The 121,896-nt window shown below is 36.0% G+C and overlaps 3 protein-coding genes across 7 annotated transcripts in view; 1 reads left to right on the top strand and 2 right to left on the bottom strand.

Moving 5' to 3' along the window:
* Window positions 1-8,070: 8,070 nt before the first annotated feature.
* On the top strand, window positions 8,071-60,026 carry LOC122297266 (nuclear-pore anchor). The gene is made up of 48 exons (XM_043107279.1): window positions 8,071-8,570; window positions 8,708-8,854; window positions 8,988-9,086; window positions 16,299-16,427; window positions 16,561-16,653; window positions 16,745-16,810; window positions 21,792-21,881; window positions 21,980-22,057; window positions 22,390-22,499; window positions 32,241-32,361; window positions 32,454-32,546; window positions 33,052-33,100; window positions 33,866-33,969; window positions 34,040-34,108; window positions 34,899-35,036; window positions 35,148-35,252; window positions 35,359-35,472; window positions 36,903-36,981; window positions 37,477-37,520; window positions 37,609-37,682; window positions 38,590-38,692; window positions 38,870-39,004; window positions 39,078-39,176; window positions 39,242-39,283; window positions 39,382-39,435; window positions 39,621-39,800; window positions 39,963-40,010; window positions 40,661-40,711; window positions 41,894-41,977; window positions 42,197-42,271; window positions 42,388-42,572; window positions 42,647-42,749; window positions 43,289-43,405; window positions 47,909-48,001; window positions 48,253-48,411; window positions 48,512-48,565; window positions 51,580-51,693; window positions 52,243-52,320; window positions 52,431-52,580; window positions 52,659-52,730; window positions 54,081-54,236; window positions 54,349-54,402; window positions 54,533-54,620; window positions 54,690-54,754; window positions 54,835-54,942; window positions 56,955-57,059; window positions 57,935-58,112; window positions 58,217-60,026. The coding sequence occupies exons 1-48, from the start codon at window positions 8,265-8,267 to the stop codon at window positions 59,704-59,706; spliced, it is 6,348 nt and encodes a 2,115-aa protein (XP_042963213.1). The 5' UTR covers window positions 8,071-8,264; the 3' UTR covers window positions 59,707-60,026.
* A 21,680-nt stretch (window positions 60,027-81,706) lies between these two features.
* LOC122297110 (YTH domain-containing protein ECT4) lies at window positions 81,707-87,045 on the bottom strand. 5 transcript variants are annotated; one of them, XM_043107011.1, is made up of 10 exons: window positions 86,724-87,045; window positions 85,971-86,056; window positions 85,204-85,369; window positions 85,045-85,100; window positions 83,873-84,182; window positions 83,742-83,779; window positions 83,111-83,671; window positions 82,782-82,994; window positions 82,514-82,666; window positions 81,707-82,145 (listed from the first exon to the last, which is right to left on the bottom strand). In XM_043107011.1, exons 2-10 carry the CDS (start codon window positions 86,028-86,030, stop codon window positions 82,050-82,052), a joined length of 1,653 nt encoding a protein of 550 aa, XP_042962945.1. In that variant the 5' UTR covers window positions 86,031-86,056; window positions 86,724-87,045; the 3' UTR covers window positions 81,707-82,049. The 5 variants fall into 5 exon arrangements, with proteins under 5 accessions (XP_042962945.1, XP_042962941.1, XP_042962942.1 ...); XM_043107007.1 differs by having other exon boundaries at window positions 85,045-85,121; window positions 86,543-87,044; XM_043107008.1 differs by having other exon boundaries at window positions 85,045-85,121; window positions 86,632-87,044.
* A 34,330-nt stretch (window positions 87,046-121,375) lies between these two features.
* LOC122297583 (aspartic proteinase NANA, chloroplast) overlaps window positions 121,376-121,896 on the bottom strand; it is a 2,616-nt gene continuing 2,095 nt past the window's right edge. Inside the window, exon 2 of the mRNA XM_043107693.1 lies at window positions 121,376-121,896. This exon is cut by the window's right edge and continues 432 nt beyond it. Coding sequence (XP_042963627.1) covers window positions 121,509-121,896 — 388 coding nt within the window. The 3' untranslated portion in view covers window positions 121,376-121,508.

Genomic DNA, 121,896 nt, shown 5'->3' with positions numbered 1-121,896 from the left:
GTCAGTAAATATTTCAAAGAAGCATGCTTTGTTTTTACGGAGTCATTTCTTGTGTCCACATGAAACTCTAAAGTCACAATAGAAAATTCATCAATAATAATAAAAACCCTTTTAGTTTTAGGTACTTTTTAGCCATGATTTTCTTCTAAACCTAAATAATAATATCAAATAGATCCTATACACCACATGGCCTTTTGGCTTTTGTACTAGTGCCTTACTTCCTAAGTTCTTTAAAATATATATACATAAATAGCTCTCTTAGGGAATTGACTAGAGCATTGATTGACTTCTTGTGCTCTTCCTACTCCATTCATGTTTGTGTATTTTACCGTATGTGTGCTTGAGTGTGTGTGTGTGTGTGTGAGAGAGAGAGAGAGAGAGAGAGAGAGAGAGCATTTATAAAAAAAAAAATGGAGCCAACAAATTTATCCTTCAAATACTTGAAATCCCAAAAAAGAAAGATAGAAAGATTGGAGACACTCCATTTTTAGTTCAAATTATAAGCTCTACCGACCATTTTATCTAAATGTGGAGATTTGCAAAGCATTGGAGAAGGACAAAACACATATCAATAGTCTTTGCAATGTAACTCCAAGTTATTCTATGTCATCCTTGGGTCCAAATGTCATCCTCTCTCCTAAAAAAAAAAAAAACAAACCAAAGGGAGATGCATATCAAGTATTCGACACAATACCTAGGAGAAAGAATATATTTTCATTCTACTGTGCTATATTTACAGACTATATATAGACAATTGTTATTTCTATTTTTTTATACCCAAAACTAGATGGCCCTATAGAATGCTACAAAACTAGATCAGTTGCGTTCTTATTATACCCAAAAGAAATGACTTCATTTTATAAAAACCCTCTCATCTATTGATAAGCTCCCAACTATTTGTGAGTATTTTTAGTGCTTGTTGCAACAAAGGATTAAAAGTCACAATACTTGGGGCTTTGTTCGTGCTCATCAAGGCTTGAATGTTCAATAAAACAGTTGTCATGGAAGGCAATAAACAATTTTGTAATGCTGAGGAAGTTTTAGATGTAGTACTAGTACTAGTCTTTATTAATTATGACGATGAGTGCATTCAAATACTGATTTGCGGCGGATAGGATATGGTTTTCTTGATATGATTAATGGTGGCTTCCAATTAAACTACAATTGAATGCTAATGTCAGTTCAATAAGTTGAGCAGTCACCCTCTTTTTTGTTACTGTAAAAGAGGACCTATCAATTAAACTAGAAATTAACCGATCACCAAGCTCGCTATATATATGTGTGTGTGTGTGTGTGTAAGGACTACTAAAATGGCTAACCGACTATAATTGCTATTCTGTAGTATTTTTGCATCGTGAATTAGTACTTTTCACAATTCTTCCAGTTTTTGGGGTTTCCTATTCAAACTCGGAGCCTTAAGAAAATTGCCTTGTATGATTTCTGAAGAACATGATATCTTTAGATTTTATATGTTTTTCATATGAGAGTTTTTGCGTCTGATGTGTTTTGGCTTGCTGATATGTTTTGTCTTTTATCTATATTACAGCCATACAACCTCATATATTCCACTCGTGCATTATGGAAGCTATTATTTCTTTTCGTACGGACAATTTTCAATGTTCATTTGGCCACATTCATTACATTGTCATAATTTCATATGGATTGGAAATTTCTGTATGTTTTATCATGTTCCTGATATCCTAATTTGCGTTAATAGGAGACTTTTTATTACACAAGGAGTATCTAACCGAGACACTTTAGAAGTATTAAACTGCTAACCAATAGTAGTAAAGGGGGATTGGATTTTGGATTCTTATTTGTGCATTGAGCAACACTTGATGGAGGATCCTAAGGGGAGGAACCCCAGTGAACTACGGACTGCTGATATGGAGGAGACGTTGGTAGAGATTCTCCACCAAGAGACCATTGAGGGGAAATTTGTTGGGTTGAAAATCACCAACCGAGACCACGTTAAACTTGCAAAAAAGGTGACTCAAGCTGAGAGGAAGACGGTTGATCCTAACCAAATTCAGGGAAAAATCAAACGACTGAGGCAGAGGTTATGAGTGTTCATTGTTTTCTGAGCCAGACTGGAATGGGTTGGAATCAACAGACGAAGACTGTAGTTGCCACGGAGGAACAATAAGCTAGGGCAATATCTATAAACAATTAACTGAACTTAACTTACTCGACATCATTTATTACACAGTACATTTCTTTGATTTCTGTAATGTTGTGCATGTATACTATACTACATAACCGTGTCCTATGGTTAGGTGCATGGGTAGTGGAGGAAATTCAAGACTCATGGCTATCTAGACTACGATCTCCTATGCACCATTTTAAGATAGTCTATTGCCACAGGGATCCTCCATTATGCATCCACGTCGGATGAGGAGGACAGCCTTGAGAAGAAGGCAAGGGCACGGGGTCCTGTACTGGGAATTGCTATGGATTCACATAGGATATAGATGGCCCAGACATGAGTACACCAGGTGTGAGTTAGAGGAATTCTTCGGGGGTCACACGTCGTAGAGTAAGGGAGCCTGTTCGAAGTAGCATTTCCCCAGAATTTAGTAGAGCTCTTGAAGTGATGGCCGCCAGCGCCGCCATTGGGACTGAGTTGGAGGAGAGGATGTTTGGCAAATCTAGTAGAAAGCGTAGCAAAGGTGAAGGCTCAAGTGGATCGGATGCGTTATTTAGCAAGATGGCGCAATGTATGACAAGGCATCAATGCATTTTCTTCACAAAAATATGCAAGACATGTTCTTATGCATAGCCACGGATAGCAGATTGGATTGGATCTAGAGGGTTGCCATGACATGCGTTTGAGAATTGGCTTTCAATTTTTCTTTTTATTTTACTGTGTTCGATTGTTTTAACATTATTGTTATTTGCTTGTTGTTGAGTTGTTGTGTTTAGTTGTTGCTAGGACTGTTGTTTATTTGTCGTTGAGTTTTATTTTAGACAATTAAATTTGAGACAGTTGTTTAATATTTGGGGATTCTATGTTGAGAAGAAATAGTCTTCGATTGTGAGAGAATTTTAGGTGTGTAGTGATATTTTGAAATTGTTGTTGAAAATTTTGGTTGTTATGCTAGTGTTCTTCTCATTTATGGAGCCACTTTACACTCAATTATTCAATGTCTAATAGAGAGAGAGAGCCAAAACTTTGGTTCATGTTGAATTTTAGAAAAAAAGATCCAACATAGGTACTTTTATCTACATATTCTCTCTTACACTCATTGTTCATTATTGTTATATTTCTTCCATACCTACCTTGGGAAAATGGGAAGAGCTTTTGTTAGTATCATATGCTCATGGTTGAATGAGATAACTACTTCTTAAGAATTGAAACATGCATCAGGAAAACTATATAAATGGATGTGATATCTTCTACTTATGTTAATAATGGTGTGTACCATATATGATTAGCATAGCTTGCTTTTGGTTACAAGGGTGGAAGGAAAAACTGTTATCTCAAGGGGGTAAAGAGGTACTCATAAAGGCAGTAGCCCTCTCAATTCCAACTTACACCATGATGCTTTAAATTGCCTGCCTCTTTGTGTTCTAAGTTGAAAGGATTGATAGCTAGATTTTGGTGGGGGCAAAGAAAAGAGGAAAATAGAATCAGCTAGGTTAGTTGGAGGAAGATGTGTAAGTCTAAGTTGCATGGAGGGATGAGTTTTAAGGATTTAAGGACCTTTAATTTGGCCCTTCTTGCAAAGCAGAGTTGGCGTATACTTAAAGAAGAGAGTCTGCTGTTACATCAATTATATAAAGCTAGATACTTTCATTCAACAAGTTTCAAAAAGGCCAAGCTAGGAGTAAACCCTTCTTTTGTGTGGAGGGGTATATGGGAAGCTAAGCATTATCTTCTGAAAGGTTGTAAGTGGAGGGTTGGAGATGGTAAGGCCATTAATATATGGTCTGACTTTTGGTTACCAAACCATAAACTGGTGTCAGTCTCGGATTCCATTACCCAATCCCAATTAAATTGGAAAGTTTCTGAGTTAATTGATGACAGAACTAGAAGTTGGGATGTGGAAAAGGTTAGAAGATGTTTACCTCTAAGGGAAGCTGAAGAAGTGTTGCATTTGGTGTTAACCTCTATTAGTAGGCCTGATGAGTTGGTATGGGAACATGAGAAGAGTGGTCAGTTTAGTGTCAGGAGTGCTATAGACTGTTCCTGAATGCTGCTGCAAGTAATCAAGAAGGTGAGGTATCATTTCGAGAAGACCAAACAACAATGTGGAAGAAAATATGGAAAATGCAGATTCCTACTGGAGTGAAAATATTTGTATGGAGGGTGTGTAAAGAGGGTTTACCTTCTTTGAAGAATTTGCTATTTAAAAAGGTGGTGACAGATGCTATGTGTCCATGGTGCAGACAGGAAGAAGAAGATACAAATCATGTTTTGCTTAATTGTGTGACCTTTAAGGATGCATTGTTGGATTAGCTAAGTTTCCTGCAGAATGTTTCAAGCTTATTAGATTTTGTCCAGATTATGCTTCAGCTGGCATTAAGGAATAAGATAAGGGAGATGGAACAAATGGCTCTATGCACATGGGGGTTATGGCACAGAAGGAATAAACTACTTTTTGAGCAGCAAAGATTGTCTCCTTAGCAAGTTATGGATCATGCTTTTTCATTTCAACAAGAACAGAAATCAGCCATAGCATAGCAGAGAAAGAGATTAAAGCCTGTGTGAAATTGGACTCCTCCACAGGCAGGGGCCTTGAAACTTAACATTGATGGTGCTATCTTTCAGGACCAGTGCAGCTCGGGGGTAGGAATGATTCTAAGAGATGAAGGTGGTCAGGTGATCTTCACAGCAAGTAAACCAGAACATGAAGTAACAGATCCGATGGAGATTGAATTTTTGGCTGTGTTAAGAGGCCTGCAAATTTGCTTGCCTTTGGGAATTGCTGAGCTCGAGGTGGAACTAGATTCCCTTTTGGTGGTTCAAGGACTTACTACAGATCAGGAATCTATGTCTATATGGGAGAATTTGGCCTTTGAGATTAGGAGGCTATTACAAAGGTTTCCTAAAGTTTCTATTAAGCATAGGGGTCGGATGGCCAATGTTGTGGCTCATTGTTTGACTAGACATTCATGGCATATAGATGATCTTGTGATTTGGTGACATTCTTTTCCTAAGTTTGTTTCTCAAGTCATTAGGCATGATGCTTTAATGTAATTGATGCTTTTGATGAATAAAACTATGTTTCTTTGGTGATTAAAAAAAAAAAAAGAAAAGAAAAAAAAGATAAAAAAAGAAGCATAGCTTGCTAATGTTTTATTATCTGTGCTATGAACAATTCGAAGAAGTATTTGCATAATTTGATTACTGTCTCTTTTAACTCATAATATTAGTATCAAATGGATTTTTTAGATAAATTATATGGGACATAATTGATAAACTTTTTCTAATATTCATTATTAATAACATAGGAATTCACACTTTTTGAACTGTATGCAAATGGTTAGATGTACTTGGGCTAATTGGTTTTGAAACCATAGAATGAATGAAGGAAGTGGGTCAAATAATGAGTATCACATGGATCCAAACAACGTGTCAGGTGATAATCCCTAAGTAGAGGCAAACAATACCAACAAGGGAGGATCTGGTAGCTACCACTATCCAACGTGGGAGGAATAGCAAGAGTGGTAGAGAAATGATCCCATCCAATTTAATAACATAGCACTACTTATGGCCGCCACAAAACAAGAATTTGTTGGGCTAGTAGTGGAGTGAATTCTCTAGCATAATATCTGGATACGCGGACAAGATTGTATCAGTGCAATTCTCAATAGACACCTGAAAAATTGTCTAAACATGTTTCAGATGGAAGTATATGTATTCCAAGCATTATGCAATACGTTACATGTGGATACCATTCTCGAATCGATAAGGGAGGTTTCTGTGAAGGAAGCCATTGCAATGTTTGCATACACAGTCGACAATGGCTCAGCCCAACGAATCATAGCTGACTGGTTTCAACATTCAACTTAAATAGTTAATCGCCATGTGTACAAAGTGATAAAGGCACTATGTCACCTTGCTTCTGAAGTGATAGCACCAACATAAGATAATGTGGTGGCGCTTTATATTCTTGGCAATCCACGACATTATCCATGGTTCAAGATAACAAATTCTTCCTCTTCCATAAGAAAAATACAATTGTGGTTGACACAATTGCAATGTGCTTGGTCCTATTTACTATACATACATAACTCAAAATTAGGGGACATGCTGACAAAAATGTTATAGTTCAATCGATAGGACTTTTATTGATGCAGTGATGCCCGCGCAGGTAACTAACATGTATATAACTCGGCATGATCGAGTTAGCCACAATGTCATTGCAACATGTGATTTTAATATGATGTTTATGCTTGTATACTCTGGATGGGAGGGTAATGTCTACGACGCTTGAGTATTTATGAAAGCGTTGAGTTATATAGACATCCAATTTTCATGGCCTCTTGAGGGTATGTATTTTATATTAATTAATTTATGGACAAGCGGTATTGTGTAATTTTTGAAGAAAACATTATTAATGGAATGTTTATATTTTCAAGTGGATATTACTTAATAGATTCTACCTTTCCAAGTATTAGGAGATTTATGTTGCCGTATCCGATGGTGCGATATTACAGGTCTGAATGTCATGACAATTGTTCATTCCAAGGATGTTAAAACTATTTCAATTATTGGCATTCTTTCATATGAAATGTTATTGAGCGGACATTCGGTGTTTTAAAGAAACAGTTTAAGATATTGTAGTACATGAATGGGTACAAGCTAACAAGGCAGTGATATATTATCATTGGATGTTGTGTCGTGCATAATATTTGTGTAAGTTTACCAATTTGGATCTGGGGTATATAGTTGAAGATGATTCAGAGCAAATGTTGTGTGTTCTTTATATGTCATCTTCATTTGCACAGGCCATGGCAACAGCAAGGGTCTTAATCCCACTAAGCATGTGGGCAAATAGGAGTGAGAATTAATTATTGCATTAAATTCTATGGTATTATATGATTCTATTTGACGAAAGCTAGATATTTTGAAAAAAGTTATTAGCTTTATGTCATTACATTTTAATATTTTTTATTTGCAAACATGTAAACTGAGAAATTGAATTGATGTTGAAGGTGTGTGGAAATAGATATAGAAAAAGGAAATTGGCTTTTATTGTTTGATGAGCACACTAGCAATAAAAACATTACAATTGGGGGAGCATGATGATCTCGTGTTAAAAAATGATAAATATTTGACTTTTTTACAAGATTAGAATTAAATAATTTCAATAGTTCTCGAATAACAACATTACAAAGTATTTTTTTTTTCTAATTCTTATTATAATTTCAAATGGATTTAATTAAATAAGTTTAGGAGTGCCAAAAAAAATGCCAAAGAACGTATCTGCGTCTTTGAAAAAATATATAGCAAAAATTGATTTTTAGCTTAATTTAGATTTAAATAAAATGTTTTTTTTTTTAAAACTTGTGTGCAAAATTATTTTTAAAAGATGTTAGCAATTGTTGTTTCTCATAGTTATTCTATTTATTTTAAACAATATATAAATAAACTCATAATTTCACTATCATTATTAATAAATTGTTTCATTGATGGACCCTTATATTTTTCACATTTCTATTTAAAACTTAACAACTTAATATATTTCATAAATCCAAATAACTCAAAACATTCTTAATGAGACTCAAACCCAATCCAGTCTATATTTACCACTATTCTTAATACTTCTCAATACTTTTCAAATATTCTTACTATTCAAATCCAAACGTGCCCTAAAGTTAGATTTGACACTATAAAATTTTTATTTTAAATTTAAAATTTCTATTTCATTATTATAATTTTTTTAAATTTTTATAAAAAATATAATAAATAATTTAATTTATTTTAATTTTTAAAATTTTAAAATAATTTTAATATTTCACCTATAAAAAGTTACTTGCTAGAAAAGGAATCTTATGATGTAAGGAAATAAAAAAAAGTGAGCCTGGGCCTAAGTTCAAGTCCAAGAGCAAGAAAGAACAGACCGAGCCACCGACTTACCTCAAGAGGAGGTGGAAAGGAGAGAGGACCTTTATAGGGCTTTTCTTTTGTTGCGTCTCTCTTCCTTCCCTTCAAATTCTTTTCATTTCCCTCACTTTCTCACTTCACGTACTCCCCGATTATCGTCTCTTCCTCTCTCGCCAATCGTTGCTATTGGGTGGGGGTTTGATTTCAGAAAATGCCTCTGTTCCTCTCGGAGGAAGAGTTCTCGCTTTGCGCGAACGACGCCGCTGCGGTGGCGGAGAAGGCCGACGCGTTCATCAGCCAGCTGTATAAGGAGGTCGAGACCGCGAGGGCTCAGGCTGACGCCTCCGCCATCACCGCCGAGCAGACCTGCTCGCTCCTCGAGCAGAAGTACATCTCTATCTCCGCCGAATTCTCGAAGCTCGAGTCGGACAACGCACAGCTTCACTGCTCCCTCGATCAGCGCCTTTCCGACCTGGCCCAAGTCCAGGCCCAAAAGCATCAACTTCATTTGCAATCCGTAAGAATACCTTTAACCAGTCGTATCTATTGGATTGTAATTTCTTTTTTCTATACGGGTTTCTTCCTATGTGCATGGGTGCCTACAAATGTGTTGTCTATGTTTGGATGACAAAATAGGGATCTGAAATTTTGTAGATTGGCAAGGATGGTGAGATAGAGAGATTGACAACGGAGGTGTCAGAGTTGCATAAGTCGAAGAGGCAGCTGATAGAGTTGGTGGAGCAGAAGGATTTGGAGATAAGCGAGAAGAATGCCACGTTTAAGAGCTATCTTGATAAGATTGTGAGTTGTAGACGTCCTTTTTCTTTTACAAATATGTTGGTTGGATTTTTTGTATGTTTAAAGCTAAACAATTACTTTTACCTTGTTTCATTTTTTTTTTATTTTATTTTTTTTTGGTATGATAATTCTTAAGGTCAACTTATCCGGCACTGCTGCGCAAAGGGAGTCCCGTGTGAGTGAAATTGAGGCTGAGTTGTCGCGTGCTCAGGCTACATGTTCTCGTCTTGCACAGGTATCTACGGTGGTGTAATGTTGTAGCTCTTATCTTCTCCCGGGCCGTCCTTAGATTGTCTTTTATTATTGTACGTCCCTATCTGTTGTGAATGTTTCTTCATTATATCTTTTAATACTTTGCAATGCCTAAAACTTGATATTGGGGGCCTAATTTGATATGATGTGCCCTTGAATACTGTCACGTGGGTTTCCATAATATGTAATTCTGCAATTTCACACGTAGTTTATGGAGCAATTGTCACGAGTCTTATTTTAACTAGAATTATGAAGTACTAGAATCTTGTATGAACATAAATGGGATTAGGAAATCCGCTTATATTATGAAAAATGCTTGTGACTAGGCACCTGTTGATGGTTGTAACATGTTCTATTTATTGCTTCTCAAAAATCATGTTAGATCGAGTGAGTTGTGGTTGTTTGATAAATTGTTTTTGAACTCTATAAGTATTCAAAATTTCATGAAGTATATGCCACATCTGATGAGATGACACTTCCACTGGTGAAAATCTTAGATGATTGTTATGGTTTCATTTAAGGCTGTTCAACAACACAACTTTGACTAGACAAACAGCTTATTATTATTTTTATTTTTCTTTTTTTATTGAGCTTTAGTGTAATAGGCTTTTCATTTATGATTTTATTTGGAATTAGTTGATTATTCATGCTGGATTCACTCTTTGGGGGAAGTGACATGAGCTTGTTAACTCCACAATAATTCCATTATCCATCACAATGATCTGCTCAAAACTCTTAAGCATATCTAGGAAAATGGACTGAACAAAATTCTTAAAAGGAAAATGGTTAGTAGAACAAAATAGGATTTTTTCTCTCACTTCTACGTGTTCTGTGTCCTGTTTGACTCATGATAGAAAATTTACATTACAGGGCTTGTTGAATGTTGCTTAATACAATGTGATACAAAAGGAGAAGAAACAAAGGAAAAGGAGAATAATATTTAGTTCAACCTTTAACTAAACCCTTCAACAAAATTTGTTCTCCATCGTCTAGTCCTTGAAACACTGGATAAATATAGATAGTGCCACATTTTCGATAAGGCAGCAATAAACGTGATTGTTTAAGGAAGGGTAATACTAACTTGAATAAAAACAACTTATGGTTTTGTAATGTCTTGTGGACTGATACTCTGCCTTTTGCCTGTTGAAATGAAGTTCTTGTTACACATAAAAAATTCATGGTTTTGTAATGGACTACCTAGAAGCAGAACCTGTTATGTCTAGCATTTTTCCTTGCCTGGTAAATGGTCATTTTCTTACCATAAAGATAGAAGATAATCAAGGAACTTGAAAAAGTAGAATGGGCAAAATGCTTGTATATGTTTTTCTTGGTTCTAATGATGCGGATGAGTGAGTACCAATAGCAAGTATGTGTAACATGGACTAACCTTACAAATTTAGTAATTGGTCCTCATTACTTGGATCTAGGGGATCTAGGGCTCCAAAGAAGAGGTATAATCAATCTGGTAAATGGGTCTTCTTTTTTTTTTTGATAAGTAATAAGAAATTTTATTAATAAGCATATTCCAGGTACACTGGAGGTAAACATGTGAATACACCTATTTAGGATCTAGTGATTGATACAAGGAAATCTTGGAAACTGAGACCATTCAGCTCTAGAGCAATGGCCCACATAAATAAAGTCTTCCAAAAAAACCTCCTAAACTCTTCTATGGAACGTTCCTGATCCTCAAAAAGGTCTATCATTTCTTTCACTCCAAATACACCAAAGAATACAAAGAGGAGCCATCTTCCATACAGCTGCAATCTGTGGTGTCCCCGCGATTCCTCTCCAGCTTGCAATTAATTCTATCACTCTTCCCGGCATGACCCATGCTATATCCATTCTGCTGAAGAAATAATTCTAGATTTCCCGAGCGAATTCACAATGTAAAAGTAAGTGGTCTACTATTTCACCATTCTTTCTGCACATACAGCACCATTCGGTTATGATTATGCCTCTTCTTCTTAGATTGTCTATGGTAAGAATCTTCCCTAATGCTGCTATCCATACAAAGAATGCAACCTTTTTAGGTGCTTTGCTCCTCCAAATGTTCTTCCAAGGAAAATTGTTGTCTTCGCTGCATAGTAATTGTATCATAAAAGGAGCACACAGAAAACTTCCATTTCCTCGAAGGTTTCCATACTATCTTGTCCTCACTTGTAGCATCAATAACCGTGTTATACAACAAGCTGAGAAACTCCGCCATCCCGGTAACTTCCCAATCATGTGCATCCCGGGTAAGACTTATATTCCACTCCTATGTATCATTACTTATTACCCTCAAATCAGCCACCATTGCTTCTTTGTCCCAAGCAATTCTGAAAATCTTAGGATAAACCTCTTTAGAACCGTGTCTCCCACCCACACTTCATTCCAAAAGCTGACCCTCATGCCATTCCCCACACAGACGAGTGTTACTAGCAAAGGTACACCAACCTTTCCTTGTGTACTTCCATAACCCCACCCTATATGCCCCCCTACTTTCCTTAGAGCACCAACCCCCCCATTCACTTCCATACTTCATATCAATCACTTCTTTCCATAAGGCTCCCCTTTCCTTGTTATACCGCCATAACCATTTTCCTAATAATGCCTCATTAAAGGCTCTCACATTCCGGACCCCCAAGCCCCCATCTCTCAACGGAGTACACACCTTATTCCACCCTACTAGATGGAATTTGAGCTCCTCGCCTAAGCCACTCCACAGAAAATCACGTTGAAGTTTCTCCATTTTTGTTGCTATGTTGGCGGGGAGAGGAAATAGAGAAGTAGTATGTATGAAGGTTGGATAGTGTGCTCTTGATAAGAGTGGTCCGGCCCCCTTTAGTTAAATACAACCTTTTCTGCTCGGCCAATTTATTCTCTAATTTCTCCAACACCTCCTCCCAAATTACCTTGGCTTTGAATGTAGCCCCCAAGGGGGAGGCCAAGATACTTCAATGGCAAAGAAGAGACTCTGCATCCCAAAATGTTGGCCAACCCTCTAATGTTCCTCACCTCACCAACCGCAACTATCTCCGTCTTTGCAAGATTAATCTTTAACCCAGATACCGCTTCAAAACACAATAAAATGGCCTTCAAAGCTTGTACATGTCCTGCATTTGCCTCACAAAACAGCAATGTGTCATCCGCAAACAAAATATGTGAGATGTTGATGTTTCCCATTACAAAACCAGCCAAGAATCCCCCCTCCACTGCAGCTGTCAGCATTCGACTTAGGGCCTCCATTACGATGACAAATAAAAGGGGTAATAATGGATGACTTTGTCGTAGTCCCCGTGAGCTATTAAAGAAGCCCACCGAATCTCCATTTACTAACACTGAGAAACGAGCCATTGATACACAATGTCTCATCCACTTTCTCCATCTTGTCCCAAAACCACATCGGCTCAACATGAATAACAAGAAGTCCCAGTTGACATGAGCATAGGTCTTTTCCATGTCTAATTTGCATAAAATACATGGCTCTCCCGACTTGATCCTGTAGTCCAAGCACTTATTTGCTATAAGAACCGAATCCACTATTTGGCGCCCTCTCACAAAAGCATTTCGAGTCTTAGAAATAAGTTTATACATAACTGTGCTCATTCTATTAGCCAGGACTTCAGAAATTATCTTATATATGCTCCCCATCAGACTAATAGGCCTGAAATTTTGCACCTCTATAGCACCCTTTTTTTTGGGACCAGTGCGATGAAAGTAGCATTTAAACTCTTCTCGAATTTACCATATGTGAAAAATTCCTGGAAAACATGCATAACATGTTCTCTCACCACCTCCCAGCACTTCTGAAAGAAAGCCATAGTAAAGCCATCTGGGCCCGGTGCTTTGTCTCTATTCATTTTCTTGATTACTATGTGTACCTCTTCCTCTTCAAATGGTCTCTTCAACCAAACCATACTACTTTGGTCGATGTGCTCAAAAGCTAATCTGTCTAATGTAGGTCTCCAATCATGAGGTTCTGATAACAAATGTTCAAAGTGTCCAGCCACATGATTCTTAATTTCAGCTTGATCTGTAAGTGCACCGCCATCCACGTTTAGGGACTTAATGGTATTGAACTTCCTGTGAGATTTTGCAATATGGTGAAAAAACTTCGTGCACCTATTTCCCTCCCTAAGCCACAATGCCCTTGACTTTTGTTGCCACTTAATTTCCTCCATAAGAATCGTTCTTTCCAAATCAGCAACGACTTGCCCTTTGCGATTGCTCTCATCTCCTACTCCCTCCAAGCTTTGTAACTCTTGAAGCAGATTTTTTTTTTTTTTTTGTAGCGTAACATCACCAAATATTTGCTCATTCCATAAATTCAAATCCTTTTTCAAAGCCTTCAACTTTCCAGGCAATACATTACTCGGGTTGCCCTGTAAATGATATGAGCTCCACCATTGTCCCACCAGCTCCACAAACCCCTCATGTTTTAACCACATATTCTCAAATTTAAAAGGTCTTCTACCCCCTGGGATCCCTCCACAATCCAGCAAAATGGGAAAGTGGTCCGAACAAATCCTAGGGAGCCTTTTTTGAGAGAGATCTGGATAATATTCCTCCCAAGAAGGAGATATTAAGAATCTGTCTAGTCTTGACCAGGCTTGGTTTGAGGACCAAGTATAATCACCCCCCATTAGTGGTATATCCATTAATTCCAGCTCATAAATAATTTCTGAAAATTCCCTCATAGCAAAGTTTTGTCGTCCCTCCCCCGATCTTTCGCTAGGAAATCTAGTCACATTAAAATCTCCTCCAAAACACCATGGAACCTCCCAACATGAAGCTATGCCTGCAAGTTCATCCCAAAGCAACCGCTGCTCACAATCCAAATTAGGACCATAAATGCCGGCGAAAGCCCACACAAACCCATCTTCGAAGTTTTTGAACGAGCATCCCACCGAATATTTTCCCACAAACTTATCAATATTCTCCACCACCCATTTATCCCACATAACCAATACTCCCTCCGAGGCCCCTTTCGAAGGTAAATAGGACCATCCTGCAAATTGGCAGCTTCATAAACTCCTTATGACTTTTCTTGTAATAATCTTCAATTTTGTTTCCTGCAAGCAAATAATGTCCAGCTTCCATTGTCTCAACAAAGATCGTACCCGGAGGCATTTGCTAACCTCATTCAACCCCCGTACATTCCAACTCAGAATTTTTGGCTTTATTTAACAATTGAAACAGCCATTCCCTTATTTATACTACGACTTGTACTCCTCTCCTTTCCATCTTTGCCATCATAATTGATAGACCAAGTAAGCCTTCTCAACTCCCTACTTTTTTTTGATATTGCACCATGTTGATAGTGACTGGCCTCAATGGTTGTTAGCAGTGACTTAAATTGGTCTTCGTAGTCCACACACGAGATCCCCACCACACTCTGCATCTCTATCACCTTGTTCAAGACCCAATTATGAGGTAAGGGAGTTATCATGCTTATTGGAGAAGGATCTTCCTCTGAGAAGTCCTCTCCCTCAAACAGAACCATTGAACCTTCCCCCTCCACTTCCCTTCTCTCCCTCTCTTCCACTTTTTCCCCTACCCGAGAAGCTTTAACCCCTTCTATATCTAGAATTTCAGCATCTTCCCCAGGCCTAGGCTGTTCTTCTCTTGCTAGGGGTTCCTCTTCCTCCATCGTCTTAGTCTGTGTCTGTCCAAAGCTTTCCATCACACTCAGTAGCCTTCTAGCGCTTCTCGGCTCACTCGTCGGCGTGCTCTAGATCTCCTGCAGTGACATCGGGTTGCACAAAGTCAGTTCTGAAGTTGTTGGCATTTTCTGTCCCATCGGCGAGTTCAGCTCTTCATCCACAGAGATTGGGTTACACGAAGACAGGTCCATAAAATCTTTGTTGTTGCCCAGAAATTCCCCCTCTTCCGTAACCATTGCTAAGTTGGCCTCCATCGGACCACTGTCTGCCTCCCTGGAGTCCATCGAAAATTTCTGGGTCGACTTTGTCACCCTTGGCCCAAATATCGGCTCCGATATGGCAAATTTCAGCTTGGCCGAAATTTCGGATGAAATGGGTAGCCTCCTCCTCGTATCCACCCACTTCTTTCTCGGGCTTGGGCCGAGATTCAGCCCTTTACCTTTCAGCCCAGCCACCGAGTCTTGACCCACAGGCACTTCTGGAACGTGGCCCAGGTCCAAGCCTAAGCCCATGTCTCGTTTTTCTTCCGCCCGTTTGATAAGCCATTCAATTTTTTCCTACATGGCTTTAACTTGTGCCATCAGCTCCTGTAACACGCCTTCGTCCATTTCCATATTATGGCCATCATTTTCTTTGCCATTTCCTACTACGCTCTTAGTAGCAGCTGGAAAATCTGCTCTCAGCAGACCTACCCTACCTCTTGGTTTGTCCCCCATTCTAACATTGGAAAGCTGGTTGCTAGGCCTCTGTTGAAGAGCCTCCCTATACGATCGAGAGGCATATTGCACAGCCTTCCATGGTGGTGGTGGGAAAGCAGGGCCTCTTCCCACCTCCCTCAACACCTCCATCAACATCCTCCATCCCATACCATCTTTGTCCTCTGGTATACAAATAGAGTTTCTATGGCCACCTCCGCCATATGCTACCACCTCCATGTACCCACCCCTGAAGTTGGAGCATCTCTGCACAGTGTAACCTCTTCCTCCTTCTCGATGGGCAGAATAGAACACCTTCCTCCCACTTTTCAGACAATCTTCCATGGATGTAATGAACCATCTAACCGTGTTCAGACCCAAACACATTTCTGTTATCACTCTTCTCCCTCTCTCGATAATGAACACTTGCAACCCATCTCTAAAAACCTTGAACTCCTTAGCTTCTATAACCACAAATTTTGAATGCCCCATCCCACTCAAGATTTAGCAACCTCAAGCTTCACCAAAAGGAAAGTTTTCACTTTTCCTCATGAGAAAACTTTAGGTGTATGGAGAGAATTTTCATGATAGAGAATTTTCTTTATCATGAAAGTTATTCTCTTAAAATGTCTGGTGGCTAAAACTAACTGTGACCCATCTTAAAAGGAACGGTTAATTTTTTTTCTAATTTTAAAGGACTCAGAGACATGTTTGCTTTTAATATCCATTCTGTTCTTATGGTATGTTTATGCTAGGTTCTGGCTATGAGTACCTAATTTTACCCTCTCTTCCATCTTCTATTGCTTTCTTTTGTGGTTTATTTGGACCATAATTGTGTTTGGATTTGAGCAGGAGAAAGAGCTTATTGAGAGGCATAATGTTTGGCTGAATGATGAGTTGACTGACAAAGTTGATAGTCTCGCTGAGCTACGTAGAAAATATAATGATCTTGAGGCTGATATGTCCACTAAGCTTGCAGATGTAAGAATGCCTTTACAAGTTGCATTTTATTAGCTAAGCTTTATTATAATATAAGTTTTGTTTTAATTTCCTCATAAAAAAAAAAAATAATATTATTGTTGTGCCAAATTTGAATTTTCTTTTAATGCTTTAGATCGAGAGGCAATCCAATGAATGCTCTAGTTCATTACAATGGAACAAGGAAAGAGTGAGGGAGCTAGAAACAAAACTAACATCGTTGCAAGAGGTGTGATATGTTCTTTTGGACCTTCTAAATTGTTTTGCGTGGCATTCATTTTGTGGCAAGTGCCTTATAGGTTTTTCTTTGACATGTGTAGGAACTGTGTTCATCTAAACATACTGCTGCTGCCAATGAAGACCGATTATCTGCTGAACTCTCAACAGTAAGTTTTACATAAGTCTTAGCAAATTAAAAGAGTTAGCGATTGTATTTTTTTTTGCCCTTTTACTTCCATTTCCATAGTTTTTTGGGCCATGCACAATCTCTGAATAGTATTGAATAAATAATCTTATTAATAGATTCTTTATGAGGAGTTTGATTTGTTATTGTTTGAACAACCTCAGTTAATCATATCTTACTATAACCAAAGCCATCCTCATTGGAAAAAAGAGCAAGTGCTGGAATGAATCTGGCATTTAATAAAAACAATTCATATATAGCTCGTGTTGTTGTATAAATATTATGCTAGTAGTACTATAATTGTTGCTTTGAAGTACTATTATTGTTGCCTACGGCTTGTGCACCCCTGAGATTAGTTGGGATGCTATTCCTGGACACCCGGTGCCAATGAAAAAAATTATTGTTGCTTTGTAGTGGTGGTCCCGTTTATCCTGTATACATAATTTTTTCTATGTTTATGCTATGTTAGCTTCTTTAGGAAAGTAGCCCATCTTAGGTAGGGGAAGGTATGGGCTAGAATATTTTTTTTTTTGATAGGTATGGGCTAGAATATGCAACCAATAACTGGGTATTTTTTTGGGCAACCCAGAATATCATATTATATATATCAATAGGAGTAACCTAGTACATTGAACCTATATAAGAAAACACCTAGCCCATATTAGAAAGCTGATAATGACCCCAAACCTGAATACAATGGAATACATCAAGCCCGAATTTGATATGTATGGGCTAGAATATGCAACCAATAACTGGGTATTTTTTTGGGCAACCCAGAATATCATATTATATATATCAATAGGAGTAACCTAGTACATTGAACCTATATAAGAAAACACCTAGCCCATATTAGAAAGCTGATAATGACCCCAAACCTGAATACAATGGAATACATCAAGCCCGAATTGGAATAGAACACACGTCCCCAACCCCAACCCCTTGTTTCGCATAAGAGTAATACTTCACCCTAAACTCCCTCTACGAGGATGTCTTCACAATGCCCTCCCTTAGCGTCGTAGTTGATTGCCCAAGAAAGACGCTTTAACTTCATGCTTTTATTAAAACTAAATCTTGTTAACCTTATGCAGAACCCAATCCGACGTTGAACCCGCTATATTGCTTATGGGAGGAAGAGAAACAAGGGGAACAACATTATCCCCAGGCACAGTTCCCAACTGTACTTTTGACCCTAGACATTTCTCCTCACAAGACACCAACGACAAACCCATAATTTCCTCCCTGCCATGTCCTGCATTCAAATCCTGAACCTCCTCAACAGCTATATTGTTGCTGCCCATTGTTTCTGTCACCTTTAAGGACTCCTTCACCTTCGACATAGTCTTTATCGTTCAACTTCCATCTACGAGGACATTACTTGTAGGTGCTCGACCCCCTTATGATCCTTTCTATTCCACTGTCAGACCCTACTTCTCTCAGGAGGCACATAACAAGTAGGGTAAGCACTACCTTCTCAGTTGAAGAATATTGCAATTAGGTTTTGTAAAGATTGTTGCTGCCATAAGTGAGCCTAAGTGCAAAGCTTCAAGGCTAAAACTTAAGGTTTGAGAAGCAAGATGATAATATATTTAGCCTGCAGCTCAGTTCATTAGAGTATTGTAAAGTCTGAGAAAATCAAGTAATCAAGTAATTCATAAATTTAGGAAATATTAGTCAAACACCCCTGTGCTATAGGGTACTTAAGTTTAAGATCTTAGAACGTTTTTTTTTAAAATTTTTGGGAGAAATAACCCCTTGTGGTATGAGTAATTTAGAAAGAGGACTCTCTTAATTTTTTTTCGTCTATCAAAGTTAATCTAAAACATGTGGTAGCTTCATAGATTGCCATGTGTCACCTTTAATTTTTTTATTCAGTAGTTAAGCGTTTTATAGAAAAATGATGATAAATAATTTTAATATAAATAAAATATCAATCACTTTTTTTTCCTTCAGTAATAAAATGATTGTTTATGCTAACATAAACAATCAAATATCAATCCATCTAGAAAGCCAACTTGGACTTTTTGTTGAGTTCAAAGCCTATACGTTGCATATGATATAACATGTGGCACCATGGTACATAAATGACCTTAATATAAACTAAATACTTTAAATATTTGTTACATAATTTTCTAGGCCTTGAAATGATATTATATATATTTAAAAAAAACAAAAGTGCACTTTTCTGTGCTATAAGCTCACACGAATAGCCATAAAAAGTGCTCTTAAAGATCGCTTTTGTAAATACACTCTGCTTTTGGTAAGGGAAGCACACTTAAGCGCCAAGACTGAAGTGCTTTTGACAACATTGTCACCAACAGCAGGTGGTGGTTAGGAGTTTGTGGAAGTGGCACTGGCCTTTTTAGATTGAGAGAAAAGCATTGTGGAGTTCAGTTGTAGGCTCTAAATATGGGTGTGGGGTGAGTGGTGCTCTAGAGAGGTACAAGGACCTTGTGGGGTAGGATTATGAAAGAACATAAGAAAATGATGGGAAGATTTTCTAATCATCTTGTATTTGTGTAACACCCCATTCCCTTTGGGTTAAGAACATCACTTCTAGAAAATCTAGGGGGAAACCGATGTGCCACTAACCTTGACTTAAAAATTTTTCTTCTTAACCCAGCGCCAGATACAAAAGATTCCATAAATAAATAAAATCAATCTTTTTATTAAAATACTTAAAATCTAAAAGTGTCTGTAGAAACACTTACTAAAATCAATCAATTCTCATGTGCATATCAATAATAACTTATTAAATTGAAATTATGAAATTGAGCATGTCATAAACTGTATGGGCCTTTGCCTCGTCTTCCTAGGCCAAGTCCTGTCCTGTAGTTTCAACCTCATGAAGATCATCACCTAGCATAGTTAAAACATAAAAACATATAAAAATGAGTCGAATGCTCAATAAGTAACACATCATACAGTAAACATAATAAGCAATTACAGTAAAGTTGGAGATAAACAATTGTAGTGAAGAGATGGAGAATCAGAGACGGAGCATAGATATAGTGGAGAGAAAGAGGAGGGATGGGAGGAAGTAGGAAATGAACAGTTTGAGATAGCTAGTGGTTTTATTAAAATAGATTATTTTAAAATTTGAACCTAATTTAGGTTCTAGCAACTCAAAGGCAAACTTATTTGACTAGGTGCCTCTTGAAGAAGGAGCCAACGAGTCATAGGTAGTGGCTTGGTTAAGGGAATCCATTGCAGATGTAGCAAAAGCGAGTTCAAGGCTATGCTCTACCATTAAGCTATTTCTACCTGCTACGATGGTGGCGAAGCACTACTGAGCAATTCATGAATAACTTGATATGAACGACTTCTAGTTTTTTGCCGGACCACACTCTTGACCTCCAATCGAGCTTGAGCCATTCTCTTTTATGGTACTAAGTCATTTGGGAAACTTATGTCACAAGTATCCAGAATCCTCATTACTAATGGATTTGGAATTTATCAGAATGAGAGGCACCATGGAGAGTAGATACTAATTACAAATGCTGGTTTGGTGGGTGGTGTAGGACCATGTGGGGGTAGTGGAAGAATGCTAGGAAAGGTTGGGGGAAGTTATCTAACCATGCTAAATTTGAAATGGGAGAGGGTGCCAAGATCCAATTCTGGCATGATTTATGGTGTGATGAGATGGCTATGAAGGAAGCTTTCCACGAGGTGTAGAATGTGACTTGTCGTAAGGATGCTTCCGTGGCATAGCTTTTGGTGTTATCTAGTGATCATCCTTTGTAGAATTTAAGTTTTACCCCTAGGGTTGGCTCAAGTGGTAAAGGCCCTGGTCTTGGTGGTATGCTCCCTTTAGGTCTAAGGCTCGATCCTCTTGGGTGCAAACAATTTCTAGGGGCTATCGGATTGAAGGAACTTTCCATTAAATTACCTGAGGTGCATTTTTGGAAACCTCTTGCCAAGGGCTTGTGCACCCTCGTGATTTGTTGAGATTTTGTTCTTAGACAAGCAGTGTAAAAAAAAAAAAAAAAAAAAGAATTTAAGTTTAATTGGAACAACTCTTGTTTGGAAGTTGGTGAATTACATCATTCCTTAATTTTCTGTATTCCACTATTGTGAAAAGATGAGGTGAAAAAGAGCTTATTTGGGCCCCTTCCAAGAAAGGGTTGTTCAACATTCATTCTTTCTATAATGTTCTTATTCCCCATGATAATAACTCCCTCAAGATTTTTCTCAAAAAAAAACTCCCTCAAGATTTGCGTTATTTTCTTGGGTTGCTTCTTCTCTGGGTAGTATTATGACAATGGATAATTTGGAAAAAAAAAAAAAAACACTGGTGTGGTTGAGTGGTGTTGCACGTGTAAGAGGAACGGGGAATCAATAGATAATCTCTTACTCTATTGCAAGATGGCTACTGCCTTCTTGTGTATTTTTTTAGTCAGGTTGGTTTGGCATGTGTCATGGCTTGCAGAATGGTGGGCCATTTTTGATTCTCAGAGCAGGCTAGCCGGCAGCTCACAAATTGCAGTAGCATTGAAAGTAGTTCCTACTTGTTTCATATGGTGTATTTGGAGGAAAAGAAATGATAGAAATTTTTTAGAACAGAGAACCAACAATGGAGGGGCTCAATTTCTTTTTGCAGTACTCCTTTGGAAAGAGTTTTTTGAATTTAATGGGCTCAATTGACATTCTTTTTTTTGTGCCTTCTTTCTTTCTAGTAGGTCTTTATCTTGTATACTTCCGGTATTCTTAAATTGAACACTTTTGCTTTTTCATGAATTTAATGACTCATAAAAATATAGTGTAATCTAATTTCTGTTATTGTCTAGTGGTCTGCAAGACATTTACTTTTGCTAGTTGCACCGTTATTCTAATAATACCATGTCAGCTCTTTTTGTTTTGTGGCCGTTGTTTCTGATTCTGACTACAAAATACAAGGACAGCCATTTTATTTTTACCTAATTTTTACTGGTCACGTATTTTTAATTTAAATGTTCGCAACTTCACAGGTAAATAAGCTTGTTGAACTATATAAAGAAAGTTCTGAGGAATGGTCCAAGAAGGCGGGAGAGCTTGAGGGTGTCATTAAAGCTCTTGAGGTGAATTGCTCTGCCAATCTGGTGCCTTTTAAAACTTGGAAGTGTGGCCTATTTGTCCTCTTGTTTTGATTTTGGCTTTTTGTTGCCGTCCTAAGCAGACACATTTGAGTCAAGTTGAAAATGATTACAAAGAGAGACTTGAAAAGGAAGTATCTGCAAGATGCCAATTTGAAAAGGTTTGCTTTCTGACTTGTATGTGATTGACATCAAATATTTCAATGGATCAGGCAGCAATTATTTTGTCAGCTCCTCCCCTTTATTTTGCTAAGACAATTTTATTATTGTTCTCACCCGTGTACAGTTCCAAATCTATATCATATTGTTCCCATTATGTGCTTTCTTTGAATTCCTCATGATGACATGTTTATTTTAGTATGCTTTCACATCAGTAAAAGCTGGTTTTGTTATTTATTTGTGGAGTCCATTCCGAATTTCTTTTGTACCCAAGTCAATTGTGATTGTATTCCCCTGATCATGTATGTATATATATATTTTTTGTTTCTTATAGGAGGCTGCAGATCTGAAAGCAAAGCTTGAAAAGTGTGAAGCTGAGATTGAGAGCAGTAGAAAATCAAATGAACTAAATCTTCTTCCACTCAGCAATTTCAGTACTGAAACGTATGTTACACTACTGTGCATTTTATAGTGTTTGGCCAGTTGCTTTTGTCATTTGTCATTTTTCTTTTTTGATAAGTAAAAAGATATATATTAAAACATAAATAGGGCAAGACCTGAGTATACAGGGGGTATACAAAGAGCCTAGCTACAAACTAAGTGCTGCGAAGGGCAGCGTGAAGTTCAGTAAAGGTAGTGCCATTCAGTACAATAGAGGATGCCCATAAAACTAGAGTGTGATAGAAGAAATCCCTAAGCCCTTCCGGTGAACGCTCCTTATCCTCAAAGCAGTGACTATTCCTTTCGTTCCAGATGCATCACATTAGACAAAGTGGCACCATTTTCCAGATGTCTGCAATCTGCCCCTTTCCCCGAACACCTCTCCAACATGCCAGTAGATCAATCACCTTACTAGGCATTACCCATGCCAAGCCTAATCTTGTGAAGATGTCATTCCATAAGACCGTAACTACTTCGCAATGTAGAAGTAGATGATCCGCTGTCTCACTGTTGTGTTTGCACATGAAGCACCAATCTGTTAGGTAGAGGCCACGTCTTCTCAATTTGTCGATAGTCAGAATACTCTCATGGGATGCTAGCCAACCGAAGAAGGCAACTTTTAGAGGAGCCTTAGTCCTCCAAATGCACTTCCAAGGGAATGCAATGGAGGGGTGTGCCGACAGTACCTTGTAGTGGGAACGTACTGAAAATCGCTTGTTCCCCGTTGGCAACCAGAGCAGATGATCTTCTCCATCAGCTTGTAGAGTTGACACTTGTAATGCGCTGTAAAAATCAGCAATGTCTCCCAACTCCCAATCTTGTGCAGCTCGAGTGAATCTTACTGACCAATTGGTGGAATTAGAGAAGCTGTCCATATTTTCAGCAACTGTGGCCTCCTTATCAAATGCAATCCTGAAAAGAGAGGGAAAAGTGATCTTCAAGGCTACCTCGCCACACCAAGTGTCATGCCAGAAGCTAACTTGGTTGCCTCATCCCACTGCCATCCTGCAATTAGTGAGAAAAGCTTCCCAACCACTACGTATGAATTTTCACAAACCCACTCCATGAGCCCCTCTTGCTACATTGGAACACCAACCTCCCAGCAGGCTCCCATATTTGCCATCGATTATTTCCCTCCAAAGAGCATCTCTTTCCCTATGGTATCTCCATAACCATTTACCCAATAGAGCCTTATTGAAGGTTCTCAAGTTGCGGAGCCCCAAACCTCCATTAGCCATAGGTGTGCATACCTTATCCCATTTGATCAAATGGAATTTTTTTACTTCCTCCGAGCTATCCCATAAGAAATCACGAAAGGTCTTCTCCAATCTATGCGCCACACCTGCAGGCAAGGGGAATAGGGAGAGAAAATATATGGGAAGGTTAGAAAGCGTGCTCTTGATAAGAGTGACTTTGCCTCCTTTGGATAGATAGAGTCGCTTCCAACCCACAAGTTTGCATTCGATTTTCTCTACAACCCCATCCCATATAGTTTTGGATTTGTGAGGAGCCCCCAGAGGGAGACTAAGATACTTCATAGGCAGGGATGACACCTTACAACCCAGAAAACCAGCCAATTCGCTTAGATTATCCAGCACACCAACTTGTACGATTTCAGATTTTGCGAGATTGACTTTGAGTTCCGAGATGGCTTCTAAGCATAACAAAAGAGCCCTTAGAGAGTGAATCTGATCAAGGTCTGGCTCACAAAAAATCAAAGTGTCATCAGCAAAGAGAAGATGGGAAACTGAGAGATTACCATGGGTGAGGTTGCCCACTGAGAAGCTCGAGATGAAACCACCCTCCACCATTCCACTCAACATTCTGCTTAGAACATCCATTATTAAAATGAAGAGAAGAGGGGATAGAGGGTCCCCTTGCCGCAGACCTCGGGAGCTATTGAAGAAACCCTCGGGGGTGCCATTTACTAGAACAAAATCTGACAGTAGTGATACAATATTTAATCCATTGGCACCACCTTTCCCCAAAGCCGTACCTGCCAAGTATGTACAACAAGAAGTCCCAATTTACATGATCGAAGGCTTTTTCCATGTCTAGCTTGCATAAGATACTTGGGTTGCCAGTTTTGATCCTGCTATCCAAGCATTCGTTAGCAATAAGGACAGAGTCAAGAATTTGCCTCCCTTTCACAAAGGCGTTTTGGGACTTCAATATAATCTTCCCTATAACTACACTCATCCGCCGGGCTAACACTTTGGAAATGATTTTATAGATCCCACCCACCAAGCTGATGGGGCGAAAGTCCTGCACCTCAACCGACTTTGCCCTTTTTGGAATAAGAGCAATGAAAGAGGCATTGAGACTTTTCTCAAATTTCAAGAAAGAGTGAAATTCGAGGAATACCTTCATAATGTCCTCTTTGACGATGTCCCAACTAGCTTGAAAGAAAGCCATCGTGAAACCGTCGGGACCTGGGGCCTTGTCTTTATCCATCCCTTTTAGAACGGTGCGCACCTCCTCCTCTTCGAACGGCCTTTCCAACCATGCTGCACTTGGTGCATCGATAGAGTCAAAAGTGAGTCCATCTACCTTGGGACGCCAAGGGTGTTGCTCTTTAAGAAGCTGTTCATAAAAGTGCACGATGTGTTCTTTGATGGCTACCCTGTTAGAGATAGTCCTCCCTTCGTTGTGTAGGACTTCGATGGCATTGGTTCTTTGATGAGAGTTGGCAACACGATGGAAAAAATTAGTGCACTTATCCCCTTCTTGCAACCAAAGGACCCGTGATTTTTGTCTCCATGATATCTCCTCCATAAGCGTGATTTTTTCCAATTCAGCTACTCCCACCGTCGTTCTTTCCTTTTTGTTCATCGTGAGAGCCCCCGTCACTTCTTTGTCCTCAAGTCTGCAATTCCTGAAAAAAGTTTGCTCTTTGATCATTTAGATTCCCAAAAATTTCCGTGTTCCATATCCTCATATCATTTTTAAAGTTTTTAAGTTTCCCAGCTAAGACAAAACTGGGGGAGCCCGAAATCTGATAGGAGGACCACCAAGATCTGATTTTGTCCATAAATCCCTCTATCTTCAGCCACATATTCTTGAATTTGAAGTATCTCCGCCCCTCGTGAAGACCCCCACAGTCCAGTAGGAGTGGAAAATGATCTGATCAAAGCCTGGGGAGGCGTTTTTGACATAGGGTGGGAAAGTGGGTCTCCCAGCAGGGGGAGACAACAAATCTGTCCAGGTAAGACCATGCCCTCCCGTTTGACCAAGTGTAGTCGCCCCCCGCTAGGGAAAGGTCTACCAAATCCAGCTCAAAAAGTAAGGTTGTGAAGTCGACTGATCCCGAAGTAGAGACCCCCGACCATTCACTCGAGAACCGAGTGGTATTGAAGTCACCTCCAATACACCAAGGACCCTCCCACCAGTTGCACAAACCAGCAATCTCGTCCCATAGAAACTTCGTGCTAATGTCATTGTTAGGACCATACACGCCTGCAAAGCCCCATACAAACCCGTCCTCCAGTGACATAAAAGAACATGCAACCACGAACTCGCCAATGTATTCATCCACCAAATCAACTACTCTCTTGTCCCACATTACTATAATACCCCCTGATGCACCCTTGGAAGGTAAGCTAGTCCATCCCGCATAAACACAATTCCACAAGTTTCTAATAATTGACCTGTCTACAAACTTCAATTTTGTTTCCTGTAAACAAACGATATCAGCCTTCCAATCCCGGATTAAATTCTTCACTCTAAGGCGTTTGTTCGGGTTATTTAAACCCCGAACATTCCATGAGAGGATCTTGGGCTTCATGGATCCCCTAGATTCACACTATCAACAGTCTTCTCCCTACTAGTACTTTCTTCCCGAGAGCCATAATTTATGGAGCATGAGAGTCTTTTTAGTTCCCTTTCTCTTTTGGTGGCTGAACGGTTAAATTGTGACTACTCCGCTGCGATAGCTGTGAAAAGAGCTGTTAGTTGATCCTTGAAACCGACACAAGAGATCCCTGCACAATGCTGAATATCTTCTACCTTTCTCAACACCCAATCTGACTGTGGGTTAGACCACGACAGTGCTGGAGGAAGAGAACAAATGGGGCTAAGGTCGTCCCCTTCGTTTCCCATTACCGTGATAGGCACTATATGGCCTGACCCACAATCTAGTTGTCCTTTTTTCTAGTTTGTCAAATTTTCTTGAAAGATATAATGCACTAAATGTTGATGATGTTTAGCTCAATGATGTGGCATATATGAATCTGCTTTTAACTTTATCGCATATGCTGATTCATGTAGAAGTATATCCCTGTCTCTTCCAATCAAGATCCTTGCTAGCTTAATCTTGTTAGTTTTCAATATTGTTGTCAAGATATGGGTATAACAAACTGAGATCCTTGTGTAGCACCCCATCCCTCTAGGATTCAAAACAATACTAGTTTTTGAAAATAGGAGAGAACGAGATGCTACTAACTTCCTTATGAATCACTTAGGAGCCAGGTATAAAAGATTCCATACTTTTAAAATAAAATATATTTCCCTAAAATTAAACGGGTCAATGGAAACACTTAGGCCCTGTTGGTTGTTGGACTGCACTGTGATTAACTCGGTTCAGCTGAGTCTAATATCAAAAAACACGAACTCTCAAATCACTAAACTCATCTCAATTCAAAATTTCTTTACACGTAGGACTCATAATCTTTTTCAACTCAACACTTCTTTACATGTGAGATCCATAATCTTTTTCAACTTCCTATAAATAATACTAAACTCATCTTAACATCTAAACATGTATAAACTCATCTTAGATAGGCCTTATATAACTCATTCTACCATCTTAACTCACTACTATTCATAAAGAACTAAGTTCAGTTCAACTCAGCTCAGCTCATTTCAACATCCAAATGCATCTTTGAAACTCATGGGCTTATAAAATAACTTATTAATAAATGACACACAAATTAAAAATGTCCATAAATTTTCTAGGTCTTTGCATCTTCTTCATGAGGTAAGTCTCATCCTACAACATTATTCTCATATCGACCATGGGATGGTAAAAATATTTGAAATAAAAATGAGTCCAATACTCAATAAGCAATAATCACACTGTAATAATGATCTAATTAATTTAGGGCCTTCTTTTTGAAAAAAACACATGCTTTGGAAAACCTTTTCATTCATACATACATGCATATGCACGTAGTTTCACTTTCTTTGGCTGATACCCAAAGTTGACCCCTTAAAGTTGGGGTTAACAATCCTTGTGATCTCGATTCCTCCCATGAACATAAGAATCCGCATGAGGATGATATCACTAGTGCACTATCTGTGTGCCCATCTTGGCAATACAATATGTCGTTATCTTATGGTAGCATCATACTTATCAGAAAATATTTTAAATATCATACATTCAATCATGATCATGCTTGCATGCTTTCTTGCTGTTATCATATCTTATCTGATACATGTAGAACACTTAAAATTGTGACACATGATAACACATTGTTATGCATGTATTGCATAAATAAACATATACATAAAATCATAGCATATATGATTTATCTTGTGACTCAAAATCGCTTCCATAATAACTTGGTTCGTGAAATGGGGCTTCTAATGAAGCGTTATACATGACATATTCTTTTAAAAACAATATTATTATTTTTTTTATTGGTAAACAAGATTGTATTGATCATAAGAAATAGATAAGAGCCTAAGTATATGGGACATGTACAAGAGCAATGCTAAACATGCTTTTAAAAACAACATTATTTACTTTATAGACATGTAATGGTATGATCATACTACTTATACTAAGAAAATATGCGTGATAATGAAGGACGTGATCATATTACTTACCATGAGCCTTTATGCAAATAAACACCTTATGCAATTTAAGCACGTCAATGGGCACCTATACATATAAGCATATTGCTAAATTAAAATCTATTCAAGCGCTTAATCAATTTAAATTTACAACTTTGCCTAATGAGGCTAGCGTGACTTTCTAATTATGCACTTAATTTAATCATGTCCTCACCAAAAACGCTTTAATGCAAACCTGGCCTACATGCATCCTACCCAAATGTACATTGGGCTCTCCAGCATCTAATTTGCCACTAAACCTTATCATGTCACTCTTAATTGATTTAGCCCATCAAATTCAGGCAAAATTCATGCCTATACATGCTAAGAATTATCAAGCCTAACTTTATACAAGGTAACCGACTATGCATGCAAGTAATCCTTAAACATGTGAGTTCATCTTGCCCTAATATTCAATGCATATATCTATATTGGGACCTAATAAAACTCACAAATCATGATCGTCATAAGGCTATTCATCTAGGTCTCACGAAGCCCGTAACATAACAATACAAGCCTATACTAGATGCTGTCCAAAACTCATTCACTAGCACAAAATCTGTCCATGCACCTAGAATTCCTTAGCCGTGAGTCATGGGGCCTCTAAGATGTGTTTTACCCGTTTGGATACAAGAAGTGTCTCATCTCATCTCATCTCATCATTACAATTTTTTCAAATTTCCACACAAAATATAATGAACAATTCAACTTTTTCAAATCCAAAAACAATAACAACTTTAAAAAATAATATTCAAACAATATTTTATTCAACTTTCAACTTTTATCTCAACTTATCTCTTCTAAACTCACTATCCAAACCACACCTTTGTCTCATAAAATCATCCAACATGCATCCCTTATTCGGATCATGCAATTTTAATCTAACTGAAATTTTCACAAAGATCAAATATTTTGAAAATAAATTTTAAAAATAATATTTTAAACAAAAATTAGAAAAAAAGAAAAAAAATCCAGTAGCCACCTTGTGGTGGCATATTTTAAAAATAATATTTTAAACAAAAATTAGGGAAAAAAAAAAGTCCATTAGCCACCTTGTGGTGGCCGCCACCAAAGGGTGGCCAGCCTGGCCAGCGTCGGTGGCACTGTGATCCTGGTGAGATTCCCAAATCTCCTTTTTTTTTTTTTTTATTTCCCTAAGCGAGCGAGTAAGTTTCATTAAACAAGTAGAAAAGATGATACATGAGGAGGGTGTGGGGTTCCCCAAGAAACCTCTTGGACTTGCACAACATCCTATCCCTATCATTACCACCAAACCTCAAGAGTATAAAAAACTGAAGAAAGCTGAAACTTCATCAATCCTCCAATTTTGAACAGCTCTAGCGAAGCAAACATCCCACTGAAGTGAGTCATTAGAACGAACAAGCAGATTAGATACAACAGCGTACCAATCTGAAGCCAACCGAAAAATAGCTGGAAACACCCAATTGAGGGCTCGATAACCACACTAAATTTCAAAACCATTCAAACCCTTCATGTTAACTTGCACATCCAATGGCAACCAACCTTTCTGCCTTGCTTTCCGTTTTAGGTCTGACTTGCTCATATTTCATGTTATCTTTATTTTGGTGCTTTTGGAACTGTTGGACGCAGATATATTTTTGGTTCTTTAAATGTCTAGTCTCCTCTCTTTATCAGAAATCATGCAGCAAATAAAGATTTTTTATTTTTATTTTTTTGATAAGTAAATGATTGTATTAATAATAATATACTTAGCCCAAGTATAGTTGGTATACACAAGTTAACGCCTATCTTTTTTCTTTTTCTTTTATCGGTAAATAAGATTTTATTGATCAGAAGAATAGGCAAAAGCTTGAGTATATAGGACATGTACAAGAGCAACACCTATGCATGCTTAATTTAGAGATACAAGGAATTCATGAAATGACAAGCCATGAAAATAAATTACAATCAACCAATGGAGTTAAGTATTGAAAAATAGACTTCTAAGCTCCTCTATTGACCATGCTTGATCTTCAAAACTTCTTTAGCTCCTCTCCCTCCAAATAAACCACCATAAATATATTGGAACCATCTTTCAAATGGAGGCAATCTGAGAGTTACCCTGGATGGCTTTCCAAGAAGCTAGGAGGTCCACTACCCACCTTGGCATCACCCAAGCTAATCCCACCCAAGCAAAAACTTCATTCTACAATGTCCTGGCAATCTCACAATGAAGTAGTGGATGGTCAACCGACTCTCGTCTCTTTTTAATGCCTATTTAGGAAGAAGAAAAAGAAACCAGAAAGTCATGAATGCCTAGGCCATTAACATCTATAGCTATGGCCCATAAAAATAATGTTCTAACAAAAAGTAAGTTCCTCTATAGAGTGTTCTTTGTCTTCAAACATCCGGTCATTTGGCTCCATCCATAGAAACCACATAATACAAATCGGGACCATTTTCCACACTGTTGAGATTTGTGGGAAATCTCATAGATTTGTCCAACTGGCCAAGAGCTTTGTCACTGTGGTAGACATAACCCAAGCTTACTCCAATCTATTATACACTTCATTCATAACGTTCCAACAACCTCACAATGCAACAGTAAATGATTCACAGTTTCACCACTTTTCCTACGCATATAGTACCAATCTACGATGATCACCTTATGCTTCCGTAGATTATCCATCATCAAGATCTTACCTAATGCTGTTGTCCATACAAAAAATGTCGCTTTGGGAGGCGCCTTGTTTCTCCATATCCATCTCCATGGGAAATGCGTATTCTGTGGTTGTGTAAGAGACTTTAAAAAAGAAAGGACTGAGAATGTACCTTACCGGTGTGTATCCACCACATCTTGTCTTCTCTGTGTTCTTGGCGTTATGGTGTATAGAAGACCAAAGAACTCCTCAATGCTGCCAAGTTCCCAATCTTGGGCTGCTCTAGTGAAATTCACGTTCCATTGGACTAGATCCCCCGAGAACTCCATACAATTAGCCACCGATCCATCTTTCTCACGTGCAATTCTAAATACTGATGGGAATGAATACTTTAGGGCTTGATCCCCACACCACGGGCGAGTCGATAATTTTATTCTAGATCTATCACCCAACACTAGTCGAGTATACCGAGTAAAAATCCCTCACCTTGTTCTGATGTGTTTCCAAAGTCCCACTGTGAACCTCCTTAACCATTTCTCAATCAAGGCTTGATTGAAAATCCTCAAATTTCTAATACCCAACCCACCCGAAGAGGCTGGAGAGCATACTTTATCCTACTTGACTAGATGATACTTAAATTCTTCTCCTATCCCACTCCAAAGAAAATCACAATACAACTTCTCAATGCAGTTTGCCACACTTGATGGAATTGAGAATATAGATAAAAAATACGTTGGTAGATTAGAAAGAGCACTTTTGATAAAAGTGATCCTACCACCTTTGAGAGATATAATCTCTTCCAACTTGCCAATCTGTGTTCAATCTTTTCCACCACTGTATCTCAAATTGATATAGATCTTGCAGCTACCCCCAAAGGAAGACCAAGGTAATTCATGGGAAGAGAGGAAATCTTTCATCCAAGGATATTAGGCAGCTGCTGGAAATTTATAAAGAAATATGAGACGTGATTTCTCTTTTTCTGCACTCATGTTGTATGTGGTTGGACAGTAATTATTGGTGGAGATATTTCTTAGGTTACTATCCATATGCGGTGTGGAATGTTGATATTTCACATTTTTGAAGTGTTGTTGTAACTAAACTCTAGTTGAATTCTTTATTCCGCTGTTTTAATTACATTATGTCATGGTTTTAACTTTCTTAAATATAATGTAGTATTAACTAGGCACAATGTAATATCTTCGTGATGCTAATTTTTAATGTTATGGTTGGATGCAGATGGTATATTTTACCAAGTTACTTTGACCAAATCTTACATAAGTTTTTTTGGCAGATTGTTGAATTCTTTTGAAACAAATGACGTGGTTGAGGATGCTCACATGATTGTCCCCAAGATTCCAGCAGGTGTTTCAGGAACAGCCTTGGCAGCTTCACTCCTGCGTGATGGTTGGAGTGTGAGTTATTTTAACTTTACTATTTTCTTGTTCTTGCATTTTAATTACTTTTTTAAATTTTTGTTTTTTTACTTGCATTTCTTTCTGTTCAGCTGGCTAAAATGTATTCACAATATCAAGAGGCTGTTGATGCCCTAAGACATGAGCAGTTGGGAAGGAAGCAGTCTGAGGCCATTTTGCAACGGGTATTCTCTGTTCTGTGCATTAATGCATGTATAATCTTCACGAGAGGATGATTGCTAGTGTAAAACAGTTTCTGGTCCATTTCAAGCACAATAAAACTACAGAGTACCTATTCTGGAGGAATGGTACTCCATTTCAGGGTCTTATTTTGTATACCAAATGTGCCCTATGGTTTCAAGTTTACTGCCTTTAACATAGGTTTTGAATTGCTTCTCCCTATCTCTGCTTGATAGTTGTAATGTTGGGCTGACTATCTGTTCTTGTTTTTGGAAATAGATTATAGTATAGTTTCTTTGTAGTATGCCTGCTACAGTTTGCTTGATGCTTTCTGCCCTTTTGAAATTAAATCTTAACCCAGTTTTTCAAATGCCTCTTACTACCTTACGTTAACCGTTGTCCTCATTTGATCTTTCAATTTGTGTTAGGCACAAAATATTTACATGCATTGGATGTCATTTTCTTAATTTGTGAGAGAGGGCTTAGTTTAGATTTAATCTGGTTTTGCAGGTCTTATATGAATTAGAGGAGAAAGCTGAAGTCATTTTGGACGAAAGAGGTATTTGCTAACATTGACATAGTTGTTGAGGACCTATCATCTTCTAATGTTATGTTTGAAATGCTTCAGCTGTTTTCTTCATGGTATGGGGAAAATGTGATTTCCACAATATGTGAGTATTGTTAGTTTTTGAGTCAAATTAATTTAGATATGCAGCCAATCTCTGCTTATAGGTCAATATTTTAAGTGGCTAAGGGGTCGTATCAAGAATAGACCTCAAATAGGCATCTTTTTCACAAATTTTGAAGCCTCATGTCCTTTGTAATTCAAAAAAGTGCTATGGCTACAGAGAAATTTCACAAAAGTAAACTCACAAACTAATATAGTTTCATGTGATACATTAGATCTAAGTTACACTAAAATTAACTCTATAATCTGATGTACCAATTCAAACCACGTCAGATTGTGGGTTTACTTTTGTGAAATTCTCTTGTGGCTAAAGCATTTCTTAATGCAAAAGTGCCCCAAACAGCTGTTTGATGCTCATGTGGGATTATATTATGGGGGAAATGCTGATAAATCTGGCCTAGCTATTGATCTAGTGACGTCTAGTTTTGAAAAATGAATATATTAACAATTTATAAAATATTTCTTATAATCTTGACTGGTCTTCTGATCATTACTTGAGATTGATTATTTGCTATGTATTACCATGTAAACTTAATGAGTAAATATTGCTTAGCTTAAAGCAGAAGTTTGGTGTTTTTAAACTTGTTGCTTAGCTTGTATATTGTTACATTAATAAAGTAATTTATATTTGTGCAGCGGAACATGAGAGACTCGCAGAGGCATACTCTGTGATCAACCAAAAAATGCAGAACTTGCTTTCTGAACAGGCTAGCTTGGAGAAAACCATCCAGGAATTAAAGGTCTGACATATTATCAAGTTGTAAGTCTCAATGATGTTTCTCATGTTGTGCTGACAGTTATATCTTCCAGGCTGAATTGAGGAGACATGAACGTGACTATGTTCTTGCTCAAAAAGAGATAGTTGACCTTCAGAAGCAGGTAAAAGTAATGAGCATTGTCAGTTCTAATGATTACTTAGTTGATGCAAAAGGTTCAATTCTTCTGTATTATAATCATTGTTGATTATACCACTTATGTCTTTTGTTTGTTGTTTCGGGAAGAGATTTTTATTCTCAACATCAAAGCATAATGATAGATGCCATGAACATCATCTAAACGCTATCCATGAATGTTTGCATTGAGTTACTGAAAATGGACAGCTGCATTGTCCTTAAATCACTTCTTGATCTTCTTTCTATTCCTTTCGTTTGCCTTCTTCCATACCCTCCTTTCATTTATGCTTCAATCGATTAGCCATGGTTTTAATTTGTTTTACGATCAGAATCATTATTATTTTTTGATAAGTATGATAACCATCATTAATGTATTTTTAGTTTCAACTTTTTTCTACTCTTTTTTTGCTTGTTGCTTTAAAATTGAGCAAATTATGTCTTAATGTGTTGGCCTTTGGCTATTGGCAATTTTATTGTACTTAAAGAATATAATCTAAAAAATTTGTTTTGTGTTGTGTTTATCAAACATGCATCTGGACACATCATGGCTCCTGTATGCCTGTGACTGTGTATGACTGCATGTGACAATGGAATGCAAATGGTTTAACTGACTGTTTTAATGTGCACTACATTTCCGTATGATACTATATTCATTTTGCTGAAGTGTTACATTGTTCAAGAAAATTTTTTTCCATCAAAGGTATATTTGTAGTGCTTCAATAGTTGTGTTCAGTGCAAGCTTACCATTCTAGTTTTGTTTGGAAAAAATTTCTTAGGTGACAGTTCTCCTTAAGGAATGCCGAGATATACAACTTCGTTGTGGATCTTTTGGGCTTGATGGTCTTGATGATGGTATAATTGTTGTTGCGACGGATGCAGAGTCTGATACTGAAAAAGTAATTTCAGAACGCCTTGTAAGTTTCTTGCTTGTTTTTCTTCAACATGACTCCTTACATGTCTGCTTTTATGCTGTTGAAGTGATTGATGTGTAGCTGATGATACTTTTGGGGGAAATATGTATACAGTTGACCTTTAAGGACATAAATGGATTGGTGGAGCAGAATGTCCAACTCAGGAGCCTTGTGCGCAGTCTTTCTGATAAGGTTGAAAGTAGAGAGATGGAGTTCAAGGTTGGTCACGAAAATAGTATCTGACCACTTGGCAATTGCTTTTTGGCAAATAGAACTTTTTCAGTTGAAAAAGCCTGCTTGATACTTTGATATATATTGATTGCAGGAAAAGTTTGAAATGGAGCTCAAAAGGCATACTGATGAATCTGCCTCTAGAGTAGCTGCTGTGTTACAAAGAGCTGAGGAGCAAGGGCGCATGATTGAATCTCTTCATGCCTCTGTATGCTTTCATCAAGGCCTACCTTTGTTTTGCTGCTAGCCTGTAGTTATTATTATAATTGGTAGAGTAAATTACACTTTGTTCCTTCAAATTACCACCACTTTATCAATGTTTCCACCAACCGTTAAGTCTATGCAATTGACCCTTAATTTAAAATTTCTGTTCAATGGGCGAAATCATACCTTAAAAATATGGGTATGAGGTGCTAGTTGTTGGCAAATTGTTGAACATTGAGTTGTTTGCTTGTTTTAAATTCAATACTGAATGGTATGCAATTGATACAAATTTAATTATGTATTTTTTGCATAATATTTCTTTATTTTTACAATTGTATGCTAAGTTCTGGAGATCCTTGTGAACTACATCTAAAAAAAAGTTAGGGAAAATGATGCTTTGAATAGCCAAGTTCAATATTCTCCTAATTTTCCCTTTAGATGAGTAAAGTTGCAAAATACCGACAATGTAAATTAAAAGGAATATATATATATATTTTTATTACGTGGAATTTTGGAGATTGTGCAAATGCAAAATCTTTAGCATAGTTAAACACCAGACTCGAAGAACGCGTCTCCATCACCCAGATCAGGTCAATCATTGGCTTTTCACCAATGGGATGCTGCCCCGAGAAATTGTTTGCACCCATGGGTTTAAACCTTAAACCTGAAGGGAGAATACCACCAAGGCCAAGGCTCTTACCACTTGAGCTAACCCCCAAGGGTTTAAATGAAAAACTATAATACTCGCTTTTTATTATTATACATACTATTTAAATTATGTGCTTTACTTCAACCAGGCACACTTATAATTTGTGCCTAGGCTCTAGGCAGCGTTTGCGCTTAAGTGTACTTGGCTCTTTCATGAACACTACTCACTGTACACCCACCCCTTCTATAATCATGGCAACCATATGGGCCACTACTACCACTGCCTCCATGACAACTACTAGAACCACCATGTCAGGAAATAAAAGCTTGTGGTCCCCATTACTTTAAATACCCAAAATAGAAGGATTCAGTTGAAGAAATTTAACAAACAGAGGACCCAATTTATTCATAGGGGTTATCGGTGTCTATTTAAGTGTATTTTAATTATTTTACATATAGAGAATGTGTAATGCTTGACACAATTTCCATGCAAATCAATGCTATATTTGGTGGATGGGGGGAGATTGAAACTATAATTTCAGCAACTTGACATGCTGTTGGTACTTGTATTATTTTTATGATCACTCTTTTTATTGTCATTATTATTACTCTTATTGTTATTGTTGTTGTTATTATTACTATTAGGATTTAATTTTTTAAATTCATCTCTTCCCATCAGCTTTAATGTTTCGAACAAGTAGTGATTTAACAATTACCTAATTGTGGTGTGCTTTTGGTGATAAAGATTTCTTGGCTTTATATCTCTTGTTTACATTTTCTTCATAGGTTGCAATGTACAAAAGGTTATATGAAGAGGAACATATACATCAATCATCTCTTTCCCATTCTGCTGAAGCTGCTCCAGGTCCCTCCCTGCATTTGCTCTCTCTCTCTCTCCCCTATTGAAATCAATGTTTTTATCCTATTTGCAAGATAATTTGTCCTTGGAAAATATTGCAACATTAGGATTTCTCTGCAGTTTGATAAGCATGAAATTCCGCTCCATCCCAATGTTTTGTGATATAAGATAATTAATGCTTTTTTAGGCATACCAAATTCATGTTTTGGTTTTCTTTTCTTACCCCCCCATTTTGGTTTCTTTTGTGGACATTTTGTTTTTTGTTCTATAAACGTATAGCAAATCTGAGCCTGTCTTTGAAAATTCGGTCACCTAGTTGGAAGCTGCTTTCTACCACATAGGAAAGTCGTGTAGAAATTGAATGTATCATCAGTTGACCTGATTTGTGTTGCAAGTTCATGGTGTCTTGCATCTTCTTCTTCTTCTTCTCTTTTTGTTTTTTGTTTTTTTTTGTATTTTTTTTGTTTTTGGATTTTTACAATTGCAATTTGGTCATTGCAGATGATGGGAGGACCAATCTGAAGCTTCTCCTTGAAAGATCCCAGGTATGGCTACAGAGGCTGTTACCAAATAACTGGACCGTAATTGTTACTTTATATTTTCTCAAATTTTCCATATACACAAATAATATAGGAAGCTTCTAAGAAGGCCCAGGAGCAGGCTGGGGAGCGAGTGAGATGTCTTGAAGACGAACTGGTGAAGTCTCGGTAAATTTGTTAACTTCTAAATCCTGATGTATATGTTTGGAGCGGCAATCCTGCTTTAAACTTTTAAGTATTTTGATTTTTGGATATAGCGGGAGAGATCGAACTTATTTCTGTGTTGGAGCCTTGGTCATTAGATTCTTTTTTTCATGTTTCTTTTACCATTGGTTTTCATTGTGTATATACTAATTGTCTTTTTACTACTACTAGCCATGTTATGCAAATGAAAACTACTAACTTCTTGGAAAAGTAGTATTGGCAAAGTTACCTCCAAATTATCGAAATAGTATTAGCAAAATTACCACCAAACTTGGTTATGGGTTTGAACAATTGCTGTTCTTTTATCTTTTTTCCAAATGTATATGGGACAGTCGTCACTACTTAGAAGAATTCAGTTCCCTGCTTTCATGAGCTTGCCATTGTGCCTCCCTATCTGTAACTCTACTGTATCCAGTGCCATTACCTGATGATGGGGCTTGAATATGATGAGATTAGGAGGAGAGGAAGGGTGGTAGTGGAGGATGTGGCAGAGAGAGTGTGTGGAGTGCAGACTAAAACAAAACTTGAAAGTGGAGGGGAATGTTTACAGAATTTGGTTGAAGACTGGCTGTGTTGAGGTCATCCGCTATCGCAATAATGATTGTGGATGGAGCGGGATGCCTACAATTACTTCCTAGTGTTGCTTTTGTGCAATCGATATGCTCAATATGACATGTGGATGAATGAGTTGGACCTGTATGTGATTTAGTGGCTGGGGGACCACCAATGTACGTAGTCAGTGTTCTTATAAAAAAAATATACAATAGTCAGTGTTGGAGTTGGACATAATGCACAGGTCATATCCGTATTATAGAACACTTCATCCTATGTGATCTGTTGCTCATTCCAAATATTTGATGTTTAATGGTAGGAGTGAGATTATATCATTACGAACAGAGCGTGACAAGTTGGCTCTGGAAGCAAATTTTGCTAGAGAGAGACTTGATAGCTTTATGAAGGAATTTGACCATCAGGTGATCATATTGTTTGACTTTTTCATCATTGTCTTTCGTATTTTTCATTCTTTCTCTATCTCTCTCTCCTCTCATCCACCCAACCCCCTTTCCCAATCATTATATCCCATTGATTATCTTCTAGATATGGTGCATCATGTCCTGATGTGTCAAGTTTTGTGATGTATAACATACCAGAGAATTGAAACCAATGGCATTTTAGCTAGAAATGTGGAGTTTTCACAATTAATAATTGACTACCAACGAAAGCTGCGTGAAAGTTCTGAATCTCTGCATGTTGCTGAGGATCTTTCTCGGAAGCTGACTATGGAGGTGAAGATTTCATCAACTTGTCTGTTGACTCTCTCCTATGATAAGGCTCACTTTTTATCTTTTAACGAAACAGGTATCTGTTCTAAAGAATGAAAAGGAAATGTTAGTTAGTGCTGAGAAGAGAGCTTGCGATGAAGTTCGTGGTTTGTCAGAGAGGGTCTATCGTCTACAGGTTGGGATTATGGAATTTTTAGTTTAGCATGATATGTGGTTCTTGTCTAATATAGTTCTATGCAGGCTAGTTTGGACACCATTCAGAGTGCTGAGGAAGTTCGTGAGGTAGCTCATTTTGTTAAATTTGTTTCTTTTTCTCTAATTGGTGCAGCTTCAGATGCATCATTTGGTTATATGGTTTGATTTCTTCTTGGGAATTACAGGAGGCAAGAGCTACTGAGAGGAGAAAACAAGAGGAGCATATAAAGCAAGTTGAGGTTTGTTTCAACAAGTTCTTGATCGTTATGCTGTGGATGGATCTTTATTGACTTGCAGTTTTCTTGTTCAGCTCCTCCTTTTATATGGCTACTGACCTTTGGATTTCCGTTTATAGATACTGCATGGTTTTTTCTTGGAAATATCATCATCATCTTCTTCTTCTTCTTATTCTTATTCTATTTAGAGGGAATGGGCTGAGGCTAAGAGAGAGGTCCAACAAGAGCGGGACAGTGTTCGGAACCTCACGGTAGATCGTGAGCAGACTATAAAAAATGCAATGAGACAAGTTGAAGAAATGGGAAAAGAATTGGCTAATGCTTTGCGAGCTGTTGCAGCTGCTGAATCCAGAGCCGCAGTGGCAGAGGTCTTTCTTCTTTTTCTTTTCACCATTTTGAAGCTTCACTGAATCATGGCAGTGTGTTATTGCCCTATTTTCTTATTATCAGCAGTAATTGGAACTTATAGTTGGCTCATGCTTTTATGCCGTACCATTCATTACCATTTGCTCCTTTCATTGCTCACTCAGGTGAAATTGTCTGATCTAGAGAGAAAAATCAAATCTGCACGTGCTACGGTAAATATTTGCACCATTTTGTATGCACTGTGCTCGTTATTTGAAGTTTTAGTTTATTATCAGAATTTGCTCTTTCTTTTCCTATATGTTTTGAAATATTGATTTATCATCAGATGTTTTAAAAAGTCATCTTCAAGCATTCTTTCCTATATGCTTGTTATTTTATTTTCTAGTGCAGTGTGGCTATCAGTGTTGAAAGGCTGTGATGGTAGATTTATATGCCTTTGAAAAAGTCATGTTCGAGCACTTCAGATGTACAGCACTCTTTAATTGGGTTATCCAATTCTGGTCCTTGCTGTCAGATTTTTGCAAAGATTGTTCGTTGTCTTTTATTTTAACTGTCTGGGAACCTCTCCAAGGCAGGGCCCTTTGGACCCACCCTTGCAGAGTAAACCTTGGTCCCATGTACCCGCACCCTCGGAAATTTCCCTACACGGAACCGGTTAAATTGCTGGTTTTTCACTAGGGGGTGTGGCCCCAAAGTATTGTTTGCACTCATGAGGTATTGAACCTTGGACCTTGAAGGGAGTGATACCCCAAGACAGAATATAGGTGTTTCCCATAGGAAAACATACTTAAGTAATTTGTTTTTGTTTGTTTGTTTGTTTTTTTTTTTTTTTTTTCAATTTTGTTTCTTTCTATGGGTGCAGGATGTTGAGATAGATGGTGGAGGTGAACCTTCGTCTCTGTCAAGCAATGGGGTTAGTGTTGCTCATTATCTCTCTACTTAATCTCTGACTAGTACTTTTAGGAATGTCAGCTGTTTGATTTGTTGAACTTTGAGTGTTGGTCCTTTAAGAAGTTCAATTTTTTGGATGTTTCATCTTATAACTTAAAAAGGTTTCTCCCTATCATCTCATTCGAGGCATCTGTTTCTCTTTTTATCTTTACTTTTGCCACATCAAGGTGACACTCTACCCATGAGTTATATCCCTTGCCCACTGCCACCCCCACCCTGTGCCGGCCCCACCCCACCCACCCCCCCCCCCCCCCCCCCCCCCCCCCCCCCTTTCTCTCTTCCTCCTCCTCCTTCTCCTCTTCTCTCTCCCCCCAGTACCCCAATTGAGAAATAGAACTGACTAATCCTAAGTCAAGGGGTTGAGAATGTATTTTCTCTTTTGCGACTCATGAGCCACTCCCTGCCTTTATTGTTTTGTTTGCCCACGGCCTTAGCAGTCCTCTGGTCTGCCTATCAATTAATATATATATAAGGAAGCAAAGAGAGCCCAACAATTGTTAGCATTTTCTGGCAATGTCTAACCGAGAGCACTCAAATGGAACTGCGATTGGATGAGGGTATCCAATTCCGGTTGAGATTTACTTGATGTTCACATGTCTAAACGACACTTGATGTTCTTTTTTGTTATTATCTTTATTAAGGTTGCGGGTCAGGAATGAACCACATACTGTCCACATGCCATGGGCTCGTATCCTGAACTCACATACATCCACTAAGTGCAGAAACCATGCATCATTTAGGTGCTATACAGTGTGGGAACTGTAATCTTTTTGCTACATATCGAAGCTTATGATACTAATGCATATAATTTTTTTAAATAGGTACTAATGCATATGTTCCTATGTGGTGTATAAGTCTAGTAATCAAACAAACTTGGTACTCATTGTACGAGACAGTTTGTCAGCATGCATTAGAACAAGATAGAAGTGAATTTAACTGCCTGTTAGAGGTTCTTTAAAACATCAGGCAGCTTGTTGAATCTCTTGGTAATCCAATTATTAATGAATTTCTTGCTGTTATTCTAAAGGTAACATTGTAGTTACTGAATGAAAGCCCTACTCTTGCTAGATTGTTGCAATCTGAACTAAATATGTACCTCAATACCTGTGATCTTTATTTGACTTTTTGGTTGAATTCAAACTAGGTTATTGCTGAACTACACATGGCAAAGGAAGAGATTGAAAAATTGAAAGTGGAAGCACAGGCTAACAAGGATCACATGCAACAGGTTCTTATTTTACTCATTGAAGTGCTACTTGCTTTAATGCCTAGTTTAATAACTTGCTTCTAAACTAAGCATTCATAGGTTTTGCTCTTGTATATGTCCCGTATACTTGGGCTTTTGCCTATTATTTTGGTCAATAAAAACTTGTTTACCGATTAAAAAAAAAAAAAAATTGTTTTAATGCCTAGTGAACTAATAGGTTATGTACATTCCACTTTGCAGTTTAAGAGCATTGCACAGGTGAATGAAGATGCATTAAAACAGATGGAATGTGCCTATGACACGTTCAAGATTGAGGTATATCATTTTACATGAATTTTGGTGTATTGTGGTGGTGTGAATTTTGGTCAATGAGTTATTAGTTTTCATTCTAATTTTCTTCCTTTTGTTATGCCTTTTCCAATATTGTACAGGCAGACAAACTAAAGAAATCACTAGAAACTGAAGTTATTTCCCTTAGAGAGAAGATTTCTGAACTTGAATATGAATCTAGTTTGAAGTCAGAAGAAGTAGCTTCTGCAACTGCGGGGAAAGAGGAGACCCTTGCTTCTGCTTTAGCAGAAATCACAAATCTAAAAGAAGAATCGTCAGTAAAAACGTGAGTCTTTCTTCTTCATTTGCTCCGTAATTGACTATCTGATTTCGTGTCTCACATTCTGTCTTCACATGTAGTTCCCAAATTTTAGCAATGGAAGTCCAGATATCTGCATTGAAAGAAGACTTGGAAAAGGAGCATCAGCGATGGCGTGCCGCTCAGGCTAATTATGAAAGACAGGTTAGTCTTTTATGTTTTCAATGCATTAGGATATAGTGTAAGTTACGTGGATCAATAAAATTTATTTACTTATAAAAAAAAAAGGGATATAGTGTAAGTTGATATATGTTGTGCAAGAATTTATGTTTCATATACTATGTGGATAAAAAGTAAAGCTTTATTTCTGTGTTAAATAGCTTTTATAGATGCTCTTTAAAGCCTAGCTTTGGAATATTTTTGCAATATTGGCCTCCTTTAGGGTCGTACTAAAATGTATCGTCATTTCATCTACCTTGAATTGTCTTAGCCGAGCTTTCTATCATTGCTATACATTACCTGGAACTTTTTTGTCACCTACCCAATGCAATTTGCTAGCTCGGTATTTAATCCCCACATTAATTTTTAGTTTGCTAATTGGTTTAAGAATATGTACTTCAGTGGGTTACCCTATCATCAATGATTTTACTAGCTGTCAAAGGTCATATTGCATATGTGCTCTTTATTATTCATAAGTTTAATGTCATTTCTCAGCTGTTGGGAACCATTCTTATTTTGCACAGGTCATCCTTCAGTCAGAGACTATTCAGGAGTTGACAAAAACATCAAAAACCTTGGCTTCTCTCCAAGAGGAAGCTTCTGAATTGCGTAAATCAGCAGATGCACACAAAAGTGAAAATGTATCTTCCCTTTCCCGTACTGTTTTTGTTTTCTGTATTCTGTATTTATAATATGGTCATTTTACTTCCCTTTTGTGGATTTGTGGTTTTTTTCATTTTTATGTAAATGATTATTGACTGGAATAGGTAAGATGGTTTGTAAATAATAGTGAGAGATAGCTTGAGTTAAGTATTTATTGGGTTTTAGAAAAGGAGAGAGAAAAAGTTGAATAAAAAATACTATAAAATTTAAAATATTGTTAGAATATAATTGTTTTGGGAATTGAAAAAGTTGAATTATTTTTTATTTTTTGTTTGGAAATTAGGGAAAATTGTAATGAATAGCTTGAAATTGTTTGTATTTGAATGATGTTTGGGAATGAAATGAGATGGGATGAGATGCGATAGAATGAGATGAGATGGGATGAGATTTGTTTCCAAATGTTCCCTTAGTCTTGTTACAATTGGATGTGGCCATATATTTTGGATCCTAATGTTGGTCTCCGACTCCCTTTATGCAGATGAAAAAAAAAAAAAATTGTTTAAAGATACCAAAATTTTATTTAAAAAAAAATCTCATTAGGTATATGGAAAGTATACGTGTGATATCCCATACTGATGATGAGTGTAGGTGATGAATTGGATTTCATATTGCTTGGGAGGGAGGAGTTTTTGCTCTTTATAATGATTTCAATATGGCTTCAATTGTATTATTGACAAGTCCTTTTGGAGTAAGGAGTAGGGTCTAGATGTGGCTTGGGGCGATACAATACAACCAAAAAAGCTCATTAGCAGACCTAGGGAAGGAGTTCCTATCCTGGAGTACAAGAACCTTATAGAAAGATCGAACAAAGGAATGCATTACATCAGTGACCAAAGCCTCCTGCACACGTGCAATATTATACACCTTTGAGAAAGCCATTTTGAGGACTCTCACCACAACATAGGTTATGGCAGAATATAGTTCTAGAGCCAGAGCCATAACCCACTTTTACTCTGGTATGATGTGGGATAACATCCTATCCTCATATCTTTCCAGAGGCCTTCTCGACGTGGTCCATGTACCTCATTACAACGCCACCTTATCTAAGCACATTCAAAAGCAAGTTTTGAAGTTCCAGCCTCCCTCAAAAATTGGAAAGCACACTTGCCTAATCTACTAGGTGAAATGTTAACTCCTCCCAATAGCCCACGCTATAAAAGGTCACTGTGCAGCTTCTTTATTACATTACCAAGAAGAGAAACAGGGACAAAATTTGTAGGCAAATTAGAGGGTACTCTTGATGGAGGAAAGCTCTTGGCGGAAAAAATCAATGACTCTTGATTGAAAGAGGGGAATAATTTTACCAAAATTTTTCATAGAACAACCAATTCACATCAGAGGAACAATGATATTGGGATGCTTCGCTCCAATAGTTGTGTGATTTCATCTCCACCTCAGATCCAAGATCTTATAGTGCATTATTGTGAAGGTTGTCTCACCAAATCAGCTTCTTGGAGGCCTAAAATTGATGGGTTGGTCTTTGATTCTTTTGATCCTCTTAGTGCAATTTGGTTGGAGAGGCCATCTGATGAAGATGAGGTGTATCGAGTGGTTAGTGGAATGGTCAAAGATAAAGCTTCTGGTCCAAATGGATTTTCAATGGCCCTTTTTCAAGTTTGTTGGGAGATTGCGAAAGATGTGATGCGGAAGGAATCTTTTTCCTTTAAAAAGTTTGAAAATCACTCAATGCTACTTTCATTACTCGCATTCCCAAGAAAGCTGGAGCTTCAAAGCTAAATGATTTTCGTTCTATTAGTCTTGTGAGTGAGGTCTATGAGATAATATCGAAGGTTCTTGCTAATCATATGAGCAAGGTGATGAAGCAAATTATCTCTAAGCCCCAAAATGCCTTTGTTTGGAGGAAATAAATTCTTGATTCGGTGCTTATCACTAATCAATGCCTTGATAGTTGTATGAGGGAGGGTGTTCTTTGTAAGCTTGATATGGAAAAGGCATTTGATCATGTGAATTGGGATTTCCTTTTTTGTATTGGGCCTCAAGGTGAATCTTAGAAAGTCAGTGAGGTGGTGCGTAACATCAATAGTTTGGCAATTTTGTTGGGCTGTAAAATTGCTTCTTTAACCCTGAAATATTTGGGCCTTCCATTAGGGACGCCTTTTAAGGCTAGTATTATTTGGAATGGGGTTGTAGAGAAAGTTGAGACAAGGTTGGCTGGTTGAAAGCAGTCATATTTATCTAAAGGGAGTACCGTTTCTAATCTCCCCCCACTTACTTTCTATTGTTGTTTCCATTGCCTGCAAGGGTGGCCAACCAGATTGACAAGTTGTTTCATGCTTTTTATGGGGTGGCATGGGAGAGGAAACTAAATTCCATCCTGTTAGTTGGAATAAAGTTTGTTCTCCTATTTCAGTTGGAGGGTTGGGGGCTCGCAATTTGAGGATCTTTAATAAAACTTTATTAGGGAAGTGGCTATGGAGAGACCAATTGGAAAAAAGTGGCTTTGGAGGGCGGTCATTGATCGGAAGTAAGGAAGTGCTTGGGAGCAGTTGGTGTTCTAATGAAGTTTGGGGGTTTTGTGGTGTTGGTCTTTGGAAGTTGATTAGAAGGGTTGGGAGAGTTTTGTTGGTCATGTTAGTTATGCTGTTGGAGAAGGATCTAAGATCTGTTTCTGGTTTGACATTTGGTGTGGTGATTGAGCCCTCAATAGTGTGTTTTCGGCTATCTTTCAATTGGCTTCAGATCGGTTTGCTGTGGTATCTGATTTGATTTGTTGTTCAGGATTGGGAGATTGATGAAGTTTCAGCTTTCTTCAGCTTTTTATCCTCTTTGAGGCTTGGTGGTAATGATGAGGATAGGATGTTGTGGAAGTCCAAGGGGTCTGAAAAGTTCATTGGTGGTTCCTACTATAAGCTGTTGACATTTCAGAATAGTCCTCCTTTTCCTTGGAAGTGTATTTGGAGGTCTCAGCCTTCCAAAGTTGCTTTTTTCAGTTGGACTGCCTCTCTTGGGAAATTTTGACGTTGGATAATTTAAGGAAGCAGGGTATTATAGTTATGAATCGGTGTTTCATGTGTAAGAAGAATGGGGAAACTGTGGATCATCTACTCTTGCATTGTGAGGTGGCAAGGGCTTTGTGGGATGGCATTTTTTGTAGAATTGGCTTGGCTTGGGTGATGCCTTTGAGAGTGGTTGATCTTCTTGCATGTTGGAACGGGCTCCATGGTTGTTCTCAAGTGGATGCAGCTTGGAAGATGATTCCTCTGTGTCTTATGCTGTGCATTTGGATGGAAAGGAGTGAGTGGTGTTTTAATGACAAGGAGCGTACTTTGGAGCAACTCTGGAATTTCTTTGTGCACTCTTTGTTGTTTTGGTTTTCTGCTTTAGTGATTAACGGAGCTTCAGTTCATGATTTTCTGGTGTCGTTTTCCGTTTCCTAGAATGTATTTAGGTGTTTTTTGTTATATCCTTCCTGTGTACATGGGCTTTGCCTACATTTGTTTCTAATAAAATTTCTTCTTATTTATTAAAATAATAATTTCAAAACTTTAAAATGGGACTTCAAATAGCGGATATGACACCTGTTTGTCTTACAAAATATCAAGGTATTACCTGCAAACAAAAGATGGGAAATGTAAATACAAGAAGATTACTTGCCCCCATAAAAGTTTCTGTTAATGGTAGGATGACCCTTAGTTTCTAACCCTATCAGCACATCTTTACATTCTTGAATTTGAGATATTTTTTCTCCCTCAAATGCATCCAAGGTCAAGAGTATGGGACAACGATCCGAGCAAATTCTGGTCGTCTCTTTTGACACCAATCTAGAAAATCTTCTTGATCTTAGATTCAAGAATATCAATTCTAGACCAAAAGGGAGTGTGCCTAATAATAGATCATGTGAAAGGGCCTTAGACGTGGATCTTGATCAAATTGAAGTTTGAGAAATCTGCTACAGTTGAACAGCGATGAGCTTCATCCTATCTTTCATGTAAAGAAACTATTGTTGTCAATTGTTTTGGTCATCTTAATACTGTTGCAAGGTTTATAACACAATGAAATATAATAAATCATAATATCCTAGATCAATGCATGGGTTCAAATTGTAATATCAACCACATGAACTCATGCCTTCTTCTAAAGTCATCATGCAAGTACTGTAGAAATTGATTTGCCTTTGGCCCATAGCTTTTGGCTTGTTAAATTTGTGATGGTGTGAGATTTCAATTTTAGGTGGATAGTTGCTGCATTAATGTAGTGCATAAATCTGATGAGAGCTGCTGCTATATGGTATTAAGTATTATTGCTGAATGCATTTACTTATTAAAAAAAAAAAAAAGTTTTGCTGAATGTATTGTGGGTTTTGTGATAAACAAGTACCTTGTATGCTTTGCTTTGCTACTAAATTTGCAGGTAGTCTCCTTTAATGTTACCTGTGCTGAAAAGTTGTTGGACTATCTGTTTATTTTTGCTTTTTTTGCGATTTTGAAACTGATATGACTATTCCTTTTCGTCATCCACAGAAGGAATTGAAATCTAAGTGGGAAGTAGAGAAGACCATTCTTGAGGAGTCAAAGAATGAAGCTGAGAAGAAGTACAATGAAATCAATGAGCAGGTCGGTGCTCTCTGACATGTGTGGCTTCAGTCTTTGTAAGAGGTGCATGGAGTACCATGCATCGCTCAACAAGATTTGTGAGGCTTGTTTGCTTATGATGTCATAAAGATAGAATTTAACTATTTGTGTCAGATAAGCTTTGTCACATCTCATTTATTTTGCATGTTGAGTATGTAAGCATTTTATGGGTCTTTTGTTTCTTTGTCATGCATTTTGGTATTCTCTTCATCTGCTTTGTTGATCATCTTCAGAACAAAATACTGCACACTCGACTTGAGGCTTTGCACATTCAGTTGGCTGAGAAGGATCGTTATTCTGTCGGAGTTTCTTCTGGAACCGCCACCACTAATACCGTTGGAGATGCTGGTTTACAGAATGTTATTAATTATCTCCGACGCTCGAAAGAGATTGTAAGTTTCTTTTGTAATGTTACTTCTTTCTCTCACCATCCCACAGACACATAAGCGTTTGTAGTGTAAACTGAACAACTTTTGCTTCAACCTTTAACAGGCAGAAACAGAGATTTCTTTGTTAAAACAGGAAAAACTACGACTCCAATCACAGGTAAGTTTATCTTAGGTTGGGTCAATTTTTTGGATTATCTTACAAATTGTCTCTTTTTTATTTTTTATTTTTTATTTTTGGTTTAGCGTTAAATACCCCTCCTGAAGAAGGCCCATACGAAAAAATTTTCTTTTCTGCATTTTAGATGCCATTCAAACAGTCCATTGATGTAGCTTCAATGTAATGTGTAGAATTGGTTTTTTAGTCATTTCATTGGATCCCTATGTAGAATGCTCAAATGCAATCATAAGTAATATTTACTGGTCGTACACACAAGTATATCCAGGTTGCATTGGATTAACTTCTACCACTGCCTACTTTAGGATCTGGTAGGATCTGTCAACTCTCTCATCTGAACACAATTAAGTCTCTATCCCTACTAGTCAGGATTGATTAAATGGGTTCCTTCGCCCCTAGGGTCTTCGCCCCACAAACCCTAGGATGTTTATATCTTACCTTATACCTTCTACGGATATCGCTTTTTGTTTCTTTTGCCTTTTTCTTCTCCCGCATTAATATGATCATTCTTTAGTCAATGGAAGTGAGCTCGTGGAGGCAGTGGTTGATCTGAAATATGAGTGTTTGAGATCTTTTGAGTTATGATGAGGTGAATCATTGTAACACTCATTACCGTAGGTATGGAATGTTACGTACATTCGTAGTGTCATGCTTGGTAAAGAGATTCGACACCATAAAAAATACCTCATTTATTGAATTGTCAAACTAACTTAGCATAATAGAGTTTCATAATATAAAAGCTAAAACATACAAATAACATAAACTAGTCCTATGTACCAAAATCACTCATTCAACTGTCTAATCATAAATAGACCCATGTGGTACTAACACTTATTCAAGGTCTTAAGTCTCTGGAAGAATAATCTACTCCTGGCACTCCTACTTTGCATCCACGCAATCATCATCTGGTACATTAAAACATAAAACAAAACAAAGAAACAAATGAGTTGAAGACTCAATAATAGCACATCATACTATAAACTTGGCTTGGCTTAATGTTAGGCCCAATTTTGAAAACTTACATACATCGTCATACATATAGATATAGATCATGCACTAGTAACATAAACAGAATCAAACATAATCATGGCAATACATGTAACATGGAGGCATGAATGATTCACTCCATGCATTTCTTATCATTCACGCATAACTTATTCATCTTGTCTTTCACTCAATGGCCATCATAACTTACTTGCATTGGTCCAATTGTCGTTGATCGCATAAATCGTAGCATAACATATGGTGCACCACGCTTAGGTCCATGGCACCGCATAAAATCATAACATAGCATATGGTGAAGCATGCTTATGTGTCACCAAATACATTGTAGCATGGCATATGGTGAACATGCTTCGGCCCTTGTCACCAAATACATCATAGCATACTTATGGTGGACCACACTTGGGTTTGTGGCTTGCACATCCACCCATAACATACGGCCAATCTTAACTTATCCTTCGCATGAACTCTTATTTATCTTATCATGATGCATATGAACATTTTGACTTCATGACTTTCATGGCGCCTTACTTAGATGCATGGCATGGCATTGATCATGGCATATTAACATGAGCATTACATAATAATCATAACATAAACTACATAACATAATGTTGGGGGGGATTTTTCGTCGGGGGCTTTTATTCATTTATTCATTCACAATCAGTATGTTTGTTTTGTTTTTTTTCCTTATCTTTCATTCATTTGATATATATATATAATGAGACCATTATATATATATATAAGCAAGCATCACATTAATAATAAGAAGGTATGTGTAAAATGGGCTACTGATGAATGTTTATGAAGATTTCCCCGAGGGTCCCCTCCACCATGATCAGCAAGGGCAATTAGGGGTGTAAACCGACGCGTCGGCATCGGTTTCGGCGCCAAACTGAAACCCCACCGACGTGGGAGAACGCCCCTTACAACCGGCCGAAACCGATCGACTGGAGGAGAGAGAACCGATTCCATCGGTCTCGACTAGTGTCGGCGCGGTCTGCCGTCGGCGTCGTCTGGGACGGAGGAGTCGCGTCTGCGACTCTGCCATGGGTGTGCGACGAAGGTCTGAAACAGAGAAACCGGAGCTTGAAGAAGACGACGGAGAAGAAGGAAGGGGGGGCGAGGTCGTATAATGCAATTTTGGAACGGCGCCGTTCCACTAAAATATTTTCTCATTCAAGGGTTTTAAACGACGCCGTTTCACTCATTAAAGTGAAACGGCGTCGTTTCTTTACAGGTAAAAACAAAAAAAAAAAGGTTATAACAGACGTCGGCCGGTTCAACGGTTTTTCCTGAGTCGAACCGCGAACCGAACCGGCCGACGTCGGTTCCAATACATTTATCTCGACCGCCGACTGGTTCTTCGCCAGTTTCGGCCGGTTCCGGCCTCCGGCAGTTGGTCTCCGCCAGTGTAGGCCGGTTTTTCGGTTTAATGTACAGCCCTAAGGGCAATTAACAGTATAGTCTCTGTTTCTGACAAGTCATAAGCTTTGGATTTGATGAGTAAACGGCTGAAGAAACCCATAAACCATAATACTAATGACAAATATAAAGACGGGTTTCAGCAGCAAAGGTCACTAGGGAGAGCCATTAGAGAGAGATCCTTTGTTGTGTGAACATTTCATTCGTAGAACTCTGGTTATCTCCCCTGTATGCTAAACAATTTTTTTTTTTTTTTTAAATAAACAATTGGTAAGGAGGTTTTCTTTCTCAACTCTTCAGGCATCTAATTAGTCATTTCTCTAAATGGTTAATCCTCAACTCCAGTAGTAGGAGATGGCAGCATGTTAATAGTTACTTGCCCTGCATACCTTAAGGCTTCTACATGTATTTATGTTATGAATCAATGTATGAAGTGATGTATTTGTGCCTGCGTTTCAGTGTGATTGTTAGCATGCAGTATGCAGGTATATAATATGTTTAAAATGGTGGTCCAATTTATTGTTTGGCTGTCATTGAATAATTCAATGTGCTTTTTGGTTCTTGTATAGCTTGAGAGTGCTGTCAAGGCAGCGGAGACTGCCCAAGCATCACTGCAAACAGAGCGTGCAAATTCAAGAGTAGTGTTGTTCACTGAGGAAGAAATCAAATCTTTACAACTGCAGGTTTGTCCTGGAACTTTTAACCTGTAGAATCCTGTGGTGAATTTTTACAGTTATTGGTTCGTACTAATTCTCTTATCAGCATGCTATATTTTTCATATTTCGTAGGAACTCAACTAGCAGCTTTTTTCTTCTGGACAATGCTTAGTGCCTGTATGGTTGCGAGTTTGGAAGCTTAAAACTTTAATGGTCTAAAACTCTTTTATAGAAAATTAGCATGTTTCGTAAATTTATAAAAAGTGATGTAAGCACCTAAAAGAAAGCTGAAAACCCACTTTTTTTGAAAAAGCACCACAGTGAAGCATTTGTTGAAAAACTCCTGCTGATAACATAGAACCCACCATAACTAACTGTAAAAATGCTTTAGGTGTATGTAAACCAAACAATAAGTAACTTTTAACAAAGCTCTACAACTAAACATTTTACAATGAAAAGCTCTATTACCTACAACAATCCCAACAGGCACTTAGTCCCCCTGTGCTTGAAATATTCCTCTATGAAATTTATTTTACTTATGATAGTAAGATGTTTTTATCTTTTTGGCTTTTGCAGGTTAGAGAAATGAACTTACTTCGGGAAAGCAACATGCAACTCAGAGAAGAGAACAAGCACAATTTTGAGGAATGCCTGGTAAGGGCAATGGAAATTACACCTGTGTTTCAGTGTCATCAAGACCTTTTGTTATGTACTTAATTGATGGCTTTAACCAACTAAAAGTTTATTATTTTGATTTGATTTAGAAACTTCGTGAAGTTGTTCAAAAGGGTAGGGCCAAGACAGAGAATTTAGAGAGTCTACTTAAGGAGCAAGAAATTGAGGTGGAAGCTTGTAAGAAAGAAATTGAAATGCACAAGCTTGAGAAAGATAATCTGGAAAAGAGGGTCTCTGAGGTATTACATGTGGGAAATGTATTTTAATGCCATTCAAGCACATTATATCTGTATTTTAACATTTCCTCCTGTTTGAAGTTACTTCTAAGGTGTAAAAATATAGATGTAGAAGATTATGATCGAATGAAGGCGGACGTTCAACTCATGCAGGTAGGTTAAAATTTCTATCTTAGTAGCTCATGAGAAAGCTTTTCACATGTCAGCAGATGTATTGTGTACTTGGTTCTCAAATTACATTACATCTAGCCTCTTGTCCATCTTATTGTGTCTTTTCAATGCTCTTAGTTACATTTTAGTTGACAGTATTTTAGATGCTATAAACTCATTTAAAATATTTTGGCTTGGACATGCTTTTGTTAAATATCCTGCAGTTGAAATTACTTGGAACAGGATTAAACCTGCTAAGGATAGGTCCTGTCCATACTTTAGGAAATGGATTGGGAAAATATAGGATCTAGGGAAAAGTAGTTTCAGAAATAAATCAAAGGAATTCATCTGTGCAGAGAACAGGCTATTTAAGGAACAGGCTATTTAAGGAACGATAAATTATTAGAAATCAAGTTACTATGCACAATAGGGTTGAATTTTTTAATCTAAATGTTATTTAACTTGAGGTTGAATTCAAGATGCTTGGCAAGGAGTTGAAACCTGTCAGACATACACAATTATTCCTTCAGAGATGACTGACCATGGAACAGGATACAATCAACTTGTCATACCATTCTAATTTCTAAAGTGAGTTAGGCCAACTGCTTTTAACTTAAACATTTACTTTTTATCCAATAATATATTCTGAAGAAATTTTGTATATTATTTTATTCATAAATCTAACCCAGGACACTGGGTTCTGTCAAGAAGAATTATAATGCAATCATCAATATTTCAAAACTGTTCCATGATTCTGTCTCATTGTTTCAAGTGCCTGAGGAGCACATCTGCCCAGTATTGTGCTAGAAGCGACAATGATCTGTTCCTTGAATCTTTCAGTTTCATCATAGTCTGGTAATTTCCTTAGAAACAGTTAGGGCTGAGCCAAAAAAAAAAAAAAAATCGACTCCAACAAAACGGAGTTGGAGTTGGATTTCTTTCTAATTTTTCAGTTGGAGTCAGGTTTTTTTGGACTGACTCCAACTCCGATCTGATCCGACTCTGACTTTATGTTCCAATTCTGACTCCAACTTTGCCCTCTTGACTTTGAATCTGACTTCGATATTGTACGTGTTATAAAAATATGTATTTATTTATATATTTATCATATATGTAGTATTGTTATATAGTTATTTAACTAGAACTTATGATTAAATTCAATAATATACTAGTATGAGCTAATTTTTAAAAAATAATATATTTATAGTATAATATAAATAGACTAATAAAATTTTAGTATATATAAACATCATAGTATTACTACCATACATAATCAAATATAGAAATAATACTTGGATGTTGTATTATGTTATACTGAGAATCTATTTTTGCCTTTTGCTTTGTTTCCATCAGGAGAAACTGAAAGATAAGGATGCTCAGATAGAAGAGATGAGAAACATTCTTCGTGAAAGGGAGGAAACAATATCAAAATTGGAGAAAGATCTTTCAAAATGCAAATTGGAACTGAGTGAAAGGGAGAAGAAGATAAATGCAATTATGCAAGTTGAGGTACTTGCAAAATTGGAACTGAGACAGATCATATTTGTTGCTTATAAAAAGATAGAGCCAAGAGATTTCTGTTGTCCATCATATAGCTCCTTATTCTGGTTGACATGTGCAGGCTAGTTCAAAGCTAGATGTAGAGAAGCAAAGGAAGATGTTGATTCAGTTTAAGGTTGTTTAAAAATTGTATTGCGCACATAAAATCCAATTATCTCTGAACATAAGTAATTACAGGTTTCCTTAGTCTATGGGGTCAGACTCGTGTTTTATTCATTGCCACTCTTTTCTGTTTCATCCTGCAGAGGAGATCCGATACTCTGTCAAAGGAAAAGGAGGAACTGAGCAAAGAGAATCAAACTCTTTCTAAGCAGTTGGACGAGCTTAAACAAGGTAATTAATTAATCTGCTCTTTCAGTCAGCCATCAAAGTCTTAATTTGCTTTCCAACCGTACATTACAGGGAAAAGGTCAATTGGTGATACTGCTGGTGAACAGGCCATGGAGGAGAAAGATACCAAGATACAGGTTCGCCCAACATTCAATATTTTTCCAGTGTTTTGGTTGTTTTCATTATCTTATAATTAATTTGTTCTACATTTTCCCAGACCCTTGAGAAACATTTGGAGAGGCAGAGAGAAGAGTTGAGAAAGGAGAAGGAAAGGCGTCTGAAGAATGAGAAGGCAATAAGGGATTCTTATAATAACATTGAGCAGGTTTTCCTCATATTTGTCACTCATTTGAATTTTTTTCTTGATGTTTGTCTATGGTAACATTGAGCTTTGCATTTGGTCCCAGCTTTCAGATGTGACATATATGTTTTGTCATTCCAAAAGTTGTTAATTGGCTCATCTTTTACTCTTGATTTTTCTGTTTTGAGTCACATTAGATTGACGTTTCCCCTCCATTTGGATTAAAATTGAGGATAAGGTGGACACTTTGGCCTCTTTGCAGACAAAAAATGCTTGTTAAAAGTCAAGCTGAAATTGCCAAACATGGAAAAGTAAATTGTTAAAATTTATGACTATTCTAAAAATGAATATTGCTAAACATGTTAACGGAGGTTCGTATATCCAACATGTTGACACGGTTCAGCATAGAGGAAATAAGCAAATTTAAGGGATTAAGGTGCATAAAAATTTCCAAAATAGAGAACATTCAAGAGTTTTTGCAATTTTTCATAAATGGTGCATAAGTGAGGTACGTGTTTATCTAGTGTACCTTACCCAACAACTCACGTAAAACTAATCTAATTTGCACTATTGTCCCAAAAAGACTATTCAATTTATGCTTCCTTATAATCACTTATAGTGTCCAATCTCACCTGGTAAGTAGCCATTTTAGGACTTGGCACCCATGACTATGCAAGCTTCCCTCCCCACTTCCCTTATTAAATGAAGTGGAAAGTCTTCACTTGGTAGTCGGCACTCTGTAAGCGAGTTGTTGAGTCTACGAAGCTTTGCCTTTTGTAGTCAGCCCATAATGCCTCCCTCCATTTGCTTGCCTACTTCCAGCTCAGAATGCCTAATGCCTATTATATTATCTAGTTCTAAAAGCTAATCACTGGAAGGTCACCCTTTGGGTGTCGCCTCCAATGCAGGAGGCCAAGCATTCTGCTAGAAGTCCGGGCCTGGGAGCCCCTTTCGCCTTTGGTACTTTAGTAGCCTTCAAAAAGAAAAAGCCTTACTTCAATGCAGCCTTAACTACAACTACATTACACAAGCTCCACCAATACCTACCTATAGAGTCAAAAAAGTACCAGTGACGGTGACTTTATAGGTTTATGGATTCAGTCAGCTGAACTCGATAAAACTCCTCAATAAATATCAACAAACAACACATTGTGACCAGTTAGGCTTGTGTTACTTGGCACAGAGCACAATCGATTATTGTGTCAATAGGTTACAATGTCAGCTTGTTGGAATTGAAGATTTTGTAAACATGAAGGTAGTATGACTTGTAAAGTTTTGTCACGTTCTTATTTGGAGTTTATGTAGGGAGAGGAATTTTTGAATTTTTTTGGATTGAGAAAATTGTTTGGCAGGTTTGAAGCTGCTTTTTAAGATGGCTTTTCAGTCAAGAATTCTTTGATAGACTATTTGAGCGAGATAAGAGTAGCTTAGCATGAATCCTGACTCCTATTTGCCTTCCAAGAAATATTTGTGCAGAGGAATTATTGAACTTTTAACACTGTCAATATTTCCATTCTCGAATTGAAAATTCTTTTTTCAAGTTTGTATGATTGGATGATGTGCGATGTTGGAAATATAGTACAAGTGAAATCCGTTTTATGGTGTTGATATTTCCCCCCTTGAATTTAAAACTCTTTTTTTGTACAAGGGAAATATGTAGCAGAAACAAAGAAAAAGAAAAAATAATGTCTAAAATTAAGAGAACTGCACTTTTTCATCTTAATTTTAGCCGTTAGGTTTTTTCCTTTTCCGTGTTTCCTTTGTACTAGATTTAGTTGCTACCTCATCTGAACCAGAAAAGAAAAATAAGCTCAAGAGGCCTGAGATTTTAATGCAGCTATATTATCTTCTATTGACACCTAGCATATAAGGGCACTTTTAAAAACGAGAAAATCTTTGCTCTTAAAAACAAAAGCATGATAATTAAGATTTAAATTGCTGCACTTTTAGAGTCATGGTTGATTGCTTCTCTGCTATTCCATTTCCGATTCCAGTCACCATTATGATTTTATGATATCTCCCATTTCCAACCTTAGGATAAAACAAAGTTCGTAAATGAACTCGAGATGCATAAGCAGGCACTGAAGCAGCTTTCAGACGAACTAGAAAAGCTTAAGCATGCGAAAGACAATTTGCCCGAGGTAATTATGTTAGTTATTAATTTGTATGTTTTGGTTTGTTATGATATGCTGTGGGGGGAGAGGTGGGAAGCAGGAAGGGATTTTCAAATTAAATTCTACATCAATACACTATAGTACAAAAGTATTAGTTTTAATTGTTCTCTCTGTCTTCTCACACACCTTAGCCTAGCCCCAAGGGGTTGGCTCAAGTGGTGAAGGCCTTGGTCTTGGGGTATCACTGCCCTCAACTTCCAAGGTTCAACACCTCAGGGGTGCAAACAATCCGTTGGGACCACACCTCCTAGTGAAAAGCCAGTGATTTAACCAGTTTTGTATAGGAAAACTTCGGAGAGTGCGGTGCACCGAACCTAGGGTTTATTCTGCAGAGGTGGGTCTGAAGGGTCCTTGCCTTGGAGAAGTTCCCTGACATTATTTATTAAAAAAAAAAAAAAAACACACACACACGCACACACCTTAGCCTGGCAATATATACCAAAGAAAGCTAAGCATATTGTGGATTGCATTTTTTATGTTACCATTTTATAGTTCTATACGCTTCAAATATCATCCTTCTCTGAAATAGGAAAAATAAACTTTTGTCCCATTCTCCGTTACTATGTTTTAGTTCTATACGCTTCAAATTTCATTTTCTCTTATAGGAAAAAGCAACTTTTGTCCTATTATCCTCGTTTTAGTTGGGAACTTGCACAATTTTACAAGTAATGCTTGCATAGCCGTTTTTCTCAATTTTCTTTCTTCAGATTCCATGTGCTCAATTTAATGCATTACTATTGTTGCTTTTCCCAATTTTTGGAACTGCTTTGGTTTCTTTTACCCAAACTTGAAACTCTGTTTTACTCGGGGTACGTTATTTTACTAATAAAAAAATTACTCAGGGTACATCAGTAGTTCAGATTCTTTCTGGCACTGTTCTGGATGATCTAGGCGCAGCCTATGTGTTGGCCGTTGAAAATTTCAAAAAGGCAGCACATTTAGTTTTCGGTGAACATGGAGCTCATGGTATTACCGTGGACACCTCTTCAGTTGCAGACACTTCATTGACGACTGCTACAGGTCATTTTCTATTCCTTTTTCCCGCACCATTTTTCTATATGCAATTGTATCTATTCTAGATGTGAGTTTCATCTTTCTTGAAGCTGTGATCTACCCTTACGCAGGTCCGATAGTTTCTGTTCAAGCTCCTAGTCTTGTGCTCCCAGTGGGACCTGCAACAAGTGGCTTGCCTGCTAAAGCAACTGAAGAAAGTGTGAAGAGACCAACATTGCCCAAAACCAATGTTGAGACTCGAAAAATGGGGAGGAGGTTAGTCCGACCACGTATTGTAAAACCTGAAGAGCCACAGGGTGATGTGGAGATGTCAGAGGTGGAAGGAGCTATCAATGCTGGCAAACGTGCACCTTCTAGTAGTGACACGGAAACTCAGGGAAATCCAACTTTATCAACGCAACCATTGGCCCACAAACGTATAGCATCTTCATCCACTTCCGAGTTGCATGAGGAGACGGTAATCCAAGGAGACACCAGCTCTGATTTGCCAGTACCTGCACTGAAGAAGTTGAAAGGTTCAGAACCTGCACAAGAGAGTGCTGAAGGTCAATTTGCTGCTCCTGTGGAAGGTCTTGGAACTCTACTGGCCGCTGAAGAGCCATTTGAGGCTGGTGAATTGCCACAAGGTTCCAATGAGGAAGCAATGGATGCTGAGAAGGAAGAGGTTGAAACTACTGGAGAGATAGCAGAGGTGGCCAAAGAACAACAATTAGAAAGTATGAGGCCAGATGAATTGCAGAGTGACAAGAACAGTGTTCTAGATGAGAATGTGGATAGACAGGATGGATCAGAGATGGTGTCTGATGACGGGCCGAAGGATCAAGTTGAGCCAGATTACCAGCCGTCAATTGTGGAATCTGGAAGTGAGAGAGAAGAGGGAGAGCTCTTGCCTGATTTTACAGACCCTGAGGTTGGTGATATTTCTAACATAATGGAGAGCCCAGAAATAGGGGAAGGTCAACCTGAGCATGTTGCAACCCCAGTGGCTTCACCAGCTAGGGCTGATGATGAAACTTTAGTTGCTGCAGCAATCGAGGTTGGTGAGATAAATTCTCCTGAGGCTTCGATTGATGTTTTTGTAGAAGGTGATGTTGCTGAAGAGACTGCTGAGGGTTCTGATAAGTCAAATGACGGAAAGGACCAAATTGTGGTGGAGACTGATCAGGTCACTGAAGCTCTCTATGTTCCAGTCGAGGGTACTTCAGCAAGTGTGAGTACAGAAGTCGATATCTCCAAACAAGGTAGCCCCCCCTCAAAACAAGTTCGTTCAATCGAGAGTACTTCAGTAAGTGCTGCTGCAGAAGTTGATATCTCGAAACAAGTTGATATCTCAAAGCAGGGTAGTCCTGTCTCTAAACAAGGCAACAGTTCAACTGTCACCGCGGAAGCGGAAGTGGTAAGACAGGTGTCACCTGCAGGTAATACTTCAACGACAATAAACCTTTCAGAGCGAGCTAAGCAGAATGCTGCGAAAAGATTAGGTGTGGTTTCTTCTCCGGTGGTTAGAGGCCGTGGAAGAGCTGTACAACGTGCTCGAGGTGCACGTGGTGCGCGTGGTGGACGCGTTGGACGAGGACAATCATCTGGTGAACAAGGTTAAGCTTGGCGCCTTTGCCTTACTGTTTTCTACGTATAACTTACTCTGTTCATTGTACTTGAACCAAGGTGGGCTCGCACGCAGGTTTTATTCTCTGGTAAGATTTGCCTCTATTCTGTTTATAGAACTTCCTGTACGTAGGGTTTCTGCTTTGGGTGATGGTAACATGTAAAATCAATTTTGGTTAGTTGGATGGTGGGTCCCCCCCCCCCTCCCCCGCGGCGGGGGGTATGTACCTCTCCTGTCGACGTTATATCTCTTCCTTCTGTTACGACTCATATTCATGCAATTCCATGCACCTAGAAAGCAACTATTGTTATTTCCATTGATTTGTGGAGAATAACACAATTCCCGAGGCATATTCCGCGGCTGATTTCTTTGTTTTACCCAAAGCACTTTAGGAGCAAGAGGTCGTTGTGATTAGTGAAAACAGATTATTAATTTATTATATCGTTGTCTACTTTTTTCACAAAAACAGATCAATGTATTTGTTGAGAATTATACCCACTGTTTAGATCCATGTCTTAGACAAGCTGCCTTATGATCAACAAATCAGAGCTATTACAAAAGAAGACCAACAGAACCATTACACTACCATATCCAACCTGCTAACCGTCACAATGGTAAACCAAAGTACTTGCATTATTCTAAACACCAGCCATAACCCCAAGTCACAGATTCAACTCTAGTTTTTAGCATTCAGCATTTTCACTCAAAACGATTAATCTATAGCTGGGAAAACTCATTCAACCTCTCTTTCCAAGCCAGCCAGAATATCCTCTATTAATTTCCTGACACCCCCAAAAACTGATCCCACTATTCTCATACAATCCATGGCAGACATCATTTTCCAAGCAACCAATTTAGTACAACTTGAGAAATGAACTCGTAAATGTCTCACTCAAATGAGCACTCACCTAAGCTGAAGTGCACATCATCGCCATGCATGCAATACGGGATGTGCATGGTCATTGGACCATTACCCAACACCATGAGCACAAGGACTCTGCTGGTGCTCGGCCAATGCATCCCTGCCCAGCAAAAGACTACTTCGGGTGGAGCGAGGGTCACATACCCATGCTTCCGGTACTAGGGTGCCAAGGTGATGGGGATGTTGTGCACCTAACCATTCAACAATTAGGCAACCTCCGAAGAGCTAGGATCACATACCCATGCTTATGATACTAGGGTGCCAAGGTGATGGGGATGTTGTGCACCTAACCATTCAACAATTGAGCAAACCAGCTTGCCGGCGAAGAGATACAATAGGAAAGTTAACACTAATTTACCGTTCCCACCACCCCTAGTGACAATGGGCAAGTTGGCAGTGTCCACCTCATCCTCACCAACTTCGTGACCGCAAACCAAGCTCGACCATGGCTATTTGTATGTGTAGTGACCCATCTTGCCCAATTCCACGACCATGATGAGAATGATCTTGCTTGGTCAAAAACAATGGAGAACAAGCTTGGGCTTGCCTCATCTTGACTTGCACACTACATCTTGTGCATAAAGTGTCAAATCACAGCATATAACAAGCCTGCCACTTCATTATCACGGCATGCTCACAATAAGTTCATGAACAACGGCAAATGTGAAGAGTGCATAGGGAGGAGCAAGTGCTCACCCTTGTTGGCGGGTTTATGAATCTGCAATCCTTACAGTCCATTACTCGCGCACACACAATGAGGAACACACAACTCCCAACATAATGTACATGACAAGGAATGCTTGCCCATCCCGCCATGCAGAGTCAAACATAGTATGTGGTTAGTTTGATGCAAAGGTTGCTCGCCCTACACACGCGAGGCCATGACAAGATTGCTTGTAGTCTGGAAAATTCATCACATTGCTCGCCACCATGCAAGCGTGTCGTGACCGCCACCATGTGAAACTAACTAGCATGCATATAACAACCACTTTCTACGACTTTATATGTGACACTAATCACTTTTTAAGTTTGTTTTACAAAGAGTTTCAGGACTAGTAATTGCCCAGAGCTAGCAAGTCGAAGCACCACAAAGGACCATTATTCATCGCCCACAATAGTCAAGAAAAAGCACCATAAAGAACAGATAAGGAAGACACGTGAATAGTGCATTTCACCCTCTAATCCCATTTAATGGTGCTTAATCTTTACCATACAACAACAAGAAGATTATATGACACTCCCAAACTCCACTTGGAATTTGAAGGAGCTTGAAGTATCGAGACATGCAACACAAGGTTACATATTTCCATTCATGATAGTTATGATGCAGTGTACCTAGTATATATCTAACAATATGCAATATTCATAATAGATAATTTTTTTTTTTTTTAGTAATACAAAATATACCATAAATACTATATTGCAAAATATAATCATGATATCATAATGTTCATATCTCCAGAAGTTAAAACATCAATATGAATCAAAGTAAGTACTAGAGACAAAATACAAACGTGAAATATAAACTATTGAACTAATCATTGCGTTGCGTTAGTAACTCGACTTTAATGTCCAAAATCATATCAAAAAATTGGAGTACCAACGCTATCAACTTCTTTCATCACTCGATGGCCTATTCGATCTTGTCCAGTTGGTTGGGCATAGATTCTCTAGCTCCTGACATATCGTCTACTATTTTAAGAGGAATGGTAGTTGGGACTACCAAGTCAGGTTTTTATAAATTTTAGCAAGTAAACTACTAAGTTACAAACAACATACATAGGCATGCATGATAGTAAAATTACATGTATGCATAATGACATGAACTTGAACATGCGTGACGTGACTTGTAAATAGCATGAATGAATATTACATGACTTGTATGTGGCATGGCTTAACGTGAACATGAACTGATTTTACTTGACATGAACATGACCTTGTTACATATACAACAAATGCTCCATGGCTTCCCAATGGACATGTGCTCCTGTTGATACAACATCATATTACAAGCATTTGCGCTAGCTGTGAGTACGTAATGATAATTAAACTAATAAAACTGTTAAACGTGTAGTAAGTACCACAAGGCATTGGGTGCTTGACTTTGCTCTAATAACCATTACTTAAGTCTCATTCAAATCTTGTTGACTATACTTTGTCAACCCAAGGGATTCCACATCTATTTTAAATACTCCAACGTGGATAAGGGAGATCCACCAGGATAATTCCTTATCCTAACACTTGAGGTCGTGATAAAGTAAAAGACTCATGCATGACTTAGACGTAACTCATGACATACTCATGTAATAGATAAAATTGCATTCTTGACATGTAACAAATGCATGTGTAAAAGATGACATGACATATGTGACATATAACAAAATAATGTGTAATAGATAACATGTCATTCGTGATATGTAACAGATAAGTGAGTGACAGATGACATGGTATCCATGTGATAGATGAACATGTAATAGATGACTGATGACATAGCATTCATGTGGCATATAAATGTGTGACAAATAACTAATGACATGGCATGGAATATTATAACAGTTATAATAAGTATAAATGACATGAACATAATAGTAATAGTCTTAGCATTGTACATACATAAATACATCGAGAATAAGTTAGAGGTTAACTTGCAGTTATGTCACATAATGTGAAGTGAAGCGTAAATGAGTGCAAACTTAAATGAGATATTTTCTAAGATTAGAATATCTCACTAAATTTTTATAAAACTAAAACTTTCTAACTTAGGACTAAAATTACAAAGTTACCCTTCTACTTGTGGGAAACCACAATTTTACCCCTAAAACAAGAACTTTGCATATGTTTCAATTGGATTCTATTAGGTTGTGATTTTATTAGGGTTGAAACCCTCTTTTAGTTGATCAAATAGTATTTGGTTGGATGGAATAGTATTTGGTGGAAGAGGTATGACTACATGGCTTGAATTACACTCCATTTCCTTCACATTTGTCCTTCACTAGACATGTGTCCTGGGGTTTCCAATTGAATGGTTAGGATTGTACCATGTGTCCAACCAAAAATTAATTCTAGTGATCTTTAGTGAATTTGGGCTTTCTACATGGCGATTTAACAACAGTTTGAACCAATTGCCATGTGGCGCTCTCCCACGTGTTAGTATTAACCCAAAAAATCTAGAAACCTTTTTATTGTACCGTAAAATTTTAAATATTTCTACAAGTCTAATACTAAAAATTTTTTCATGAAATGTAAACCTTCGCTTCCCACAGGTAATAATAAAGTCACATTTAGAAATTCTCGCAAGCTAGAATGCTACTATTGAACCTTGACTTAAAATTTTTTTTCTTTTGTTCTAAAGGAAGTGCCAAGTACAAAGATTCTTTATAATGATTAAAGTTATTTTGAATTAAAATATTGAAATCATAAATAAGACTGTGCGGGAGTATTTATTAAAATTTCTCAAAATATGTGTCATAAAAAATTATAATTTAAAATCTCTATACATGATTTAGGTCACTGTTACGCCTTCTTGGACTAAGCCCCAACCTACAGCTCTACCTTCATAAATATTTTGTTTAGGGTGGTTTAAAAATATTTAAATACTAAAATGAGTCGATGACTCAGTAAGAAACTCATCATAATGTAAACATATTTAACATAAGGTCTTTCAAAAACCATTTAATATTGAGAACCTAAAATCATGTTTGATCATGTTATGCATATGTTGTGCATATGACTAATTTATCTTAAATAACTAACTGGTCTGATTGACCTAACTTATCTAGCTAGCCAACATACTTGATCATGTGCATAAGGTTTAACTGGTCTAATTGACCTAACTTATCTAGCTAGCCAACATACTTGATCATGTGTATAAGGTTGTACACTAATTTCCCATGTTACAACAAATACTGGTCTGATTGACCTAACTTATCTAGCTAGCCAACATACTTGATCATGTGTATAAGGTTGTACACTAATTTCCCATGTTACAGCAAATAAAGCCAACTGTGTAGTACTTTATTGTACTATGGTGGACCATGCTTGAGTCCACAGCTTGCATGCTCACCTTGAAACTGCATTGATACCATAAATCTGAATGGCCATCTAATTAACTATTATGAGCTTATCTTATATTTGATCTAATGAAAGCTTACATGTCTTATACAATGTGAGATGCATAATATATATACATAATTATAATATGCAAAATGAAACATGATGAATGACATGGTTGAAAATATTATGAGATGCATAGTACATAAACATCGGCTTCAAAATATTGGCTTTAATAATAATAAATATAATTAACTAATTTATGTTAATCCTAATTTATAATCAACTACTTACCTTGTGTTACTTCTTAAACTTTTCGACACAAAATTGATCATAGTGCTAGACTGGGAGGTTTATGGTTTTTTCTCTCAAATAATATGGGGTAAAGAGATATTTATAGAGAGATTTAGAAGAGAGTGACAACCAGTTTGAGTTGGACTCGGTTAAAAAGTTTTAATGTGACGATGACTTGTAGAGTTGTATCCCTCTTAAAATAGGATGCCAACGAATTCAAGTTGGACTCAATCACAATCATTTAAGAAGAGAGTTTAGATTTAAAAATATGATCTAATAGTTCATTCAACGTAGGATTGGCAATGACTAAGACTGCATAGGAAACTTCAATCAATGATGATTTTAAATTGATTGGCAATTGATTTTAAATTTCTAATGGCTGATCTTTAAATTTTTAAAAGGAGTCTAACTTGTTTAATAAATAATAAATGAGATTTAACCTAATTATTGAGCATAATTCAAACTCCTAATCAACATCAATAATTTATTACTCTTGGACTTATCCAATATGGCCTATTAAATATAATTTAGACCCAATAACAATTATTAATATCTCTACCTTAGAATTATTGGGTCGGGTCATTATACGAAATTATACTCCTTAGTGTTTTAATTAAATAGAAAGACACTCCCATCGACTATTTGTAATGAGTATACTATAGTTTACCCAGAAAATGAAGAACAATCACATACCAATGAACACAGAATGAACAAAACCCAAGAATCACTTACTTGATTCTTGGAAGAGGCTTTCGAGGAACCTCCAACCTCCAAGACAATTTCTATTAATCTTTCTGAACAAACTGCAATTACAATTACTTCAGTCTTTTATACTAATTTTAAAATGAAACATCAACATTTTACAACATTACACAAAACTCAACTTCCTTATACTGTTGGTTCCCTTCATTGAATGAAACACAACACATCACTTACTCAGCACGCACCATTTAATCCCTTCACGACAGATTCCCTTCATTAATCAAAATGCACAGTTTTATTTATTCATCAAACGCAACATTTGATCTCTTGTCTTTACAATAGATTCCTTTCCATTAATACCTAACTTTTCAGCCCCTTACATTCCCTTCCCCTTAAAAAGGTCCTTGACCACAGGGACTTAACACCTCTCTCCTTTAAGGGACCTTGCCCACAAGGTGTGGGTATTGGTCACATAATGTTCAGAGAAGCTCCCGAGTACTATCCTCAATAGAAACCCCTAACCATATAACCAAAACTTCAATAACAACATGGTTTCTAATCTTCATCATTCTTCTTTGCAAAATCAACTCAGGTTTAGGCTAAATTTTCCCTAAGAGTCTAAAGGGAATAGTGTAGGAAGTGGTATGACATTCTAACCCAGCTTCTTCTTTAAGCATAACATATGGATCACAAGATGTATTTTTGTAGGAGTCAAATTGAGTTTATAGGCAACTGTCCCAATCCTTTCCGAAATCTAAAATGGTCCAAAGAACCTTGGAGCCTATTTCAGATTGTGTCATAAATAGACAATTTTCGGTCTATATGACTGCAGTATGAGAAACATCCAATCTCTCACTTGAAATTCTCTCTCATTCCTTCTTCTATCTGTGAACTCTTTCATTCTATTATGAGACTTCAACAAATTCTCCCTCAATATCAACCAAAACTATTCTCTAGATTTGAGTTGTTGGTCTACTGCAGGATTGACAAAAGTACCTGCTACAGAAGAAGCTAATTTGGGAGGTAAGCAACCATAAAGTGCTTCAAAGGGACAAATTCTAATTGAAGAATGACAAATGGTGTTATAACACCATTCAGCCAAAGGAATTCACAAATTTCACTTCTAGGGCTTTTCACCAAAATAGTAAGCTGGTCATGTTTGCATGTCTGACATATTTCACATTCCTTGACTAATGCCTTTATATCTCTGTGCATCCCTTTCCAGTGGCAATCCAATTTGACCCTATGCAATCTCTTGTGATAGCTGACATGACCAGCTTGTGGACTATGGTGAATGTGATGAAAGACCTTAGTCTTGAATGGTGAGTTTGAGACCACCACAATCTTTCACTTCCTTAATTATAAGCCTTGTTGTAAAGTAAAATGCTTGGGACCCTCTAGTCCTTGCTACATTTTCTCATAGATGTCCTGAATGATGGGGCAAAGCTGATAGCTTTGTTTCAATTATTCCACCTAAAGAGAGGTAGGGAAAATAATTTAGTGCAATATGTGCTACTTTGTTTTCCTTCCTTCTTTTGTAATCAATAGTAAAATCGTAGCCTATAAACTTGGATAGCCATTTCTGTTGAGTTTCAATGCCAACCCTTTGCTCTAATAAGTACTTAAGAACTTGCTAATTAGTCTTCAATTTAAAAACACCCCCCAAAAGTTAAGGTCTCCATTTAGCTACAGCAAAAACAAGAGCTAATAACTCCTTTTCATAAGTAAATAAGAGCAGTGCCTTACCTTTTAATGCCTTGCTATAAAAAGCAATAGGCTAACCCTCCTGCATAAGGACAGCCCCCAATCCAATACCAGAAACATCACACTTGATGGTGAAACTTTTAGAGTAATCAAGCAATCAATGTACTAGTGAATTAGTAACAACCTTATTCAATTGTTGGGAAGCCTAAAATGCCTCCTCGGTCTATTGGAAATAATTTTTCTTCAACAAAACTGTTAATGGGGCAACAATGGATCCATAATCCTTGATGAATTTTTTTTTAATAACTAGTTAGGCCTAGGAACCCTCTCAAGGCTTTCAAGGATTTTGGAATGGGCCATTCAACCATGGACTCAATCTTAGAAGGATCAGTTTTGACACCACAACTAGAAATTATATGCCCCAGTAATCGACTCCATGCATTACAAACTCGTACTTAGACATCTTTGCATATAGACTATGCTGCCTCAATACTTCTAGAACTGATCTCAAATGTGAAACATGATCTACCAAGGTTCTGGTATAAACCAGAATGTCATAAAGAAAAACCAAGACAACCCTTCTTGAAAAAGGTTTAAACACATAATTTATTCAACCCCAAAATGTAGCAAGGGCATTAGTAAGCCCAAAAGGCAATACTAAGAACTCATGGTGGCCCTCATGCATTCTAAAGGCTATTTTCTCAATGTTTTCATCTTTTACTCGAATCTAGTGATACCCAAACCTCAAATCAAGCTTGATAAATGTTGTTACTCCTTAAATTCCTGCAATAGTTCATCCACCTCTTTCACTAACTTCCAAGTTTTTTTGTCTGATCCTTAGCCCTTTACTGTAAAAACCAACCTTGATGTCTCACCAAAGAAGACTTTAGGCTGCCTTCCCCATTCTGCACCCTTATGCCATCAAACTTAGCCCATGTAAATTGACCATGAACTTTCCCACTGTAAAACTCATAGACATGGAATTAAAATCCCAATTGTTTGGCCCCAATGTCTTCAGCCATTGAACTCCCAATACAATATCACATCCACCCAAAGTCAAAACATGAAAGGGAATTCGAAACTGTCTTTAATTTTTATGATTTCTTCACATTTACCACTACTACCCAGCTGATGACTTGTATAATTTTGTATATTTTATCACTCTTAACTTTAAATTTTAGTATAATTTTATTTATTTTTGTTAATTTTAGGCTTCATTGTTATTATTTAAATTTTATTTCATATTTGAAGAACATGAAGATCTAAATTTCACTTGTGCTATTTAAGAGATAAAGATCAAGTTGAATTCTTTGAATAGCAAAATTTAGGATTTTGAAATATAAAAACTGAAGAGAGAGTTCACGTATGGATCATTTCCTTGCCTTTTTGGAGCAAGACCCCTTATCCTTTATGCAAATAATAGGTAATTGTATTGACACAAGACATGCATGAAGTTTGACTTGGTAAAAGGAAAAAAACACGGGCCCTTTTTATTTATGGAAGTTTGACTTAGTAAAAAGCTTGGAAGCTGATGGTAATATGCGTGAAGTATGCTGGGCTCTTGGTTTGCACGAAACAGATGCAAAACAGCTTTGATTTGCTCTTGGGCGTGATAAGGCAGATGCAAAACAGCTTTGATCTGCTCTTGGACATGATAAGGCAGCAGGCGTGGTCTTCATGAAAGCAACGGAGAAGCTTTAGGCTTTCATTTTTTATTTTACGGAAGACCTAGCAGATTTCAAGCCATCCATTTGAGCAAGTTCTACGCATTGCATGCACGAACAGACACGTAGAGAAATTATTTGATTTTGCTAGGATCATAGATGCATGAAAAAAAAAAACATTGTGGCAGTCAACGGAAAGGGACTTCAAGAAATATTGAAGAACGACGATGAGCGACTATGAGGAGTATTTTTAATGTTCATTTTCCTTCCATTTGTCTCAGAAAAATTATGGTGAATTTGTTTATGTTGAATTTAATTTTTAGCATAAACTAAATTTTCTTTATTATAGGAAAACGATGTAATCTTGTTCCAAACTATGCTTAATTTTCTATGCTAATTTGAAGTAATTCTCTTTCATATTTGTCTAATTTATTCTGAGTTTATTGTTTCTAATTAACTGGTCATTAATTAAATGATTTTAATCTTGTAATTTGCTATCGAAAGATGGAATTATATGATAGATCTTAGATGTTTCGGCATAGGTAAATATAGAGATTGAAAGATTTGTATGAACCTATGTAGTATTAAAATTGTTAGTCTTAATGCTTTTTTACTTTATTAATTTGCATACTCTTGTGTAAAATGATGAACAAAAATATTTTTAATTGACTCTCGAAAGAAGTTTTTGGATGAATTTGAAGATTTGCTAACAAACAGAGAGAATTAAATTCAATTAATTAGATGAGTACAGCACAATGAGAGATTACGTGAAATTGATTTCCTAGAAGTTTCTTTCTCATTAATTTGATCATCAACAACAGCTTACTTTTCCTTTAAATATTTTCTTTGTTGTTGAATTTAAAGGAAAAGAAACCTGTTGTTGAAGATCAAATTAATGAGAAGAAAACTTCTAGAAAATCGATTTCACCTAATCCCTCAATGTATTTTACTTATCTAACTAATTGAATTTAATTCTCTCTGTTTGTTAGAAAATCTCCAAATTCATCCAAAAACCTCTTTCGACAATCAATTAAAAATATTCTTGTTCATCATTTTACACAAGAGTATGCAAATTAATAAAATAAGAAAGCATTAAGACCAATGATTTTAATACTACATATATTTATACAAGTCTTTCGATCTTTATATTTACCTTTGCTGAAATATCCAAAATCTATCCTATAATTCCCTCTTTTGATAGAAAATCACAAGATCAAAATCATCTATTTAATGACCAGTTAATTAGAAGCAATAAGTTCAGAATAAATGAGACAAATATGAAAGATAATTACTTCAAACTAACAAAAAAAATCAAGTATAGTTCGAAACTAAATTGCATCGTTTTCCTAGAATAAAGAAAATTTAGTTCATGCTAAAAATTAAATTCAACATAAACGAATTCACTATAATTTTTTTGAGAATAATGGAAGGAAAATGAACACTGAAAAATGCTCCTCGTAGTCGCATAGCATCGTTCTTCAATGTTTCTTGAAGTCCCTTTCTGTTGGCTACCTCAATGTCTGTTCGTGCGTGCAATGCATGGAACTCGCTCAAATGGATGGCTTGAAATCTACTACGTCTTCTATAAAATCAAAAATGAAAGGCTAAAGCTGCTTCATTCCTTCCGTGAAGACCAAGTCAAACCCGCCTATTGCCTTTCCATGTCCAAAGAGCAGATCAAAGCTATTTTGCATCTGTTTCGTGCAAACCAAGAGCCCAGCGTATGTCTTGCATATTACGATCAGCTTCCAAGCTTTTTACCAAGTCAAACTTCCATAAATAAAAATGGCCGTGTTTATTTCCTTTTACCAACTCAGACTTCATGCATGTCTTGTGTCAATCTAATTATCTATTATTTGCATAAAGGATAAGGAAATGATGATGGGTCCTGCTCCAGAAAAGGTAAGGAAATGATCCATGCGTGAACTCTCTCTTTAGTTTTTATATTTCAAAATGTCAAATTTTGCTATTCAAAGAATTTGACTTGATCTTTATCTCTTAAATAACATAGTTGAAATTTAGACTTTCATGTTCTTCAAATCTGAAATAAAATTTAAATAACAACAATAAAGCCTAAGAGTGAAAAAATATACTAAATTATGCAAGTCATCACCAGCCTGTCACCATTAGCTACTCGCACATGTAGCTTTGAATCATAACATATCTTTAATCTTTCTGCCTACACCACTAGTGGATCTAAAAAATTATGTGTACTTCTTGAATTCACCAAGATCTCCACAACACAACTTCCTACCCTTCCCAACAACTTCGTGGCATTATTATTAGAACAACCAAAAATTGCATGAATGGATACTTCCACCCCATCTCCATCTTTTGTCACCCATTGTTCTCTAGTCACTAGAGGCTCATCCACGACCTCCTCAACTTCTAAGGCCTTATCCACCATGTTCTCAACTTGCAACAGATATACTTTAGGGGATTTACATACGTGTGCAGGATTCCATTTTTCATCGCAATGGCATAGGCCATTCTTTCTGTTTTCATCCATTTGTGAAGAAAAAAATTTCTTGACTGCAATAGGAGGTTTCTTCACTCTATTACCCTCCAACATAGATTCACTTGGTACTGAAACACCTCTCCATGGTTTCTTAATAGCTAATAGGTACTTTTATTGGATTTTTGTTAATCTAAAAGTAGCCCCAAGATTCACTGGATTAAACATCTTCACAAAAAACTTGATTTTATCTTTCAAACCACTAACAAAATAACTACGCAGATGCCTCTTAGACAAGTATTTTATCCTATTCAACTAGGCTTCAAACTGTGATTTATACATAGTGACAGAAGTGGTCTGCCTCAACTTGATTAATGCCTCTATTGGGTCATCGCATGTTGATGGCCCAAATCTAACTAGCATTGCCATAACCAAAGACTCCCAAGAATTTAACTGTCCTGAGTCTAAGGCAGTCTGGTACCAAACCAATGCCTCACCCTCTATATGGTAAGATGCTACCATCAATTTTTGATGAAATGGGGTTTGATAAAAATCAAAGTATGGATTGGCTTTAAAGATCCAACCAGCAAGACCACTACCATTAAAACGTGGGAAACTCAAATGAAAACGCCTCTTAACAACCTTATCCTCATGGCCTCTAGGCTTATTAGACAACTCTATATGAGAATTAACATGTAAAGACTCAACCAATGAATGTAGCATATCAAAAACTTGCTCTAACCTTTCTGACATACCAGTAATGGCCTGTTGGTGACTCTCCAGTTGTCTTTGAACCATCTATTGCTGTTTTTATGACCTATCTTGTTGACCTTTCAGAGCTCCTTGAGTATCTTTTGCCATCACAGGATTGACTACTATTAATACCAATTGTAATGGGTATACTACCGTTTACCTAGAAAATGAAGAACAATAAACAAGCATAAACAGATCAATGAACACAGAATGAATAAAACCCAAGAATCACTTTCTTGATTCTTGGAAGAGACTTTTGAGGAACCTCCAACCTGCAAGACGATTTCTATTAATCTTTCTGAACAAAACTACAATTACAATGACTTCAGTCTTTTATACTAGTGCTGAAATGAAACGTCACTGTTTTACAACATTACAAAAACCTCCCCATATCAACTTCCCTATAGTTAATACCTTTGATTCCCTTCATTAATCGAAATGCACTGCATCACTTACTCAGCACACAAAGTTTAATTCCTTCACGACAGATTCATTTCATTAATCGAAACACACAGTTTTACTTATTCATCAAACACACCGTTTGATCCCTTGTCTTCACAACATATTCCTTTATGTTAATATCTAAATTTTCAGCCTCTTATTTCCCTTCCCCTTAAAAACGTCCTTGACCACAAGGACTTAACACTATTCACCCAAAAAATTTAAAACTTTTTATTGCACCATAAAATCTTAAATATTTATTCGTCTAATGATACAATTTTTTTTTTATAAACTTATACTCCTAAGTGCCTCACTTGAATAAAAATGCAATTACGTCATCATAGTGGATCAGGATCTAAATACACCGATGGACTAAATCCTAATTGGTCGCTCGATTCGTGAAATCTTTCATGATGTTTCTAAGGTCTAAAAGAATTCAACTATTGGATTTATTTCGGGTCGTTACAAGCCACTTGACTTGATTTGCTTTTCCCACACTAGCTATTTAAATTCTATTTGTGCTAACAAGTTTGGGTTTTGGATGTGTTCCGCATAAAGCCCTTCGGATCCCTACCAGGTTCCAAAAGGACGAACAAGTGGGAACACAGTGATGGGTAAGTAGATAACCAATGCACTCTGCACACTGATCTTGGTCAAAATTGCTTAAGTGCACCAAACTTTCACTATCACCAAGGCAGGGTAGCCTCTGAGAATCGCTTGGGTACCCTAAACCTTCTCTTTTATCACAACAACATTTCCTTTGTGCTTTGCTCGGGCACTGTGGGGTTTCACCACACTCTAGTAAATCACCACCAGCAGCAAGGTTGCCCTCGAGCCCCACTCGAGCACTAAAGGATTTCCTCAAAACTATCCAGGCAAATGAGCTAGAACACATGATGAATGAACAACTCATTTTGTCCACTGATCTCCACCAATAAAATTGAAGTTTCAGAAAACACAACCTGGAAGATTAGGCCACTTGGTTCAGGTTTTGCACATCCTACCTACTCATGGTTTGGGTTATTTACACTAACAGCTTTGGTTTTTTGTGGTTTTTTCGTGGATACTAGTCCCCTGTATAGAAAAGGAGCAAGCGGGGTAACCCTAGAGTTCTGCCACGACCCAGATATTCATTTTTTTAATAATTATGGGAAATTAATTAATTAATTAATATTTCATATTGATAATATAGTGTTAAGATATTTTATAACATCACTTATCCTTTTTCTTTCATTTTCTTTCTTATTTGAACTATTTCTCATTTTGTCCCCAAGGTGCTCACCTAGGCTACAAGCACTTTGCTCCAATTGTATCCATGATGCTTTCCTAATGGCAAGCACTTTGCTTTCAGCATTGCTCGCCTACTACATGAGCTTTATCCTCGTATGTTCCTTGTCAATATTGTAAACACTAGTACTACCTACATTGCTTATCAAGTAGCAAGCAATTATGCCCCTTAATGGTTGCCTAGTGGTAGCCACTTTACCTACGTTATTGCTTGCCTACTGCACAAGCTCTGTATGTTCCTCGCCAAGATGGAGAGAACTATTACTCCCTATATTGCTTGTCGAGTGGTGAGTAACCCCCCCAGAATGCTCACTTGGTGGCTAGATCTTTACTGCAGTACTACTCACCTATCGCATGAGTTTTATCATTTGTTATGTTCCTCATCGAGTTAGCAAGAACTATCCCTTTCTAAGTTGGTTGCCAAGTGGCAAGCAATTAGATTTTGTAATGCTTGCTTGGTGGTGAGCACTTTGCACGAGTGGCTAATGGAAGCAAATATTTCAAGAAAATCGTAACAAATCAAAAAGACGTATAAAACAACAAAAGTGGGTTGTTCTTTACACAATAAAATGACTACAAAAAGCTGCAAAACATTCTTGACCATAAAGGGTTAGATAACAAAATTTCCTCTTTTGGACCGTCATGGCACTAATTTTGTCCTTCCTATGGAAAAATTCCACTTAAATCCCCCTCCTCGTGGGACAAGTCCTTCATAGGAGAGTCTGAATACTTGTTTCTTGGTGGAGGGACGGGAATCACTATGGCGGGAGCTATTGGGAGCTAGTATATCTCCACTATTAAGAGATTAGAGGAAAACCAAGTGTTTTCCCATACATCCTATCATTGATCATTCATTATCCTCAAATCGGTGTCTATCCAAAAAGAAGACTTGCATACCTCCATCAAGCATTGGGATTTGGTTATCTCTAATGATCACAATTGTTGCACTTGTAAAGTTTTTAATTCTAGTCCTATTGTACAATGTCATCTAAAAAAATATAAACAGGAAAATATGAGTTCAACAACTCAGTATGTGGAAGTTAGTATTGGACCACTGATAGTGTGAACAAATGAGTAGATCATAATAAGTAAATTACATTGAGTATATATTAGTATTTAAATGATATGATGGATGTGCAACAATAATATATAGACATTTAATATATAGAAATGTCTCGATCTAAGTAAAATAATACCACTGATTGCTACAATTTATTAACTAGAAATTGAATATAATTGAGCCATGATCATATGAAGAAATATTAATAACACATTATTTTTCAACATGCTCATTTCTTTATCTTTATTTTGCCTTATCTCAAATTTTCAAATTTTTCATTGCTTAGTATTCACTATTCATGGTATCATGTAACCTGCACGCATGATTTTTTCTCCAAGTGAGATGTGCACCATTTACTCTCCTTCATCACCTTGGGTTATCCTTTAACTAGACTTGGTGGTCTCCTACCATGGGGTATGCCTCCCTCCTCAGACTACATCCACCACCATTGAATGTGTTAAACTGTCCCATAATCAAACCTAATACTAATATCATGACTAGAACATCTCTAATTGAGTCTTTTCATTATAAGAATTGACCAACATTGTCTTCATATTTCCATCAGCTTGTTATAGGAACATACTTAAAACAATATCATTTGTGCAAGTAGTAGTTTGTTGTAAGGACATGCTTATAAAAGCAATGTCATTTCTACTAGCATGTGCAACTTAATGAGTGATGGAAAAAAGACACAAGCTTGTTAGTTTTGATCATTTTCAATTATTTAAAATACTAGTAGACAAGTGGTGCAATGAAAAGTAATAAGCAATTAAACATCATATAAACAAATCTTATTTTAACAATTAATTATGAATTCAAAATAAAATCAACAAGTAAATGATTAGTCAGATCCATAATATAATATAAAATAATAAATAAATAACCTACAAGACCATCATAGGATTGGGACAATTCCTACTTTGATAAATAAATTTTAACACCTTTTTGCTTTCTTCTCTCTCTTGTCCTCTCCTACGGCCTCCACGTAGATGTTTTCTTTTCTTTTCTTTCCATTTTTGCCTTTTACTCTCTCTCACTTTTCACTTTTTACATCATGTAATTAAGTTATCACCCATATTTATAGCACTAGGAGTCTTATTGTTGAAGTAAATGTACATTCAGTTAGCAAGGCTTGTCCAATTTTACTCTAGTGTCTAGTCTTTACACCTTAGGTTTAGGCTAGCAACAATCTCGTTTGAGTTTTGCTATATACAAGCACAATCGCGTATTAATCTGTGTATTAATATTAGTTTATTCATACTTAAAATTTAAATTAACACTGTTTTTAATAAAATTTATTAATTTTTGACCAATCACATTACATTGATACACAGATTAGTGCACAATTATATTTGTAACTATATTTTTTCCTTTTGTTACTCTCTCCAGACTCTCTCTCTCTTCACGTGCTCGATCCCTTGATTCACGTCTACACGTAGCATTAATATATGTGTCTCTAATAATTGCATATTTTAGCAAGTACGCTCAACATTTCTGAGCAAGTATGCTCGACGTTTTCAAGCGAGTTTACTCGGCATTTTCAAGCAGGTATGCTTGGTGTTTTTGGGCTAGTATGCTTGGCATTCCTGAGCAATTCCCGAGTAGGTCAAAGTTGGTATTAGAGCATCCTCATCCCATTCCTCATCCTCATCCCTAAAATTTAACTCAAAATCACCTTTCCTCAAAATTTTTCCTAAATTTTATTCATCTTTCAAAAACCTCCTACATCTCATTCCTCATCCCTATCTCTATTCTATTAAATAATATTTTTCTATTCTTTTTTATTATTTTTTTCTTCCACTTCTATTTACAAATTTAACTACTCAATATTTTTTCTTATTTTTTGAACTATTACTCTAGTGAATATTTTAAACAAAAATTTAAATTATTTTTTTGTGAATATGATAATATTTTTAAAATTAATTTTTTTATATTTTCTTAATTAATTAAATTATTTTTAAAATTATTATTTAAAACTATAATAAATATGAGTATGAGAGAAAGTGTAGATGATTGAAAAATTATTTATTTTATATATTAGAATAAAATATTGATAAAAATGATTTAGGGACTGAATAGTGAGTCCCCAAATATGGGGACTTACTGTTTATTCCCTAAACCTTTTCCCTAAAATAGGGATCCGGATGTGGGGGGTATTTTGATCAAAACTCCAAAATAAACCCCAAATTATGGGGGATTTTAGTGCTTTGAGAAACCGGATGGGGATGCTCTTATATATATATATATATATATATATATATATATATTTAAAAAAAATACTAAATTCCAGCAATTAAAGTTTATAGAGTAACTAAATATATTATTATTTCTTAGTTTCAAAATAATATTTAAGACGTGGATTTAGATTTTAATCATAACATGAATCAATTGGCATCTATTTCATAATTATATTTATTATGCTAATAATTAATTTACTAAGTATTACAAGTTCTCATTCAGGTCCCCCACCCTTGCAAAGGAAAACATATGGCACAAGAGATCTCAGAGTCTAACACTGGGGCCTCCCATTGCATACCCCTTAACAAAAGGTTTGCTAGGCAACCTTAGATTCCTATCTTTGGTACCGCAACCCTACAAAGGAAGGCAGGTGGTGCAAGAGCTCTCAAGGACTAACACTCAGCCCCTCACCTCTTACAAAAAAAGGAGCATATCCTAGGGCAGCCCTCGAGTCTTAACACTCAAACTCCAGTCCAACTTCCAGCATTCCCATCAACAAAATGAGCCTTAACGCTCTACAACTACCTTACGCTTAGAACTTACGAGAATGAGACTCCAGGCTCCATAACCACAAGAATAAGTCAATAGACTTAACAACTGTCTAAAATAGATTCGGACGCTGACAGGTTCCCTATCTATTTAGTGAAGGTATACAATAACACCAAAACAACTCTCCCTTGAAATCACTTTAGAGGGCTAGAAATCCGACGTTACCTATTGAGAAAAAAAAAAAAAACATCATGCAAATGAAAACAAAACGATCACAATTTATGGGAATCCACATTTTCCATTTTTCTTGCCAACAAGTTATGCATTTTTTATTCATGACACTCTTCGCCAACCACTAGTTAAGTGCTCTCACAAGGATAAACTTCCTCAAGGCCCATTCTTGGAGGTTTTTACAATGTATTTTATTAGTATGCTCGAGGCCCACCAGCGGACACCTTTATTACATTGCGCAACAATGGAAAATCAAGTGCAAATCCCATTCTTTCTTTGATCATAATTGACTTTTATGTTGAAGATTTTTAATATCTTATTAGAAAAGCCGACCTTAAGAATCGTGGGGTACCTATTGAGTATAAAATGTAAAATGGCCTAGCCCATTAGGAAGAAGGGCCCAAGCCAAGCAAGGAAGTTGAAGACAAACCAACTTGTAAATAGAGAAATGATATTTGTAGTCGTGGTTATTTAAATAGCATGTAGTTATTTTAAAAAAAATGAATTAATACGGGATCCACATGAAAAAAAAATTAACTTTTTAATTATGAACCCTACTTTTTTTCAAAGTGATTATGCGACGTTTACAATTTTACGACTGTACGTAATATTGCTCTATAGCAAAATAGATAACCCAAAGGTAAGAAAGAAGACATCTATAAAAGGAAGAGACTTACGTAGACACTCCCTTCTAAGATGTAAATCATTATGTCAAACCATGTAATTTTTAGTGTCTTTTATCTTTATTTATGTTTTATGTATTATCTTATCTGTGGATGAGCATCTGAGCTGTGTACTTCCATCCCAGCATCATTGTTGGCCCATTCAACTGTACTGTTTGCCATTCATCTTTGCCGGCATGAACATCCTTTATATAATTTTGATATATATATATATATATATACACACACACATCAATGATTATATTCGTAAATATCTTTTAAATATTTAAAATATCTTTATCGTAGAATTAAATTAATATTATAAAAAAAATAAGAAATACAAAGTTATCTAACTTTATACGAGTCAAGTCGTGTTCAGAATTTTGTATTCATAACCAAAATTGAAAAGAAATCATAAAGAGAATCTTAATTGGATTAGGCAAATGCAAAGTCAAATTTTAGTTAATATTACATGTTTTTCTTTTTGTCTATTCTATTTAAAACGCATTTCCACATTAGCTTATATATCTACTCTCTATATAATAATTAAATATGATTAATTTCATATTTTTATTAGTTTTTTTATCTAATTTATTTAGTGTCATATTTTGTAGTTCTACCAATCATATGCTAATTAATAATCATATTATAATTAAATTATTTTTTAAATAATCATATTTTTAATTTTCATTTAACACCTTTTTTTTTAATTAATTTCATCTAAAATGCATATGTCCAAACTTGGGTAACGCTTCTGAATTATTAATAATTAAAAAAAAATCATTTTTTATGATCATTATAATTAATTAGATTAAACCATTTCATCACGAGAACCTTTTGTGTTCTTGCAAATAAAAATATAAGCTAACATTTATTGGCCACTAAAATAAATAATGTATAATAAAAAAGAAATAAATAAGCGAAATCCCAAACACAATGAAATGAGCAAATCAGCGTTAGGTTGGGATAAAATAGTAAAAAAAAATAAAATTAAAATGACTAGGCTACACGTTTTCTCCAAATATATTGAATCAACTTAGTTTACTATGGCTAAAAGCTTCCTTGTCAAAGGATGTATTAGGAATACAGAGGTCAATGTTGTCTTAAGGTCCCGTTTGATTGTTAGACTCAACTGAGATCAATTCAATTCAATCCAATTTTAAGTTAAATCTAACATCTAAATACCTAACTCTCAAATTATAAATTTATCTCAACTCAAAACCTATTTATAAGTGAAACCTATAACTTTTTTCAACTCAACACTTCTTTATATATGAGACTCAACATTTTTCAACTTTCCATAAATATTTTTAAACTTATCTTAACATCCAAACATATCTAAACTCATCTTAAATGAACCCCACAAAACTCACCCTACAAGCTTACTCTACGATCTCAACTCACTATTATTCATAAAGAACTTAATTCATCTTAACTCAACTCAACATTCAAACAGTACAATTAGCCTGATATATTCACCTTTAGCTTCAATTACAATCCTTCAGTAATACATTGACCAGCATGGCGTGTCTAAGTGGGTTTTGAGAGAGAAACTCTAACCTCTCTCTAGAGGAAAAAAAAAAAAAACACCGAATGGAGTGGGAGCTTCGACTCCTCCCTCTCCCCCCCTCCGCCCCCTTAGTTCTCATAGCCTTTTCTTGTTTTCTGTTGTATTTTTTTTTTCTCAGGCCAAATAAGGGAGGAGTGTCGGTTGGAGACCTTTTGGTGGTCGGAGGACACCATGCGCCACAGAGGGGGATTCAAAGGCTACCGATCTACCAACCGGCATCCAAAGGAGCGGCGCATCTCCTACACTTGCCGATTTGAAATCCACTGTGGACACCACACTCCTCCATCTAGTTTCTCTTTTTCTGATGCCATGCACGGCGCCATTTGGATCCAGCGCCTCCGGCACCGCCACAATCGTCTACCCAATTTCTTCCTTGACTGGCGCGTGTCATGCACGCACTCCTGCAGCCTCTATGTTCAATTTCTTTTCAATTCTGCAGTGTTTATAGTGTTTGTAATGTGTTTTTTGTTTGTATTTATTAATAAAAAATAGGCTATTTGACTTAATATCCATAGTAGCAGAGTCCTGTTCCTCCTTTGGGAGTCAGAGTGATAGTACTTCATCCTCTTGGAAGGATGAAGGTTGATAATATTTCTCTCCTTTTGGAAGAGGGGTCGTTTAGTTTTGTTTTTACAGATCACTTTCTCTCTTAAGAGAGAATTTATAGAAGTTAAGATAATATCCATTACAAAAAAATTTGTGTGTGGGGGCTCCCTAGAGCAGATGCGTAGTTTAGCTTATAGTTTAGATTTTTTCTGTTTTGATAAATCACAATTGTAATTTCGATTTCATTGAATGAATGAAATCTATTTAAAAATATATAATAATAATAATAATAATAATAATACATTGACCAACGGCAGATTCGTGGGGTAAAGTCTTGAGATTATGTTTCACTTACTAAAAACCGTTTATTAGGTTCTAATTCTTTTTTCTTTTTTTCTTTTTTAATCAAACATAGATGATATATATTGATAACAGGGAAAAAAGTTAGAGTCTAGCTCTTTACAAGTTACACTATAAGTGGATTTTTTCCTCTATGAAATTGCAATAAACAAGAAGGAATTTGGATTGAAGGAATATTTCCATAGACTTGCGTTGAAACTGCCCATTGCACTAGATTATATACGCATCGATTTAAGATTCGGTAAATTTTTCTTGCTTGCCAACTTGCGAAGGATTTTAAGAAATGCTTTATATCACTGATAATGGGATATAAAATCCAATATTGGGCAGCTGATGAATTTCTAATTGCTTGAATCACCACATTGGAATCTCTTTCAATTATTATATTTTACAATTTTATTCTTTCACTTCTTGAATGGCCATTAAGTCTGCTCTGGCCATTTAGCTGCATTTTTATTGCGAATAGAAATGCAGGTAAATGCCATTTAACGTGCAAGGGGAATTTGAATAGGGGGCATTTGAATAAGGGTTTTTTTAAAAATAAAAATATAAAAACCAAATACAACTTACAGAAAGAGGGAACTTGAAATTATTATTTAAACATAAAAAATAAAAATACCCTTGGATTACATGAAATCCCACAAGTATATCAATTATCAATGGGGTCATCCAAGTTTCTGTAATGGTACACAAACAGCTTTCTCGGCAGCCAAACCCACAAACCATCTCAATTCAGAAAGGATCATTGGCTCCTTTTTTTCCTCCCTCGTAGTAGGATCACTGAAAATCTTAAAAACGAGTCAGTTCTTTTCTTTTTTTTTTCTGAGACTGCTCTTATTTCCACCCAGGTTGGCTGGCATTGGTCTCAGCAGCGATGGGACCCTTTCTGTAAAGGTTTTCATATCCTCTTCATTTCTTCACCTTGATTTCGACCTCAGGTTGCCTGATGCTCTTCGTGGCAGACAGATCTACCGTCTTAAAACTCGTGGTTAATTCATCTATCTTCTGCTTCCAGACGAATGAATAACATGTAAAGAAACAGAAACCAAAATAAAAAAACCAGTATTGAAAGAGAATCAAGTCACTGCCCAATATGCAAAATCTCATTGGCACTATGCTACTTGTATAAGGAACCTTCTTTATTCTTTAATCATTTTGTAATCCAAGAGAATCATTTTAAAGAATATTAAGTTAAATAAATCCCACCCATTAGCCATTGGTCTTGGCATATGATTCCTAACCCTCCACCTCCAATCATTTCAACATGACCCCACATTATATGCACTCTTCAACATATTTGAATAAGTTCAAAGTAGTGAAAAAATAGATTGGTAGTTGGAAATAATAAGTGGGAGAAGGGAAGAAGGGAGAACCTGCAGATTATAATGGGGTATAAATTCTCCCGTCCTCTTCTCTTGTATCACCTTCTGGCGGTTTTCATAGAAGTCAAAATCATCCAATATGGACGTCTTTGACACATAGTTTTTAAAAATAATCAACATTTCAATACCCTGAGGAAATCTCACCTGGAAATGGAATATAGCAAGATTAAGCGAGGAAGGAGTGGCGCACAAGTTAATTAGGAAAAAGAAAAAGAAAAAGTTAATAAATAACAATTAGATACTATTTAATTACGCACACCTCCTGGGTATCTCGACTGTTGGTAACAGGCTTGTTCTCATTATTCTCAAGTATTATATGTCGTAAAAGCGGATTTGGAACGTCTTTTATAATGTGCCACTTAACAGGAAAATAACCATTCCACTTATCTTGCTGCCAGAAATCCATGTTCTTATTATAATCAACTTGGCCAATCATCTCAGCTATTCCACAGAACTGACCACTTGCATTAACCTGAACCAGACAAACAAACAAACAAACAAGAGATGCATTTAGTTATTGTTTTTCGTACACCCGGTGTGCGGAGTGGAAATCAGGCATCAGAATCAATATTCATCTCTAGAGCATACCGAAAAGAAAAGAAACACCGGGCACTTGCTGCCTTTATCAACCATCCTCTCTTGGGCATCTTGATATGCACTCTCTAACCTCTTATTCCCATTAGGAGTACTAGCCCACACATTGTACTTGATGCTCTTATGAATATCATCTTCACTGTAAGATTTGATAACAAAGAAAAATGCATGATCATATTTGGTCGGAAAGTCAGGAAGGTTATATTGGTCCATCCTGACAAAAGAGGATATGCTGTTACTATTTCCATTCCCATCAGTTTCCAGGGATCCAGCAGCATTACCTCCAGAAATCAAAACACCTTTTGCATTGGCCGTTCTAGGACCCTGGTTCTGCTCATTTAGCAAACCAATATCGTTAACACCATTAATTTTGCTTCTTGATTTCAGCTTCTCACTGCTTCCCCAACCCCTTGCATTTGCTCTTAAATTGACTGGACTGTTTGAGTATAGCATTCCACCCTTCCCTTGATTATGGGCTGAAGGTTTTGAAACGGGAAAGTAGCCTTTGGCAACTACATCTGACTGAAAAGATGACGAGGCAAAGCCTAAAAATAACTACAAAATCCAGTGACATAGCCAGTGGAGGGGAGTGCATAATATAACAAAGCACAAAGAACTAGAATACCTTGTTCCCTGGTTTTAGTTGATTGTGGATGCCGTGACCTGATGAGAAATCCAATGAAGGCAAGGAATTATTGATACCCAATGGATTGCTAAACTCAGAAAAGGATTTTGAAAGAGGAGGGAAAGTATTACTTGGGGAAGGCAAATTGCGTTTTGGCTCTGGAAATTCTGGAGCTCCTGCATGGATATTTCCAAAATATCCATCTCCAACAAGGGATGGATCCCACACGTAGGGTGATGGTAGCAACTTCCCATAAGGAACAGTACTGGGATAATATCCAGTTGAGGTGATTGGTGGTTGAAACATGGGGGTTGGCAGATATGCCTGTTGATCGACATATTGACCATCAACGCCAATTGTAGATGTGGGAAAATATGGATTGTAACCAGGCTGAAATCCTGGCATGAAGTAGACAAAAGACCCATTATCTGCTTGCATAACCTAAATGAAGCAAAAGTGAACGTAAGTTTAACTTGAAATGAAATGCCAAACCACATTCGCAAAATACTAGTAGCATACTATCATCAACAGGGAAAATTTACAAAGCAAAGGCAGACATTGAATTCATATGCTAAAGTTGCACCAATATTTATTGTAGTTGAGTATAATTCCTTCATTAAATTCCAAAAATAATCTTATATTTCTAATTCAAAATTTACAGACCAACTAAAACTGAAAAGATATTTGGCTGCTAATCACAGCTAGAACTTGTAAGAACCAACATATGCAAAGGGACATTTTCTGGTTCTTCCTCTATAGAGATAAATTTGCATCTCATGATCTATATAAAAAGAAAGTGACTGAAATCAATACAGAACTTAAAGACTCTCAGTGACTCTCGAAGAGGAAGCACAAAAGAATGAGCTCTAAACAACTTGCGTTTAAACAATCATTTTAAATTCTTTTCCCATCAACTTGAGAAGATCACACGAAAGTTAATGAAATTAGAACAGATTCTAAGACTCTTCATGTCTCTCAAAAAAGGAGCACAAAATGAATGAGCTTAAAACGACTTGAGATTAAATAGCAATTTACGTTCTTTCTCATCTTCTTGAGAACCACACAGCATAAATTTCAAGCGTTGTGGAATCAAAACAAATTTTTTTGATAGGTGGAATCAAGACAAATCAAATCTCCCAATCATCCATCAATAGATTTGCAAAAAGAGAACCAGCCAAATAAAGTAAACAACCAAGGGTACATAGGAACAGGCTTTTTATCTGGAGTGTAGAAAACAGATTAAAGAAAATTGCAGACTTCATGCCATTCATCACAAGAATCCTGAAAATATTGAGATACTCACAGGATATTGAAGTTCCATTCCGTCACCACCAACATGGTACCCTTGGTTGTCCAACTCTCCATAGGAACAATCATAACCTGTCAACATGCTACTGTAAGATGTGAAGACGTATATATACGACCATCTAAAACAATGAACTGCATCTTAGCCACAGCTAACCTGGATAATAGTACCCGTAATAGCCACTGCTTGAATAAGACATGCCTAGATCCATAGCGAGGGAATCATGGTCAACTTCACTTCCTTTGATGCTACTTGTTGCGTCTCCCACAGATGATATACATGATGTTGCATCAGATTGTGGAGTTGTGTCTTTCAAAGGAACCTAAAATTATGTAACCAAGTTCACAAATCAATTGAAGTGAACAGGAAGACTTCATTTCTTATTTAAGAAAAAATAGCCATAGCAGAACTGCAATTTATTTTGAAAAATATAATGATAGGAAAAGAAAAAATTGAGCAGTGCTACAACGTTGAACACAGGCATCCCTTATCTCCTTAAAAGATATCCGACAATGAAACTTGTAAAAGTCTACCAAGCATCTTCATTCACTATTGATTTTGGTTTCCATGCCCAAAATATGAATATGGAGAATTATTCTTTTTACAAGACAGAGAGGAAAACAATTAAAGGAAAAACGTTTAGAACATGTTCCAGATGGAATCATTTTTCCGAGGAGCAAAACAGGGGAACAAAGAAATTAAAACAAAAAAAGGATCTGAAGGGAAAATAAAAATTCAGGAAACTTGTTGTAAGAACATGTTTCTACTCTTTTTTCTGCTACGTGTGACACGAAGCATCCCTTATAAGCGCTAGGTCCCCATGACATATAAAAAATTAGATAGAATTATATTACTCATACTATTTGAATTTAAAAATCAAAGGGAGAGGTACTTAAAAAGTTTCGGCGGAATCTTGAGATTACCAGATTGGAATCAGCGCCCTCCATAGAAGGATCAGCAGCTCTTTTCAGATTTTTCACCATCTCTTCAAGGATTGGTATGTCTGAATCTGATGGCAGAAAATAAACATACTAAGAAATAAGTCGATCAGCACTTAAGAAAATTAAGGTATGAATCAATCCATTGATATCCATCATAATTATTACCATAAATCAACTGCAATGTAATTAGAAACAAAACTAAAAGCTAAAAACTTCGGATTAACTACATTAAAACAAGAGCTAGGATATAAATAAATATTTTTTAAAAAAAAATTTATACTCCTATATAATAAAAATAAGGAGGCGATATAATGTCGTGACTCGAGATTAATGTAAAAATTGCGTGAACGTTGTAATATTAATTTTCGAAAATTCACAAAAGAAAAAGACGCCAAAAGCAACATCCATAAACATACACATACATGTACATAAATATATATACGCACGTCTTCGGTTAAAGGATCCACTAAGTAGTATAAATATATCGAAATCCGTTGAAATTACCCAAAGAACCACTCGGAATAAGACTAAATCTCGCTGCTACGCATACTTACATGCATATAAATGTATATGACTATAAGGATTTGCGTCTATGTGAGTGTGCGCGCAGAGAGACAGAGAGAGAGTGAGAGAGAGAGGATACGGTGTAGTTGTGGGAGGAGCGGCGACTTGAGGAGGCGTGAGACGACAGAAGTAAAAAGTAATTTTGATCAAATTCAGCCAACAGCAGAGTACCTTTTCGAATCTCTTTTCACCAGCTACAGTTGACTCACAAAGAAAGATCTCCGAAAGGAAACCAAAAGACTCAGAACAATACTCGCGGGAAAAAATTGAGTGAAGAAGGAAAAACTTTGTAATGGCGAGGATTTAGATCCAGAGAGGAAAAGCAAAAAAGAAAAATGACAGATAACACAGCTGTTGAGTGGCAGCGTAATCGGAGGCTCTTCCCCTCTCCGTTTGGGTGAAGAGAGAGGGAGAGAGAGTGTGTTTTGACAACAACTTCAGAGGGAAATGGTTGATGAGGAGGATGATTCCATGATGATTAAAGAAGACAACAACGTGAACGCTCTTTCATTTTATTTTCTTTTTTAAAAAAAAATGATTAAATCATAATAATTTATGTGGTGGAATGGTAGGACTAACCGACGGTGGTACGGCCCCCACGTCATCCAATTTGTTCCTTTCTGTTTTGTTCCATGATTCTGCCCCACCCGTCCGATTACCCCAAGATGATTTTCGTCTTTTACTTAATCCTATTAAGTTTTTTCTCGTAAATATCAAAACTAACGCAACGTTAAATCGAGGATGCTCGAAATGTCCTAAATTCCTTTGTCTTTTGGTCTGCAGTTGATATTAGTAGGAATGCTAATATGACAGTTCATAGGTTGGCTAAAGATGCTCTTTTTCTTGACGAACACGTGTATAGTGAATTGCTCTTTTTTCTCAATGTATTAACTCTATTGTAATAAGTGAATTGCTGTAAGTTTTCAATGATGAATAAAGTTCAGTTTTATTTTTAAAAAATGCAATGTTAAATTATAGAGAAATAATAGTTAAAATTATGAGTACGTAAATATCGTATAATCATTTAAAAAAAATAAATATAAAATTAATATAAAAAAATAATAATTTAATAATAAATTTTACTTTTTTTCAAAACGATTATATTATACGTATATACTTCATAATTATATACAGCATCATTCTAAATTATGTTAAAGATAGCAAAATATAGCTATCTCTCTTTAGAAATTATATTGTATATTTTTGTTAAGATTTTGTTTTTCATCTATAAATTTATTGGAGTTGAAAAATATATAATAAAAAAATAATTTTCATATTTGTGCCAGCGGTATGCCCCAACGGTAAAGCTCGGCAGCCGCTAACACCATCTTTGAGAATATGATACGTGAACTTTAATAATTTAAAATGTAAAGTATAAAAGAAAATAATTTGTACATTTAAAATATCAAAAACTTTTACACTCCATTCAAAAATATGACAAATTTAAGATTTATATAAAAAAAATTAATTTTTAATAATTGATCAAATTATATTTTTAAAACAAGTGTAGGCTTAGGCATCTTATTATATAAAATAGCAATACTAATGTGTCGCTTGCAACTTATCACTGCAAGTGGTCGCTAGTGTAAAAATAGTACTTTTTTTTCAATTAAATTTTTTATTCACATTTTTTTCTATTTTTTAAATATTTTTAAAAAATATAAAAAATATATCAATACACTATAAATTATTTTCTTAATTATTAAATAAAAAAATTCACCATGCGGTCAAATGGAGGGTAATTATCGGGCAGTATAGTAACATTTTTCTATATAAAAAGGGAGGAGTTTGAAGCTTTGGAGCAAGAGAAAGGTAGGCAGTAAAATGGGAGAGAAGACCACTAATAATTTGACAGTTTGGGATAAATAAATAAATTAATGGTCCGAATGTGGAATTCAATATGATTTTATGGTCTCCCATACTTTGCATTGTATTTTAAATTATTCAGATTTTCAAGTCTTTTTATTGGCTTAAAAGAAACGTTTTAACGCAAAATATATATATATATATATATATATATATATATAAATAAACATATAAAATGACATAATTTAATATGATATGTTATATTAAATATTATAAATATATTTAATATATCACATAAAATTACGTCAATTTATATATTTATTTTTATAAAATATTTTTATGATTATAATACTTTTTTTATTTAATTAATTTTATTTTTTATTTTTAAAATAATGGACATCAGATTTGGAGTTTTCAATGAATCCAGAAGTTGGGGGAGAGAATCAGAAGAAACTAGAAAGAAGAGAGATACCGTCAACATTTGCTTAGGGGCCAAGTATTTCCAGCCATCGATCCATCCAAATTAGTAGTCATGCATGCCCAAAGACAATATATTTATTTATTTATTTATTTTGTTATAGAGAGCCTGAACAGCCACGTTGACATTTGAGACTTTTGTCCACGTGTAATGCCCCATTGTCACTGATCCAGCTAGTGAGTTTGGATGGTAGTATACGTCTCCCAACCTTTCTATTATTAATATTCCACGTGATTTTATTGACCTCAGGTTTGCGTTTTTGTTAAGATAATTGAAAGAAATTGATATTTATAATTGTGAAATTGTTTAAAAAAATATATAAATATTAAATTTATAAAAAAATTAATATAATAGATTTTTTTTTTTACAATAATTACGTGACGTTTATATATTTCATAACTATATATAACATTACTTTAATTCAAATCTGAGTTTGGAATTTAAATAAATGAGTTTGAAATGCTTCCACTTTCCAACTTTGCTTAATTTTGTGTACTAATTATCATGTAAATTCAAACTAAAATAAGAGTAACTGTTTGGCTATTAAAATTTTTCATCTCAAATATAAAATTTTCATCTCATCATTATAATTTTTTTAAATTCACATACAAAATATAATAAATAATTCAACTTTTTCTTAACTTTTTCAAATCCCAAAATAATAATAATATTAAAATATAATATTTTAACATTTAATCTTAAAATTCAAAATTCTCTTTTGAGAATTCTCAGTGGCCAAGTAGAAATCTATAGCCACCGAGTCAAGACCCAAATTTTAATTCCGATAAGTATATTTTATCTTTTTTATTTTTTTACTTTTTCTTAAATGCATTTTTTAATATCTTTAAATATTCTTTTTAAAAAAATTCACAACATCATTAAAAAAATATTTCCTTAATCATTAGGTAAAAAAATTTGTATCAAAACACACTATTAGGACCCAATTTTGATGGATTTAACATTTCTGCTAAAATGACAGTTAAAAATATATTATTTTTCATGTTAAATCTTATCATATTCAATCACATATATGTAAATCATTTTAAATGGTTGATTCTATCGATCAATTCAACTATTTCTACTTAAAATGTTCCACATGATAAATATTATTGGGAATGACAAAACTTTAATTAAAGAAAAATCTTAAGGACGTTGGTACGGCCACATAAGTTTTTTACAGAAATTTTTTACCGATCACTACAAATTTTTTTTTTCTTTCACTATTTTTTGAAATTATTTAGATATTTTTTAAAAATAAAAAAATTACATATTCATTTAAAAATGTTTACTTAATCACTAAGTAAAAAAAAAATTATAAAAAAATAAAAAAAAAATCGGTAGAAATCATCTGTGAGCTTAGTATTTTCCAAATCTTATATACCAATTTAAACACTCTGATCTAGACAAGGAAAAGTAAAAAGGAAAAATGACAGATAACACAGCGGTTGAGTGGCAGCGTAATCGGAGGCTCTACCCCTCTCCATTTGGGCGAAGAGAGAGTGTGTGTAGAATGATTCCATGATGAGGAGAATGATTCCATGATGATCAAAGAAGACAACAACCTGAACGCTCTTTCATTTTATTTTATTTTAAAAAAATGATTAAATCATAATAATTTATGTAGTGAAATGGTAGGACTAACCGACGGTGGTAGGGCTTTCACGTCATTTAATTTTTGTTACATATAAATAAAGTTATGCACTAATCTACGTAATAATATTGATTCCTTCATACTTAAAATTTAAATTAATATTATTTTCAATAAAATCTACTTTTTAACTAATCATAATAAATTGATGTACATATTAGTATACAATTATACTTGTAACTAGATTTTTTCTTTTGTTCCTTTCTGTTTTGTTTCATGATTCTGCCCCACCAGTCCGATTACTCCCAAGATGATTTTCGTCTTTTACTTAATACAAGTCTTATCTCGTAAATACCAAAACTAACGCAAAGTTAAATTGAGGATGCTCGTCCTAAATTCCTTTGTCTTTTGGTCTGTAGTTGATATTAGTAGGAATGCTAACATGACGGTTCATAGGTTGGCTAAAGATGCTCTTTTTCTTAACGAAGACGTGTATAGTTTTAGAAGATTTCTTTCAATGCATTAAGTCTATTGTAATAAGTGAATTGCTGTAAGTTTTCAGTGATGAATAAAGTTCAGTTTTATTTTAAAAAATGAAATGTTAAATTATATAGAAATGATAGTTGTAGTTCCGAGTACACAAGTATCGAACAATTATTTTGAAAAAAATTAATAAATACAATATCAATATGAAAAAAATAATAATTTAATAATAGATTTTATTATTTTTCAAAACGATTATATTATCTGTGTATATTCCATAACTGTATATAGCATTAGTCTAAATTATATTGATAATAGCAAAATATAGCTATCTCTCTTTGGAAATTATATTGTGTATTTTTGTTAAGATTTTGTTTTTCATCTATATATTTATTGGAGTTGAACAAAAAAAGTTGCTTATTAGTTTTGATAATTTAAAAATAGGAAAATACTAGTGGAGTCCCTCAAACTTACCACTCAATCTTACCACTCATGCATTTTGATTTTTTTAATTTATTTTTTTTATTTAATGGTTAAGAAAGTGATTATTAGTGAATTGATATATCTTTTATTTTTTTAATAATTAAAAATATTTAAAAAATATTTAAAATTAATAATAATAAAAGAATCTTCATATTTGTGTTAGTGGTGTGCCAATGGTAAGGCTGGCCGCCCGCTAGTACCATCCTTAAAAATATGATGCGTGAACTTTAATAATTTAAAATGTAAAATATAAAAGAAAATAATTTATACAGTTAAGATATGGAAAACTTGTACACTCTTTTTAAAAATATGAGAAATTTAAGATTAATATAAAAAGATTAATTTTTCCCACCAAATTATTTTTTAAAAAAAGTGTAGACTTATAAAAAACGTTTTAACTTTAAAAAATTTTATAAAAATAAATTTATAAAATGACATAATTTAATATAATATATTATCAATAAATTTAATATTGTTAATTTATAACACTTCTCTTTACTTAATTAATTCTATTTTTTGATTTTAGAAAAATGGGCATTAGATTTAGAGTTTTCAATGAATCCAGAAGTTGGGGGAGAGAATTAGAAGAAACTAGAAAGAGGGGAGAGACCGTCAAGGTTTGCTTAGGGGCCAAGTATTTCGAGCAATCATTCCATCCAAATTAGTAGCCATGCATGCCCAAAGACAACATATAAATATATATATTTTATTATAGAGAGCCTGAGCAGCCACGTTGACATTTGACATTTGTGTCCACGTGTAATTCCCTATTGTCACTGATCGAGCTAGTGAGTTTGGATGGTAGTATACGTCTTCCAACCTTTCTATTATTAATTTTATGACATCAGGGTTTGCGTTTTTGTTAAGATAATTAAAAAGAAATAATATTTATAATTGTGTAATTATTTTAAAATAAATAAATAAATATCAAATTTATATGAAAAAAAATTATTTTTTAATAATAGATTTTATTCTTTTTTACGGTGATTACATGATACTTATACGTTTCATAACTGTATGTAACATTATTTTAACCCAAGTCTGAGTTTGGGATTTAAATAAATGGGTTTGAAATGTTCTACTTTCTAACTTTTGCTTAATTTGGTGTACTAATTATCATGTAAATTCAAACTAAAATAAGAGTAAAGCTACAGTCACCAAGTCAGGACCTAAATTTAGGTTTCGATAAGTGAATTTCATCTTTTTTATTTTTATTCTTTTTTGTATATGTATTTTTTAACATCTTTAAATATTATTTTAACAACATCATTAAAAAAATATTTATTTAATCACGAAGTAAAAAAATTTGCATTAGAACCCAATTTTGGTGGGTTTAGCATTGCTACTAAAATGATAGTTAAAAATATATTATTTTTCATCTTAAATCTTATCATCTTCAATCACATATATTTATGTAAATCATTTTAAATGATTGATTCTATCAATCAATTCAACGATTTCCACTTAAAATGTTCCACATGATAAATATTATTGGGAATGACAGAACTTGAAATAATGAAAAATCTTATATACCAATTAAAACACTCTGACCTAGACAAAGCAATCAGAATCAAGAAATGTCATCCATTTTTATAATCCTTCTGATTTTTCTATATTTTAGAGTGTAAGCAACAACTATTGAGGAATTGACATTTATTTGTGATACACGATTTATTAGTTACGAAGTTTTTATTTTGGAAAAATCTATTTATAAGTTTTGTTAATGTCAAAAATTACACAACAGACCGGAATAGAAGAAAGAGTCATTATCGGCCTGCTATGACGATTTGGGTTTTAATCAGTATAGTCTGAAGCCCCCGGTGTAGTTCGGTGCAGCTATGCATACGTTCATAGTAGTGAATAAAAGATAAATATTGAGAATATAAAAGAGAAGGAGATACACAAATTTACATAGTTTGGCATAAAGTCAACGTCCACAGGGTTTCGGAGAGAGAATATCTATTATAATAAGCTTATTTATAGTCTCTCATTGCCTCTCTTTTTTCACTGTATAGTGGAGATCTTGAATATATTTGTTAAAGAATATGTTCTTGCTGGAGCTCACTTTTAGAGATTGAAGAAGCTGAAGAAGAAGTCAAAGTCCCTTTGAAATTGTCTGGCTGTTTCCTTTTATTTGACCCTTCTTTTTGTATGTTCCTAGGGAGTGTGAGGCCTAGCCGCCTTTCCCTTGTATGTCTAACATCTTCCTTTCCTTTCCACTTTTTTCTTTCCCCTCTTATCCCTTCTTAGCTTTTCTTCTATCATCTTCCCTCTCATTGTCCCCTCCTTATCCCCATTTGCTCTATTGTCTCCTAGTGGTGGCCTTTAGGTGGGCTAGGCTTAGTCTTAGGCTTAAATATTTTATCCCCTTCAGTTGCCCACGATTCTTAAGATTAATTCACTCCAAAAGAAGGCCTTAAAAATCTTTAAGATAAAATATATACAAAGATAGCACGCAATAATCTATGACAAAATAAGTTTTGGAAGTAAGTCCTTGGCTCTCCGTTCCACTTGCATTGAGCGGTAAATACATCTAAGGGCGAAATAAGGTGGCAAGTGTGCTCGTGAAATTAGGCCGGAAGTGTGCTTGACTGTGTCAAGTGGGAGTGCAAAGCTCAAAAGCGACAGAAGGTGTACTTGACTGAGTAAGAAGTGAGCATGAAACTCGGACGTGGCAAGAGATGAGCTCAATTGCGTAATATGAGAGTGCAGAGCTCAGATGTAGCAGGAGATGTGCTCGACAGCGTAAGATGTGAGCACGGAGCTTGGATGTGGCGGGATATGAACTCAACTGCATAATATGTGAGCGTAGAGTTCAAATGTGATAGGAGATGTACTTGACCACATACATGGGTATTCATCCGATGTTTTTGTTTTTTATGGTGTTGGTGAGATTTTTCTTTTCCATCAAGAACTGCTACTAATGGAGTGCAGTCATGGCATGAGTGCATGCACCCAACATTCACTAGTGGAGATGTTGTCCCCTCGTCTTCTCGTTGCTATTATAAACTAAGAGAAGGGATGAGGCAAGACCGTGGAGACATGGTACTTGGCTCTCCTAGTTTTCTCATCGACCTCGTAGACTGAGAGAAGGGATGAAGCAAGCCCATGGAGAAATAGTGCTAGTAGACTGAGGCAAGGGATGGGGCAAGCTTGTGGAGACATGATGCTTGGCTCCCCTAATCTTCTTGTCGCCCTTGTAGACTAAGAGAAGAGATGAGATAAGACCATAGAGACACAGTCCTTGGCTCCCTTTGTCTTCTCTTCAACTTTGTAGACTGATGGAAGAAATGAGGCAAGCCCGTTGAGACATGATGCTTGGCTCTCCTAGTCTTCTCGTCAGTCTTGTAGACTGAGGGAAGGGTTGAAGCAAGCTCATGAAGACATGGTGCTTTGGTCCCCTAGTCTTCTCGGCTGTTGGTGCCGTCTATGAGATCTAAATTACTTTCTAAACTGGAAGTGGGAGAATGACGATTTTTCGGCACGCTGCATAATCTCCGAGTGAGTAGATAAAATTCTTCTACAGATAAATATTCTCAGCTTCTCTCTTATTATTTTTTATGAATAGAACTATTACAAAAAATTGAATGAGTGTACCACTCCTCTTGTAGGTGATTAAGTGCACTGTGCACTTAAAAGCGCTTTCTTTTTATGAACCTAGCATGTGAGGCTGAGAACCCAAATTACTCGACCACTTAAGCTATAAGCACTCTACACATTTTAAGTGTACTGCGCACTTAAATGCACAATAAATAGAGTAAATAACTATGTACACAAACACAGCAGGTAGGTAATGTGCACTTAACTTAAATACAAGGTGCCCATGCGCATTCTAACTATGCATGGCATGTACATTGCACAACGGATGCACGTCGTTGAGCATGAGAGCCTCGTGGCAGTTCACGTTGAGGTCCAATGACCCGTCGACAATTGCCACATGATCACCAGTTGTTTCTGTCTGACAAATAATGGCCCCCTACTGTGGATGACATTGTGTACCCAGAAAAGCCTTGGCCACATGTTGGCACAGCTAGGGAGCTACACCCTATCAACCTACGAACCGTTGGCGCCATCTATCTCTTTGAAGAACAACTCCCCACAATGGGGACCTTGTCACATGACTACATGTGTGGGATTGTGCGTGGCCAATATCTATGTAGCCTAGTCCCACCGCTTGGACCATCGCCGTAGTTTATCCCAACCTAAGTCCCACCGGCACGCTCCGACACACAACGGGCAATAGTCACCTTTAGTTGTGTACCCCATGCATCCAAAAAGCTCACGACAGACTTCGTGAGCCTTTTGATCCTGCCGGCGGTCACCCACTTGGATCGTCGGCATCCTTTACAATCTAAGGAGTGGTCCTCGACCACCACAGCTGACCCTGGTGGCCCCTCGGTGAGGAAGGAAGTTGTCGGTGGTAGAGATGAGGCTGGGCGGTGAACGACGATGTCGAGTTGGGTTGAAGGAGATTCGGCCAAGGGAGAGGTGTTTCCGTCGGGCTAGGAGAGAGGGAGAGGAGAGAGAAGGGAAAGAGAGGAAATGAGGGAAAATGCTAGGAGCTTGGGTATTTAATCCAGATCTTTTGTCTTGAAATCTTTAAAATGATCTAACGATTAGGTTAAATACTGATTTAAAAATGCGTAAACATTTATTTAATTTAAAACACTGAGAGGAATTCAGATAAAATATGATTTTATAAACTAAAGTTCATAAAATAATATTCCTTCATCATTAATTAAAAGGATGAAATCTTGTTAATCACTTGGAGATAATAAAACCATTTAAATTAATTTAGAGTTTTCAACAAAATTTAAATCTTGTAATATTTTTAAATGACTAAAATCATTTAAATTAAATAATTTTTCACAATTATAATATTTTTGAAGCTCTTCAAAAATATTATAATTGTGTTATTTAAAATCAAGCTTAATCCAATAACATTGAAAATATCCTATATAAATATTTTCAGGACATTTAAAATATTTTAAGGCTTTAAAATACTAGGCTTACTTCAAAATCATGTGATATCTTTTAAAAGCACGCCATCAATGTTCGGTACGTAGAAGGAGCAGGGTGTTACACCTATAGACTATAGCTATAACTTATCACTGATGATTCTATTTCTATCATTCTATGTAAGTACTATTACAGTATTAGTAGTTATTAATCTTATAACTTTATATAATTAATATACTTATTAATTTATACTCATATACAATATTAGTATTGTAGAATTAGATGGTGGTGTATTAATAAATATATAGTACTATTAGTATTATAATTTATAGTCTAACATAAATATATATGTTATATTTAAATATATAGTTCATATATATATATGTATGTTATTATAATTTATGTAACATGTTAATATACCGTGTAAGTGTCAATTTAATGTTTTTGCTACTTATAATACCATGTAAATGTGTCGTGTAACGTGCTATTTGTAACGACTTGCTGTGTAATATGTTGGGAATTTGGGACTTGGGAGTGCAATGGACTAATGATTGCCCTTGGGTTTGTAAAATGTTGTCTCAACCGTTTGTTTTTGTTATTGAGTTTGAAGGAAGCCCTAGCTTTTACATGATGATATCTTCATTTCTCTCTCTCAACTCTGCAACCGTTTCACTCTTAGAAACTCAGAGTCTCAATGCATTTCTAAGTTCTTAAAGCCTTGATTCTTGTAGGCTTGTAGTCGTCGGTCTGTCAAAATCTTAGAGACTAAGAGTGAGTGTTGAGAGGTTGATACCATCTTTGCGGCTGCAAGAAACCCTAGCAACTATACCTTGTGGTCATATTTTTGGAGAGCCATGACTGCAATCTCAATCTCAAAGATGACAGTCGGTTCTGGTAGGTGGGTCATTAAATGCTAGCATTTATGAGTTCCAACTAATTGAATCCCTGACTCTGATTACTGGTGCTCTCCATGCTAATATGAGCCGCAACGTTTCATTGCTCCACTTTCGTTATTGCAGCCACATTGACCAACTCCTAGAAGTTATTGATGCAAAAATCAGCTACCGAACTACGAATCTGGGGTTGCAATCCACCTTGAAACTTTTGAGCCTTCATTTTTGGAGCAAACCTTCCTATTTCAATAAACTTTGCAGCGTATTGTCTGACCATGAAGTTTACTTGCACTATAGTGCGAAACCCTATGCCTTCTACTGTTTCATCGATTCCGAGAAGAATCAATTACCAAACTCTTCCTTGAACCTTTCCCAAGTCAAGGCAACAATGTCTCTCAATTCTCTTATCAACAGTTGCTACTTTGTCTCCCACCAGATATTGGCTTCCCCTTGTAATAGGTGCCCTGCAGACTGTACCTTTTGTTCCTCAATACAACTATTGATCTCGAAGGCCCTGTCGAGATCAAGTAACCATTTGTTGGCCCTCATGGGTCATTTGATTCCCATGAAGTTAGGGTATTTGTATATCATAAATTTTTCATACAAGCAACCATTATTTTCTCCCCATTCTTGCCTTTTCACCTGAGGGCGAGGCTGATGTTGATTATGTCTAAGGATAATCTTCTGTGACTGCTTTATTTTCTCCATCATTTGACAAATCACGTTTGTAAAAGCATGTCCGCCACTCGACAGGGGATCTTGGTCTCTACGAGTACTAAAGCCTTCAGCATTCCTTTCTTGCCTTTCACGCTCCATATGTCCTTAATCTTCCAACTCCTAAGAGACCGAGCTCCAATCTTCAAGACTCAATTTTTTTCAAACCTACATTCTAGCAAAACATTCCTAACGACATTTGGTTTTACCCAAAAACATAATTGCTTTGATACCACCCTATGATGCCCCCAACCTCTGATTGAGATGGAATGGAAACTTGGAGTGTCAGGATATGCAACACAATATTACATATCCCCATTCATGACAATTAAGAGTGTAACCGTTCCAGTCTGGTCTAGTTTTGGATAAAATTTAGGAATGAATAGGTATGTACCTATTTTGCATATTCAAAAATTGATTACGTACCAATTACCCCCAAAACCTATACATTCCATTTTACCGGTTCCGATTCGATTCTCTAGTTTTAATAAAATGCAAATTTGTAAAAAAAAAATATTGTTTAAAAAAAAAACATATATATACATACATGCATGCACACACAGTTGATAATATCATATGATGATCATATATAGCAATGTTGATAGGAAGCTCCATTACTATTTCCATATATATACATGCATATTTATACACATAGACACACCACACATATACATGCATGCATACACATAAATTCAACTTTGGTATATAAATTTAAATTTGATAATAATATTTGAGTGATTTTCTTTCTTTTTTGTTAAATAATATTTTAATGATCTTATTTACAACTTTGGTATATAAATTCAAATCTTTTGGTATTTAGGATTTTTTTTTCAATTTTAAACTGATTTTAAGCGATAAAAAAAATATTGATGTGATTTATTAATTTCAATTTAAAATTTTACAATTTTAGTTTATTTTTAAGTTAATTTATATTATATTATAAATTATATAATAATATAAAAAATATTATATATAATATTAAAAAAATAATTTAAAATATATAATCATATAGAACCAGTAATGTCCGGTCCGGGCCTAAAATGCCTAAAATCGAAACCAGATCGGTTCTAGCCAGTTTTACCACTATGGAAAACCGGTTCTAGACTAGTTAGACTGGTTCCAGTTGGTCCTGTCCAGTTTTTCAGTTTCTTAATTTTTTTTACACCCTTAATGACAGTTAATATACAATGCATTGTAATATGCAACAAGTAGTTTGCAATAATCGCAGTAGAAATAAGGATGATAAAAATAAATAATATCAAAATGAACTAAATATCCAAATGATTTATAAACCATAAATAGGTACTTTCTCATTTAAGAGGTTCACTTCAGTTCAAAATAATGTGGGAGATAGAATCTCCATAAAACAGAATCTACATAATCAAATTAACTCTCGCATCTACTCTATAGTATATATAGTCATTGCTACAAAAGTTAAAATCAAATCTAGCCTTCTCTCCATGTTAGGCTCCTCCTCAACATCTGAAGCCAACAATTCATCTTATTTGTCAAATACTGGCTCTGACACAACTTTTACCTTTCTAGCAGGAATGGTATGGGTTCACAAAGAGTGAGATTTACTTGAAATTTCAGTAAGTTAAGCATCCAATTTGCACAGAGATAATATATGCATAATTAATGATAACTGTTGGTTTGCTCAGAGCCTCAAGCCCAAGAATGCAAGCCTAGACCAGGTGTCGGGAGGACCTTTCCTACACCCCTAAAGGTCTAGGAAGCTAGGCCCAATACCCGAGGGCCAAAATCCGCCAAGCCCCTACTGCCTGACCGAAGACTCATGACCCACACAAGCCGGGTTAGGGACGAGTTAGGGTTCTAGGAACACGGAAGGCTACTCAGACGTAGGAGAAGGGAAACACACCATCTCGATAGGACTGAACATCAATGACATTTACCAGAAGACCACGCTGCATTAACTACTTCATCAAGGGGCCATGCTGCATTAAATGCAACTTGGTGAAAAGGGGCTCTAGGAAGACACCACTTCGCCTAATCATAGGGCATGGGCCTCTGACCCTGAACACATGTATAAAATCAACCCTTAGACACTAAAATGGGAGTTGGACTCTCTAGACTCTACTTACTACAACTGCCCTTGAGCTTTCTCCTTTGAACTCTACTGACTTAGGAATCGGAAGCCCTACCCAACTGGCACCCCAACGGCCGAACTTTGGAGTTATCTTTATGTTTGTAGGCCCATAAGAACGAAGACCTGGACTGCTGAGAGATTGGCCCTTAGGTGTATGAAATATGACATCAACAATAAACATGAGATGAATGCTATCCAAGAAAATTCATATTTGTCTCCCATCATAATTCTTCAATATCTTTTTTGTTTTTCAAAAAACTTTAATGCACATTCTCTTTGAGAGAACATTTTTTTCACTTCCTCATTTCAAAAACCTATCAGTGACCGTAGCACAACTCATGTTGATACTACGTTTTTGTCTATAGACATCGTAATTCAATGCATTGGTATCATAACAGTTCATCATAACATTTCATTATCATAACATATCATCATAATGTATGCAACCACCTACATTATGTGTCATAAAGGACCTCACTCCAACATTTTTTAAAAGAAATCTATTCAAAGCCCGTTGATGGTTGTTTGTCAACTCAGGGATTACCACTCAATTCTTATTCACTCCAGAGTGAACAAATGAGTTCCACCAGGATAATTCCTCAACTTAGCCCTTGGGGTCGTAACAAAATTTATTTTCATGATATATTTGAAAAATGTATTTCATGACAAGTGCATAAGTAGTAAACTTTATGTGAAAATGATATTTATATATGCAATATGTTAAAATGGTGAAAATTCCACATGTCATATAAGCAAGTAATTAAATACTTAATGATGTATTTTATGACATTTCATACTCAAAATGACAATTATAATACGAATGTGGTGCTTATAGAAGAATCCTAAATAAATTATCTAAGAGTAAGTTAGAAGCTAACTTACAAATTTTTCGGGTGCTTGGAGAAGTGGTGTGGTTGTAATGAAAGTTATTCTAAGTTAAAAATTACATAACTATAGAAGATGTTATGAATCAAAAAGTTCAACCAATATTTATGAAATTGCCCTCATAATTTCCCGAAATTGACATTAAGGTTAACTTACAAACTTTTTGGGTGCTCAGAGAAGTGTTGCGGTTGTAATGAAAGTTATTCTAAGTCAGAAATTGCATAACTAAAGAAGATATTATGAATCAAAAGGTTCAACTAATATTTACAAAATTGCCCCCATAATTTTCCAAAATTGCCACTAAAGCCCTAAACCTTTACTATTTGCAATTTGGCCCCAAAATTTACTAAACTTCACAGACCTTATATTTTCTATGTTCTAAATCCATATATGATTTTAGAAATTTAAAAGTCACACAACTACTATGTCAAAATCATCCAACCCATGGCATGCAACTTAGTGACCATTTGGTGATTTTAGACATATAGCTTTAATGCACGCATGTGTGATCAATTTCCATCAAATATAATTCATAAGTCTAACTTTGAAACATGTTTATAACTTAGAATAATTCCACATGAGTTCATCCCAAGACTTAGGCATTGAATAACACCAAATCACTCAAAAACCTCAAACCGTGTGTATGCATGATGTTTCTAGCTTCTCCTTGTCAATGCAAGTTTTAAAGCCTAAATAAATCATACATTTCAATGCCTAAGATGATGATAATTGGTTCTTAAATGTTCATAGGGCCATCCTTGAGGAAATAGAACATGATATGACAAGATCATTCACATACAAGTGCAAACCGAATACTTAGATAATCAACACAAGACATGGATTTATGAACCTATCATGCTATTTTCCTCAAATTAAAGTCTTTAATAAATCTTTTAAGAAATTAGTAAAACATATCATATCATATCAAAACATGTCATGGCTAAAATTGCATCCCAAAATAATTTATTTAATCAAAACTTGAAATCTGAACCGTTATGCAATACCTTGAACAAAACTTTTTACAAATCAATCAAGTCCTCATTCTCATGACATAAATAAAAGCCTAAAATGTTAATCTAACTCCCAACAAGAGATAATGCAAGATTACTTATCACAATTCGTGGCCCTTGAGCTCTCAAAACTCAACTCACTCTAAGAACCTTACTCAAGCTACTCGATTTCAACTCTTCCTCACACTTTGAATGCTTTTCTCTCAAGAACACGAAAAGAATGCTTGAGAAAGTTGTGTGAGGAACTTTGGAAGTGAAGAGTGAAGGGGTATTTATAGTACTAAATGAAGTGTGAGAGAGAAGGAGGGGTGTTGGTCTTGGATGAAGGGAAGTGTTGTGAGTGTTGGAGGAGGGTGGTGGAGTGTTGAGTGCATTTTTCATGTTTGTCATCGCTTGGTCAATTGAATAGTGGCCTAAATCTTCATGATTGAACCTTGTTCAAGTGCTAGAAGGTGTCTATAGGTTCAAGGCACTGCATTGGTGCCAAAAATAAAAAATAAAAAATCAAATGAGAAAAACACAATGGAGGCCAATGATTTTGAATCAAAACTGTCCATATTTTGATTTCCTTATTGCCTTCTCCATGGTCCGAATTGGGGGCATTACAATCATTATTTGAAGGATTTTTCAGGTGAGGGAAAGAGGCATGAGTGGATTCCAAGTGATTATGCTTGAACTAAAAAAATAAAAATATGAAAAGGGAGGTGGTTTAGTCGAGTGATTCAAAGGTGTGCCTCTCTTTGAGCCAATCAGTTGGGCTGCCTTAGGGAGGTAATTGGACAAGCAAGCACTTGAGTGCTTTGAAGCACCTCCAATGGACTAAATGATAAATGTTGTGGCATGGGGAAGGTAGCTATTTTGGTGTAGAAAATATTTTAAAAACACCAGGGTATCAATTTGAATCTAGCTACACCTCCGAGGAAAATAGTTGGATTTTGGCTTTTGTTTTTTAGAATCATTCCTCCCCTTGCTTGATCTGGTCTTTGAATGATGTGGTGAGGTATGAATAGTGCAATTACCCTTGAAACATCAATGGAAATGGTGTGGCTTTTGGGGCTAGTTTGATGAGATGTGCATGGTGATGCATCAAGGTGCTGATTGGTGGTTTTGTTGGCATTTATATGGCTTGGTTCCAATTGACATGGATTGGTTTAAGCCTAACCATCTAGGGTTTTCTAAGAATGATGAAAAATAATTATAAAATCCAAAAATTTCAGATCATAATTGTAAAGAAAAATAATTTAAAGAAAACTATAAAAAATCATGATGTTTAGATTACTATTCATGTGTGAGATGAATATTACTTATTAACTCAAGTTAGCAGCTTAACCATAGTTGGAAGGGAACCATAGGAGCATGTGGTTCATCTTGGTTTAATGAAAACCAATGGTATAGTATATGTGGGTCCCATTTGGAAGAGTGAAATAAAAGACAAGATTTTCGACTTCATTGGTTGGGCTTTTGTTGTCCATATAAGCAAGCATTGTTTGTAGATTTTGGAGTGGGTATTTTATGGATCTTATATCTAGATTTATGGGGCCTATTCTTGGCCTCAAAGGCCCACTAGGTTGGGTCCAAATGTTGGGTCTTTCCTAGAGTGGGCCAAATGCCTCCACTCTTACTAAGTTTGCTCAATTGCCTTATGTCCATTATATTAGGCCTATAGTATCCTTTAAGAAGGGCTTCAAACCTTACATCTCACAAGTTGAGCAAGGGATTTTAACATCTATTCTTAGCCCATCTCATCCTTAGTAACAAAGGCCCTAAATAAAATAATCTTGGGCACTTTTAAATCCATCTAACACTTAGTCCATTTGCCTAGCCCATCAATTTGCCATCTATCCTTCACCTATTGGGCTCTTGGCTTGATGTCACCAATATAAATAATATTGCACTAAATCTCTAAAATAATACTACTAAACCAATCAAGTTAAAAAAATTTCATTCTCCTCAAAACCAATATTGCACTAGAATTTTCTAAAAATTCTACTAAACCTAGCTCCCAAAATGTAAATAACCCAACTTCTACTTAAATAGGGTCAAAGCTACTAGGGCCTAAGGTATTTTTAAGTGGAGTGTTACTTCAAAAATAATTACTAATGTTTTTTCTTGTCAATAGAAGGATATTCCATCAAAAACTCAGATTCTCTTGCCACAGCCATAGAGACTCAGATTCAAGTGTAACTAATATTTTGACAATTTGTATTGTGTAAGCTAAATTATCTAATTGACAACTTGTATTTACTTTTATTTGTTTGGACAGTTTCATTGATTAAGATGATTTTTTTGGGATGATATGGTTATTAAGATAATTTCAACTCCTCACCATCCAAATTTGCTAAATTTTCTAAATGAAAAATTATATTTTGCATTACTTTCAAACATTCCTCAACAAAATTATCATGTTAAAAGTACTTGAGTAATCATGCAAGGGATTAAAAAATAGATTAATTTGTTTTAGTATCAGTGTATGCAGGTTGGTGTCATGGTGATTTTATTGAAGTTTCGTAATTTCTTGTCAGCCTGTCATGGTTATTTTGTTCAACTTTGGTAACTTGCTATCAAGGTGATTTTGGGCAAGTTTGGTAATTTGTTGTGTCATGGTGATTTTGTTAAAATTTTGTAACTGGTTGTCATGGTGATTCTGTTCAACTTTGGTGACTTGCTGTCATGGTGATTTTGAGCAAGTTTGTTAACTTGCTGTGTCATGGTAATTTTGTTGAAGTTCGGTAACTTGCTGTCACGATTATTTTGTTCAAGTTTGATATTTGTCATCACACCATAAGCACTTGTTGTCATGCTAAAGTTTGTATGCATCTTAACTGGTTCTACTGCCTACTGGTTCATACACTTGATAGAAAGTTTGGTAACTTGCAGTCATGATGATTTTTTTCAACTTCGGTAACTTGTTGTCATGGTGATTTCGGGCAAGTTTGGAAACTTCTTGTGTCGGAGTCCATTTTTATTATCTGACTCCAATCGGAGTTGGAGGTCTAAGGTGGGCTTTTTGACTCCGTTGGAGTCAGAGCCCAACCCTAGAATCAAGTGTATACCCTTTCATGCAAAATTACCTAATTCCTTTTCGGGTGAGGCAATAAGAACAACAATTGATTTGGTTAACCTTTCTCCTAATTCCTTTTCAAATGAGGCAACAAGGGTAGCAGTTGACTTGATCAAACTTTCTCCTTCAATTCCTTTGGATGTTGGCATTCATGAAAAGGGTTGGACATGGAAATATATTTCTCTTGAGTATTGAAGGGTATTTGGCTGCAAGGTTGAAATGGTGTGTTTATGTTTTTGAAATAATAAGTATATGTTTGATGGGTTTATAAATGCATATATGGCTGGTAACATTGATTTCAAGAAGTCTATGACTCACTCAAAAATGAGTAGCACTAAAGCTATCCCAAGTGCAGGAGGATATCATGTAATAATTAGGAATAAATTCCTAGATCGTCTCCTCAGGGAAAGTTACTTAAAAATCAAACTCGTTGAAAATGATGAAAAACTTCACAAAGAGAAAATAAAATGATGGTATGTGCAATGGATGGAAAAGGGTACTAGTCATGAACTAGATTCATGTTTTTAGATTTTGATTATCAGATTGGAATGTAAATGACTAATAGATTAGACTCAAAAATTAATAAAACTAAATTAAGAATTAAACTAAATTAGGAAGTAATTGACAAAACATGCACTGAAAATTGAAAAGCCCCAAAATCAATGTTCTAGGGTTCATCATTATATTCAAATCACAAATTCTCAAATTAAACCACCGTAATTATAATCACTATTAAAATGAAAGCTTAACGAAATGATAAAAATAAATAACATGAATTAAATGAATAACAAATAAATTACTCAAACGTCTAAATCAAAATTCTCCAAAATAATTCAGAAACTCAAAACTGAAATGAAATAGCAAGTAGGGAATTGAAAAGATCAAGCCAATTGAATGGAGATGAAGATTTGAAGCAGTGGAGGAGGCTGAGTTGCAGTGGCAATTGGACCCTTCAAGGAGTTCTTCAATCTGCTGCAATGTGAATGAATGATCCAATAGAAATTGTGTAGCTGCCTGAATGATCGATTGTATGAATCTTCTTCTCCGAATCTGAATGAAAATCAAAGGAAAAATAAATTCTAAGTGTTTCTCTAATCAAAATAGAGTTTTCCAGGCCAGAAGTCAGCCATAAGATGTAAAAAATCATTTATATACTCTGACGGCAGAATAAACACTAATCTGTAAAATGCGATATTCGTTCGAGCAGAGTGTCGAGCGAACATTGAGCGTTCGACTCTGCCTAAATTCGCTCGAGCGGAGGGTCGAGCGAACATCGAGCGTTCCACTTTGCCTGACTTCGCTCGAGCGGCCAAATGCCTCCGCTCGAGCGATCTCTTTTCCCGCACACCCGCTCGAGTCCACTGTCAAGCGGAAGTCGAGCGTTTGAATCTGCCTGAATTCGCTCGAGCGTCAAAAAGCTGCCGCTCGAGCGATATGTACCATAATCTATAGTAATCAATAGTTGATCAAATAAAAGCAGAAATTCATGTTTTTAATCAATTAAAATTATAACTTTGATTTATTCATTTTTCCATATAAAACCAATGATAAAAGTAATGAAAGAATTAATATATATTGATTCCAAAAGTATTAAAAATGCAATAATTCCGCTTAATCACACCCCCCAACTAGCATTTTGCTAATCCTTGAGCAAAATAGTGAAAATTAATTGAGATGAATATTGCATAAAGATCGAAATTCAAACAAAAATAATCAAATACAATTCTATTCTCACAAAAGTGACACGTTACTACTCAACCTCCAAGGATTATACCCACCAAGACTATCTCAACAATCTTTCACATAGAATTAAGACAAATGTCTCAGAACTCAAATGTGTGTGGAGCTAAACCGGTTGTGTGTTCCTCATTAATAGTCATGATTTGCCATAGGATTTTTCAACCTTAAGATTAATCATTGCTGATTCTAACTACCTCAAAGCTCAAGGGACTAGCAGTTTTCATGCCAGCTCTATTTTTAAAGGTTGGACACTCAACCCTCAAAGTCTTTGGTAACTGTTTCTAGCCCTTTTTACTTAGGAAAGTTCACTAAGTTGCCTTTATTCCTTTTCTCTCTCTTTTTTTTTTTCTTTTTTTCTTTTCTTTTCAAATCCTTTTTTCTTTTTCTTTTTTTTTTTTCTTGGCATGGCTCGGTAGTCCTACAGTTTACTTCTCCAGTGTTAAATCAATGAATGGTAAATAAGGAACACTACAAGCGTAAGCATGTGCAAAATGTCCTTCAAAATTTGTCTTTCGTTCCACAAATTTTTTTTAAGTTTCATCTCAATAAGCATAACATCCCTGTGTTTCAAGCCACATATCAACAAAATATGATGCATAAAAAATCATGCTCTATATTTAAACTTGAAAATAAATCTTCACAAATGATCCCGCTGAACTACTCCACCAACATGCTCAAATTTCACAAATCTTATTTTTTTATTTATATATATATATATATATTTTAAACTGTGCACACATGCTACCCCCCAACTAGTAAGAGACATAGTCCTCAATGAGTCGAACGAAAGAAAACAAAGTACACATAAAAAAAAACAAGCAAAACAAACAAACAATATGAAATATAAAATCAAAGCAAAAGAACAAATAAAAACAAAGCAAGTAAAGAAAACTGTAAAGAAGGAGAAGCAAATCAAAACACTTCCCAGGGGTCTTGCACAAGCAAGATCTCTTCATGTGGATCAAAAACCTTCAGAAATGACTTTAGACATTGTCCGTTGACAGTGAAGCTATTACCATTCTTCGGATTGACAATGTCTACCGCACCATGAGAATGAACGGTCTTTACAATGTACGGCTCACTCCATCGGGATTTCAACTTTTCAGGAAAAATGTGCAAGCGAGAATTGAAAAGGAGGACTTTCTGGCCAAGTGTGAAATGCTTTGGATGAATTTTCTGATCATGCAGAATTTTTATGCGTTCCTTTGCAAGCTGAGCGTTGTCATAAGCATTCCGACGAGTTTCATCCAATTCATTGATCTGCAATTTTCTCAACCCTGAAGTTTTATCAAGTGACACGTCAACATGTTTTATAGCCCAAAGAGCTCGATGCTAAATATCAATAGATAAATGACAAACTTTATCATAAACTAATCGATAAGGAGATATCCCTAGATTTGTTTTAAAAACTGTCCTATAAGCCCACAAAGCATCAAGAAGTTTAACCGACCAATCTTTCCTATTAGGCTTGATGGTTTTCTCTAAAATAATTTTTATCTCTATATTTGCCAATTCAGCTTGCCCATTTGTTTGAGGGTGATAAGGGGTAGAAACTCTGTGTGTGACACCATATTTCTTCACAAGTGTAGAAAATTGTTTATTGCAAAAATGAGAACCCCCATCACTTATAATAATTTTTGGCATGCCAAAATAAGCAAACAAAGATTGTAAAAATTTCAGGACAACATGATGGTCATTTGTTTTGCAAGCAATGGCCTCCACCCATTTTGAAACATAATCCACAGCCAATACAATATATGTGTTTCTAAAAGAAACTGGAAAAGATCCCATGAGGTCTATTCCCCAACAATCAAAAATTTCTAAAATAAGAATAGGGGAAAGAGGCATCATGTCTCTTTTGCTAATGGATCCCAATTTTTGACAAGGCTCACAAGCCTTGCAAAAATTATAAGCATCTTTAAACATGGAAGGCCAGTAAAAACCGCTTTGCAAAATTTTTGAAACTGTTTTCTTTGCTGAAAAATGACCACCACATGCACCCATATGACAAAATCTCAAAACCAAAGAAAACTCATCATCAGGAATGCATCTTCGAATCAATTGGTCCGAACAATATTTAAAAAGATATGGATCATCAAAATAAAAGTGTTGTACCTCAGAGAGAAACCGACGCTTATCTTGGGTGGACCATTCAGAAGGCATTCGCTCAGTCACCAGATAATTGACTATGTCAGCATACCATGGAGCTCTATCAACCACAAACAGCTGCTCATCCAAAAAACTATCATCAAGAGGAAGCCTGACATTTGAAGAAGGAGATGATGACAATCTAGAGAGGTGGTCAGCTATCACGTTTTCAACTCCTTTCTTGTCCTTAATGTTGATGTTGAACTCTTGAAGTAATAGAATCCAGCGAATCAAGCGTGGTTTTGCATCTTTCTTAGCTAACAAATAATTAAAAGCAGAGTGGTCAGTGAAAATAGTAACAGGAGAACCAAGAATATAAGTCCGAAATTTATCAAGTGCAAAAACCACTGCAAGCAATTCTTTTTCAGTAGTGGTATAATTTTTCTAGGCATCATTCAAGATTCTACTAGCATAATAAATCGCAAATGGCCTATTATCCACCCGCTGCCCCAAAACAGCTCCTAAGGCATAGTCACTAGCATCTGTCATAATCTCAAAGGGAAGGTCTCACTACGGAGGTTGCACAATAGGTGCAGTGGTAAGCGATTTTTTAAGAGTATTAAAAGATTTTTGGCACTCATCAGTCCAAACAAATTTAATATCATTTTGTAAAAGAGTGCACAAAAGTTTTGTAATAGAACTAAACCCTTGAATAAACCGTCTATAAAAGCCAGCATGACTAAGAAAAGAACGAATATCCCTAACCGTCCTAGGAATAAGAAGTTTAGATATTAATTCAATTTTTGCCTTGTCGACCTTTATACCCTCAGAAGAAACAATATGTCCCAAGACAATGCCCTGAGTGACCATAAATTGGTATTTCTCCCAATTAAGTAAAAGATTTTTTTCCTCACATCTCTGGAGAATACGTGCCAAATTATGCAAACAACTCTCAAAAGATTTTCCAAAAACAGAGAAATCATCCATGAATATTTCACAAATATCATCAATCATGTCAGAAAAAATACTCATCATGCATCTCTGAAAAGTAGCTGGAGCATTATACAAACCAAAAGGCATTCTAGTAAAAGCAAAAGTGCCAAAAGGACAGCTGAAAGTGGTTTTCTCCTGATCCTCAGGCGCTACAGCAATTTGATAATAACCAGAATAGCCATCCAAGAAACAATAATATGCATTACCAGCCACTCTTTCTAAAATTTGATCCAAAAATGGTAAAGGAAAATGATCCTTCTTACTGGCTGAATTAAGTTTCCTATAATCAATGCACATTCTCCAGCCAGTAACCATTCTAGTTGGAATCAACTCATTTTTATCATTTTTTATGACAGTCAAACCAGATTTTTTTGGTACCACTTGAGTTGGACTTACCCACTTACTGTCTAAGATAGGGTAAATGATACCTACTGCGAGTAGCTTAAGCACTTCCTCTTCCACAACTTCCTTCATGGTAGGATTGAGCCTACGTTGAGCATCACGAACCGGTCTAGCATCGTCTTCAAGATCGATTCTGTGGGTACATACAGTGGCATCAATGCCTTTGATGTCAGCTATTGTCCAACCAATTGCGCCTCGATGCTTCCTTAATACTTCAATCAACTGGGTTTCATCCTTCTAATTTAGCTTTGAGGAAATCACCATCGAAAAAGTGTCTTCTTCAGGACCAAGAAACACATACTTTAAATCTTGAGGAAGTGGTTTCAGTTCCAACTGGGGAACTTCTTCCTTTGAAGATTTAAGCATGTCTGGTGGTGGTAGAGCTTCAAACTGGGGTTTCCATCTTGCTCCCGCAAATTGTACTTCAAGTGGTAACGAAGAATCTGCAAAATAATCAAAAAATCAAAGTCATCTTCATTGATATGATCAATTTTCTCATCAAGTAAAAATTCAGGTGTCTGAAAAATATAATCATCATCAGATAAGGGGGAAGTTGAGAAAATAAAATCTGTTAGTGTCAAACTCTCCACAGCATTCAAATCACTTGTGTCATCAAAATGTGATGGCATCTTGCAAGTGTTGAAAACGTTCAACTCAAGTGCCATGTTTCCAAAGGTAAGCTTCAAAACTCCACTTCTGCAATTGATCAATGCATTTAATGTAGTTAGAAATGGTCTTCCTAAGATGACAGGAGCTTGGTAAATAGTGGAGACCGGCTGCTGCATGTCAAGAACCACAAAATCTACTGGGTAGTAGAATTTGTCCACCTGGACCAACACGTCCTCTACAATACCCCTCGATACCTTAACTGATCTGTCAGCCAACTGTAGCATGATGGAGGTCTTTTTCAGCTCACCCAATCCCAACTGCTCATATACTGAGAACAGTAGCAAGTTCACACTACTCCCCAAATCAAGTAAAACTCTCCCAATGCGTGATTCACCAATCATAATGGAAATGTTGGGAGAGCCGGGATCTCTAAACTTCTGAGGAGTCTTGCTCAATATCAATGCACTAACTTGCTCCGTTAGGAAAGCTTTCTTCTTCACATTCAGCTTCCTCTTCACTGTGCATAAGTCCTTCAAAAATTTTGCATATGAAGGCACTTGTTGTATGGCATCCAAGAGTGGAATATTGATCTTCACTTGCTTGAAAATCTCTTGAATCTCTGTGTGATACTTGTTCTTTTGGCCAGCTGCTAATCTCTGAGGATAGGGAATCACAGGTTGGTATCCCTTACTAGTCTCAACATCTGCACTCACAGGCTTCTTCAGCTCTGGTCTCACTACCTCTGATTCTTTCTCAACTTTATCAGTCTCTGTTACATCTTCAGGTGTAGGACCAACTACCTGTGTATCTATAGGCATCTCTGGTTGGGGAACTTCCTTCCCACTTCTCAAAGTAAGAACTGTCTTCGCTGTCTCAATAACATCTCCTGAGACATTATGCACTTGTTGTTGTTGTTGCCTGTATACTTGAGAATTAGGCTGAAGTTGTGCTGAAAATTTCTCTTTCTCTAGGGTGCTCAAGGTTGTGCTCATCTTATTAATAGTGCCTCGCAACTCATTTATGGCCTGAGTGTTCTGATTATTTGTGGTGGCCTCAATCTACATGAATTGCTGAAGTGTATTGGCCATCTGAGCCATACTGTCATCTAGAGTCTTCTTTGCAGATGATGAAGGTTGAGAACTCTATGCAGCTACATGAGGCTGAAATCCAGGAGGAGCTACATAAGGATAGCTCTGAGGATTCTGATATGGCGGATACTGGTACTGATGAGCACCCTGATTAAATGGCTGCTGCTGAGGTGGTGGGGGTCGACCAGGCTGATCATTTCTCCATAAGAAATTTGGGTGATTCCTCCACCTCGGATTATATGTGTTGGAGAAAGGTTGATTCTGTGCTCTATTAACCCAGTTAGCTGATTACATCTGCTCAGACCCACTTTCTTGAAATACTGGCATAATCGGGTAGTCTTGGGTCTTATGGTTTGAATCAGCACATATAGAACATGCCTCTACTACTTTCACGACCTTCACTTTTTCCATTTCCATGACCTCCAGTCTTCTAGTCAATGCAGCTATTCGAGCTTGAACATCAGTGTCTTCTTTAAGCTCATATCTACCACCTCCAGAAATAGCCCTTAGTGGCTGTGCTGCTAATGGAACTAGATCAGTACGAGTGTTCCACTGTTGTGTGCTCTCAGCAAGGTAGTCAAAAAATGATAGTGTTTCATCAGGTTCCTTGCTGAAGAACTCCCCATTGCACATTGTCTGAACAAACTGCTTGCATTCTGGAGTGAGACTAGTGTAAAAATAGTTAACCAACCTCCAAGATTCAAAACCATGATGTGAACAAATGTTCACCAAATCTTTAAATTTTTTCCAACTGGCCTGAAAGGTCTCATCAGGTCTCTGATTGAACTGGCTGATTTGCTCTTGCAAAAACTGAGTTCTCTGAAAAGGAAATTTTTTTTGTAAGAATTCACGCTGGATATCAAACCAACTAGAAATAGAATCAGGCCTCAAAAATTAAACCAAATCTTCGCTTTATCCTTTAAAGAGAAAGGAAATAAATGAAGTCTAATGAATTTATCAGTAACAGCCCTAGTGATAAAAGTAGTGCAAGCTAACTCAAAATCTGTCAAGTACTGGTAATGACTCTTAGAATCCATCCCGTGGAACTGAAGTATCACTGACATCATGCCATGCTTAATAGAGAAATTAGGTGTATTTTCAGGTAAAACTATGCATGAAGGTATAGTGGTGCGAGTGGGTTGCAAATAATCCTTAAGAGTGTGCGGTGCAGGTGCCGCCATATTTTCTGGTTCAATTTCAATTTCCTCACCTGACTCACTAATAGAAAAGACAGAAGAGTTATCTATCTCCAAACTGTGTATACTACTCTCAACACTCGATGTGACTCTAAGCAACCTATTTGAACTGTCTCTCACCCATGACATGAAACATCAGTTTATAAAGCATAACAAAAATAATGAGTTTAAATTTAAGCTAAAATACTTTCTCTGGCAACGGCCCCAAAAACTTGACTCACTCAAAAAAGAGTAGCACTAAAGCTATCCCAAGTGCAGGAGGATGTCGTGTAATAATTAGGAATAAATTTCTAGATTGTCTCCTCAGGGAAAGTTACTTAAAAATCAAACTCGTTGAAAAGGGTGAAAAACTTCACAAAGAGAAAATAAAATGATGGTATGTGCAATGGATGGAAAAGGGTACTAGTCATGGACTAGATTTATGTTTCTAGATTTTGATTGTCGGATTGGAATGTAAAGAACTAATAGATTAAATTTAGAAATTAATAAAACTAAATTAAGAATTAAACTAAATTAGGAAGTAATTGACAAAACATGCACTGAAAATTGAAAAGCCCTAACATCAATGTTTTAGGGTTCATCATTATATTCAAATCACAAATTCTCAAATTAAACCACCGTAATTGTAATCACTATTAAAATGAAAGCTTAACGAAATGATAAAAATAAATAACATGAATTAAATGAATAACAAATAAATTACTCAAAAGTCTAAATCAAAATTCTCCAAAATAATTCAGAAACTCAAAACTGAAATGAAATAGCAAGAAGGGAATTGAAAAGATCAAGCCAATTGAATGGAGATGAAGATTCCAAGCGATGGAGGAGGCTGAGCTGCAGTGGTTATTGGACCCCTCAAGGAGTTCTTCAATCTGTTGCAGTGTGAGTGAATGATCCAGTGGAAATTGTGTAGCTGCGTGAATGATCGATTGTATGAATCCTCCTCTCCGAATCTGAACGAAAATCAAAGGAAAAATAAATTCTAAGTGTTTCTCTAATCAAAACAGAGTTTTCCAGGCCAAAAGTCAGCCATAAGATGTAAAAAATCATTTATATACTCTGACGGCGAAATAAACACTAATCTGTAAAATGCGATATTCGCTCAAGTAGAGTGTCGAGCAATGTTCGCTCAACTCTATCTAAATTCGCTCGAGCGGAGGGTCGAGCGAACATCGAGCGTTCCACTCTGCCTGACTTCGCTCAAGTGGCCAAATGCCTCCGCTCGAGCAATCTCTTTTCCCGCACACCCGCTCGATCCCACTGTCGAGCGGAAGTCGAGCGTTTGAATTCGCTCGAGCGGCGGCTTTTCGCCGCTCGAGCGATATGTACCATAATCCATTGTAATCAACAGTTGATAAAATTAAAGCAGAAATTCATACTTTTAATCAATTAAAATTACAATTTTGATTTATTCATTTTTCCATATAAAACCAATGATAAAGTAATGAAAGAATTAATATATATTGATTCCAAAAGCATTAAAAATGCAATAATTCAGCTCAATCAGTCTACTTCAAGGTATCTTGGCAATCCAAATCGTAGAAATGTGTTGCTTTGTCTACCAAGTAGTTTGCATATTTTTCCACCACTAAAGCTGAAATGAGTTATGGATGAAGAAATTTTTAAAAGAATTTGGTCATAAACAAGTGAAGTATATTCTCTACTGTGACAGTCAAAGTACTATCCATTTCAATAAAAACTAAACTTTTCATTCAAGATCCAAGCATATTGATGTGAGGTATCATTGGATTTTTGATGTATTAGAGATGAAGTTATTACATATTGAGAAAATCTATATTGATGAAAACTAGTCAAATATGATAACAAAAACACTGCCTAGACAAAAACTTGAAGTATGTAGAAGAATTACAAATTGGTGGAACCCCTCGTATAGTTGGGAATGAGAGATTTGTTGGGTTGGTCCCTTCATTTGAGGGAAGCCCATATGAGCCATTTGAGTGGTAGTTTGGTAATTCTATGCGGTAGATTTGTGTTTAAAAAGTGATGTGTCATGTGTGTTAGTGAGAAAGAAAAAAAAAACGAGAGAGAGAGAGAGAGAGAGAGAGAGAGAGAGAGAGAGAGAGAGAGAGAGAGAGAGAGAGAGAGAGAGAGAGAGAGAGAGAGAGAGAGAGAGAGAGAGAGAGAGAGAGAGAGAGAGAGAGAGAGAGGTGTCATACATATGACAAGAGAAAATTTGTCTCTCTTATTTGAATAAGAGTTTTGAGAGATTATTTATAGTTCGCTTTTGATGAAATTTTGATATGTTCTTAATGGTGAGAGCTTCATTTTGACTAGTGCTGAACGTCAAAATTGCTTCCCGATTTTTAACCACATATGCCCACTTGATAAGATCATTATTGATGTCCTAGTTGATATCCACTTGTATGGTTAAGATTGTTCATTCGACCTGATCTGACAATGTGATTTTCCGATCCGACCTGAAAAAGGTAGATTTTTGATTAAATGTTTCCCGACCCAACCTGAAAAGCTAGATTTTTTATTAAATGTTTCCAAACCGATTCCAGTTATCTCTCTCTCTCTCTCTCTCTCTCTCTCATATTTGTGCATGTGTGTTTGGATCCAACGTTATTATCTATGGAAGGTGTAGCAAGGTGCAAGAAATGAGATGAGAGACAATACTAGGTAGTGTGGATTACTAAACGGAATAACCGATTTACGTTCCCGTTTCCTTGAAACGATTATATAATGTTCCAAATTTTGACCCGAGTTTTTTCGATTTGGTTATTCGGTTCAAAATGGTTCAGAGTAGTCAATTGGGTCGGGTACCGGCTATTTTGTTAAGCTTGATTCTCAATGTATTGGTAATCTCTAGAAATTGTTCTAGAAAAGATAATCTATAAACTCATTACTGATGATAATAGAAGTTTTTATTTAGATTGGATTCCGTGGTTTTTCTTTCGCCTTGGAATGTTTCCACGTAAAAATCTTGATACCTTGCTTGTGGATTGCTCTATTTTTTTAGTTCCATTTATCGGTTTATTTTTATTAAATTGTCAATTTAATTTGTACAAAGAAAAGTAGAAAATATATTTTGTTTTCACCCTATCAGCAATCTACAGAGATAGGGTTTTACATAGCTAGCCTCATCTATTGATTGAACTGCCCTCATAGGTCATATTGCCAAACTTCCTCTCTCATCCGATGTTCGAACGCAATTTTACTTGAAAATTGTTTGCTACGTTGAAACTCAATTTTACTAGAAAATAATTAAAATATTACACACACACACACACACATATATATATATATATATATATCAATATAACTAGAAATCAAAAAACCTAAAATAAATAGACTGTGGCCTCGTTTGTTTTTACAAATGAGATTATATGAATTGAAATAAAAGTTAAAAAAATAAAATATTTTTAAAATATATTTTTTAATATTATTTTTATTTTGAGATTTGAAAAAATTGAATTGTTTATTTTATTTTGTGTAAAAATTTGAGAAAATTGAGTGATTAGATGAGATAAGATGAGATAAGTTGAATTGTAAGGTTAGAAAATAGAATAATGCTAGTATGTCTTCTTATTTTGCTCCCTCATTTTGACCTCTAATGCATTTAATTTTTTCTTTTTAAAAAATTTTGCTTATTAATTAAGAAAGTGAGTATTAGTACATTGGTATTTTTTTTGTTTTGTAAAAATGTTTAAATATATTTAAAAATATTTGAGAAAAAGAAAAGAAAAAGTATAATTTGCACTAGAGGTGCACCAAGTAGGCAAGTTGAGGCGCATAGTAGCACTACCTTGCCTTGCAAATAAACCAAAACAGTTATGTTGTATATAGTTATTTTTGTATATTTTTACACACTCTATTAATATAACTGGTAAAAACATTTATTTTATATTAAAAATGACGCAACCAATCATATTAATAAAATGAGAAATGATATTTGCAGTCGTGGTTGTGCAAGCGGTGTGCAGTCGCTTTGAAAAAAATAAATTAATATGGGACCCACATGAAAAAAAAATTAACTTTTTAATCGTGAACTCTACTCTTTTTTAAAATGATTGCGCGGTGTTTACAATTTCACGACTGTATGTAGTATTCCTGTAATAAAATATACATAAAAAATATAGACAAAAATGACTTTACTTAATACTGTCGCATTACATTGTGTCAGACAGAAACAAAGCAAAGTTCGCAGCGCAAGAGGATGAATGCAAACTGGGAAGATTTATTTGGGCCAAACCCATTGGGCCCAAACCTTAATAAATAATATTTGGGTTTCAACTTCCTTTATCCTGAAAACTACACTATAGACAAAATAAATTATATTTGGGCCCATTTTTAAGAAGTACAAAGTTTTCTTGAGTTTTAAAGGTAAAACCGACGAGTCGTATGGACAAGTCATCATTTCTGGTGGATCAAATGTATATAATACCTGATCTAATTATCATAGAAAACGACAAATAATTTTTTCTAAAGAATTTTTTTTTGTAAATTCTGCTTCAAATAGAATGTAATTTTATAAATTTTGACTTTTAAATGGCTGTGATAGACTTCTCCATGATATCGAGGCCTAATATATAAAAGATAAATGATAGTAGTAATTATGAGTATATAAGTATTATGTAATTATTTTAAAAATATAAATAAATAAATAATTTACATAATTTATTTTAAATGACTATTGTATTTATACACTTTATAAATGACACTTCTACTGGAATTTAGAGTTCGAATAGATGCTTTCAATCAATCACTGTAATTGTAATTTTTATCTTTTAAATATATTTAAATATTTTTTAAAAATATATATAAAAATTTAATAATATTCACTTTCTTAATTATTATAAAAAGAAAAATCGATACAAACCACCGGTCCGATTCATTGGTTCAAAAAGCTTTACCCTTAGTAAAATATTTTTTTTTTTCTTTTAATAAACGAGGGATAAAGTGTGAAATCAAGAATCGATTCAAGAACTCTATTTTAATAATATTTTTTGATATTATTAGGGGTTTTTTCCCAAGGACATTAGGCTCAGGTGCAAGAGGATTTAGCTAACCATGTAAACAATGGCCTTCCGAGCCCAAAGAAAGAGGAACAAGAGGCACTCAAATTTTCTCCCTGTGTAGTTTGGTCCCGAAGGGTTAAAATAGGTAGATAGCCTATACAGGCAGAAGATCCATAATTATCTGATAACAAGCAAATAGAAAAGGACGATCTGACACATTATACTTGCAACATGCAGATGAGACCCAATGTTATGCCGCATTAAATAAACATGGACGAAGAAACTCCAAGGAGGACCCTCCCCCTGCTGCAGGGCATGGGAGAAACCAAGTATAAAAATGACTCCTATATATCGGGATAACAGTTAAACTTTCTGAATTTTCTTTACTGATCATTTAAACACTCCTTTAAAAAATTATTGACTTTAGCATCGAAGGCTTTCTCGACCACAACCAGAGCCGTCATCTCTCGATATTTTCCTTGTGTTTGCAGGTACGAGATTGAAAAACAGAACTGCTGAGAGTCCAGTTTAAAAGCGTAAAACATGATGTTAACTGATATCATATATAATTATTACTTATCTAAGAAAACCTTAAGCCGATTAAAATAGATAACTTTAATTATTTAATTAAAAAAAAAAAAAACAACTTCATTCAAGCATTTAAAATCAGAGTGGTTATTGATCTGATTCTGAAGTTGACGATTTGAGCTTGTATGAATACCTGCTCCCCTCCAAACGCAGGAGTCCAGGACTAGGCCGAAGTCCAGGCACAGAAGAAGACAACCGAGAGCCCTTTGTCTGAGTCATGTAATCTCATCTCTTAAAAGAATTAGCCTTGTATCGGCCAGAGTGCACATGGGATCCACGACTTTCTTGTCTCAAATGAGATTTTATGCCTTTTTTATTTAAACAGATAGAATCGTACAAAAGCAGATGCATGTAAATATGAAAGCCCATAGTTGGTAGCTTAGGTAGCGGGGAAAATGCCTTGATTCATGTAAAACCACATGATTGATGAGGATAAAGATTCCCTCAATCTTGCTAACTCCAATTTGAGGAATACAACTACAAAGATTGATACATCAAGCATATTTATTATTATTCGTCTAAGTTTTTCTTGTAGTATTAAATATTTAATATAGTAATATCTATATTATACTATTACACTTCTTCGTATGAAACTTATCATTCAGATGACCTTTTGGACGTGATACCACCATATAATGTCATGTGATTTTTTTTTAAAAAATTAATGCTACTTGGTCCTTTATGTGTTTTTGGACGTCATTTTGGTTTGAATATATATTTTTTTAATAAAAAATTGATACACGTAATCACATTAATAGAATGTATAAGTGTATATAGAAAAGACTGTATATAACATTATTTTTATTTATACTTTATACTAAACTTTTTATGGATGATGGATGCCACGTTCTACAAGTTGCACTCAATACAACCGGCCCCTCCCAAATGATTGTTTTGCCCTACCAAGCGAATTATTCAACCTTTAATTAAATAATACTAATCATTGAGCTGCTTAGCACAAAGTTTGGTCAAATATTTTAGGATGATCATTATAATCTGACAAAATGGATTGATTGTGGGGTTCCGCTTTAACATATTTATGTACGGGAGAAAGAATGATCGAAAATTGAGAACTGCTACATACATAGATATTATATAAAATAAACTCATAAATTGATGTGGTTTTATAAAATTTTTTAGATCTGCTTTATAATAAAAGTAACTTTACAATTTAACGTAACATATTAAGCTACTTTGTGGGTTTACTTGTGTGTAATTTATTTATGACTAAAGTATTTTTCTTGAAAATTAGGTAATCTTAAGCAACATTCTTCAAAGATAATATTGAAACGTCATTGGATTCAGTTGTAAAGCTTTCCCTACCCAAATCAAAATGTGCACGAACAGCCAAATGAATGTTGCTTGTTTTGAGTGAAGAAATTAAGCAGCAAACAAGCATCTCCGCCTCTGCATTATTCGTTTTTTTTGTTCTTATTTTCCTTGTATTAGGCGTGCACGTCAGAAATGGTGTCACTCACGTTGATTGGCGTGAGCAGCATTAATTGTGTTGCGTAGTTATAATAATTGTTCATTCTAAGCCACGTTCTTCTTCTAGTCAAGCATGCATGTTGTGCAAAATTCAATGCATATGATGAATCATTGTCACGGACTTACCCATATATTTGTCAACCTATTTCATGGATATATTTATTTTGAGTTCTTAGTTGAAGTTTGGATGTTTAAATTAAATTGTAATTCCCTTTAAGAATCTATTTGAATTGGAGGACTTAAAACTCAAATAATAAAAGGATAATGTTAGTTTCACAGACAAAAACCACCAATGGCGGCCACCGATTCTTTGTTTTATTTATTATTATGTAGTAATTAAGAAAGTATTTTTAAATGATGTTGTGATTTAAAAAAATATATTTAAAGATCTAAAATAAATGTAAGAAAAAAATAAAAAATAAAAAGTAAAAAGAAAAATTGAAATAGCCTATTCGGTGGCCACATATGTGACTTTTATCTATGGTCGTAGCACGATCCGTAATAAAATCTTGTTATATTTTATGATGTGACACTATTATTTTGATCAGTTGTAAAATGGGTTGTGAAATTATGATTGTTATTAGTTATTCTTTACAAACTTTTTTATCATATGAAACAAAACAAAAAGAGAGGAGAAAAAAACTGGATGCCATCCAATGCCAGCTCTACTGCATTTGATATATGGCATGAATGTTTTTTATGTTTCCACTTTCTCCAACCACAACTTTTGACTCTATCAATTCAACCCATGATATCACATGCAAGTAGTGGGAAGGCTCCATGTCTTGTCTAAAATGATAGTTGGGAAGTTCCACATGCATTGTTTCGAGAAAATGAATTGCTTTTAGGGGGAGAAAGTATGCTGTTAATTGTGGTTGCGCTGAAGTTACTCTCTCATGTGACACTCGGATCAAGTGAATCCAGAAAATAGATGACTTTTTCAATCTCAGTCGGTGAAAATATGCGATTGGCTTGAATTTCCGAACAATTTCCTGTTTATGACATGTAGACAGATGCAAAATTCTAATTGCTAGGAACTTAAAAAGTTGATAATGTTGTTCGGAGAATAATCTTTAGACATCAATCACAATGAACATAGTTTTGTTCTTTGTGCAATGCCCTTTATACATGCACACGGATTGCGATTGTTCCTTTAAAACACAATCCTTTAGAAGAAAAACATCCCAACAACGAACCAAGTGATTATACTTGCTGAAGCTCAAGAAATTACAACAATAACTGCAAAGAATTTAAGATACAGAAAAATAGACAAGTATGTGAAGAGAAAATGAAAAGAAAATCGACTTAAAGAGGACTAGGTGCAGGTGCAGCTAGAGGGCGCAAAACCCACTGTACCTCGCACCAAATCAAATTCCCACAAATTGTTTTGCTGCATAATATTGCCAATTATAGAGGTGGAAGGCCAAATGACTGACACAAATCCGAGACACTTCGATTCAGGAGCAACATCAATGATATAGCTCTTAACCGGCGGCTCAAATCGAGCTCCATCTGTGAAATGAAATACTAATCTTGGCACCAATGACTCATTGAATCCTGTCGATTTGAAGCAATACTCAAATGGTTTTAGGTCCAATCTTTCATATGTTGATACAGACATTTGCAATGCAGTCATGACAGGATTGTAAGCTGGCTCTGCTAGAAGTGTTAGGCTTGAGCCTGAATCAAGGATTGTTCCACCA

The sequence above is a fragment of the Carya illinoinensis genome, chromosome 15, assembly GCF_018687715.1.
Source record: "Carya illinoinensis cultivar Pawnee chromosome 15, C.illinoinensisPawnee_v1, whole genome shotgun sequence".
NCBI classification, from domain to species: Eukaryota; Viridiplantae; Streptophyta; class Magnoliopsida; order Fagales; family Juglandaceae; genus Carya; species Carya illinoinensis.
This window is presented reverse-complemented; position numbering and strand designations above follow the sequence as displayed.

Bases quoted from the DNA above. Each gene is read 5' to 3' on its own strand.
- LOC122297110 (XM_043107007.1), bottom strand. From the start codon at position 86,030: ATGGTGAAAAATCTGAAAAGAGCTGCTGATCCTTCTATGGAGGGCGCT. The intron at 82,995-83,110 runs GTATGCTCTAGA...TGTCTGGTTCAG, and splicing joins CGGTGTTTCTTTTCTTTTCG to GTTAATGCAAGTGGTCAGTT. The intron at 82,667-82,781 runs GTGTGCGTAATT...TTCCATTTCCAG, and splicing joins ACAGTCGAGATACCCAGGAG to GTGAGATTTCCTCAGGGTAT.
- LOC122297266 (XM_043107279.1), top strand. From the start codon at position 8,265: ATGCCTCTGTTCCTCTCGGAGGAAGAGTTCTCGCTTTGCGCGAACGAC. The intron at 16,811-21,791 runs GTAAGTTTTACA...GCAACTTCACAG, and splicing joins TATCTGCTGAACTCTCAACA to GTAAATAAGCTTGTTGAACT. The intron at 34,109-34,898 runs GTAAAAGTAATG...AAAATTTCTTAG, and splicing joins TAGTTGACCTTCAGAAGCAG to GTGACAGTTCTCCTTAAGGA.